The following is a 138,890-nucleotide window of genomic DNA, read 5'->3' as shown; positions in this document are numbered from 1 at the left end:
GATCACAGACCCCAAGAATTCGGATTCAAATTTTAAATTAAAAATCTTTTTTAATAAAACACCAACTCAATGACTATTATTTCATCCATAATTTCAATTTTATATTCTTAAAGCTATGTATAAGTTTTTTGTTAAAAAGAGAAACCAAGGTTGTATATCATATAATACTATCTTCATCCCCCCTCATTTTCTTAACTAACATTAGCTCCTTATGTAAGAGTGCAAGAAAAAAAGAAACAGGTCACTTTTTTCAAATTGCCAGATACTATGAAGATGAGATCCCAGTCCATATTTCGAGTAGACATTACCTGCTGTAGCAACTTTTGTAGTGTTGCAATATTCTCCAAAGATAAACAAAAGGCATCTTCATCCTCACACACCACGTCTCTTTCAAAGCTTGTGTCTGGGGTGTGATCTAATTCTTCCATACACAGTATGATCTGTCTCTTTATGTTGACAAATTCCTCACGCCGAGATGCCTATTAAACAAAATGGTTACAAGATACCTACAGGAAAGTCAAACTGACTTTTCGGAAGTATGGATGCAAGCAGTATACCTTGGTTTCCCTCAGCGTTGCCACGTGTTGCTTAAACTGGTTCAGCTCTTGTAAAGTGGGAACACAGTCACCGTCAATGTCATAGCGTGGCATGCAAAGAATTTCACACAGCTCTTGATCTTGCTCTTGAAGTAGTTTCAGTTCATGTTTTCTCTCTTTTTTCTGTTTTCGCATCAGTTCTACCTGAGTACGCAAATCCTTTTCTAGTTGCAGGATGGTAGGCTCTCCTTCTTCCTGTATAAAATGACGTACCATTGTTACAAGGTTCCAAGTGGACTTCCTCAAAGGAAGACTAGGACAATAAAAGCTAAATTGACAGACTTTCAGGTAAACTTACAAAGAAGTCAATTCATGGACACAGACTATAGTACAAAAAAGGGACCTAAGGAAGGTCTCTAAGATCTCCACTAAGGAAAAGTACCAGGTACCTTGTGCAAGAGGTAAAAATTGGCTGGAGGGTCTGGCCGGTTGGCAGAGTGGTATAGTGTCATCCTGGCATGCCAAGTCCCAGGTTTGATCACAAGCCAAGGCACACAGAAGCACCCATCTGCTTCTCCACCCTTCTGCAGCCAAGGCTCCATTGGAGCAAAGTTGGCCCGGGCGTTGAGGATGGCTCCATGGCCTCTGCCTCAAGCACTAGAATGGCTCTAGTTGAAAAGGAGCAAAGGCCCAGGTGGGCAGAGCACTGCCCCCTAGTGGACTTGCTGGGTGGATCGCAGTCAGGCGCATGCAGGAGTCTGTCTATCTCTCAGCTTCTCACTTAAGAAAAAAATACAAAAAAAAATTGGCTGGAAAGTATGCTTTGAGTTAGGGTAGTATATTTAGCTATAACTAAATGTTCATCCCAATCCTAAATCTATCACCTAAGCAATAAAAGTCAATGTAGTATATCTTACTCTACTCTTAACTGACAAACAAAAAAGGGGGCTATTATATGCCTATAAATTTTACTCAACATTGGTGAACTAAGAATTGTCATTTAATCTAAGAGAGATATATCACTGTATACCTTTCTCACCCAATTTCACACTGAAACTTTTTAAAAAAGACTAAAGAAACTTTCCAAAATCAATGATATTTATACCATTTCTGTTGGTTCCAAGAAACTCCACTGATGTCATGATCTGCCTGATTGCCCTTGGCTCTCAGGTACGAATTACCCTTAACCGTATTGTGTGTGTGTGTGTGACAGAGACAGAGAGATAGGGAGAAGGACAGACAGGGACAGACAGGCAGGAAGGGAGAGATGAGAAGCATCAATTCTTTGTTTCAACTCCTTAGTTGTTCATTGATTGTTTCTCATATGTGCCTTGACTGGGGGGCTACAGAAGAGCAAGTGACCCCTTGCTCAAGTCAGCAATTTGGGTTTCAAGCCAATAACCTTTGGGCTCAATCAGTGACCACGAGGTCATGTCTATGATTCCACACTCAGGCCAGCAACGCTGCGCTCAAGCTGGTGAGCCTGTGCTCAAGCCGAATGAGCCCACACTCTAGCTGGTGACTTTGGGGTTTCAAACCTGGGTTCTCTGCGTCCCAGTCTGATGCCTATCCACTGTGCCACCACCTGGCCAGGCTACCCCTTAACCTTTTAAAGGCAGTTTCCCCCTCACAGGCTGGCTCCATCTAGAACCAACATAGTCAGTTCTTCTTGTCATAGGGAAAGGAACTGGAGAACCTAATGGTACCTAAAGCTATCATGTGTTGTCCCTGCACTCACATCTATTTTAATTACCCTCATAAGCTCCACATTCGTCTTCATTTTTGATTCCAACATTGTTTTTCCTGGTTCTCACCAGGGATGTTCACTGGTTTCAGCCTTGCTGGTTGCCCTCATTCAAGGCCCTGACTTGTGCTGGTCCACAACACAGCAAGCAACCTCTCTGCTAGAAATACACAATCCTGAAATGCTCCAAATTTAACTGTGCTCTCCTGATACCCAAGCTTTAGAGACATTTCTTCTCAAATGACTATTTGGGCTAGCTCAGTGGTGTGTACCTTTCAGTATGAAGGAGCCCACAAAGGCAAGCTTTTGGGTAACTTTCCTTTATATCACTAGTCACTTGTGCTTAAGTAGCTCTTTTCATTTTCTTTCAAAGAAAAGAAATGGAACAGTATCATGTATACCTAACTTTTCCTCCGAGTTTAGAAAATGTTTTATATGCCTCAAAGACTGATACCAAGAGGAAGTGTGTTTTAGATTAAAGCATGTCAACATTCATTAGTGGTTTCATCTCTCAACAGGGCAATTTTTTACACAAGAAAAAATGGCCCTGGACAGTTTGACTCTGTGGATAGATTCGGCATGGTGTTTGGATGTCCCAGGTTCGATTCCCAGTCAGGGCACACAAGAGAAGAGATCATCTGCTTCTCTCCCCTTTCTCTCCTGCAGCCAGTGGACTGATTAGTTTAAGCATCAGCCCTGGGCGCTGAAGATAGCTTGGTTGGTCCAAGCACCAGACTCAGGCATAAAAATACCTCAGGCTAGTTCAAGCTTCAGTCCCAGATAAGGGTTGCCAGGTAGATCCCAGTCAGGGTGCATATGGAAGACTGTCTCTCTATCTCCCCTCCTCTCATTTGGAAAAAGAAAAAAAAAAAAAAAGATGGCTGGAACTAGTTGACTAGGCAGCACGTTTCCCCCACCCCTCATGTCCAGGACCACCCAAACACGGAAACCTTCCACTGCAGCCCCATGACAAAGTTCCTTTCTAAATCTCAGACCCATACAGGAGCCTGAGACCCTGCCGTCTGTGTACCTGGAATGGCTCAACATGTAACTCGCTGCACAGGGTGGCCAGCTCTTTTTGACAGATGGATATGCTTTTGATGAGCCTTTCCTTCAGGCTTTCCTCTTCAGCAATCATCATACCCAGGAGGTCCTACAAGAGAGAAAACAGTCCCACAAGTTAGGGGCTAGGTTCCCAGGCTACAGTCACTTCTCCAGGACCTGCAGTGACAGCGAAAGAATGGGAACTGAAGTCTCAAGTAGCTCTGCAGCCTGCAAGCCTGTTTCTAAGGCAGTTGCTGGGGGGAGGTTGAAGCAACGGCTGAGTCATGGGCCCAGCCTGGTGTTTATCTATAAAGCACTCTCTGATAAGTGTCCTGCCTGCAACTCTCCATTTTGGAGTTTATTTCCCAAAGAACCCAACCTGCAACTGCAACGTGCTTTACTGTGAGTCTTCTCTGCATTTGTCTTGTTGAATAATCAAATCAGCAGGCCCCCAACTATTGCTACAGTTTGCCTCCACTGCAAGTATGGTGGCATTATGCCCATAGATGCACAAACTCACGCTATAGAAACAAAATGACGGCCATGGCTGGTTGGCTCAGTCGTAGAGCATTGGCCCGGCATGTGGAAGTCTCAGGTTCGATTCCCGGCCAGGGCACACAGGAAAAGCACCCATCTGCTTCTCCACCCTTTCCCCTCTCCTTTCCCTTTATCTCTTTCTTCCCTTCCCGCAGCCAAGGCTCCATTGGAGCAAAGTTGGCGTGGGCGCTGAGGATAGTTCCATGGCCTCCTCTTTGGTTGCTAGAATGGCTCTGGTTGCAACAGAGCAACTGCCCAAATGGGCAGAGCATCGATCCCTAGTGGGTATGCGGGTGGATCCCAGTCCAGCACACATGGAGTCTGTCTCTCTGCCTCCTCACTTCTCATTCAGAAAAATAGAAAAATACAAAAAAAAAAAAAAGGAATAAATAAAAATGCCTTGCACAGAAAAGTCAAACAAGTAGTAAATAACTGAAATAAGATTTGAAATCAGGTCTGTCTTAGGGGAAAACCAGTGCAGTGTTCATTTCTGGAGTGGCTGTGGGAGTCTGGGCTACATAAACTGAGTCCCAGGCTTTCTGAAGAAGGAAAGAAGAGTAGACATCAGAGTGAGTAAAAACACAGGAGCCAAGGACACAGCATGAAGTTATTCATATTCTCTCAGTGCAAGCCATTTTGTTCCCGTGGGAGAATACTGACTTTGCCTGCTGCAATGAATGGACAGTGTGCCTTCAGATACCATGGCAGTCACTCAAATGAAAGCTGAATGTTTCTGCATGAGAGGTTCTGATAAATACTGGGACAGTAACAACTGGTAAAAAAAAAAGAGGAAGATAAAGTTGAAAAACAGAGAAAAAACAGTTTGGGGCCAACAGGGAGAAAAAAAACCCAAACTAACAAATAACATCAAAACACTAATAATTTCAAATTTTTAAGGAAGGACTTAGAATCCAGGAAGAGCCTGTGGTACCTCAGTGTCACTTTGACATGCTTTCTCCGATAGACATGAAGGTCCTTACCCATTTCCCAATGCAAAGACACCAGCACTAAACTCACCTTGATATGCTTCTTTACTACTTCAGTTCTTTGTAATCGCTGGTCCTCAGGAATCCCAATTAACTCCCATATTTTTCGAAGGTGACTCAGGGCGTTTTGGAGACATTCCATGGACTCCTCCGCAAGCACCTCACTGAGAAGAGAAGCCAGCTGCATGAGCCACTATTTTATCCAGCATGCTAATTTAACTGTTAGAATAAACTTGGATATTCGCCAGGGGTTGGGAACCTATGGCTCGTGAACCAGATGTGGCTCTTTTGATGGCTACATCTGGCTCGCAGACAAATCTTTAATAATAAAAAATAAAATGTTAAAAATATAAAGCATTCTTGCCTGACCTGTGGTGGCGCAGTGGATAAAGCGTTGACCTGGAAATGCTGAGGTCGCCGGTTTGAAACCCTGGGCTTGCCTGGTCAAGGCACATATGGGAGTTGATGCTTCCAGCTCCTCCCCCCTTCTCTCTCTCTGTCTCTCTCTCCCTCTCTGTCTCTCCTCTCTAGAAATGAATAAATAAAAATTTAAAAAATATATATATATAAAGCATTTTCGCCTGACCAGGCGGTGGCGCAGTGAATAGAGCCTCGGACTGTGATGTGGAGGACCCAGGTTCAAGACCCTGAGGTTCCCAGTTTGACCACAGGCTCATCTGGTTTGAGCAAAAAGCTCACCAGCTTGGACCCAAGGTCGCTGGCTTGAGCAAGGAGTTACTCAGTCTGCTGAAGGCCCGTGGTCAAGGCACATATGAGAAAGCAATCAATGAACAGCTAAGGTGTCGCAATGCGCAACGAAAAACTAATGACTGATGCTTCTCATCTCTCCGTTCCTGTCTGTCTGTCCCTGTCTATCCCTCTCTCTGACTCTCTCTGTGTCTCTGTAAAAAAAAAACAAAACATTCTCATGTATTACAATCCACTCATTTCCTACTGCTCATGTTCATGGTCGCAGGTAGCTGGAGCCAATCACAACTGTCCTATGGAACACCACCATATTTTTATTGGATAATGCATAACGAACATGAATTGTTGTATGGCTCTCACGGAATTACATTTTAAAATATGTGGCGTTCATGGCTCTCTCAGCATAAAAGGTTCCCGACCCCTGTTCTAACCTAATCCAAGGAATATACCTATTGGTTACTGGGAGCAAAGCAAAAAGAATTACTAAATAAGGTTTTATGGGAAAATCCTATAGAAGAATCTCTTTTTACTTTAGAAAGCCAGGTCACCTTAAGAAGGGTCATAGAGCCTGACCAGGTGGTGGCGCAGTGGAGGACCCAGGTTCAAAATCCCGAGGTCACGGGTTTAAAAACAGGCTCACCAGCTTGAACGTGAAGTTGCTGGCTTTAGCACGGGATCATAGACATGACCCATGGTCACTCGCTTGAGCCCAAAGGTTGCTGGCTTGAAGCACTAGGTCGCTGGATTAAGCAAAGGGTCACTCGCTCTGCTGTAGCACCCCTTCCGTATCAAGGCACATATCAGAAAGCAATCAATGAACTAAGGAGAATAAAAAAGGAGCCGCAGCAAAGAATTGATGCTTCTCATCTCTCCTTTCCTGTCTGTCCAGATCTGTTCCTCTTTCTGTCTGTCTCAGAAAAAGGGTCACTACACCGACAAAAAGAAGTCCAGATTTTCTTGAAGCCAAGGACTGCCACATAACTTATTTCCAGAACAGTGAAATGTATTGACCCTGGTGGGTTGGTTCAGTAGATGGAGCATCTGCCACGCATATGAATGTCCTGGGTTCGATTTCCATCAAGGCACACAAGAGAACCAATCACCTGGTTCTCTCCCCCTCCCGCTTCTCTATCTCTTCTTCTCCAGTAGCCAGTGGCTGAATTGGTTCTAGCATGGCACTGGGTGCTCAGGATGGCTGGTTGGTTAACCTCATCAACCTCAGGCACTAAAAATAGCTCCCCAGCATCCTCCACAGGCATCCCTCCCAGAGTCGGGTTGTGTGGGGTGGATCCCAGTGAGGGAGCATGTGGGAGTCTCTCATCTCCTCTCATTTTAAAATAAACATATAAAAAATAAAATGTATTTATAACTAAATGGTTCAGATACTGAACCAACTGGGGAAATTACTTTAACAGAACCTCCAAAAGAGGAAACTAATCTTGAAATTTAATGTTTGTTTTAGAACATTCCAATACAACTTCAGGCCTTTTCCGGTCAGGAATATCCTTTATGCACAAGCTGGAATTTAGCCTTTACACAATATTACTTTAAAAAGGGGGCCTTGTAATGTTAAGTACGAACCCCTGTAATTCTCCTATCCTTTCCATAAAAACCAAAAACAAAACACCCAATGGAAAAGAATGGAGATTTTGTACAGGATCCCTCAGCTCTATAGGGAGGAGCAGGGGTTGGGAGCGGGCAAGACAAGTTCCTTGTTAGCAGTGTCCTGTGGGAGGAAAGGGGAAACTCAAGGCCTAGAGTAGAAGCAGACAGGGTAGGGGGCTGACCAACCTAGTGCAGGAACTAGGCAAGGTGAGGAAGGAAGAAAAGTGGGTGTGAGCCATATTTGGTGAGACACAGGTTGTTTGGGGCATCTTGGGGCCAAGCAGTCCTTTCCATTGGCCACACCTGCTGCTGCTGCTGCTGCTGCAGCCAGTACAGTGGAGTGGGCATGTCAGAGTGAGATGTGGCTCCCGCTCTTACAGCCAGGGGAGTCCTCCCAGGCCCCTTAGTGGGAAGTCAGAGGAAGGAATAGGGAATAAAGGACCCCCCAAACCAGGAGCTCAGTCAGCAATGTCCTTGTTACTGAGATTTGGGGACCCAGCAGGGACAGGGTGCGGCTAGGTGGGAAGTCAGCTTTGTCCAGGAGTGCAAGTGAATGAACGCACGTGGGTGAATGAGGTCTCTGGGAAAGCAGACCAGAGGAAAATTGCTCCCCACTGGGAGCACCGGGGCCCCGCAGAAGCTGCTGTGCTGTAGCGATGTAGTACGGACCGGCTCAGTCCTGTGTGGGCCTGGGGAAGGGGCTGCCGGGCTGCTGGGAGCGACAGAGCTGGGCGCCTAGAACCGACCCAGCTCCGCCGTCGCTGGGGGCAAAGCGGGTGCCTTCTTGGAGCCGCGCCAGCGCAAGGAACACCTGGGCTCGGAGCCCCGCTTAGAGGACTGGATCTCTCTTAACACAAAATTATTTTCTTTAATTTTCATTTTAGAAGTGAGAAAACTCATATTCAACATCTTGCCCAAAGTCACATGGCTAGTAAGTTACAGTATGACGAAATCAAGTCGGACATCGCTTCCCCAGTATTGTCTGATGAGTTAAAAGAATCGGGAAAGGCCTGACCTGTGGTGGCGCAGTGGATAAAGCTTCAACCTGGAAATGCTGAGGTCGCCGGTTCGAAACCCTGCGCTTGCCTGGTCAGGGCACGTGTGGGAGTTGATGCTTCCAGCTCCTCCCCCCTGTCTCTCTCTCTCCTCTCTCTCTGTCTCTCTCTCTGTCTCTCTCTCTCCCTCTCTCTCTCCTCTCTAAAATGAATAAAAAAAAAAAAAAAAAATTAAAAAAAAAAAAAAAAGAATCGGGAAATAATTCCTTAAACGCAGTTCCTTACCTTGCAAGGAAACGAAGCTAACTTTCCAATTCAAGTAAAATGTTAAAACTGCGGCCGAGATACAGGGGAAACAACTATAAATAGCAACTTCACGGCTTCATATGAATACAAACGAGACACGCCGACCCTCAGACTTGGGACTCAATTCGAGCGTTTTAGCCCTGCGGCCAAGCAGCCCCTGTGTTGACACGGAGCCGGCGGGGAGGTGGGGCTCCGGGCGCCGGCGCTGTGGGCCCGACGCGCCTGCTCAGCCCGTCCACCTGTGGCCCCTGCCGGCATTTGCGCTCTACCTCACCCGGGCGGTGGGGATCTGCGAGGGGGTCCGTGGCCGCCGGGAAACTGAGCGTCACGCCCGGCCTCCGCCCCGCTGAGCCCCTCACCGCCGCCAACCCTGCCCGGCCGAGCCCGGCCTCACTCGGACGCGGCCAGGGCTGAAGTGACACTCTAGGCCCTGGCCCGGGTGAGGGTGCTCCTCGAAGCCCGCACCTGCTCAGGGCCTGGGACTTGTGTCGCTCCCTCCCGCGCCCTTCAACTCCCCGGTAGCCTGCACCTTCTCCTCATGGCGGACGCTCGCTGCAACCGGAATTCGAGGTCCACCATCCACTCCACACGGAACTGAGCACTGCAACCAACCGAACAGCACCAGGGTTCGCACAGGATTACCGGTTCACGAGCCGTTAGACACCCGCGGGATTTCAAACCAAGCCAGGAGGCAGTGCAGCCCTCCGATTGGTACCCCGTCCCGTCGCTCCTCGAGAAACTCCGCCCTAGCCCCACCCCCAGCGGCGCACCGCACCGCAAGTGCGCAGTCAGTCTCAGCTGCAAAGGGGCTGGGATCGCCACCCGCACCTGTCTCCAAGAGGATCCAGGCCTTGGTCGGAGCCCCGCTTGCCACGCCCCAGTGCAGTTTTGATTCAAAGTGCGCTTTGCCTCAGGGAGGACGCTAGGAAAGGGCGGATAGTGCGGCTCTTTGGGCCTTTTGGTGTGACGTCTAAAGGGCTTCACTGTCAGCAGCGGCTGGGTGTGGCAAGACCCGGATTAAAAGAAAGGTCTGAGTCTTGTTTCTCAAATAGAGATCCTGGGAATTGATCTTCGGTGGCAATATTCCCCAGATGTAGGAAACCGTGCCCTAAAGGGGGAAAATATTCTGGCATGTGGATATTTAATAATTTAAGTATTTTGCTATTGATGGATACTTGGATTGTAATTTGTACAAATAAATGTACTCAGAAGTCTTTGCCTCATGCATCGTTTTAAGGTTGATTCCTACAAGTGTAACTACTAAATGCTCCCTTTCCAAACAATACTGCAGTCCCCATGGGACAAAGGACTGGAAATTGAAAATAACTGCAAAGGGGGGGAAAAGGAAAGAAAAACACTGCCTTAGGAGACCCTATGAGTGTGGTAAGGTACCAAAGAATTGCAAAAATTAGTATTTGTTGGTCAAATAAGTTTGTAAATATGATGTATATGTTTGCTCGCTTATAGTTTGCATTGGGTGTGGGGGACAGGCTGTAAGCCGGCAGAGTCACTTTAGCCGAAGGCTTAGTTTTTTGTTTGTTTGTTTGTTTTTACAGAGACAGAGAGAGAGAGAGAGAGATAGGGACAGACAGAAACAGAGAGATGAGAAGCATCAGTCATCAGTTTTTCATTGTGACACCTTAGTTGTTCATTGATTGCTTTTTCTCTCATATGTGCCTTGACCTTGGGCCTTCAGCAGACCGAGTAACCCCTTGCTCGAGCCAGCGACCTTGGGCTCAAGTTGGTGAGCCTTGCTCAAACCAGATGAGCCCACGCTCAAGCTGGCGACCTCGGGGTCTCGAACCTAGGTCCTTGGCATCCCAGTCCGACGCTCTATCCACTGCGCGACTGCCTGGTCAGGCCTAAGGCTTAGTTTTAAGACTAAGCCTTCCCACCCTAAGTGACTTTGTATCAGAGATTTCCTTGTTTGTATATTGCATTAAAGGTTTTGATTTCTACACTATAAAAAGGGGCAGAGGAGCCCATGCTAGAGGAGAGCAGAGAAAGGCCACATGGAAGAGAGGAGAAGCAGCCAAGATGGCGGGGTGCTGAAGGAGAAGCCAGTTTGTGCAGAGAGAAGGAGATGGGGAACAGAGGTGAATAAGGCTGGTGAGGTAGAAAACTGATTCTAGGAAAACTTGGATAAGTCAGTGGCTTTGGGAGCCCTGAACGGAAAGGGAAGTGTTTTCCCACTGTGTGTATTTCTTGCCCACCAGGTACAAGCTAGGATTAAAGCTAATGGCCCACCAGTTCCTGGCTCCATTGATTCATTACCGTCTGTCCGAATCAAATGCAAACCTACATGGGCCAGGCGGCTGTGATGGTGGCTGTGGTTACGGGGTTTATAGTATTTTAGGAGAGAAAGTCAGGTTTCTTGTCCTGTCCTTTCCCTTAGAGCAGGGGTCTCAAACTTGTGGCCCATGGGCCGCATGCGGCCCACCGAACAATTTTGTGCGGCCCGCAGACTAATCCACGAAGTTCAAAATATTTTGGATAAAATTAAGTAAGCCTAGAGGCCTACTTGTATTTTTCATTTCTCTAGCATCCTAGCTAGATATTAGCTTAGTTAACAGCAGTTGTGATGCGAACTACAGTTTCTGGTCGTTTTGTGACACTGAGTAAACTGCATGTACGATTGTGCTTGTACTGATTTTTTTTTTTGTTTTCAACTGCAGTGAGAAAAGTGTTGCGTAACAGTTGCCTTTTGTAGACCTAGTGCGGCCCACCAAAGGGCTGTGATCTTGCTCTGCGGCCCACATGCTGAGTTGAGTTTGAGACCCCTGCCTTAGAGAATGGAAGGAAAAGGATATGGGAGTTTTTGTGATTTACAAGGACAACTAGGTCATTTAGTTTAACTATAATTCTCTGAAAAGATTAAGGTTATCTGAAGAACTTCCTTTCCCTTTTTTTTTTAAACATCTTTTTTTTTTTAATTTTTATTTTATTTATTCATTTTAGAGAGGAGGGGGGGTAGAGAGACAGAGAGAGAGAGAGAGACAAGGGGGAGGAGCTGGGAGAATCAACTCCCATATGTGCCTTGACCATGCAAGCCCAGGGTTTTGAACCGGCAACCTCAGCATTTCGAGGTCGACGCTTTATCCACTGCGCCACCACAGGTCAGGCCCTTTCCCTTTCAATAAGAGACAAAATTTATATACTACCCTACACTGATTTTAACTCTCCCTCCCTTCCTGGAATCCTGAGAGTAACATATACCTCTAGGCAAAGGAGGGGAGATAGACACTAAAAGACTTATGAATGTCTTTGATATGTAAAACAACATCACTACCATGTTACCTTGAAAGTTTTAATGTTTTTTATAGATCCCCTAGACCAGGTGTGGCCAACAGTTTTTGCCTCCGGGCCAGATTAGAAAGAAAACTTTTTTCACGGACTGGACGAATTATTAAAATTAAAAAATGTTACCCTAGCTGGTTGGCTCGGTGGTAGAGCGTCGGCCTGGCATGCAGGAGTCCTGGGTTCGATTCCCAGCCAGGGCACACAGGAGAAGCACCCATCTGCTTCTCCACCCCTCCCCCTCTCCTTCCTCTCTGTTTCTCTCTTGCCCTCCCGCAGCCAAGGCTCCATTGGAGCAAAGTTGGCCCGGGGGCGCTGAGGATGGCTCTGTAGCCTCTGCCTCAGTCGCTAGAGTGGCTCTGGTTGTAGCGGAGCGACGCCCCAGATGGGCAGAGCATCGCCCCCTGGTGGGCATGCCGGGTGGATCCTGGTAGGGTGCATGCGGTAGTCTGTCTGACTGCCTCCCCGTTTCCAACTTCGGAAAAATACAAAAAAAAAAATGTTAAATACAAAAATGATTCGTTTAAGTAAGCAAAAATTTATTATGTAATTTGTTTATGAATAAATGTAAGTGAGTGAAAAAAAATTTAATATACAATATAATTTTAATAAAAATATAATTACATACTGTATAAATATCCAAACTGTATCAGAATCAATTGAAACTAATTAATTAATAGAATGAGCTTGAAGGGGTTATATCACAAATAAAACAATTATTTCATTTTACAAACAGCCTGGACATGTTTTCAGTTATCAACTGCAGCTATTGTCTATGCTATAATGCCACTTGATTCAGCACACTTGACCACAAAAATAACAAATTGTTTGACCTTGGGCGCGCACTGGCAAACTCCACCTAAAAGAATGTTGGTTTTGTTGTAAAGTGCCAAAAGCTACAATTAATATTAATATTTTAGTTAATTTAAAGGACATTTTATTAATTTGGGCTAGGCATGCAGAAAGATTTTGTAAGTGTAATTTCTATGCTTGTGTGATTAGCATCAAAACTAAGATGGCCAATAGCATTGTGTTGTAAATGCAGAAGAGGAAGGAGACTTGGATTCCCTGACCTTCCCCCTATGGGAGGAGGGGTGAATAGCTAGCCAGGTGCATGGAGGGAGGATTAAGCAGGCCCTTTCCTCTCCCCTCTTTCTTTCTTTTTAAAATTTTTGTATTTTATTTTTTATTTTTATTCATTTTAGAGAGGAGAGGGAGAGACAGAAAGAATGAGAGAGAGAGAGAGAGAGAGAGAGAGAGAGAGAGAGGAGAGACAGAGAGAGAGAAGGGGGGAAGAGCTGGAAGCATCAACTCCCATATGTGCCTTGACCAGGCAAGCTCAGGGTTTCAAACAAGTGACCTCAGCATTTCGAGGTCGACGCTTTATCCACTGTGCCACCACAGGCCAGGTCCCTCTTTCTTTCTTTAATGGGCCATTCACAAACACTTATCCCCTGACACCATGTAAGCTACCCCTCCCCTCCTGAAAGCATGTGGTTAATATATGTATCTCTAAACAAAAGGTATAAATGTATGACATGATGTCAGGTTTCCTCCCCTCCCATGTATAATTAGGAGAATATAAACAGCCCCTGAACTGTTTTGGTGGTCTGCACAATTTGAGTCTGTTGCCCTGTGTCAGCCATATGCGGCTGGCATATTTAATAAATTTCCTCCTTTAATAAAACTTTTCAAAAACTTTTATGGACTACATGCCTCTATGAACACACGTGGATTTGTGGATTTAGTTACTTTACAACAGTTTCACATCGCCGCTAAACGTCAAACAGTTCATATCAAGTACAGATGAGTACAGAAGTTATAAATCTTTAAAATGGAATTAAAAAAAAAAAAAAGTATCCCTTCAACCAATTCTTGGAAGTTAACCCTAGATTAGTCACAAGCAGAATTCTTTTCCGTGTATCACTATCTTCTTAAATATCCCGATTTCCAATAATCAAAGATGCTTCTGCTACTGAGTACCTAAGATTTTAAAGTAGCGGAGAATATTAAAAATTTAATTCGGTAGAGCGTCGGCCTAGCGTGCGGAGGACCCGGGTTCGATTCCCGGCCAGGGCACACAGGAGAAGCGCCCATTTGCTTCTCCACCCCTCCGCCGCGCTTTCCTCTCTGTCTCTCTCTTCCCCTCCCGCAGCCAAGGCTCCATTGGAGCAAAGATGGCCCGGGCGCTGGGGATGGCTCTGTGGCCTCTGCCTCAGGCGCTAGAGTGGCTCTGGTCGCAAGATGGCGACGCCCAGGATGGGCAGAGCAACGCCCCCCTGGTGGGCAGAGCATCGCCCCTGGTGGGCGTGCCGGGTGGATCCCGGTCGGGCGCATGCGGGAGTCTGTCTGACTGTCCCTGTTTCCAGCTTCAGAAAAATGGAAAAGAAAAAAAAAAAAAATTTAATTGCGGGCCACATAAACTCATTATGTGGGCCAGATCCGGACCGCAGGCCGTATGTTGGCCATGCCTGCCCTAGACAAATGTTATAAGCTTGTTAATGATTGTGTCATGCTGTCGTGCTCCCCCCAACTTGTATGTGGTTGTAAAGCCAGTAGCCACGGCCACCATCACAGCCGCCTGGCCCATGTAGGTTCGCATTTGTTTCGGAGAGACAGCAGTGAAACAAGGGAGCCAAGAACTGGTGGGCCATTAGCTTTCATCCTAGCTTGTACCCGGTGGGCAAGAAATACACACAGGGGAAAACACTTCCCTTTCCGTTCAGGGCTCCCAAAGCCACTGACTTATCCGAGTTCCCTAGAATCTAAGATTTCTACCTCACCAGCCTTATTCACCTCTGTTCCCCATCTCCTTCTCTCTGCACAAACTGGCTTCTCCTTCAGCACCCCGCCATCTTGGCTGCTTCTCCTCTCTTCCATGTGGCCTTTCTCTGCTCTCCTCTTTAATGCTAATTTCAGGAACAGAGAGCAAGTTCCCGGTCTGCCCCGTTTTATACTGTAGAAATCAAAACCTTTAATCCAGTATACAAACAAGGAAGTCTGTGATACAAAGTCACTTATCTGAGGCATAATGGAATTCCTTATAAGAGTGCACCACCCCCTATTATGCAACAGTCAAGAGTGAGGGGAAAAGCTTAGTCTTAAAACTAAGCCTTAGGCTATAAGGACCCTGCCTGCTTACAGCCTGTCCCCCACACCCAATGCAAACTATAAGCGAGCAAACATATATATCATATTTACAAACTTATTTGACCAACAGTGGTCAAGGGTATATAACCAGCCTCAGTTATATTTGACACTGCATGATTTAGGTCAGCTATACCCTGTGTACGTCATATGCAGCCAGCTTTTTTTTTTTTTTTTTTTTTTTTTTTTTACTTTTTTAAATTAATTTTTAGAGAGGAGAGAGAATGAGAGAAAGAGAGAGAGAGAGAAGGGGGAGGGAGGAGCAGGAAGCATCAACTTCCATATGTGCCTTGACCAGGCAAGCCCAGGGTTTTGAACCGGCAACCTCAGCATTCCAGGTTGACGCTTTATCCACTGCACCACCACAGGTCAGGCCCAGCCAGCTTATTAATAAATGTCATGGAAGCAAGTACAAGATTTCCAAGAAGGGTGTTGGGGACTGCAAGCTGACAGGGTCTTTGTGGTTTAGATTTTGGGGGGACAGAGGTGTGGGGAACTGGCAGTAAGCTCACAGTCTGCCCAATCCCCCACTTCACTTGTTTGGTAAAGTTGCTAAAGGCTGTTTTTTTCCACATCTCCATGTGTGGTAAGGTGCCAAAGAACTGTAAAACTTAGTATTGGCAACGCTTTTTTTTTTTTTTTACAGAGATAAAGAGAGAGGGATAGACAGGAACGGAGAGATGAGAAGCATCAATCATTAGTTTTTCGTTGCGCATTGCGACACCTTAGTTGTTCATTGATTGCTTTCTCATAGGTGCCTTGACCGTGGGCTTTCAGCAGACTGAGTAACCCCTTGCTCGAGCCAGCGACCTTGGGTCCAAGCTGGTGAGCTTTTTGCTCAAACCAGATGAGCCCACATTCAAACTGGCGACCTCGGGGTCTCAAACCTGGGTCCTCCGCATCCCAGTCCGAGACTCTATCCACTGCGCCACCACCTGGTCAGGCATCTTGAAAGTTTTAACGTTTTTAAAATCCCCTAGACAAATGTTATAAGCTTGTTAATGATTATGTCATGCTGTCCTGCCCCCTCCCCAGGCTGTATGTGGTCAAAGGGTATATAACCAGCCTCTGAGATATATTTGGGGCTGCATGATTTGGGTCAGATATATCCCATGTTAGTCATATGTGGTTGACATATTAATAAATCTCCTTCTTTTAATAAAACCCTTCAAAATTCATCTGGACTTGGTGTCTCCACGTAAACCCGCGGAAGTGAGGTACGGTACTTTATAACACATTAGCTGTGGTGCTGGATTATTTGTACTGGTCGTATCCCCCATGTCTCGGAAAGACTTGAGGCAATTTCCTTTTTTATCCTTTGTTTTGTGAAGTTAAGATGTTATGGCCCTGGCCGGTTAGCTCAGTGGTAGAGCGTTGGCCTGGTGTGCAGGAGTCCTGGGTTCGATTCCCAGCCAGGGCACACAGGAGAAGTGCCCATTTGCTTCTCCACCCCTCCCCCTCTCCTTCCCCTCTGTCTCTCTCTTCCCCTCCCACAGCCAAGGCTCCATTGGAGCAGAGTTGGCCCGGGCACTGGGGATGGCTCTATGGCCTCTGCCTCAGGCGCTAGAATGGCTCTGGTTGCAACAGAGCAATGCCCCAGATGGGCAGAACATCGCCCCTGGTGGGCATGCCAGGTGGATCCTGGTTAGGCACATGCGCGAGTCTGTCTGACTGCTTCTCTGTTTCCAACTTCAGAAAAATCCAAAAAAAAAAAAAATGTTATGTATGGTGGGGTTTTTCTGCACTTGGCAGAATTCTTGGGATGCTTTGGAAATGTGACTTTGGTTTAATGATTTCTGATTTGCTAGTAACCTCATTTTCCATATAAATAAAGCAGGTAGGGGGGTGGAGGCTTGCTTTTTGCAGGCTATCATCTTGCATTGCTAAGTGTCCTCCCAAACCCATTCTTTTTCTCTTTAGTTCTATTTTCTTAATTCTGTGCCATTCCCACTCAGGACCTGGAATTACTAGCGGAGCTTGTTCACAGCAGGTGGTCATCAGTGAGATCAAGTTAGAAGAGGACTGAGAGATCACTAATAGATGTGATTACAGTTCACAATTCTTGAAAAGCAAAGGGAGAGGAAGCCCACTAGAATCAGCAATTAGGGGCCACTGGTTGACCTGTATAGGAGCATCATTTTCCAATGCTTCAAATTGCTCTAACAGGGGACACAATCTTTCATTCTATAGTAAGAAACAAAAAGCTGAAAATTAAAGTGCTTCCTCAGGGGATAAATGGTGATGGACGGAGACTTGTCTTGGGGAGCGGGGTGTGTGTGTGTGTGTGTGTGTGTGTGTGTGTGAACACATAGTATAGTGTACAGAAGATGTGTTGTAGAATTGTGTACCTTTAACTTGTATAAAGGTTAACCAGTGTAAGGTCGGTGGATAATGGGGAAAGGTCAGACCTGCGACCTTTGGCTAGGACTACCCACAACCAAGCACGCCAAAAGAAACTTCCCAGGAGTCCTTTGGAGAAAAGCAACTGTCTGCCAGCCAGTGAGATTTCACCACGTCATATTAGCTCGACCACCCTAGGAACCCTTTAAATATCTCCCACGTCGGTAACCACTTGTGACTTCCTTGGCCTCCATCTTTCCTCAGGGCCAGGGAACCTCACCGGGCGGGATGCGCGCTGTACTCAATAAAGCCTTTTATTATTCCACACTTTGTGTCTCCAGCCCCTTCCTTCCTTCTTGGTGGGGAAAAATACCTTACAACCAGTGCCACCCCAATAAATTAAATTAAAAATAGAAAAAAAAAAGTGCCTCCTTAAGAAACAATAACAGCCTGACCAGGTGGTGGCGCAGCGGATAGAGCATCAGACTGGGATGTGGAGGACCTAGGTTCGAGACCCCGAGTTTGCCAGCTTGAGTGCGGGCTCATCTGGTTTGAGCAAGGCTCACCAGCTTGAACCCAAGGTTACTGACTCGAACAAGGGGTCACTTGGTCTGCTGTAACCCCCCCCCCCCCCGTCAAGGCACATATGAGAAATCAATCAATGAACAACAAAGGAGCCACAATGAAGAATTGATGTTTCTCATCTCTCTCCCTTCCTGTCTGTCCTTATCTGTCCCTCTATCTGACTCTGTCTCTGCCACAAAAAAAACAAAAACAAAACTATAACAAGTATTTTTTTAAGTGTAACGAGTCACAGAATTTTAGAAATGGAAGGCTGCTTACTGATCACCTGTCTAATCCATTTCCTTGTTTTATAGTTCCGGAAATGCCAGTAAGGGTAAGTTGCAAGGAAGTACCAGAGCAGGCCCAGAGCAACGACAGTCCAGTCCATGGAGCACAAGAAGCCCCACATGAAACCCCTTGTGCTTCACAAATAAAGACGGAAGGGCTGGTCCAGAACTAAATATATTACATTACAAAGTAGAGACTTTATTTACAATAACACTCAAACAGAATTTAGCAAAAGATCCTCCATATTTTATCAGCACGGGTTGTACTGCGTAACATAAAAGAAAATGATCCTGGGGGCAGGAAGTGAACTCTCTCCTCTGATATGTTCTCTGAATCGCAAACAAGCTCCATGTTCCCAGCACAGAGCAGGCGGTCGGTGGGCACTGTGTTAGCGGCCGGGAGCCTACCTCCTGCATCCCTTGGGAAATGCATCCAGGGAAAGCTTCAGGCTTTTACCTCGCTCATGGCCTCCAGTAGACGAGCACTACTGGTGACTGCTGTCGTCAGAAAAATGAACCTGTAGCCTGAGGAGTCAAAAGCCACAGCATACATGAGTACAAGCAGATCAGAGGTCCCCAACACTAGCGGTGCCATACTGAACTCTTCCACTTCCACAGCCCAGGCTGGACTGGGGCACCAGTTTCCAGACACAGTCTGCCAGGCTCAGGGCACAGTGACTGGCCAGGCCTGGTGGGAGTGGGCTCCCTGCTCTTCAGCCCGCAGCAAGTGGTACCCAGAAGGCAGTAGAGAAGACTTCCTGAGAGCTGCCCTTTGTACCCCAGAGCCCATCCACAAAGCCATGTTGTCAACTTCCTGTTCTCTTACCTCTCTCTCTGCCCAGGAACCGCAGTGCTGAGATCTCGGAGAAAGTGCAACCACCCAGGAACACCACCAAGATGAGGCGCAGGGACTCGCTGCAAACCTTGTCTTCCTTAGTCACGCCTGTGGAGAGCAGACCAGACAGCTTTTCGCTGGCATGCTAGCACTAGTGGATACATCCAGTCCTCCTCACCCACCCGGCTCCCGGTGGTTAAGGCCGCACACCTGTGAATGCCAGATCGCTGCAGTTGAGCAGACGCAGCACCTCGTCCAGGCCCTGCCAGCTTCGCCGCTCCAGCACCTGGGAAGGCACGTGTGCTAGTTAAGTCTAAGACGGGGCTGGGTTTAGGAAAGGAAGATGGGAGCAGCCTAACCATCACATGTCCTGCTGGTTTACCAAAGAAGTCAATATTGGTATAGACCAGGGACTAGAAGCAGAGACAGTGAGACATGAATGGGTGTGAGGGTCACTTGTTCTCACCTGCTCAATGACACGGCAGCTGAGGGGCACATAAGCGCCACTGAAGACGTATGCCATGTCACGTGGCACCTTCAGATCGTACTCGCCATCCACACGTGGGATCTAGGGGGCAAAGGGGACTCCATGAGGCAAGTGACAACTCAGCTCTCCGGTCTTTTACAGGGTCACAGACAAGTGGCTGGTCCCTAAGGACGGTTCTTACTTCAACTAAAGGGAGAAATAAAAGAAAAATATCCATAAGACTCCACCTTTGCCTGACCAGGCAGTGGCACAGTGCATAGAGCATCGAACTGGGACACAGACGATCCAGGTTTGAAAGCCCGAGGTCACCAGCTTGAGTGTGGGCTCACCTGGTTTAAGAAAGGGTCACTCGGTCTGCTGTAGCCCCCCACTCAAGGCACATATGAGAAAGCAATCAATGAACAACTAAGGTGCCGCAACAAAGAATTGATGCTTCTCATCTCTCTCCCTTCCTGTCTGTCTGTCCCTACCTGTCCCTCTCTCTGTTTTTGTCATTAAAAAAAAAAAAAAGACTCCACTTCTTTTCAGTACCCACCAATTCTCTTCACTGAGTTCCCATGATCCCTGAGAAGTGCTGGAGGGAAGGGTGCCCCTTTGCCAACCCCTCAGTGACATGGGACATGTCCATCACTGCAGCAGCACTCAGCCTATTCTCTGGCACTGTTAGGCACTTGTCACATGTTTACTAACTGGATGAATCTGAGTGTCCTGTCTCCTTAATAAATGAAGCTCATGCAGTCATGCCACCAAAGATAGGATCTTGATAAAAACAAAATGACAAAAAGGTTTCTGTGAATACAAAGTACTTCATTCACCAAGGACTGAACCCGTGGCCCACCCTGTCCGTCCCTGCTCTGCGTACCAAATTCAGCTTCCTGCTGATGGCCCGAAAATTGCTCCTCTTGGCCAGAGAGCTGAAGGCATCAGTGATCTTTCCTGGGGAAGAAATCCGTACTGGGTTTTATGTCAGGTCTAAGGATTCATAAAACTTCCACAAGCGATGCCATTCAGAAAATGACAGGCCCTTTCCTCTTCTCAAATAGCCGGACCTATCACATCTTTAAGCTATTCATCCACGACTCCCTGGAACTGACCAAGACATTCATCACCCTACTCCCCACCCTTCTTTCTCCTCTTAAAGGGTGCCAGCACTCTACTAAATGCAGTCGATAGGGTGTTAAGTGTGTGGGTTGTGAAGTCAAACTGACCTAGGTTCTTTTTTTTTAAATTTACTATATTGATTTTAGAGAGAAAGGAAGGCTGAAGGGGGAGGTGGTGAGGGAGGGAGGGAGGGAGAGAGAGAGAGAGAGAGGGAAAGAGAGAAAGAAACATTGATTTATTGTTCCCTTTATTTATGCATTCATTGGTTGATTCTTGTATGCGCCCTACCAGGGATCAAACACGTGACCTTGGCATATTAGGACAACAACCAAGGCTGACCTGGGTTCTAATGTGACTAACTAAAAGGGATCTTAGATGAGTCACTTAACCTTTCTAAGCTTCAGTTTCATCTGTAAAATGAAAATAAAACTAATTTTTGTGAGGATTAAATGAGAAACTCTGTCTAAAGAGCTTAGCATGTGATGAGTGTTCATTAAATGGAAACAACTCCTACTAGTGGAAGTAGCAGTAATGACAGTGAATTACAATCTCCTTCTGAGCTCATTTTGTCTCCCTGGGTGCTCTGCCTGAGGACAGACAGGGAGGGGGAAGGGATTTCCTGTGCTCCCTGCTCACCTGCAGCCTTGTCTGTCACCAGCTTGCTTACTTTACTCTCCACAGCTGTGAGAGTGTCCCCAGGTGCCTGCTCTGTTAGAAGCCCTGTTCGCCGCAGATTGGAGAAGGTTAGCAGGTGCTCAGGGCCATAGCTCTGAAAAAAATGTAATTCAGGTTTTACTGAGTGTACAGCAGGGGTCTAGCACTGTTCAGTGATATGGAGGTGAGGGAGGCAAGGATTACCCAGTCTATGCCTTGAGGAGCTCATACTTGTTTGTGTGAAAGGTCTTCTTATCAGAAATAACCAAACACCAAACCGAGAAGGAAAGTAACATGAAATTATTAATGACCAGAAAAAACTACTGATAGAAGGATAGTGGGGAAGGCTTCACAGATGATAAGATCTGAGAGGAAGACTTGGAAGGAAGCTTATCAATGTTTCACAGGTGCTACAGTAAGGGAAAGTGAGGGGGATAGGTCTCAGCACCTGGTCCAATAGCTGAATTCTTTAGTCTTCTTAGCACTGGCCACTCACTGTGAGACTCAGGAGGAGGAGAAAGGGACAATGGGCAGGGTCTGAAAAGTGACTATCCCGACAACCTCTAAGAGGGAGGCCTGATGGAAAAAGGATGGGGGTGGGGGCAGGAAAGGAGCTATATCTTCTTGGACCTCTTTCAAAAATGTCCAATGAACCACCCTTCCCCTCCCCTAAGTTCCCTCAGGAAGATGTTCTCCTGGTCTTACCTGTAGATACTGTGTTTTTAGGGATCGATAATCCTTGGGGTTCAAGCCTGACGTAAGGAAAATAAGGCAGGTTCATATATGAGCTGATATATTCTAAAATGTACAACCAAGCCAAGAAACCAACACTCTTCCCCTCAAAAAAACCTTAACCAGCCCTGGCCGGTTGGCTCAGTGGTAGAGCGTTGGCCTGGCGTGCAGGAGATCCGGGTTCGATTCCCGGCCAGGGCACACAGGAGAAGCGCCCATCTGCTTCTCCACTCCTCCCCCTCTCCTTCCTCTCTGTCTCTCTCTTCTCCTCCCGCAGCCAAGGCTCCACTGGAGCAAAGTTTGCCCGGGCGCTGAGGATGGATGGCTCTGTGGCCTTTGCCTCAGGCGCTAGAATGGCTCTGATTGCGGCAGAGCGACACCCCAAGATGGGCAGAGCATCGCCCCCTGGTGGGCATGCCGGGTGGATCCCGGTCAGGCGCATGCGGGAGTCTGTCTGACTGCCTCCCCGTTTCCAACTTTGGAAAAATACAAAACAACAACAACAACAAAAAAACCTTAACCAGGAAGGATTCAGTAAACCTTGTACCCTACACAGTTGATTCTAAACTGACTCTTTCAGCTTGCTTATTGAACGATAAAGCCTGGACAGCGGAGGCAGGGAAGCACCCTAAACCACAGGGAGCTGAGGACAGGACACTGAAACAGATACTAATTGTTGCAGGGATAGGGTGGGAGGCCTCAGGAGACGGGACTTCTGTGCATCCTATCCTGGGGATGCGCCAGTTCTACTGGGAACCTCCGACAGCTGCTCAGTAATAGGAGAGCTTCACATGGTTTAAAGGCTAGTCTTACATGTGCTCCTCCAATGAGGTAAGAGGAAATAAAGAGGACTCAGAATAAGCAAACCCTTCTCTGAGTGGAGAGAAACATTAAAGAATATTCACCAGCTTGAGGCCTTTAACAGTAAAAGCAAGTTGTCAATAAAGGTGGCAGAATCTGGGCTTTTGGAAATGTTTATAAAATTGGTTGGCTGTCCCTTTTTCCTGGACTGCATTTTTTTTTTAAAGAGAGGAGGGGTGGGTGAGTAGTGGGAAGCACCAACTTTTGTTGTTGCTTCTTGTATGTGCCTTGATTGAACAAGTCAAGTTTCAAACTAGCAACCTCAGCATTGCAGGTTGACGCTTTGTCTGCTGAGCCACCACAGGTCAGGCTAAAGTTTATCTTTATTACGAAACTTTCTTGAAGGTAGAAAGCCAGCCAGAGCAAAGAAATAAGTGTCAGCTCTGGCCAGATAGCTCAGTTGGTTAAGGCATCTTTCTGATGCACAAAGTTGCTGGTTTGATCCCCAGTCAGGGCACAATAAAAACAGATTAGGCCCTGGCTGGTTGGCTCAGTGGTAGAGTGTCGGCCTGGCGTGCAGGAGTCCTGGGTTCAATTCCCGGCCAGGGAACACAGGAGGAGAAGCACCCATCTGCTTCTCCACCCCTCCCCCTCTCCTTCCTCTCTGTCACTCTCTTCCCCTCCCGCAGCCAAGGCTCCATTGGAGAAAAGATGGCTCGGGCGCTGAGAATGGCTCTGGATGCAACAGAACAACACCAGAGGGGCAGAGCATTGCCCTCTGGTGGGCATGCCAGGTGGATCCCGGTTGGGCACATGTGGGAGTCTGTTTGACTGCCTTCCTGTTTCCAGCTTCAGAAAAATGCAAAATAAATAAATAAATAAATAAATAAATAAAACAGATTAGCCTGACCAGGCAGTGGTGCAGTGAATAGAGCGTCAGACTGGGATGCGGAGGACCCAGGTTCGAGACCCCGAGGTCACCAGCTTGAGCGCGGGCTCATCTGGTTTGAGCAAAGCTCACCAGCTTGGACCCAGGGTCGCTGGCTCAAGCAAGGGTTACTTGGTCTGCCGTAACGCAAGGTTCAAGGCACGTATGAGAAAGCAATGAATGAACAACTAAGGTGTCGCAACAAAAAACTGATGATTGATGCTTCTCATCTCTCTCCGTTCCTGTCTGTCCCTTTCTATCCCTCTCTCTGACTCTCTCTCTCTGTCTCAAAAAACAAAACATATTAATGTTTCTCTTTCTCTCCCTTCTTCTCTAAAATCAATTAAAATTTTTAAAAAAGCCTGACCTGTGGGGGTGCAGAGGATAAAGCATCCACCTAGAATGTTGATGTCACTGGTTCAAAACTCTGGGCTTGCCTGGTCCAGGCATTTAAAAAAAGCAACTGAGTTGATGCTTCCTGCTCTTCCCCTCCCCTTTCTCTCTCTCTCTCTCTACCCCACTCTCTAAAATCAATCAACAAATAATAATAAATTTTGAAAAAGGAGAGAAGTGTCACTCTGATCTACGCCTTTGTAGTCCTAAAGTGTGAAAGCTCTTGTGTGGTGGGCCTGAATACTGTCCTGTTTAGGGTGGCAGCACTATTCTATGGCATGGTGATGTTTCACTCAAAACGGAAACTGCTTTCATCTTACAGAGGAAAGAATCCACAAAATTACAGGAAAAAGTCCTGTCTGCTAAGGTATTTACTTCTGTCATTCAACATGATTTCTTCTATTCCTATGATATAGTTTTCAATCTGGCATCTTTGGTCCCTGGGGCTCACCATTCTCAGTGATGGACAAAAGGCACATGAGGCGAAGGCTTTCTATAGGTGACACCTGCACAGGAAGAAAGAGCTAGGAGAGTTCAAGTTTCATAACACACATTCTTCTTCCTTTCCTTTTACCAGAGGCCGACCCCACAGTAAACACCATTCCCTGCGTCCCAGTCCACCTGTTCACCTGCCGGTCGATGTGCTCTTCAATATAGCTGGTGCTGTCCCGGATGTTAAAGCCCTCCAGCAGTGCTGTGAGTAATCAGAGGACAGCCTGTTATGGGGGAGCAGCTCAGCCATCTATGCTAATGGGCGTCTGTCTCCCCATCTTTCTCCATCCTGGGTTAAGGGACCCCCCAGACTTCTAACAGGAACCAGCATTCCACACAGCCAGCATCAGCTGGAAAGAGCCAGAGAGCATCTTTTCAGGGTGGAATGGGGCTGGGAGCCAGGGAGGCAGAAGTAAATGCAGCCAGGCACAGCCAGTAGTCACCATGCTCAGTCTTGATGAGCTCCTGGAAGTCCTGCTTGGTTTTCTTCTTCATGATGGATTCACAGGCCCCAATATCTGCAGAAAGGACGAAAAGTCAGCCAACATATTCCTGGTTCTAGAATGATATCCCTTTATTGTCTGGAAGAAGAAATACCTCAAGGCAAAATGCAAAAGTACTTCTTCTCACTTGAGGCCAAACAAGGGCATGATTTGCCGGCTGAACAGGGACTCCTCTCTGGAGGCAGATGTCCTCTCTCACATTCCCCTCACCACCCCCGCACAGCCCCCAAGCTGAAACCTACGCAGACTCAGTAGGCGGTGCTCCTGTTTCAGTCCCTTCAGCTCCTGGGACACAAAGTTCTTCATCTGCTTGATGTCCATGCTTCTTCGGCGCTGTGGGGAAGTCCCCCTAAGGTCACCTGTCCCTGCCCTCAGATATGAGCAATCACTGCCCTCCCTCAGTTCCCATTGATCCAACAGAAAAGTCAGGGACCCTGTCGTAGTATCAGAGAGGTAGCCAAGGGGCAGCAGCCTTGGCCAGCCCCTGAGGAAACAGAACAGAGGACCCAGGCTTGGAGCCTCACATCATACTGGGCCTGCAAGTTCCGGGCCTTCTGGCTCAGGAAGCCAAAGACATTGGAGAAGTGCTCGTTACGAATCTCATTAAACACCTGTGGGGGAACAGGACAGGAAGGCTTACTGTACAGAACTGTACCTAGTTACTTCCTACCTCATTGTCATGATAGCACAGGAAGAGTGCTCAGCTATTCTAACAAAAGAAAGAAGGAGGTTGAGCTGGCAACAAACAGTCTGTCAAACACCTGCTATGTGCCCTGCAGTATGTTCTTACTGGTGGGGACCCCTTTATCCTGTGGACTCAGCCTCCCCTCCAGGATGGGTGCCCACCACCTCTTGGGAGCAGAGCCCCTGGGGAAATCCACTGCTAGCGCCCACACCCTCACCTTGTCCTCAGCGTTGAGCAGCACCTTCAGGCTCTTGTCACAGGACGTAACTTCTGGGCCAAAGTCAACACTCCCTTTGATAGCAGAAAGGACAGCTATGAGGTTCTCCGATGAGGCTTTCCTTCTGTTACCCTTCCCAGAACTGCCATTAAAGGGCCTCCAAATTATCTGGAAGCCAGTAGTCTGCTCAGAGTCTGGGCCACTCCCACCAGCCCCATCCCATGCAGGAGGCACCACCTCCATCCTGCCAAGATGCCACTTACCACACTTGATGCGGAAAGTGTCATCCACCAGGCCCTCGTAAACCACCTGGGAGCAAAGCGCTGTCACAAAGTCCACGTCTGAAACCAAGATCCCTGACCGTGAGGGCCCCTTGATGCAGCCTGCTACCCAGTTTGCTCAGTATCAGCTGGAATGCCTTCTCCAGCCCTGAGTGTCTAAGCTTGCAATAAAACTGGCATGCAGGCCCTGGCCGGTTGGCTCAGTGGTATAGTGTCAGCCTGGCGTGCAGGAGTCCCAGGTTCGATTTCCAGCCAGGGCGCACAGGAGAAGCGCCCATCTGCTTCTCCACTCTTCCCCCTCTCCTCCCCCCCCCTCTCTCTCCCCCTCCTGCAGCCAAGGCTCCATTGGAGCAAAGTTGGTCCCGGCGCTGAGGATGGCTCTGTGGCCTCTGCCTCAGGCACTAGAATGGCTCTGGTTGCAACAGAAAGACACCCCAGATGGGCAGAGCATCGCCCCTTGGTGGGCATGCCGGGTGGATCCCGGTCGGGCATATGCAGGAGTCTGTCTGACTGCCTCCCTATTTCCAACTTCAGAAAAATACAGAACCCCCCCCCCAAAACTGGCATACACCCCCAATGGGAGAGTCTTATTTGTGCTACCAGGTTTTCTGTCATTTCAGGGTTCCAGAGAGAACTGGAGTACTAAGCATAATTTACCTCTGTCCAGGAGAAAGATATGTCCAATTTCTGGTCTTCGGCCCTTGGTTTCCCCATCCTCCTCCTCTTCCAGTTTCCTCCACAATTCATGGGACATCTGCCAAAGACCAAGACTTTCTTTTGCCTGCTCCCACCAAATTTTTAATTTTGTTTTGTTTCAATTAAACTTTTAAAAAAATTATTGATTTAGAGAGAGAGGGAGAGACAGAAACATCAATCTGTTCCCGTATGTGCTCTAACCAGGAATCAAACCTTTGCATATTGGGAAGATGCTCCAACTGAGTTATCCAAACAGGGCTAATTAAACTTTGTTATTTTGAGATATTTATAGATTCACATGCAGTTGCAAGAAATTTAAGACATTCTTGATCTTGTGTCCAAATCCCTCCTGTAGCCCTGCACCTACAGAAGCCAGCCCCTTTCCATGGCACTCTTCTCCTTGACCCCAAAGAGGAACTAATTATTAACAACATTACCTATTCTGGTCCCACTTGTTCCTATCCCTCCGCCCATCCCCATACCAGACATGAAGAGATTCAAAAATGCTGCCCAGAAAAAAAAAAAAAAAATGCTGCGCAGGAGGCCCTGGCTCTTGCCTTTGTTAGCCTCATAAGTTCCCCTCTCTGAGGAACTATTCTGCAACACTGAAAGCGAGGGAAGGAATATACCTTCTGTGGCAGATGCTCCCGGACAGTCATGGTGGGGAAAGAACAGGCAGAAAGGGGCTCGCCAGCACTCACCTTGGCACATCTGCCAATTCCGTAGCAGTTAGGAAAGGGGCCATAGAGAGTGCTGAGAAGGTGCAAGGCCTGCGCCACAGTGTTGATCCAACGCTGGTCTCCTTCCTGCAGGGACCACAGTGGCCACAGAGACAGGTGTCAACCTAACAGATCCATCTGGAAAGTGGCTAGCCCCAGAGCCCTGGGGCAAGAAGGCAGGGTGTGGGGAGTGTCTGAAAGAATTAATTTTAGCCCCAAAGGAAGTCCCACAAACACTAATCAGTGGAATTCAATCTCCCAGTCACTATCACGCAGTAAAAATTGTGGGAGTTGGATGAAGGAACATTGATATTGCTAGCCCACTAGACCCCATGCTTGTCCCCACCCATCAATGCCAAGACCTAAGGGCCCCAAATGTACCAGGAAGTAGTCCCTGAAAAATTCTGGCAGTTCCATGCTCAGCAGATCCACATCAAGAGGCAGCAAAGAGAAGGCCCATTCGTCACAGCTCACATCTGTGGGTACAAAGAGCGTCAGCCTCCCAGCAGAAGGCACGTGGCTCCACATTAAGAGGGAACGTCTACCAGTCGCGCAAAGACATCTGAGTGCCTCCACACGCCTGTACCACACTATGCATGGATGTTCAGAGATGAGTAAGATACAACCTGTTCCTCAAAGGAGCTCAGAGTCTGGTAACAAAAGGAGGCTGTAATATGATGTGACAATGGGTATGTTTGCATTAGAATCCTGACCAAAAATGCACAGGAAATTTAATTCACAATTAGACAATTACTGACTGAAAAGTGCACACCACAGGCATGAGGCTACGCACTAGGGATACAGTACAGAGAATGAACGTGCCTCAGTCTCCTGGAGAGATTCTTAATCTAGCGGGAGAGACACGCACCAGGTTCAATTACCATTGTGCCCCAAAGAAGCCATATAGCAATCCACGAGTACTAACATTTCAGGGTATAACCTCAAACAGGGGTACAGGAAAGACTTCCCTAAAGAAGTGACATTTGGCCCTGGCCAGTTGGCTCAGTGGACAGAGTGTTGGCCCAGTGTGCAGACGTCCCAGGTTTGACCTCCAGTCAGGGCACACCGGAGAAGTGACCATTTGCTTTTCTTCACCCTCCACCTCCCCCTTCTCTCTCTCTTTTCCTCTCTCACAGACAGTGGCTCAATTGGTTTGAGCTTTGGCTCTGGGTACTGAGGATAGCTCGGTTCGTCTGTGCCTCAGGCCCAGATGGGGGTTGCCGGTTGGAACCTGGTCAGGGAGCATGCAGGAGTCTATCTACCCTCCTCTCACTTAAAAAGAAAAGTGACATTTAGGCTTAGACGCTAAGTAAGATATAGGTAGGTAAAAAGTATAGGGTGGGGAATATTCTCGGCAACAGGAAGAGCAGCGGCCAGATGGTAGAAGGCATAGGTGGCCATGTGAGGGCTCTGGGCTTTCTCCAGAGCCACAGCGGGACATTCTGCAGGGAGCGCAATGATCAGGTCGGGGTTCATGGAGAACGCAGTGAGTAATACACAGGCGGGGAAAGGCACGGTTTTTCCTTGTGGGAATTTTGGAAGGTAAGGACAGAGCAGCTGGTGATTTCCAATGATGAACCCTTGCATCCCCTCCCACTACCCACCTACTTCCCACTCTCATGCACCTTTCTTCTCACTAGGCCCACAGGAATGAGGTAGGAAGAGGAGGGGACGGGGCAGGGGGAATGACACTTATCCCTTCTGCATGTGCTGTCCCCTTTCCACTCACACTCATCTCCTCTCACCTCCATAGATCCCCTCTTCCTCAAGCACCATCTCACAGGCATAAAACTGAAACAGAAAAGGAAGCTGATTAGTTACAGCTCTCCTCTGTGCTTTCCATCCTCTGGAGTCCCTCCATGGTCACTGATGAGGACAACACTTACTGAACCCAGTAAGAGAACCAGAAACTTACATCTAGAAAGGGCACTGGACTCATGCAGCCTCACCCTTTGTTTCCCTGTCACCCAATTCATTTATGTATTAAGTTCATTGCATTTTTCACCCTCTTGGACTGGAAAAGCTTTACAAAGGAGGAGGTATTTCAGCTGTCAAGGAAGGGTGGGTCCTCCTGGCAGAGATGGAGGAGGGCGTTCTGGGTGGGACATGTCCGTGGCCCTCTGGAGACTTTGAGGGATCTGGAGATACAGCCTAGGGGGTTAATGGCACATATGTTGCATTTAAGGGAGATTTTTTTTCCCAGACAGAGACAGAAAAACAGGAATATTAGCCTGTTCCTGTACAAGCCCTGACTGGGGATCGAACCGGCAACCCTTGCTTTGGGACGATGCTCCTACCAATTGAGCTATCCAGCCAGGGCGTATGTTGCATGTAAAATGGGTGGTCTATACAAGAGAAAAGAACACAAAGGGAGAAGAGAGCTCAGGACAGGACTGACGGGAACACCAAAGTCACACGGGTGGACAGTGTGTGAGACCTGGCAGAGGAGACTGAGCAAGCACCTGTAGAGGTGGGAACAGGAGAAAGCAGCTCCTCTGAAGGCGGGGAAGGTGAGTGTCAAGGAAGAACCGGCAACTGTCAAATAGCAGCCATTAGGTAGGATGAGCATAAACCAAGCATTGCCAGATTTGACAACAGGATATTAGAGGACCAGATGTAAACATGGAGATGGAGGTGGAGGAGAAAAAACAGAATTGATGGCAGCAGAGAATTCTTCACAGAAGAAAAGAGAGCCCCTGATGGGGAGAGGAAAGGAAGAGGGGAGAATTGTTTAGAAAGGACAGACACAGAAGAGAAAGGATCTGCCTGATGAAGCGAGAGAGTGGAGGAGAAATGCAAGGATGGGGCCACAAGCATGGTGGACTCACTGAGCTTAGATAGGAAAAGGCCACCAACTCTTCCTCCTATAAATAAGTGGGGGCCCTGGCCGGTTTGCTTAGTGGTAGAGCATCAGCCCGGCGTGTGGAAGTCCCAGGTTCGATCCCCGGTCAGGGCACACAGGAGAAGTACCCATCTGCTTCTCCACCCTTCCCCCTTTCCTTTCTCATTGTCTCTCTCTTCTTCTCCTGAAGCCAAGGCTCCACTGGAGCAAAGTTGGCCCAGGCGCTCAGGACAGCTCCATGGACTCTGCCTCAGGCGCTAGAATGGCTCTGGCTGCAGCAGAGCAACGCCCCAGATGGGCAGAGCATCGCCCCCTGGTGGGCATGTCAGGTAGACCCCTCTCGGACACATGCAGGAGTCTGCCTCCCCACTTCTAACTTTGGAAAAAATACCAAAAAAACAAAACACAAGTGGGGGCCCTGGCCAGTTTGCTCAATGGACAGAGCATCAGCCTGGTGTGCAGAAGTCCTGGGTTCAATCCCCAGTCAGGGCGTACATAAGAAGCGACCATCTGCTTCTCTTCCCCTCATTTCCCCCCTTGTCTCTCTTCCCTTCTCACAGCCACTGGCTCAGTTGGTTTAAGAGTCAGTCCAAGGTACTGATGATGGTTTGGATAATTAGAGTAGCAGCCCCAGACGGGGGTTGCCAGGTGGATCCCAGTCAGGATGCATATGAGAGTCTATTTCCCCTCTCTCACTTGGAAAAAGAAGAAGGAAAGAAAAAAGAAAAGGACAAGTGGGAAAAGGAAGAAATATTTGGATGTAATGAGGAGAAAGATGAGGGCACACCAACTCATAATGATGACAATAACAGTGGATGTATATAAAACATTTTATACATACTAGACACTGTTCTTAGTGTTTCAAAGACTACCTCTTAATCCCCCTAATAGCTAAGGTGTGGAAGATGAATGCTGTGTGCTCCTTATTTCGCTGACACAAAGAAGAGTCCTCTTTATCCCTCACTCATTTTTTCGTCAGTATAACTGAAATCCATAGACTTGCTTTTTTATAATTGACTTTTTTAAGGTTTATCTTATTGACTTTAGAGAGAGAGGAAGGGAGAGACAGAAACATCGATCCATTCCTGTATGTTCCCTGGTGGGGATCAAACCAGCAACCTCTGTGCTTCCAGACGATGCTCTAACCAAGCAAGGGCGATAGGCCTGCTTTTAATGCTAACTGGTGGAATTTCAGAGCCCAGTTTGAAAACTGCCAATCTTCATAATTAACAAAGGGAATCTCTGTAAGAGAGAGACTTCCTCTTCCCTTAAGCTACTCCAAAAACTAGAAATTACAGTGGTACCTTGAGATACGAATTTCATTTGTTTTTTTCTTTCATTTATTTATTTATTTATTTATTTATTTATTCATTCATTCATTCATTCATTTTAGAGAGGAGAGAGAGAGAGGGAGAGAGAGAGACAGAGAGGAGAGAGAGACAGGGGGGAGGAGCTGGAAGCATCAACTCCCATATGTGCCTTGACCAGGCAAGCCCAGGGTTTTGAACCGGCGACCTCAGCATTTCCAGGTTGACACTTTATTCATTTCGCCACCACAGGTCAGGCCTAATTTGTTCTATAACCAAGCTCATAAGTCAGTCAACTCGTATATCAAACTGCCGATACTGGACCTGTGCGCCAATGTGCCAACTAGCGGCAGCTTCCTGAATCAGGACTCATATCTCAGAATTTTGCTTGGATCTCCAACAAAATTATGGACTGAGTCACAGCTCGTATCTTAAAAATTCGTATGTTTGTCTGTTCATATCTCAAGGTACCACTGTATTGCTATAGCTCCTTTATTGACATTTAAAAGTAACCTATAGCCTGACCAGGCAGTGGCACAGTGGATGCAGGGGTCGGGAACCTATGGCTCGTGAGCCAGATGTGGCTCTTTTGATGGCTGCATGTGGCTCGCAGACAAATCTTTAATAAAAAAAATAACATTAAAAATATAAAACATTCTCATGTATTACAATCCATTTATTTCCTACCACTCATGTTCATGGTTGCGGGTGGCTAGAGCCAATCACAGCTGACTTCCGGGACACCAAATTTTTATTGGATAATGCGTAACATACACGGGTCGTTATATGGCTCTCACAGAATTACATTTTAAAATATGTGGCGTTTATGGCTCTCTCAGCCAAAAAGGTTCCCAACCCCTGGATAGAGCATCAGTCTGGGATGCTGAGGACCTAGGTTCGAAACCCTGAGGTCGCCAGCTTGAGTCTGGGCTCATCCAGCTTGAGAATGGAATCATAGAAATGACCCCATGGTTGTTGGCTTGAGCCCAAAGGTCACTGGCTTAAAGCCCAAGGTCGCTGGCTTGAGTAAGGGGTCACGGGCTCAGCTGCACCCCCCCCATCAAGGCACATATGAGAAAGCAATCAATGAACTAAGGTGCTGCAACTATGAGTTGATGCATCTCTCTCCCTTCCTGTCTGTCTACCTTTCTCGCTAAAAAAATAAAAGAAAAAGTAAGCTGTAATTCAGACTGGTTATCTTATTTGGTAATTTCTTGCCCTTGTAACAGTCACACTTGATATATTTGTATTTCTAAACAGAATAAATAGCTGTAAAGTTGTGCTACCAATCTTCAAATGATCTTCAAATCAAGATCATTGACTCCTCTTATTCCTGATGAAAAAACAATATAAGCCTATGATTCCACTTGATTTCTTCACAGAAACTGAGTCATCGCATTTAAATTAAATGAAGTAAGAACCATTATCAACTCCATGTCATAGATGAGAAAAACTAAGACACAGAGCAAACAGTTAAGTTATCCAAGATCATCCAGGTAACAGGTCCTAATGCAAGGATTCACACTTCAGCTTCAGCACCTTTACATTTCTATTAGCTCTATGATTTTCTTGGAAAAGTTGAAAAGGAATAAATCTCTGTTCTTTCAACTTTAATTTCTCCCTGCTCCAGGTTTGGCATGAACTACTTGGTACAGCTTTCCAGGCCTACCACAGGCAGTGTGAAACCTGGCACATCACCTGACCTGTGGTGGCAGAGTGGATAGTGTCAACCTGGAATGCAGAGGTCACAGGTTCAAAGCCCCGGGCTTACCCAGTCAAGGCACATACGAGAAGCAACTACAATGAGCATATGCTTCCCGCTCCTCCTTCCCTTTCTCTCTCTTCTCTCCCTAAAATCAATAAATTAAAAAAGAAATCTAGGTAGAGGCCATTTCTCAGTCACACAATCTCTACTTGGGGCAGTTTGAGACCCTCTGCTACACAATCAGGTCCACATTAATGGGACGGTGACAGGTACCTGTTCAGTCACACATAATTTGCTTTGAGAGAAATGAAGCCATCGGCCCCTTGTCCCTTCCCAGTCCTTAATCCTGTCCTACCTTCTCCCATTCCCTCCAGGACCCAAACTCACCTTCTGAGGGCTGAAGATCACTTTGTATTTTCGAGTTCGGCCAGACAATTTGTCAGCATTGACAAGACCTACAGACAGAAGGAATGCAACTCAGAAAGCCGTGGGCCATGTGTTAGATGAGAAGCAAGGAAGCAGTTATTCTCAGGATGTGGTGTGGCCAACTCCAACAATTCTTTTCTTAGGAAAGGGTCCTTGTGGCTGAGGCCATCAGCTCTCACCCACCCCTTCCCAGGTCTGTGACACGCTGCACCTGGCATACTCACTGGCAATGTAGCGCATGTTCTTGATGCGGGGTCTGACCAAGAAACACAATCTATGGGAGAGAGGAGGGAAACAAGACTAAGTAAAGAAAAGACATGAGGGTGGTTACAGCACCAACTGAAGAAACTGAAACAATGCCAACTCTTTCACATTTACCCCTTCTGACAGGCCTGCTTCTCATCCTCGCCGCAGCGGGGCCAGCTCTAGACCACAGAAGACTCCCCTCACTACAACAGGATTCTGTGCTCAGCTGGGGGCACTCACTGGTCCTATGGTAGACCCAGGAGTTCCTGTTCTCAAATAATTTATAATGTCAGGCAAAATAAGATGCATATATGTATAAAGAAGCAAACAAGTGTTAAAAAAACAGTATAAGGTATATGTTGGGACTGGGGTTTACAGCTGTATTCTCCATGTATCCAGGAGAATTTTTTCTTCTAGGGATGGGTGTACATTATTTATGATTGAGAAATATTAAAAATAAAAACAAAAACCAAACAGTGGGCAGTGTGTGACTGTCAAGGGAATAGAACAAACACCCCGGAAAGCCAGAGGACCTCATGGAGGAGGTGTGACTGGGCTCTGATGGCTGGGTGGTTTTTACAGGAGCAGTGAGGACAGGAGAGAACTTTAGGCAGAACGAAAGAGGTGGCCTAAAGGGCACATGCACATAGTGAGAAGCACATGAAAGCACGTGTCAAGCAGAGGCTTGAGGGGACACATGAGAGAGCTGGCTGCAAAGGCAGTGTGAGGCCTTACTGGAGATACCCTTGGCTTCTATGCTGAGCCTGAGCGATTTGCACTTTACTCAGTAAGGGAAGCCTTGATGGTTATTAAGAAGACCACTGTAAAAATATTTTAGAAAGCGTCATCAATCTGCTTAGAGATGGCAGACTGGACGAGAGAGAGAGAGGAGGACAAGGGAGGGTGATACTCCAGAAAGGGAAACCCATTCAGGGGCTAGAACATAACCTAATGTGCAACTGTCAACGTGCAGGGAGGGGAACCCTACCACAAACATCACAGTGCCCGATCTAAGCTACAGCCCCACCAAGGGCAAATAAATGAACAGGGACATCCTCCAGCACGGAGCCAAGCCTGACTCCCCCAGACACTCACTGTTCACTGGAGCTCAGGGCTGGCTTGTTCTCCACCTTGTACAGCTTGTCTACTTCATGTTGCTGCCAAGAGAATCCAACAAGATAAGGGATATAGGGTGCTTCATACAAAACAGGGGACCTGAGCTCCATTTCATGCTAATTCTGGGAATCAAACTGCTTCCCTGACAACCATTCACTGAACCTTCCTCAGACTATTAAGAAAACCAAGAAAAAAAAAAACCCCAAAACCCCCAAAACAATACAGACAACAGCATTGATCCACCTTTGTGCATCCAATACAGCTACCCGCTATTTACCCTAAAAGGGTAGTTGCTCCTTAGTAATTTATACTGTTCATCAAAAGAAAAACTCCTTAATGGGGACAGAGTGGCCTGAATCCACCTGGAAGAAAGGGCAAGTACCTTTAGGATGGAGACATTGGCAATCCGATCCAAAGGGCTCATGAGATCTGCTTCAATGAACAAGTCCTTTTTTCCTGGAAGCTGACAGAGACACAGTATCCTGGGTCACTGATAGGGCATGGCTGAGAGCTCATGCAACCACATGTTTAACAGAAGCACCGTCTTTGAAAGGGTGCTGGATATCACCCACCCCAGCACCTTATTTGCTATTTATACTATATCCATAGTTGACATTTCTCTATAGTCACCTATTTTGTCTTCTTGTTTTCTGTACCAGCAGAAAAATATTTCACCTTCTTCCTAAGGTTAACTCCTTGTCACCCAGCCCTCTTGCTAGACTGTGACTTTGTTCTGCATCACTGCTCCTCTTCTCCCCTGCCTCCTCCACTCTGCCTCCCAATAATCCCAGTCTTCTGCTAGACAAAGTCAAACAAAACCAAATCCCACCTTATATCCTGCAACCCCTGTAATTGCCAAATCTCTCTCTCTCTCTTTTTAAAAATTTCAGAGAGAGGAGGGAGAGACACACACTTCTGCATGTGCCCTGACTAGGATCCACCCAGCACCCCATCTGGGGCCGGTGCTCTGGCCATCTGGGACCATGCTGGCAACCGAGCTATTTTTAGCACCTGAGGTGGAAGCTTCACAGTGCCATCCACAGCACATGAGGCTGATGTACTTGAACCAATCGAGCCATGGCTGCAGGACAGGAAGAGAGAGAAGGGGGAGGGGGAATAAGCAGATGATCGCTTCTCCTGTGTGCCCTGACTGGGAATCGAACCCAAGACTTCCACATACTGGGCCAATGCTCTACCACTGAGCCAACCAGACAGGGCCCCAAATCTCTTTTTAAGTAGCATTTTTCTCTTAATTACAAAAACAACCAATGTTCAATGTTTAGCCCAGGACAGTCTTCTCTAATTACCTACCCAGTCACCTACCCCAGATCCCTGTTATTTTTTTTTTTTTTACAAAGTCAGAGAAAGAGAGAGATAGGGACTGACAGACAGGAACAGAAAGAGATGAAAAGCATCAATCATCAGTTTTTTGTTGCGACACCTTAGTTGTTCATTGATTGCTTTCTCATATGTGCCTTGACCGTGGAGCTACTGAGCAGACTGAGTAACCCCTTACTCAAACCAGCAACCTTGAGTCCAAGCTGGTGAGCTTTGCTCAAACCAGATGAGCCCGCGCTCAAGCGGCGACCTCAGGGTCTCAAACCTGGATCTCTGCACCCCAGGCCAACGCTCTATCCACTGCACAACCGCCTGGTCAGGCAGATCCCTATTATCTTGATTCCAGCATCATTGCTCCTAACAATGCACTCTCACGTGAGCAAGGGAAAGAGAGGCCACACTGAGTGGCAGGGGGAGGAAGCCATTGCAAGTTTCCTCTCAACTAAGCCTTGACAAGTGGGGAGGGTGCTGGCAGTGATACAGTAAGACGACAATCCAGCAAAGGACAGGGAAAGAGAACAGGATGAATGGTAAGAGCAAAACATGCTACTCAGGCCTGAGCTGTGGTGGCACAGCGGATAAAACTTTGACCTAGAATGCTTGAAGTCATCAGTTCAAAACCCTGGGTTTGCTGGGTCAAGGCATATACAGCAAGTAATCAATGAACAACTAACGTGAAGCAACTATGAGTTAATACTTCTCGCTCCACCCTCCCTTCTGTAAAATCAATAAATAATTTAAAACAAAACAAACAAACAAACAAAAACATACTACTCAGTTTGGCTGATGCGTAAGGTACATGTAGGGTCATGGTTCTCAACCAAGGACGGTTTTGCACCATGGAGAGACATCTGGCAATGACTGGAGACATTTTTGGTTGTCCAACTTGAAGGAGGTGTTACTGGCATCTAATGGGTAGAGGTTAAGGATGCTGCTAAAGATCCTACAGTACAGACTGACCAGGCGGTTGCACAGTGCATAGAGCATCAGACTGGGATGCAGAAGACTCAGGTTCGAAACCCCAAGGTCAATGGCTTGAGCGCGGGCTCATCTGGTTTGAACAAGGCTCACCAGCTTGAGCCTAAGGTTGCTGGCTTGAGCAAGGGGTCACTTGGTCTGTTGTAGCCCCCCGGTCAAAGCACATATGAGAAAGCAATCAATGAACAACTAATGTGCTGCAACAAAGAATTGATGTTTCTCATCTCTCTCCCTTCCTGTCTGTCCCTATCTGTCCCTCTCTGTCTCTGTCACAAAGAAAAAAAAGAAAGAAAAAGAAAAAGATCCTACAGTGCACAGGGGAAGTGGCCACGGCAAAGAACTGGTCAGCCTAAAACACCAATAGTACCGGGTTGAGAATCCTGATGTAGGGGAATGGTGGAAAATAAAACCGAAACTGTTTCCTAGAATTGAAGCATGAAGGGCTGGCCCCAATGCCAGGTTAGAGTTAGGAATTGATACTCTGTCGAACATGGACAAACAGGAAGCTTTTGTTCACTGTAGTATTCTATCAGCTGGAATTTCAGTTAGACAAATCTGGGATCTGTGGGTAAAATGGACTGGAGACAGGAGAAACTGGAGGCAAGGAGTTCACTTAAGGGGTTAATGTGACAGTCCAAGCAGCCCATGCATGTGGCAGTGAATGAGGACCTGATTGAGGCTGGTTGGTGGTATGAACAAAATAGATTAAGAGACTCATGGAATGTGCAACTGAATTTTTTAAATACTTGAAAGAAATGAACAGTGTTAACAGTGCTTGTATTTGATGGCAAGATTATAAGTGATTTTTTTTCTTTATACTTTCCTTTATTGTACCTTTTTTTTTTTTTCTCAAAAATCTTTTATTTATTTATTTATTTTAATTCATTTTAGAGAGGAGAGGGAGAGACAGAGGGAGAGAGAGAGAGAAGGAGGGGAGGAGCTGGAAGCATCAACTCCCATATGTGCCTTGACCAGGCAAGCCCAGGGTTTTGAACCGGCGACCTCAGCATTTCCAGGTCGATGCTTTATCCACTGCGCCACCACAGGTCAGGCAATTGTACCTTTTTTATAATGTGTATTATTTTATAATCACTATCTTAAAAAGTCAGGTGGAAAACAATACAGAAAAATGTCAAGTGGCAGGAAATATCCACAGAACTCAGTAACTGGTTCAGTAAAGTATGAGGGGGTTAGGAGATTCTGAGGTTTCATGCCTGAATCGCAATACCTACAAGAATTAAGAAAGAAGTTAGAGCCCTGGCCAGTTGGCTCAGCGGTAGAGCGTCGGCCTGGCATGCGGGGGACCCGGGTTCGATTTCCGGCCAGGGCACATAGGAGAAGCGCCCATTTGCTTCTCCACCCCCCTCTCCTTCCTCTCTGTCTCTCTCTTCCCCTCCCGCAGCCAAGGTTCCATTGGAGCAGAGATGGCCAGGGCGCCGGGGATGGCTCCTTGGCCTCTGCCCCAGGCGCGCTAGAGTGGCTCTGGTCGCGGCAGAGCAATGCCCCGGAGGGGCAGAGCATCGCCCCCTGGTGGGCAGAGCTTCGCCCCTGGTGGGCGTGCCGGGTGGATCCCGGTCGGGCGCATGCGGGAGTCTGTCTGACTGTCTCTCCCCGTTTCCAGCTTCAGAAAAATACCAAAAAAAAAAAGAGTTAGTTTGAAGAGGATGTTATTGCACTGAAATCCATGTTGGCCATATTAAGTTGCCCTTGTGGCCTCTAATCCCCACCTGCGCTGCATTTATTAAGTTTCTTTCCGCCTGACCGGGCAGTGGCGCAATGGATAGAGCGTCAGACTGGGATGCGTAGGACCCAGGTTCGAGACCCTGAGGTCTCCAGCTTGAGCGCAGGCTCATCTAGTTTGAGCAAAGCTCCCCAGCTTGAACCCAAGGTCGCTGGCTCGAGCAAGGGGTTACTCGGTCTGCTGCAGCCCCACGGTCAAGGCACATATGAGAAAGCAATCAATAAATAACTAAAGTGTCGCAACCAAAAAAACACTAATGATTGATGCTTCTCATCTCTCTCCATTCCTATCTATCCCTCTCTCTGACTCTCTGTCTCTGTAAAAAAATTTTAAAAGAAGTTTCTTTCCTTGGTCTCTTTCCTCTCTTTCATGTGGCTCTCACCAGAGCTACACGCTTTTAAAATATATATATTTTATTTATTCATTTTTAGAGAGAGAGGAGGAGGGAGGAGCAGGCAACTCCCACATGTGCCTGACCAGGCAAGCCCAGAGTTTTGAACTGGTGACCTCAGTGTTCCAGGTCGATGCTTTATCCACTGTGCCACCACAGGCCAGGCAAACCTGAGCTAGAGGCTTTAACTAGCATCTCTTTAATTCCTGACATTAGCTGAGTGTCTTTTATGTGCAAATCAGGGCGTACATTGGTTGGACATAACAAGCAGTACTTCCTACCAGTATCTTAACTTCACCCTATCCAAACCCAAACTAATTAACTTTCCCCACCAAACCGGTTCCTCTTTCTAATTATTTATTTATTTATTTTTTAAATTTTTTTATTTTTCTGAAGTTGGAAACGAGGAGGCAGTCAGACAGACTCCTGCATGTGCCCGACTGGGATCCACCCGGCATGCCCACCAGAGGGTGATGCTCTGCCCATCTGGGGCATTGCTCCGTTGCGGCCTGAGCCATTCTAGTGCCTGAGGCAGAGGCCACAGAGCCATCCTCAGCGCCCGGGCAAACTTTGCTCCAATGGAGCCTCGGCTGCGGGAGGGAAAGAGAGAGACAGAGAGGAAGGAGAGGGGAAGGGTGGAGAAGCAGATGGGTGCTTGTCCTGTGTGCCCTGGCCGGGAATCGAACCCGGGACTCCTGCACACCAGGCCAACGCTCTACCACTGAGCCAACTGGCCAGGGCTCTAATTCTTTTTTTCATTTACATTCAATGTTCATGTAACAAATATTCATTAAGCACATGCTATGTGCCTGATTCTAAGCTAGCTACTCATGAGGTTCCCAGTACTTAAGGACCTGCCACACTAGTGGGAACATAGACATTAAACAAATAACTATGTGTGTAACAATTACAATTATAGTAGCAGTATTATTTTCCCATTAATCCAAGTTCAAAATCTCAAATTCAGCTTTAATTCTACCTCCACCTTCTTTCACCGTGAAAATATTTCATTTCCCTCCATTCTCATTTACCTTCTTCCACACATGGCTCTTAGAATCATCTTCAAGGATTGCTTCATGCCACAAATGAGGGGAAATTCTTCAGTGGCTCCCTATTGTGTAACTTCTGATCGCTCCCCTGTATATTCCTCGCCCTTCCCTGGTTCCTCAACTTTGCTCCTTTAACTCCATCTGCTAGAACCATGGTGTCCCATCTCCAAGAAAAATATGCTCCTTCTTCACATTCCAGATCTTTGACACTCCTAGATCACTCCAACTAGAAATTATTGCTTATTCTGAACGTTTCAGGCACCCTAGCTCTCCTTCATTCACCACATGACACCCTGTGTTTGGTGATGTTTCATACGGCAGCTATTGCAGTGTGAGCTCCCTAATAACAAAAATATCTTAACCACCTTTCCATCCCAGTGATGTCTGGCACTAGCGGTGTTGCCCTTGCCTGTACAAACAAAACTGATTTCCATTAACTCTCTGGCCAGGTCCCAGGCAGCTATTACTGCCTTCTGGTTTTCCTCCTTGTTTCATTTTGGGCCTGCCACAGAAGTTCCAAGGACAATAGCAAAGGCCAAGAACAAGCTAAAGGGGACGCAGCAAGGAAATGCCATGCGTACAGTGAGTGCAGTAAAGAAAGACCCCTGGCGTGGCAGGCACTGACCTGCTCCAGCAGATAGATGAGCTGGTCCCGGGCCAGTCTCTTGAGAATGGAGAAGTCAGGCAGCTCTGGGGCGTCCACCCGATGCGGGAAAGCCATGGCCCCGGTCACCTGTCTCGCGGGTAAGAAGAGGGTCGCCCCCCACCCTCAGGACAACAGCAGCGCAGGGTAAGCGCAGGCTGGCTCTTCTTCAAGACTGGGCACGGGTTTCGAAAGAGCCCCTGAAGGGGCCCTTATTCTTCAACTGCACTCGAGAATGAATGAATGGCCACCTCCCGGCCAGACAGCAGGTACGTTGGGATTCCCTGGTCTCAGGCCTGGGGCCACTGTGTCTGGACCTGGTCCTCACGGTCAACAAGATTCCGGTGTTCGCGGCTGCAGGGAGAACTCCGCCTCCTGACAGACAGAAGTGACTTCCGGAGCCTTCCGGAAGTTCCATCCCCTCGGCCAGCGCTTGGCGTATCGGGAAATGGACGGCGTCTTGGAAGGAACGTTTGAAACCGGGAGTCAACGCGTTAACGTTACTGTCTCATTTCTAGCCAGAGGGGTGTTCCTTTAATAATATTAGTTTTTAATAGCACACCCAATTCTCCTAGCTCGCTCAAGCGAGGGTGGAGCACTTGCTCGATTTTCATAACTTCGTACTCTTGGGTGAAACCAATTCGGAGTATAAAAGCCGCTGATCTTTGGGGATCTGAACTGTCAATCAAACCAGTTTTTAGTGGGCTAGGTAGCAGCTCTTTCTCGCTTTTGAGCTGCAAAAGAGACACGAAATGATGGGGGTAGGTTTGATGAAGGGTAGAGAACACTTTATGATCCAGTGGGAGCTAAGTCCCGCTGGCTGTGACCTTTGGATACCGGAGTTACCGGAGTTTTGACTCATTAATGCCCTTCATGGGAAAATAAACTGTGGCATACAAATAAAAACGGAATGGTATCTGTATGATGCCCTTTACGTAAGGTTCTAAAACAGAACTAATATATATTGAAAAAATTTCAGAAAAGTGATTGACTTTGAGATAACTGACTGGAAAGAGAAACTAGGGAATTTTTATAGGTGATGGTAATTACCTTTACCTGTCTAGAGGAAAAAAAAATGCTTATAAAAGTCAAGCGATAGATCCAGCTGACAATAACCTGAACTCACTAATCAATCGTAATACATCTTCATCTCCTGGTGAGATGCACAGGAATTACAGAATATCACCTATTGCCAAAAATTTGACCTGACCAAGCCTCAACATGAGCTACTAGTTCAGAGGAAACATAGAGGATAGTGAAAACATGTTAGAAGACATCATAAGGATGAAATCAAAATGCAGTAAATTATATGGGATAAATAACTTGTTAAATGGAGGGGAAAATAAAGTGGAAGGGGTAAAACCACTTTAGAGTAAGACTTCTAGAACATATCAATACAATGCAATGTTGCAGTGTGGACCTTGTTTGAATCCAAATTCAAAGAACTAAAACCATAAAAGCCATTTATGAAACAATCAGAGAATAGTACCAGGATATTAACTGAAATGAAAGAATTACTAAAACTAATTATTGTTGCCCTGGCCTCCTGATATACCAAGGTTGCAGGTTCAATCCTTGTTCAGGGCACATACAAGAATTAACCAATGAATGCATAAATAGGTGGAAAAACAAATTGGTGTTTCTCCCTCCCTTTTGCTCTAGAAAAAATTAATTAAAATAAAAAACAAAATACCCCCGCGTGACCTGAGGTGGCACAATGGATAAAGTGTCGACCTGGAATGCTGAGGTCGCTGGTTTGAAACCCTGGACTTGCCTGATCAAGGCACATATGGGAGTTGATGCTTCCTGCCCCCCCCCCCGCCACTTCTCTCTCTCTTCTTCTCTCTAAAATAAATATTTTTAAAAAACACCTAAAGTTATAGTAATGGCTTATATATCTATGTTAAAAGGTGTCCTGCTATGGCCAGACAGTTCAATTGGTTGGTGTGTCATCCCAAAGAACAGAGGTTGTGTTTGGTCCCAGGTTAGAGTTCATGCAAGAACAGATTTATGTTCCTGTCCCTCTCTCCCTTCCTCTCTACATTCAATAAATAAAAAAATTTAAAAATTAGCCTGACCAGGCAGTGGCGCAGTGGATAGAGCGTCAGACTGAGATGTGGAGGACCCAGGTTCGAGACCCTGAGGTCACTGGTTTGAGCACAGGTTCATCTGGTTTGAGCAAAAGCTCACCAGCTTGGACTCAAGGTCGCTGGCTCAAGCAAGGGGTTGCTTGGTCTGCTGAAGGCCCACGGTCAAGGCACATATGAGAAAGCAATCAATGAACAGCTAATGTGTCGCCACGAAAAACTGATGATTGATGCTTCTCATCTCTCTCCTTTCCCGTCTGTCGCTATCTATCCCTCTCTCTATAAATAAAAAAATAAAAATAAAAAATTTAAAAATTAAAAAGAAGTCCTTATCTCTTTTTGAGGTACATACTTAAGTATTTATAGATAAAATATGACTGGAATTTACTTTAAGCCAGGGGAAATGTGGGGCAAGTACGGGATAATGAAAAGATTGGCCATTTATTAAATGTTAAAGCTGAGCGATGGGTACACAGGGGTTTATTGCATTACAATATTCTCCCTACTTTCATTATGTTGGAGATTCTTTGAGATTAAGCAAAAAACAGTCCTGGCTGGATAGCTCAGTTGGTTGGAGCTTCATCCCGAAGCACGGACTTGCCAGTTAGGTCCCCAGTCAGGGTACATTCAGTTGACTGATGTTCCTGTCTCTCTCTCCATCTCTTCTTTCATTTCTCTCTAAAATCCATAGAGTAAACATTTAAAAAGTGAAAATCAACTTTTGTGCTCACACTGGGCTTGAAGAACTTGTATAGCATTTTATACTGAGCTTCCCCCCAATCCCTGAATTTCAGCTGCAGAGGTGGAGGCTGCCCTGAACAGATGACATCTATTCCCTCCAGAGTTCAGGGACTGAAGACCCTTCTGTGGACAGTTTGCCAGCCTCTTGAGCTTGGCTACAATGTTGTTCTGAGATGTCCAATTCACCCACCTTTCTCTCCAGTTGGGGCAGAGCCTTATAACTTGCTGTTTCCTCCACCAGACACTGTACCTGTGTCCCTGTAGGTCAGGATCTGAGATACATTGATAGGATGGAGCAGGAACAAGTCAACCTGGAGAAAGCTGGATTTCCTTTGACTGGCAGGTAATAGGGCCTTGTCATTTACATAGAACAAACACTCTAGTTAATATATTAACTAGATATTTTACAGCTTCATATTCATTTGGAAATATCCCCTAAGCCCTGGCTGGTTGGCTCAGTGGTAGAGCGTCGGCCTGGCGTGCAGGAGTCCCGGGTTCGATTCCCGGCCAGGGCACACAGGAGAAGCGCCCATCTGCTTCTCCACTCCTCCCCCTCTCCTTCCTCTCTGTCTCTCTCTTCCCCTCCTGCAGCCAAGGCTCCATTGGAGCAAGGTTGGCCCGGGCGCTGAGGATGGCTCTATCGCCTCTGCCTCAGGCGCTAGAATGGCTCTGGTTGCAACAGAGCGACACCCCAGATGGGCAGAGCATCGCCCCCTGGTGGGTGTGCTGGGTGGATCCCGGCCGGGCGCATGCGGGAGTCTGTCTGCCTCCCCATTTCCAACTTCAGAAAAATACAAAAAAAAACAAAACTAAACAAACAAAAAATATTAAATGCATTGAAAAAAAAGAAAATTATATTCCTTCTAGCCATGTGAATAAAATGTTTAAAGTACTTGAGTAACAAAAAAAAAATCCCCTAATTTTTGTTATTGGTATAGTAATCAATCATAATTGCTGTTAGTGACGATTGAAACAGCAAGATTTCAGACTATCAAGAACAGCTTTGGGTCTGACCGGGCGGTGGCGCAGTGGATCGAGTGTCGGACTGGGATGCGGAAGACCCAGGTTCGAGACCCCGAGGTCACCAGCTTGAGTGCGGGCTCATCTGGTTTGAGCAAAAAGCTCACCAGCTTGAGCCCAAGGTCGCTGGCTCGAGCAAGGGATTACTCGGTCTGCTGAAGGCCCGCGGTCAAGGCACGTATGAGAAAGCAATCAATGAACAATTAAGGTGTTGCAATGTGCAACAAAAAAACTAATGACTGATGCTTCTCATCTCTCCGTTCCTGTCTGTCTGTCCCTGTCTATCCCTCTCTCTGTCTCTGTAAAAAAAAAAAAAAAAAAAGAACAGCTTTGGAACACCAGTGTTTTCATGAAATATCCTGCATATATTTAAATTCCAAATAACCAATTTTTGCTGTTAAATTGTTAAAATCGGAAATGGTTGAAAAGCATCATTGGACTCTTGCTGCCTGCGTATCTCATTCTATCGTTATTGACAACTTTGTTATGATAAAGTGTTTCCAATTTTAGAAGCCTTGATTTAAGGATCAGGCCTAGGCACCGGCCCCATCTCCCTCCCAATGCTTAAAAGGGACCCTTTGCCTCTTCCCCTCTCTTACTCTCCAGGTTCATACAGAGCACCAATCAACAGACGGCTACATTTCACTTTATTTTGCACATAATGAAAACATCCAATTGATTATTCAGTGCCATAACTGTTACTGTTCATGAATCATGAAGTCAGGAGGAAAACTTTTCAATTCATCCCAAACATATTTCCCAAGTACGACAGAAACTCCTAATACATGTGACACAGGCTGGTTTTGATACATAGCCTAAGCAAGAAGGGTGTATACTGAACAGACACATGGGTCTGACCAGGAGCCACACTTCAGGAAGCAGGACTAGACCCAGCTAGTCATTCACACTGCCCCCACATACATCTGCCCTATGAAGTTCACTGCCCTTTGTCAGACTGAAATCCAAGCAGCTCTTTCATCCACTTGCAGGCTAATCACTTCCTCTTATTTCAAGGTGGCTAATCTGTACACAGAAATCCTGGCAGCTCAAACATGAGGCATCTCCACAAGCCAGGTTCCAGTTCAAATTCTGTACAGGAAGTTCCCATTGTCATCAAAGAATTCTCGCCCCCTCTGCACTACTTTGCTGCTGAAGTTCTGGTCACCCAGTTCTCCCGCCTTCTCCAACTCTTCTAGCTTCTCTGCACCTGCCGATCTACCACCGTCAGTTCCTCTGCTGAGTTCACAATCACTGGAGGAGTGCTTCTGCAGCTCTCTCTGGCCTGCAGCGACAGGCACAAAGCTGTCCTTCTCCAGGTTTTGCTTTCTTTTATTCTTCCCCTTCTGTCTTCTCAGTGTGTCTGTACTGTGAGTGTTTGGTTCCATTACCTTCAAAGCTGTGCTGTGACCCTGGCCTGGGGATGGTGCTTTAACTCCTAACGCAGGGCGGTCTGCAGAAAGCGGCTTCCAGGTATTCCCCGAGCCTGGAAGCTGGCAGAGCGAGTGGGCAAGTCCAGCTTTCTTAAGGACTTTTTGATCCTGCTTCAGTTTCAGCTCCAATGTGGGTACAAACTTGCTTTTCAAAACCCTTCGGATCACATCAGTGCTAACATCAAAGCCTTCAGCCAGTTTGGGAACTGACCAGGACTCTGCAAATTCCTTATGTAAATACCTACAGGAAAACCAAAGTTTTTTCAAGTTGTCAAAGTCTCCTATCAGAAAAGCTAACTGATAATATTAGTGATAAATATGTGAGAAGAGGTGCAAACATAGGCTATGTTCCATTCCTGTGTGCCAAGAGCAACATTCAACCAATCTTGGATCATTTAATTTCACACCAACCAACCTCCTCCCACCAAACACCAACCCCAGTTAGATCTTCAAGAATGCACAAAAACTGTTTGTTTGTTTTTTTTTTTACAGGGACAGAGAGAGAGAGTCAGAGAGAGGGATAGACAGGGACAGACAGACAGGAATGGAGAGAGATGAGAAGCATCAATCATCAGTTTTTCGTTGCGACACCTTAGTTGTTCATTGATTGCTTTCTCATATGTGCCTTGACCGTGGGCCTTCAGCAGACCAAGTAACCCCTTGCTTGAGCCAGCGACCTTGAGTCCAAGCTGGTGAGCTTTGCTCAAACCAATGAGCCCGCGCTCAAGCTGGCGACCTCGGGGTCTCGAACCTGGATCCTCTGCATCCCAGTCCAATGCTCTATCCACTGCGCCACCGCCTGGTCAGGCAAAACTGTCCTTCCTTTTAAAGAACATAAAACCCAGTGGCAGAAACAGGTATATTAATATACAACAACACTGTGATAAGTGTTATAGAAAAGGGACAGACTGAAACAACACTTGCAACTGGCGCAGGAATTGCTTCAGGAAGTCCAGGGTACAGCTGGCTGGAAAGGATGAAAGGGAGTATAAGCTGGCAGAGGGCTGGAGAGGAAGAAGAGGTCAAAAGTGTTGCTAATAGAGTGAACATGTGAAATGCAAAGATTATTGCCTTCATGGGGCTCAACGTGTCTGACAGTAAGGGCAGGGAGCAAAATCATGCCATGATTAGGAGACTGGTTTATGCCAAGGCAACAGCCAGCCAAGGAAGGCTTTTAAGTAGTGGAATGCCATGGACAAATTTTTATTTTGAAGCTCAACCAAGTGATACATTTTCATTGGCAAGACTAGAGGTGGAAAGATCAGGCTGTCAGAATAATCCAGCTAGTATGAACTGAGGTGGTGACAATGAGAGCAGAGGAAGGAAGAGACTTGAGAAATATTTTAGGAAGGCCAAGTGGTAGAACTCAGTAACAGACTACATTTTAAGGGAGGAAGCAGGCTTGAGATTCAGGATTTTAGCACAGAGGACTGGTGGAATCAGTCAGGATTATAGCAAAAATAGGAGAATTAAAATGTCAGGGAACAATAATAATTCTATTTTGGACATATTTGAGTTTAAGGAACCTGTGTGACATCCAGAGATAACTAATGCACAGCTGAATATATATAAAGTTCAGAAAAACATGGACTGAAGATGATGGTTTTAGAAGTCATAAGCCAACAGCAAAGGTGGTTGAAGCCATGTGAGTGGCTGACAATAGGCCCCTGCAATATGCAAGTGAGATAAAGTGACTGAGAACACATCACTAAAACACAGCAATGTTTAAGATACAGGAGGAAGAAGGGGTGTTCAGGAAGAAAACAGAAAAGTAGCCCTTGCCTGACCAGGCGGTGGGGCAGTGAATGGAGGGTTGGACTGGGATGCAAAGGACCCAGGTTCGAAACCCTGAGGTCACCGGCTTGAGCACGGGATCATAGACATGACCCCATGGTCACTGGCTTGAGCAAGGAGTCACTTGCTCTGCAGCAGCCCCTGGGTCAAGGCACAAATGAGAAAGCAATCAATGAACAACTAAGGAGACTAATGAGCTGCAATGAAGAACTGATGCTTCTCATCTCTCTCCTTCCTGTCTTTCTGTCCCTATCTGTCACAAAAGGAAAAAGTAGCCCTTGCCCTGGCTGGATGGCTCGGTTTGTTAGAGCATAGTCTCGAAGAGCAGCGGTTGCCGGTTCAATCCCTGGTCAGGGTACATACAGGAACAACTCGATGTTCCTGTCTCTCTCTCCCTTTCTCTCTCTGAAATCAGTAAGTAAAAAGTAAAAAAAAAAGGAAAAAGAAAAGTAGCTCTTGAAATAGAAGTAATACCTGGGTCAAAGAAGAGAATTTCATGAAAGCATACTACAAAGTCAAATGATGCAGAAATGTTAGGGAAGCTAAAGACTAGAACGTCAGTTATGCCTAGTGCTGAGGAAGTCACTGATAGTTTGTGGAGAATGGTTTCATAGACAAAACAAACTATGGTAAGCAGCTGCTGGGAACAAAATAAACGAAAAACTTAAGTTGACACACATAGGACCCTAAGGCATTAGGTAAGGTTATGACCTAGCAGTGGTCCCCAACCTTTTTTGGGCCACGGATCGGTTTAATGTCAGAAAATATTTTCACAGACCGGCCTTTAGGGTGAGATGGATAAATGTATCACGTGACCGAGACAAGCGTCAAGAGTGAGTCTTAGACGGATGTAACAGAGGGAATCTGGCCATTAAAAAAAAATAAAACATTGCTCAGACTTAAATATAAATAAAATGGAAATAATGTAAGTTATTTACTCTTTCTCTGTGGACCGGTACCAAATGGCCCATGGACCAGTACCGGTCCACGGCCCAGGGGTTGGGGCCCACTGACCTAGAGCACGCACGACTGGTCCTAGACAAGTGAAGGGCTACTATTTCTTCTGAAATTTAAACAGAGTGTAGGACTGAGATGGAAAACAAGAAGACGACCAAGAAGCTTTAAAGGACTACTACCTAGTCACCTGTTTTTTTTCTTTGAAGTAAAAGGACATTTACTGACCACAAAAGGAGATATGATAGGGATGAAGATTTGAAAAAGCTGTTGTTCAAGATAGAAAAGGAAGCCAACATGAGAGGTGCTACAGCCTCACAAAGCCTTCTTGATCAGCTCTTCAGAATCTTTAAGTCTCAATTTCTGAGTCATTCTGATGAAAGTTGAAAATGGCATATAACCCATGGAGGGCTCTTTAACAGTTTTTTGTTTTGTTTTTTTTTGTATTTTTCTGAAGCTGGAAACGGGGAGAGACAGTCAGACAGACTCCTGCATGCGCCCGACCGGGATCCACCCAACACGCCCACCAGGGGCGACGCTCTGCCCACCAGGGGGCGATACTCTGCCCCTCCGGGGCGTCGCTCTGTTGCGACCAGAGCCACTCTAGCGCCTGCGCCTGGGGCAGAGGCCGAGGAGCCATCCCCAGCGCCTGGGCCATCTTTGCTCCAATGGAGCCTTGGCTGCGGGAGGGAAAGAGAGAGACAGAGAGGAAGGGGGGGGTAGAGAAGCAAATGGGTGCTTCTCCTATGTGCTCTGGCCGGGAATTGAACCCGGGACTTCTGCACGCCAGGCCGACGCTCTACCGCTGAGCCAACCGGCCAGGGCCTCTTTAACAGTATTTATCAAAATGTAAATAAGGCTTGATCAGATGGTGGCATGGTCGACAGAGCATTGACCTGGGACACTGGGGACCCAGGTTTGAAACCCCGATGTTGTTCCTTGGCTTGAGCATGGGATCACAGACATTACCCCATGGTCACCGGCTCTGCTGGAGCTCCTTGGCCAAGGCACATATGAGAAAGCAATCAATGAAAAACTAAAGTAGTGCAACTACAAGTTGATGCTTCTCATCTTTCTCCCTTCTTATCTGCCTGTTCCTGTCTGTCCCTCTCTCTTCATCATATACAAAAAAAGAAAAAGAACGTCTTAATTTACTATTTAAATGTTGTGAGATCTGCAACTATTTTCAAATTTGAACAAAATGAACTGTGTCACAATGTTAAAAACTATTTAAATCAAGTCTACGGACTTACAGCTCTGGCTGGGTAGCCCTGTTGTTTACAGCATCCGCCCCTATGCCAAGGCTGCATGTTCCATCCCAGGTCAGAGCATATATGAGAGTCAACCAATGAACACACAGATAAGTGAAACAACAAAATGGATGTTTCTCTCTCTCTCTCTCTCTAAAATCAATCAATAAATTTTAAAATTTCAAAAAAAGATGACAGGTTAATTTAAGTTCATTACATTACTTTTCTTTAAGGAACCTTAGTCTGGCCTATGGTGGCCCAGTGGATAGAGCGTGTACCTGGAATGCTGAGGTCGCTAGTTCAAAACCTGGGTTTGCCTGATCATGGCATAGGACAAGCAATCAGTGAACAACTAAACTGAAGCAATTATGAGTTGATGCGTCTCTCTCCACCCCTCCTCCTCTCTGTAAAATCAATCAATAAAATCTTTTTTAAAAAACCTTAAATGATAAAAAACAAAATTAAAACAATATCGTAGGTCCCAATATCCTTCACTCCCCATCGCAGCAGATCCAAACACCAGGAGTCTCACCGGATCTGCTCCATGGCTTCCCTCGTCAGAGTCCTTGGCGGGGCGCCTGACGCCTCCATTTGCCTCCGAATTTTCTGGAATCGGATGGCTTGTTTCTGTCGTTTCAGGGCGCTGGAGGGAGAGAACCAATGGCAGAAGCCATGCAGGGAAGCAACATGGGTGGTTTAAGAGTTTCGGGCTAAACCACGGAGCGCCCTGCCCTCTTCTTTGTTCACCGCCCCAGAAATCTTAACACCTAGAACAGCCCCAAAGTAAGCCGAACTCTCTAAACGGGTGATGAAATACGTCACTGGTAAGGGGACCTGCGGTCTCAAAGGAGCTGCACACCTGCCCCAGCGCCTCGGAAAAGGTTAAGAAACAAGAACCGCTGCTGCGAATGCGGCGGCAGGACGCCCGGCGCCGGGGCGCGAGGCCCTGCTTCAGGCTGAAGGCCTGGGAAGGAGCTGGTACCTCTCCACCTCCTGCAGCTCCCGCTCCTCCGGTTCCCAGTCAGAATCGGGGTCCGGTTCGCGGCCGGTAGAGCCCAGGCCTGCCACCCCTCGGGTCGCAAGCCCACAGCGAGTGACCGCAGCACGGACACGCCCGCCCAGCAAGACACTCAGAGCACCCGACATGTTGACAGCTCTCAGCCCAAACTCGGCAACACCTGAGGCCCGGAGGGCGGGGCCGGAAATGGGCGAGTGGGAAGAAAGTGATGGTTGTTCCACTTCCCTTCCGCTTCCGGCGGAAAAGGGCTCTCTGGGTTTAAAGAGCAGTGCGGGCCACCTTTCCCTGCTGTAACCATGAGGAGTTTCCCTGATACGCGAGAGTTCGAATGAGGTAGAGGACGCTCCTACAAAACGGCAAAAACTTTAATGAAAAGGGTTCACTTGCCAAGAGCCAACCCTTCGCCCCGACAGCCCTGGCCGGCTGTTTCCGCCACGAGGGCGGGAAGGACATCCCCTCTTCTATCCTCTGACAGCGATAGCCCTCGTGTCTTGGGTACGCGGCTTCTCTGGGAAAGACCCCTTGCCGCTGGGATGAGCCGTGGGGCTGCACCTAGGGCTCCAACCCATCACCGAACGATAAATTCAGGCCGAGATTTGAAGGGCGGAGATGAGTGCATCGCCGGCCTTGGCCCCTCTTCCTTCATTTTTTAGTCTTTTCTGATCCGGAAATAATCTTGGGGTATTGAGGAATTCTTAGTGTCTTTGTATTTGTGGCTTTTGCAAACCGAATTCTTGGCCAGAACCTTTCAAACTCAAGTTTAGTGGCAGACTTTTATTGAGCGGTGGTTGATGGCCCTTAGCCCCTTAAGAAACCTGAAGGGGTTCTCAAGCAGAGGTTAAGCGCTGGGATTCCTTCCTGCGTTTACCTGTGGTGGCTGATGTCCAGGAGTGTCCTGGTACTCTGCACCAGGAGTGTAGAGGAAGGGCAGAGGGGTAGGTCCTGGGCCTTGGCTGCTCTGTGTTCAGAGTATACCATACAGAGCAAGATTCATTTGATCCGTGGGCTACTTACCATTTTTTTCTGTTGCAGAAAATAGCCCTGCTTTGAGGTTAAAGAGGATGGCACTGATCCTGCCATGGCTCTGTTTATGGCATCTAGCCTTCTGCTGGCTTGGCCTTCTGCAGTGGAAACATGGGTCCCCTGAGTTGCTACTCAAAACTCTTTCCAACTGTTGCCCAATTACCAACACAGAAGAATGGCATCCTATGTCTCCCTCCAGCATCTTTACCACATTACATTGGAATTAGTGTGTTTACTTGTCCATTTCCCTGTTATGTTTGTTAAGTGCTGGGACTGTATTTCTGCTCTAGTATATAGGAGGAGGTAAATAAATAGGTCCACTGCCTCCCCCATTCCCACACTGCTGGTAATGCCATATTATATTTTGGGAACATCCCAGCTGCAATATTTGTTAGTAGGAATTTACACAAGTCAGAGTGACCAAAGCTAGTTTTGCATACTTACGGCTATTGGACCTGGCTCTGGGAATGGGGGAAAAGCGCCTTCCAGATTTCTTCATTGCCAATGAGTAAGGGCCAGAAGCAGTGGGACCTCTTATCCAGTTGAAGTGCCTGGGCTGTACGTAGCACCGGGAATGATGCAGAAGTGCAGTAGTCATGTTTTGCTGTGGCCCTAAGATCCTGGGGATCAAGTTGGATCCAACTGGATGCAGAAAATGAGGAGGACCCTGCTTTTGGGCGGTCCCTCTCAGGAGGATCAATGGGAAAAGACTCACAGATAGCTCGTCCTGGTGAGATCTAGCCTAGAGGAGAAAAGCAGCCTCTTACCTCATTTCTTGTAAAGCTAGATGGAGTAGTGGAAAAAAGTGAAAAATCTTTTCTAGGCCATAGTCACTAGTTAACCCGTTACTCCTTTGGGGCTCAACAAAAACAAGACCCAATGGCCCTGGCCGATTGGCTCAGTGGTAGAGCGTCGGCCTGGCGCGCAGAAGTCTCTGGTTCGATTCCCTGCCACGGCACACAGGAGAAGCGCCCATCTGCTTCTCCACCCCTCCCCCTCTCCTTCTTCCCGGAGCGGCAGAGCATCGCCCCCTGGTGAGCAGAGCGTCCCCTCCTGGTGGGCGAGCTGGGTGGATCCCGGTCGGGCGCATGCAGGAGTCTGTCTGACTGTCTCTCCCCATTTCTAGCTTCAGAAAAAATACAAAAAAAAAAACAAGACCCAACAGGTTTTGCTACTAGCCCAGGGAATAGTGAATGCAGCAGCTGTTTTGTTGGCCTGACTTTACTCATCTCTCTTTAGAGCCACAGTACTGGCAGTGCTAGGTATAGATTACACAGAAACCACTGAGGGGAATGAGTCAGTCAAAGGTTTGGGATTATTGCCAGACAGGAATATAGAGAACAAGTCTCTGATAAGAAGTTTGGGAGTAGCACTTGGCTGGATGTCATTACTAAAACAAGGGGCTTGGGCACAGATGTAAAATGAACCAACAGACCCTTTCCTGAGGCCCAGCATACACTGCTTTCCCAAGCTCAAGGCCAGATATCATCACATTAGCCTCTTGGGCTGTAGCCACCACCATGTGCCGGTACAGCCCTTAGTCCCTGTTCTTTAGATGCTCTGAAGGGACCCTCACCCCATACTCATGAAGTGTTCTCTTTTCCCTGTGGTTGGACTGCACGATGCTGGTAATCTGTTCTACAATACCCAGGCTTCGGATGAGATTCTCCCTTCGTATCAGGGCCCTTAACCGCTCCAGCTCCTCCTCTTCCACAATTTCTTGAGGTTGCATGGTGTCCAGGTATCCTGTTAGTAGCTACAAGATACATGAGAGGTGCATGCAGAATCTCCAATGATGAGTCCCAAACCATCCACGACGAGGACTGCAGGACTCTTGCCCACTCTACTGCCATCCCTTCCCCGACCGTAGTGCCAGGTTCCCTTTGCTCTCCATTCTCTCTCCGCCTGATCCAAAAGGTCAGATTCAGTGTGTTCATTAAGAACTTATCTCTTCCTAAAACAAGAGGAGGAAAGGACAGCAGAGATTCCTTTCTCTAAGAGGTTCCAACCCATTTTCCTGCAAAAAAACAAGAGCCACAAAGCCCCTGACACCTCTTTCTCCCGGTTCTGGTTCCAGTTCCTGTTCTTGTATGCCAAGCTGGTGGAGAAGCCTGGGAGTCTGGGCCTGCATCGGCTCTTCTCGCCTGCTGATTCTCCCTGGTTCTGCTTGTTTTCCTTTCGCCTTTTAATGTCTAAGATCTGCTGCTCCTGCTTAAGGCAGAGCTCTTGCAGTTGCTGCCTGACAAAATACAGAAGCTTCAGACACTGGAAAACTTGTATTGGGAAGAGGGGGAAGGGAAAATGGGAGTAGGAAGAATAGCAAATTTTGATCTCTTTGGGATAGTGATGGAAGAGGAATATGGGGGAAGATGGGAAACCTACTAAACAATAAGACTGAAGCTCTGGCCAGTTGGCTCAGTGGTAGAGCATTGGTCTGGCGTGTGGATGTCTCGGGTTTGATTCCTGGTCAGGGCACCCAGCGACCATCTGCTCCACCCCTCCCCCTCTCCCTACTCTCTCTCTAGCTCTCTCTTCCTCTCCTACAGTCAAGGCTCCATTGGAGCAAGTTGGCCACGGGCACTGAGGATGGGTCCATGCCCTCGCCTAAGGTGCTAAAATAGCTCAGTTGCTGAGCAATGGTGCAACAGCCCCAAATGGGCAGAGCATCGTCCCATAGGGGGCTTGCTGGGTGAATCCTGGTCAGGGTGCATGTGGGAGTCTGTCTCTCTGCCTCCCCACTTTTCACTTAAGGAAAATTTAAAAACAAAAAACATTAAGACTGATAGAATTTGTAACACCATCCCTCCTTCAAGTGTCTGGAATCCTCTCCACCCTGAAGAGGAGCAATTTACCTTCAGGATTTGCCCCCACCTCAGTGGAGAGAGGAGCATGCAGAGCAAAGTACCTAGCGCATTCCTCTCTGGCCTTGGAAGCCACAGTATCCTGGAAGAGGGAGCCACTGTGCTCGAAGAAGGGGGCATACTTCTGTGTGTCAGGCCCAGGGTAGATCCTCCGGTAGCCCCCAAGGTGGGAATCTTCATAACATTCCTGGTCCAGTAGTGCTGCCTGGGACATCTCAGTTTGTTCTCGCCTATGAAAACCAAGCTCTGGGTGAGTCAGGGGAGGACTCAGAGAATGCTGAGTCAGGAAAGAAAAGCTGGCTCAGGCTCAGAACCTCCTGCTAGCTTCCTGGCCTTTCAGGTCCCTGCCCATGTGGTGAAAGCTGCCAAGCCCATCGTGGTCAGTCTCACCTGTGTGTAGTAATGAAAATAAGTTTGAGCCTGACCAGGTGGTGGCGCAGTGGATAGAGCATCTGACTGGGATGCAGAGGACCCAGGTTCAAGACCCCGAGGTCGCCAGCTTCAGCATGGACTCATCTGGTTTGAGCAAAGCTCACCAGCTTGGACCCAGGGTTGCTGGCTCGAGCAAGGGGTTACTCGGTCTGCTGTAGCCCCACGGTCAAGGCACATGTGAGAAAGCAATCAATGAACAACTAACGATTGATGCTTCTCATCTCTCTCTCCGTTCCTGTCTGTCTGTCCCTATCTAGCCCTCTCTCTGACTCTGTCTCTGTAAAAAAAAAAAAGAAAAGAAAATAGGTTTGACTTCCACATATCTGGACTTCATCTTAAGCGCAACAGGTCCACTCATAAGCTAGCATTCCAAGTTGTCACAATCTTATAGGTTTCTGATTATAGAAAGTTGGGTTTTGGCCCTGGCCGGTTGGCTCAGCGGTAGAGCGTCGGCCTGGCGTGCAGGGGACCCGGGTTCAATTCCCGGCCAGGGCACATAGGAGAAGCGCCCATTTGCTTCTCCACCCTCCCCTCCTTCCTCTCTGTCTCTCTCTTCCCCTCCCGCAGCCGAGGCTCCATTGGAGCAAAAGATGGCCTGGGCGCTGGGGATGGCTCCTTGGCCTCTGCCCCAGGCGCTAGAATGGTTCTGGTCGTGGCAGAGCGATGCCCCGGAGGGGCAGAGTGTCGCCCCCTGGTGGGCAGAGCGCAGCCCCTGGTGGATCCCGGTCGGGCGCATGCGGGAGTCTGTCTGTCTCTTCCCGTTTCCAGCTTCAGAAAAATACAAAAAAAAAAAAAATCGAAAGTTGGGTTTCTAATTACAGAAAATCTATAAGAGCAAAAAAAAGATAAAAACCACCCACTGTCTTATGATGCAGTTAGCATATTGGTTATGAGCATAGACTCTGAGGCAGGACCTCCTGGGTCTGAATCCTGGCTTTGCTACTTACCACCATGCTTCTTAATGTCTTCCTTCCTTCCTTTCTTAAGATGAAAATAGGATCATAAAACAACATTTTTATTGTATTTTTGTTTTGTTTTGTTTTTCCGAAGTTGGAAATGGGGAGGCAGTCAGACAGACTCCCGCATGCGCCCAACCGGGATCCACCTGGCATGCCCACCAGGGGCGGCGCTCTGCCCACCAGGGGGCGATGCTCTACCCCTCCGGGGCGTTGCTCTGCCGCAATCAGAGCCATTCTAGCGCCTGAGGCAGAGGCCACAGAGCCATTATCAGTGTCTGGGCAAACTTGCTCCAATGGAGCCTTGGCTGCGGGAGGGGAGGGAGGGGAAGAGAGAGACAGAGAGGTAAGAGAGGGGGAGGGGTGGAGAAGCAGATGGGTGCTTCTGTGTGCCCTGGCCGGGAATCGAACCCAGGACTCCTGCACGCCAGGCCGACGCTCTACCACTGAGCCAACCGGCCAGAGTCAACAACATTTTTAAATGGTTGCCTAGTATCTAGTGTATGGTTGTACTTTTGTTTATTAAGTCCAGTAGTTGTCAATCTTTTATCTTCATTGAAAGACAATTCATAAAGTCACGTGCACAGTCCAATCTCATGCAAACATACAGGGTATGTACAGTTATACTTCACCTCCATTCACACAAACATTTGAGCACCTACTGTGTGCCAGACCCTCAGGACATCATGGCAAATCAAATACACACTGGCCCTGCATCTTGCAATGCAAGTAGGAAAGAGCAATATTATTGTTAAGAATAACCCTAAATCTACTCCAATTCATTTTTTTTAAGGTTTTTTATTTTTATTTATTTATTTTATTTATTTATTTATTTATTTATTTTTTAAATAAAGAACAAGTAAATTTATTTATTTTACAGAGAGAGAGTGAGTCAGAGAGAGGGATAGACAGGAACAGACAGACAGGAACGGAGAGAGATGAGAAGCATCAATCATCAGTTTTCCATTGCGCGTTGCAACACCTTAGTTGTTCATTGATTGCTTTCTCACATGCGCCCTGACCACGGGCCTTCAGCAGACTGAGTAACCCCTTGTTGGACCCAGTGACCTTTGGTTCAAGCTGGTAGGCTTTTGCTCAAACCAGATGAGCTCGCGCTGAAGCTGGCGACCTTGGGGTCTCGAACCTGGGTCCTCTGCATCCCAGTCCGACGCTCCATCCACTGCGCCACCGCCTGGTCAGGCTTTATTTTTTATTTATTCAATTTTTTACAGAGGAGAGGGAGAGAGAGAGAGAGGAGAGAGAGAGAGGACAGACAGAGAGAGAGAAGGGGGAGGAGCTGGAAGAATCAACTCCCATATGTGCCTTGACCAGGCAAGCCCAGGGTTTCAAACCGGCGACCTCAGCATTTCCAGGTTGACGCTTTATCCACTGGGCCACCACAGGTCAGGCATCCAATTCATTTTTATGTGTCATTAACAAATTGTAATTTACTATCAGCAACGAATTATACCATATTCATCACCCATCTTACAATTAAAACAACAGGGGGTGAACAATACTGATTTAAACTGTCCCCTACTATTGAAGAAAAATATTAGAGTCCATTATCTCATGAGTGCTTCTGCACTCCAACCTCCTTTGTTACTGCTGATCTTTATCCTCTCCCCTTTTGTGTTATACCCTACTATTGAATGACTATAAACAGTTTATGTTTCATGACTATAAACTTTCTCAGGAAGTGGTTTCTACAGGAACTTTGTCAAAACAAAACAAAACAAAACAAAACAGCAACCCAGCTATGCCTGACCAGGTGGTTGCACAGTGGAGAGAGTATTGACCTGGGACGCTGAGGACCCAGGTTTGGAACCCTGAGGTCACCGGCTTGAGCACAGGCTCATCCAGCCGGAGTACAGGGCTCACTAGCTTGAGTGTGGGGTCACAGACTTGAGCGTGGGATCAAAGACATGACTCCATGATTGCTGGTTTGAGTGCAAAGGTCGCTGGCTTGAGCAAGGGGTCACTGGCTCCGGTGGAGCCCTCCCACCCCCGTCAAGGCACATATGAGAAAGCAATCAATGAACAACTAAAGTGCTGCAATGACAAGTTGATGCTTCTTGTGTCTCTCCTTTCCTGTCTATCTGTCCCTGTCTCTCTCTCTTTCTCTAGCTAAAAAAAAAAAAAAAAAAAAGCTAAAAACAAAGTTCCTTACGTGCTAATATGAAATAGCTCAAAAATACATTGCTAAGCAGGGTACAGAAAGTGGGAAAGTTATCTACTATCTGGGTAGTGAAGGGAGAAAGACAATTTGCATAAATGCATGTATGTATGTGCATTAATGTTTGTGAAATAGTATATATGACCCAAGGAACACTGATTGGCTCTAGGGAGGAAAATTATGAATAGCTGGAGGAGAAGTGTAGGAGATTGTAGCTTTTGTACTTTGAACATAACTATCTATGATATGTTATGTATTATCAATGCTAAAAATTGTTTTTTTCTGTTGCCTTTTTTTTGTCTTTATTTTTTTTCTATTTTTTTAATCTTTCATTTTTATTGAATCCAGAGAGAGGGAGGGGGGTAAGGGGGAGAGAGAAGCATCAATCTGTTTCTGTATGTGCCCCAGCCAAGGACCGAACCAGCCACCTCTGCATTGCAGGACAATGCTCCAGCCAAGCGAGCCATCCAGCCAGGGCGCAAAAAATTGTTTTTAATAGCTAATGAGCCCCAGGCTGCCTTCTCCATCTAGAGAAAGACTTATTCTCAGAAAAGGGATAACAAAGAAGAAAACACACAAGTAAACATCGGACGCCTGGAGTACCTGGCTTCTCGTTGCTCTTGGTGGCACTGGAAAAGCCGCTCTTTGACTCGCCGCTTCTCTTCTTCCATCACCTTCCTTTTGTCACAGCCCCGGAGGTTGACAAGGATCAAGGCATCACAGAGGAGTGCATCTTTCACTTCCTGGTCCAGGCGTGAGTCAGTGGTGAAGCTTGGAGAGTGATTTACCTGCCAGGAGGAGTCACTGTCCACCCCTTCCTAGACCAGCTGTGCAGGGGGCGGTCTCCTGCAGGCCCAACAGGAGGGCCTGGGAGAGACATCCCCCTCCAGTGGCCTCAGCCAAGGAGGCTAGATGTTCTGACTTCCAAGGCCACAGGACTATGCCACAGAGATCCCTCTAATACACAGGCTAGTGAGAGCCAACCAGGCAGCCTAACTGTATAGATATGTCCTTAGAGGCAAGGGTTCCTATGGTGAAAGCCAGAGACCACCAAGATTTGACTCAGCAGGTCCAAAGTATAGATATCTTATGCCTTCTGCAGTTCCTACATATCCCAGTGCTGCTGCATCCCCCATTCTCTGCTCTACCACCTGACTGTACACCAATCCTAGGTGTCCTGTTCAAGGAGGCCTTTGGACCTTGGTTTTGCAAAGCCTAGGAGATAATCCTCACCTCCAGCAGCCAGGGCTTCAGCTTGTGGTCCAGTAAGATGTCAAAACCAAGGATCTCAAAACAGGCACAAGTACCTCCATTCAGATACTGGGGAAAACAGCTTCGGTAGTTGTGGCGAAGAACAGAATGGGCTGAGATGATGGTTTTGATGATGATGTCCTCAATGTCCCCCCACATCTTTCCCAGGTCGTAGCTGTGTTCTCGCAGCCAGGCATTGAGCGTCGACAGCTTCCTGTGAGACCCAGTGCTCAGAGGAAGACCAGTTTCTCTGCCAGTAGGGCTGGACTGCAGGCAGGAGGCTCCCCAACACTAACCTAACTCCATGCCTGGGTTCCTTGTGCTTTAAAGGACCGCTAACAGCTTGGAGCAGGGTTTAGTTATCTTGGGGGGGTTGGGGCTGCACTAGGTCAAAGGTCTGTAAAGATTGGGTTTTCCTGAGCAGTCAGCCTACCAAGAGCCAGTGTCAGTTTCAAGGGCTGCTGAGACCAGGGATGTGGGGCAGGGGAGGAAAACAGGGTGAGAAGTACCTCTTACTGCCCACAGCATCGTCCCGGACAAAGTTCTCACTGTGCTTGTTGATAGCATAGTTGGTCAGGTGCATGCAGACTTCATCCTGGGAAGAGAGTGGCCCTGTGGTCTCGGGGCCAGGCAGCTCTCCTCACCAGCCCTCCACTGCTTTTTGAGTACCCACCCCTTTCCAGTCCTGCTCATCTCTTGTCTCTCTTCACCCAAGAACTGTCCTGGCAGCTCCTGGGGGGGAACGTGCGCTGTTCCTCCCTTCCAGCCGGGTACTGAAGCGCTCACCAGCTTCATTCCTTGTTATGGGAGACAAGCTAGCTGCACAACAAACCTCTCTACCTGCTTTTTCAAAAAAAACCCAGGACTTAGCAGTGGAAAGAGAAACAGTGCAGCTCTGCTCCCAGGGCTGCCGCTGGGCCCTTACCAGGTTGCTCTGGCTGGGCTCCACATAGGGCATGGTGGCAAAGCGGGCCAGGCCCTCCTCATACATGAAGATCCGAAGAGGGTCACAGGACGTGAGCAGGACATAGATTCGCATGTCAAACTTGAAGCCATCAATGAGGAAGGGCTGAGAGTGCACAGACCCACCAGGGAAAAATAAATGCTTTGAAGTGCTTACTCTGTATCACACAGGATGAGACATGCTTTAATTTTCAGGATAACCTTATAACATAGTTACTGTTGTTAATACCATTAACAAAGGAGGAAACGAGGAAACGGAGGCACAGAAGGGGTAAGAATGTTGCCAGTGTATAAAGATGAGGAAAAACTCAGATTCAAACCCAGGCACTGAAGCAGGGCTCTAGACGGCATCCATGTTAACAGGGACAGCAGAAAGGGTAGGAGCCTGAAACCGGCCTCCTCCCTGGCTTTGGGAGGGACAGGGTACCCCTGTGCTGGCAGAGGGACCTGCTGGTCCTGAGGCTCCCTTCACCTTGGAGATGTACTGCTGGCAGATCATATGCTCTCCCGGCTTGATATCCCGGGGGTTTCGGGTGACGAAGATGCCGCGGCCCTGACAGCCACTGTCTGGCTTGCAGATAAACGTTCGGTTTTTCCGCTGACGACCACATGCTTGGAAGTCCCCATAGCTGTGTATAGAGAGGGGCTGGTCAGAAGGTTCCTGTGCATCCTAGTTGTCCCAGGGCCCCATGGCGTCCTTCCTGCCCTCCAGTTCTTCCTGGAGCACTCAGTCTCAGAACCCACTTTTCTTTGACCAGCGGGAACTCTCATTCTACTTCCATCCTGAGATAGTCGAGGTCACGAGGCCAGAGTATGGAGGGAGCTGAGATGGCGAGCCCTTTCCTCCCGTGTGTCTCACTCACTCTGCAGGGAGGCACCAGGTCCGCGGGAAGATGTTGTACTCCCAGGGATAGAGTTTCTGCATGCGCTTCAGGTTCCGAGCCAGCAGGTCTTTACGGCAGATTTCTGTCATGCCAGGGAAGTGGTTGATTTTCTGAAATGGAGCCAGTTGGTTATACTACCCACCCCCCAGAGTCAGCGGCTGTTCCTGGGGCCTCGGCATCTCATAAAGTTGTGGACCTCTCCACTGGCAAGGCCAAGGTAGAAGTCAATGGAGGTAAACACTACCTTGTCCTCCAAGGGGAAAACAGAAAGATTCCCTAAGACAGGTGAGAAATCTCTCCTTGGCCTCTCCCCCAAATACACAGAACACCAGGGTTAGGAAATAAGGGTTAGTGAGAAGGGCAAGGCAGGACTTTGGGCCTCCTAGTCACCTTAAAACATCCCTCAGACCACTAAGGACTAGTCTTATAAGAAGAATTGGTGTGTGACGGCACAAAGCAAATGAGAAAAGGAAACCAGGGACCAACCCATGGAATGCATTGTCACAGACCCCTAGAGGGCATGGCATTGCATGGCGGCTGGCTGGAACTCCGCTTCTCTGCCCCGCAGTGTGGGAGGTGGCATCCCACCATGGCTCAATGCTCCCTCACTGGCTTTCCCACTCGCCAGCTGTATGAATCTGAGTCTCTGTGCTCCCTTCCTAACAAAAAGTATCTGCCGCTCAGGTTGTTTTGGAGGGTTTACTGAGGTAAGAATGTGAAGGCACTGTCTGACTCTAGGTCTTTTCCTTGTGGGACAGGTTACAGTCTTTTAACCTGGAGATCCTTTTAAATTATTTTATTGCTAATCACCATTAAGATCCAATTAGAGAATAAGAAAAATACCATGAAGTTATATTCTTCTCATGGACCCTGGTTCCACTTTCTTGACTTTCTTGCAGCCATGAATGGCTCCACACTCACCCTTAGTAGATGTGGGTGCTAGGCTAAGCTGCTTAGAAGGCTGGATCATTCAGTTGGCTCTAAATCTGAATGTCTTCCCTGCTCTGAAAGGCTCACCTGCCCTGGAGGGAGCCCGCTGGGCACACAAGACTCCATGCAAACAGCAGATATTAAGGTAGGATGTGCCCAGCAGACATCTCCTCAGATAAAAGAAATTCCAGAGACTCAAGAGGAGAGCAGAATTCCCTGGCCCTGGTCTTTCCTACTTTGCACAGGGCTCCAGCCGTGGAGCAACAGCCTCGGGTGCCTGGACAGAAGGGTGGAAGTAGTCATTCTGGGACCACAGCCCCTTTAGGATCTTGGGTCAGGAGGTTGTACCTGAAACCTCTTCATGTCCATGACTCGTTCCAGTGAGACAGAGTAGTCTGTCCAGTACACATTCCACTCTTCGTCTTCCCCCACCTCCTTTAGGCCACACATTTGGGCTGCCCGACGCACTGAGGAGAGAGGGAGGTCAGTGGTGCCAACCTGGGCACTGACAACAGCCTTAGAACTGTATGTAGGTTGGATAAGGAACAGCCCTGACTGTAGAGCAGGTTCTTACCTCTACTCTGCACTTCAGCTGCCATGTGACAACTTCAAGTTTATGAAGCTGTAAGGGCCCTTCCAAAATCTGTGACAGAAAAAACTAGAGCCTGGCTCTCTACTCCTGTTATTCTCTCTCTCAATTAGGATAGTTTCTGGCCTGCAGAGCTGACCTTTGGCAGGGGTCACACAGGCACCTCACATCTAGGTGACCCCTTGCACAGATAACAGTAAGGAAAAGAGAAGAGGAAGAGATGGCCAACCTTGTTGGTGTCTTTCTTCTCTTTTTTTTAATAAAGATTTTATTTATTCATTATAGAGAGGGGAGAGAAAGAGAGAAGGGGGGAGGAGCACGAAGCATCAACTCCCATATGTGCCTTGACCAGGCAAGCCAGGGTTTTGAACCGGCAACCTTAGCGTTTCCAGGTTGACGCTTTATCCACTGCGCTGCCACAGGTCAGTCGTTGGTGTCTTTCTTTCTTTTCCTCCCCCTGCTCCCATTCTCTTGTCTCTTCTCACTCTAGCCTCTGCCTGTTTCTCTTTTTTATTTTTTAAAATAATTCTTTTACTTTTTATTTATTTATTTTTTGTATTTTTCCGAAGCTGGAAACGGGGAGACAGTCAGACAGACTCCCGCATGCACCCGACCGGGATCCACCCGGCACGCCCACCAGGGGCAACGCTCTGCCCACCAGGGGGCGATGCTCTGCCCCTCCGGGGCGTTGCTCCGTTGCGACCAAAGCCACTCTAGCACCTGGGGCAGAGGCCAAGGAGCCATCCCCAGCGCCCGGGCTATCTTTGCTCCAATGGAGCCTCAGCTGCGGGAGGGGAAGAGAGAGACAGAGAGGAAGGAGAGGGGGAGGGGTGGAGAAGCAGATGGGCGCCTCTCCTGTGTGCCCTGGCCGGGAGTCGAACCCGGGACTTCTGCACGCCAGGCCGATGCTCTACCACTGAGCCAACTGGCCAGGGCCTTATTTTTTACCTTTTATTTATTCAGTTTTTTAGAGAGAGGAGACACAGAGAGAGAAAGAGACAGAGAGAGGAAAGAGATAGAAAGAACAGAGGGAGGAGCAGGAAGCATCAACTCCCATATGTGCCTTGACCAGGCAAGCCTGGGGTTTCGAACCGGCAACCTCAGTGTTCCAGGTCGACACTTTTACCCACTGCTCCACCACAGGTCAGGCTGTTTCTCTTTTTTAAATTGAATTTTATTGGGATAACACTGGTTAACATAATTATATAGGTTTCAGGTGCCCAATTCTATAACACATCTCTGTACACTATATGGTATTGTATGTTCACCCCCCCATTAAAAATATTATATATATTTTCATTAGTTTCCAGAATTGTCCACAACAATCATATTTCACAATCTTATTTTGGGTTGGATATTATGTATCTACCTACTGTATTAAATTATACTCATTGTATACCTTTGGATTGTTTCATAACAATCTCTCTGTTCCTTTTTAAAATTATTATTATTTTTAAATTTTCTTAGTGAGAGAGACAGACAGACAGGAAGCCAACGAAACCTGAGTCCACAGCATCCCAGGTCAACACTCTATCCACTCTATTCATCAGACATCTTTTTTTTTTTTTAATTAAATGTATTGGGTAGTGATTTTCTTTAAAAATTGCTGCAGCCACCTCAAGAGCTTTCTTGAAAAAATGTTTTTAACCTGGTCTCATCTCATCTCTGATAAAAACCAAAAAGGGTGGAGTAGCCTGACCAGGCAGTGGCACAGTGGACAGAGAGTAGACCTGGGACATTGAGGACCTAAGTAAAAAATCCCAAGGTAGCTGGCTTGAACATGAGCTCATCTGGCTTGAGAGCAGGTTCACCAGCTTAAGCGCAGGGCCACTGGCTTGAGCATGGGATCATAGACATGATTCCATGGTCGCCAGCTTGAGCCCAAAGGTCACTGGCTTGAGCAAGGGGTCACTGGCTGAGCAGGAGCCCCTGGTCAAGGCACATATGAAAAAGCAATCAATGAACAACTAAAGTGCCACAACAAGTTGATGCTTCTCGTCTCTCTCCCCTCCTGTTTGTCCCTGTCTGTCCCTCTCTTAGCTCACTAAAATCTAAAAAAAAAAAAAAAAAAAAAAAAAGTGGGGAAATGATGACCTTCAGTCATTTTTCTTTCTTGTTAGCTGAGAAGATTCCCACCCTACCACTGAGACTAACTGAAACAGTGATGTCTCTGCTGCCAGTGGCTGAGCCAGGGGGACTCAGTACAGGCTGGGAGCCTGACTGGGGAACCCCCAGAGTACACATGAGAGCAGATGCTGCCCTCTTATGTGCAGTGGTGTGAGTGACGAGCCGGTGCTTACCACTTTCATATCTGCAATTGGTCAGGTTGATGGCCAGGACTCTGAAATGGAGGAATAGAAGAAATCAGGCACCAAAAAAAAAAAAATCAGGCACAATGGGAGAGAAGGGCAGACCTTGGGCGGCCAGGCGCCCCAGTGAGGAGACACCCAACAAATTCACAATGCAATTCATTTTCCCCAGAAGCCACTTCAGGACCAGGATGATATAATCATGCTGGAATTCTACACTAGGTCAGTTCAAATGGTTCTTTATTTTTGTTGTACCAAAAGGTTAATGATACTCCAGGACTCCTGTCATGCTTCCCAGGCTACAGGGAAGAGCTTGGATCCCAGCCTAACTGCAAAAAGAGGCTAGGTGGTGACTCTGGAGCTGGGCAGGTGAGGGGGTACAGTTACCTGCATTTCCTCTTCGTTTTTCTTCTCCCAACCTTTAAGTCACCTAAGTCAGCTGGGGCTGTGACCTTTTCCGGAATTTTTGTGGCTACAATGGATAAGGCAACTCCATTCCCAAATGCCTTACAGTCATGCTTTGAGCGTGTCTGCAGAGAAGGGTTAGGTGGGATGGTAACTTTTCCCATATCACACTCCTCCTCGGATTCCTCTTCTTCAACACAGTCATCCTCTGATTCACTGGTCTTACAGGTACTTGGATCCATCCTTTAGATTCTGGGGGCAGGAATAGGAATGAAAGATAATCAGGCTTCCCTCCAGGCCTGGAAGGCCGGCAGGAATCCACCCTAATGACCTTCCTGGTGTTATAGGGAATGAATGTCACTGCTCCTCCAGAACAATTCCACCGCAAAACAGCCTGTTTCCAAGTAGGATGCCAGTCTTGGGATGCCCATGATATGTAAGTCATTCAAGATCACACCTGACACAACACATTGGGATGCAACAGGAGCTGGACAGAGCTGGCAAGGACCATGATCATAGCTTTTTTGTTTCTGAATGGGAAGGGGAATGGCTGAAGAATGGGGGCTTCGTTTTTAAAATGGCACAAAATCAAAAGGCCCCTAGGCCAGCCTTTTGCTCGTCCCATGAGTGTTTTTCCACGTGTACACACTGGGGCCAGGTGCCCACTAGCTAAGACCCGTTAGGCTCTGACCACAGAGAAGGAGCCCTCTCTGAACTCTGTCCATCCGAAGTTCCGAGGAGAGTGGAGGGACTGCTGTGGAGGTACTGCAGGGTCCGCCCCTAGAGGCCTGGTACTGGATTCAGCTCACGTCCTCCCTTTCTGGGCGTTGCTGGGCCTCCGGGACCGCCTCCTTGTTCCTTCTACAAGACTTGCTGTGCCCCCTGATCGCAAGGGGGAGCCCGCTACCCACGGGATTCACTCTTCGCAGTGAAATCCGGTGGCGGCGGCAGCGGCTGCGGCACACTTCTTTCCGCCAGCCGGCTGCCACCGCCCACCGTCGCCATGAACACGAAGGCGACGCCCTTCGGAGAAGAGTTCTGGGGCGTGGCCTCCTGGGAACCACACCCACTCAGTCTTTTCCTGGAGCAGCGGACAAGCATTATGGGACTTGTAGTCCTTCTGCTTCCACGATATTTCGCTCAACCCCACTCCCACTCTTTCTTTCTTTTTTTTTTTTTTTTTTTTAATTTTTCTGAAGCTGGAAACAGGGAGAGACAGTCAGACAGACTCCCGCATGCGCCCGACCGGGATCCACCCGGCACGCCCACCAGGGGCCACGCTCTGTCCACCAGGGGGCGATGCTCTGCCCATCCTGGGTGTCGCCATGTTGCGACCAGAGCCACTCTAGCGCCTGGGGCAGAGGCCACAGAGCCATCCCCAGCGCCCGGGCCATCTTTGCTCCAATGGAGCCTTGGCTGCGGGAGGGGAAGAGAGAGACAGAGAGGAAGGCGCGGCGGAGGGGTGGAGAAGCAAATGGGCGCTTCTCCTGTGTGCCCTGGCCGGGAATCGAACCCGGGTCCTCCGCACGCTAGGCCGACGCTCTACCGCTGAGCCAACCGGCCAGGGCTCCCACTCTTTCTTGAACCTGCAAGCAAAGTCCGGAATTTGGCCAACTCTGTTCGGGAGACGCATCTTCAAGTCTTTCTTTCTTTCTTTTTTTTAAAGGGAGGCAGATAGGGACAGACAAGAAGGGAGAGAGATGAGAAGCATCAACTTGTGGCACTTTAGTGTTGTTTATTGATTGCTTTCTCTCATGTGCCTTGATCCAAGGGCTCCAGACGAGCCAGTGGCCCTTTGTTCAAGCCAGCGACTTTGGGCTTCAAGCCAGCAACCATGGGGTCATGTCTATGATCCTATGCTCAAGCCAACGACTCCATGCTCAAGCTAGTGAGGCCGTGCTCAAGCCAGTGATCTCAGGGTTTCAAACCTGGGTCCTCAAGTGTCCCTCAGTGTCCCAGGCTGTTGCTCTATATACTGCACAGGCTAGTCTTTCTTACATTTTTTTTTAACAGGGACAGAGAGAGAGAGTGATAGACAGGGACAGACAGAACGAGAGAGATGAGAAGCATCAATCATCAGTTTTTCGTTGCGAGACCTTAGTTGTTGATTGCTTTCTCATATGTGCCTTGACTGTGGGCCTTCAGCACCGAGTAACCCCTTGTTCGAGCCGGTGACCTTTGGTCCCAGCTGGTGAGCTTTGCTCAATACAGATGAGCCTGCGCTCAAGCTGGCGACCTCGAGGTCTCGAACCTGGGTCCTCTGCATTCCAGTCCGACGCTCTATCACTGCGCCACTGCCTGGTCAGGCTTTCTTACATTTTTTAAATAGCCAAGCGTGAACAGTTTCTCCATTTGGGAGGGACACCTGTGACTAGGACATGTGCCCTCAAGGTGCTCAGCCTGATGGCCTGAGCCTGTTCCACTAAGGTATAACTCAGTGGTGGGATTCAGCTAGTTTCCACTGGTTCAGAAAAACTGATACCTAATTTTTTTGTTGGGTTCAACAAACCAGTTGTTAAAATGGCACTTGTAATCTGGGTTCTGAGGTGGACGCCTGGGCAGCTGCACAATGTGGAAATCACAAATTTACACTCTTTTTATTATTATTATTTTTTACAGGGACACTGATGCTTCCCACTCCTCCCCCATCCCTCACCTTTCTCCTCTCTAAAATCAATTTTTATTTTATTTTATTTTTTTTACAGAGACAGAGTCAGAGAGAGGGATAGATAGGGACAGACAGGAACAGAGAGAGATGAGAAGCATTAATCAGTTTTTCATTGCAACATCTTAGTTGTTCATTGATTGCTTTCTCATATGTGCCTAGACCGCGGGCCTTCAGCAGACCAAGTAACCCCATTGCTCGAGCCAGCGACCTTGGGTCCAAGCTGGTGAGCTTTTTGCTCAAGCCAGATGAGCCCACACTCAAGCTGGCGACCTCGGGGTCTCGAACCTGGTTCCTTCCGCATCCCAGTCCAACGCTCTATCCACTGTGCCACCGCCTGGTTAGGCTACACTCCTCTTTTTTAATGTTCATCTGCGCAATGGCGTATTCTTTTTTTTTTTTCTTTCTTTCCATTTTCCTGAAGCTGGAAACAGGGAGAGACAGTCAGACAGACTCCCGCATGCGCCCGACCGGGATCCACCCGGCACGCCCACCAGGGGCCACGCTCTGCCCACCAGGGGGCGATGCTCTGCCCATCCTGGGCGTCGCCATATTGCGACCAGAGCCACTCTAGCGCCTGAGGCAGAGGCCACAGAGCCATCCCCAGCGCCCGGGCCATCTTTGCTCCAATGGAGCCTTGGCTGCGGGAGGGGAAGAGAAAGAGAGGAAAGCGCGGCGGAGGGGTGGAGAAGCAAATGGGCGCTTCTCCTGTGTGCCCTGGCCGGGAATCAAACCCGGGTCCTCCGCACGCTAGGCTGACGCTCTACCGCTGAGCCAACCGGCCAGGGCCCGCAATGGCGTATTCTAAGCATCCATATTAATGTTCACTTCATCCACAGGTGAAAAAAATTGCAAGTGAGGATGCCAAACAAGAAACAATATGGAAATATCTTAAATAATAGTTTTGTTTTTTGCCAGGTATTCCTTTTTTTTGTTTTGTTTTTTTTAAGATTTTTATTTATTCATTATAGAGAGGAGAGAGAGAGAGAAGGGGGGAGGAGCAGGAAGCATCAACTCCCATATGTGCCTTGACCAGGCAAGCCCAGGGTTTTGAACCGGCAACCTCAGCGTTTCCAGGTTGACGCTTTACCCACTGCACCAGCTTGAGCATGGGCTCACCTGCTTTGAGCAAGGCTCACCAACTTAAGCCCAAGGCCGCTGGCTTGAGCAAAGGGTCACTTGCTCTGCTGTAGCCCCCTGGTCAAGGCACATATAAGAAAGCAAACAATGAACAACTAAGGTGCCGCAACTGCACCACCACAGGTCAGGCTATTCCTTATTTTTTCATTAATATTTTAAAACTCTTTCTTATAACATAATCCAGTTTTGTATACCTCATTTATTGTTCTTATTTAAGTACTAAATGCATGAAATAATAAACTACCTTTCAGTATATTGTCTTTTTATACTTAAAACCATCATTAGGGTAGAGAACCGGTTGTTAAATTATTTGAATCCCACCACTGGAATAACTGCCTTATCAGACTGCTCCTTCACTGTCTTCCTGATGTCCATCTACTTTATCTGAATTCTGATGGCCACTTCCACAAAACTCAGCTCACCTTATTACTTTAAGATTATCCCATGTGGTTCAATCCAGGGGACACTAAACATATCCTTCAAAAGACATGGACAGCCTGACCAGGTGGTGGCGCAGTGGATAGTGTCGGACTGGGATGCAGAGGACCCAGGTTCGAGACCCCGAGGTCGCCAGCCTGAGCATAGGTTCATCTAGTTTGAGCAAAGCTCACCAGCTTGGACCCAAGGTTGCTGGCTTAAACAAGGGGTTACTCGGGCTGCTGTAGCCCCACGGTCAAGGCACATATGAGAAAGCAATCAATGAACAACTAAAGTGCCACAGCAAAGAACTGATGCTTCTCATCTCTCTCCCTTCCTGTTCGTCTATCCCTCTCTCTGATTCTCTCTCTGTCAAAAAAAAGAGTAAAAAAACAAAAACAATAAAGACATAGACATTTTCTGATTCACAGACTTCTCCATTTTTCTTGAGTATATGATACTTTCAATTACTCCTTTAAATGCTTTGGAGTTTTTTGGCTTCCAGGACACTCATTTTTCTCACTCTTTTGACAAACATTTAGTGTTCTAGGCACTGTTCTGGGACCTGAACCATCATCGTTTCTTGCCTGAATCACCAACATTCAGCAACTTCTTAATTGGACTCTCTGATTCTATTCATCCATCCATCCATCTATCCAATACAGGTAAAGTATTCTTCTAAAAATGCAAATTTTACTCCCCCATTGAAAACTCTTCAAGGCTTCCCATTAGATCAAATCCAAAACCTCTTAGTATAGAAGACCCTTCATCAAAAAGCAATCAAATAGGCCCAGGTCAGGTAGCTCAGTTGGTTAGAGCGTCATCCTGATACACCAAGGTTGTGGGTTCAATCCCCGTCAGGGAATATACAAGAATCAACAAATAAATGCAATCAATATTTCTCTCTCTCCCTAAATAAAAAACTTTAAAAAGCAACAAAGAGGTGGAAAGGCCTGAGCCCTTCCTACCACTCTCAAAACCCAAGCTCTGAAAACAAAGGGTCCCCTAGGTGTTCCATCCTCAAGCTTAGAAAACGTCCTTCTAAATCCCATTCTTGAGAACTCACAAAGTATATAAATAGCTGAAAAGTATCACCATAAAGAAAACCTACTGCCTGACCAGGCAGTGGCAGAGTGGATAGAGCGTCGGACTGGGACACGGAGGACCCAGGTTTTAAGCTCCGAGGTCAACAGCTTGAGCACGGGCTCATCTGCTTTGAGCAAGGCTCACCAACTTAAGCCCAAGGCCGCTGGCTTGAGCAAAGGGTCACTCGCTCTGCTGTAGCCCCCTGGTCAAGGCACATATAAGAAAGCAAACAGTGAACAACTAAGGTGCTGCAACAAAGAATTGATGCTTCTCATCTCTCTCCCTTTTGTCTGTCTCTATCTGTCCCTCTCTCTGTCTCTGTCACAGAAAAAAAAAAAATCTTTTTTTAATTTAAAAAAACAAAACAAAAATCCCACAAGAAAACCTACTGACTTTTCCCTCTTTTTTTTTGAAAAACTTATTTGGGCCAGAGAAGGCTTTGCTCTGAACATCAGTCCTAGGGAATAAGTGAGAAAATCCTGGTATTTGGGCTCATCACCTTGGACACAAAATCTACTTTGTTATAATGGTAAACTGCATACCCTTCAGAAAGTGAAAAGCAAAACAAAGTGGAGCTTGTGCAGAGGGCTGCAGAAAGAGGCATTAAGCTGAAATAACTGAGATGTGTCAAAAACATTAGGGTGACTAAAAATTTTTGGAAGAAATTTAAGTGTTCAATGTATGATATAAACATAAACATTATATGTAAGTTACCATGTTTTTCTGACATGGGTTCTAGTACATATTCTGCCTTATCCCAATGAGACTATATCTTTTGAGATGAAAACCTCTAAAATTCTATATAAAAGCTTCATAGAGACCTGGGCATACAGAGCCAACCACCTTGGGGTCTGAGCTGCAGCTCAGGGCTAGTGAACTATTAAGTGGAGCACCACCGCCTGACCAGGCGGTGGCGCAGTGGATAGAGCGTGGGACTGGGATGCGGAAGGACCCAGGTTCAAGACCCTGAGGTTGCCAGCTTGAGTGCAGGTTCATCTGGCTTAAGCAAAGCTCATCAGCTTAGACCCAAGGTTGCTGGCTCAAACAAGGGGTTACTCGGTCTGCTGAAGGCCCGCGGTCAAGGCACATATGAGAAAGCAATCAATAAACAACTAAGGTGTTGCAATGAAAAACTGATGATTGATGCTTCTCATCTCTCTCTGTTCCTGTCTATCTGTCCCCACCTATCCCTCTCTCTTTAAAAAAAAAAGAAAAGAAAAGAGTACCACTGTGACAGGTGCCAGTACCTGGAGAGGCAGTCACAAGTGCTGTGTCCCAGTTCAGCTTCTGGCTCTGACCACATGTGCTGCAGTCCCAACTCCACTACTGATGAGCTGTGTAACCTTGGACAAATCACTAAACCTCTGTCCACCTCCATCTCTTTGTCTGTTAAATGGGGGAATTAAGAGAACCTGTACCTTTAAAGTGGTGAGGACCACTTGCTTTCGCACCATATGGAGTATGTGAAGAACACTTGGCTCAGTGTTGGGCTGGAGGAAAGTTCAAGGTGGCCAGGCAGATGAAGAATGTGCTATAAAGCGGGCATATGGATGGAGTAGGGCCCAATGCAGAGAAGAGATGAAGACATAAAACTCAATGGTAGGCAAAGGGGGATCAAGCAGAGGGATAAGACTGGAGGAAGTGGGGCACCATGCCAGAGGCACATAAACTATCACTTTTCTAAGACTTGATATGAAAGGAAGCAAAAAGTCCATAAATGAAGCCAGGAGTATATAGCTCTTGTGCATGCCCACTTCTCAACAACAGGTTTAACATTCCTGGGGCTTGTCCAAGAAGGAAGGTGAGAAGCAGCAGCTACAACTATGAGGGCTCATTCCTTCAATTTATTCCAAGGTTTCTCATCTTTACAAAGACCATTATTATCAGTTCTTAGTCCTTCATCTTGGGCTGAAACAGGTGAGAAGGCAGTCATGAAAATGCCCAAGTGACCGTTATGAGCAGCTCTCTCAAAGGGGACATAATATCAGTCAGAAAAATAAATACTTCCAGAAGGATCACTGTTCCTCCCGAGCTGTCAAAGCCACCAGTGCTGCCTGCACCTCTGCTGCCTGGGCTGGGGGTAGCAGAGAGTCTTGAATGAGGGCCAGAGCTGCTGCCTCCGTCAGATTGCCGAAGTCCTGGGACGTTTTGACAGGGAAGTGTCCGGCCAGCTCACAGAGGGCAACATTGAACGCTTCTTGTTCCTTTATCCCAAAGCTGGACTTCCGGGCCCAGAGAATCACCCGGACCCCCATAAGGGCTGAGGTAGGTGAAGTCTTTCCAGGTGGGGCTCCCCGGGTCACAAACAAATTATGCGCAATCTCATGGTCAGTCAGGTAATCAGTGGCTCGACATACCCTGTTTATCAAGGCTTCCAGGTCAGGTCCTGGTCTGCTGCTGTAAAAGAGGAAGCCAGGAGCTGGGCCAGCCTGGAGCAGGTGCAAACGGCCTGCAGCATCGAGGGGCTCACTTGGTGCCCCTTCCACAGGCAGTCTGTGGGCCAGGTAATAGCCGTGCAGATGGAGGTGGTTCACTGAGGCCAAGCCACCGAGGCTGTTGAAGCCAACGCGAAAGCCTGGGTGTGCGCTCAGCAGCACAGCCTCCAGTCCGGCCCGCAGTGCACCTGGCAGCAGGCGCTGGGGGAGGCCCCGGGCAGGCTCAGGCACCAGCAGCACATGGCCCCACTCCAGGGGGCTGACGTTGATCATCACGAGGATATCCTCTTGCTGGACAACACCTGGGAGATCGGGCTCCTGGCGCAAATGGAAGAGGACTTCTCCTGGCCGGATTTTGTTGAAGTTAAACTGTTCAGGGTCAAATGCCTGCCTCACACTCCTGATGTTCTGGGGGCGCCGCCTCTGTACCCCTCGCTCCACATTCAGCTGAGCCACAAAACCCACAGCCCCAGGGAGGGTTTGGGTCTGCAGCTCCCCCAGACAGTAGCGGAACAGCCCCAGCTCCATCCGTTGCCTCCAGGCAGAGCAGAGTGCGGAGTCAAAACGAGACAGAGGCAGCATGTCTGGGAGGCTGGGTGCATTCTTGGGCCACTGAACCCCTTCCCACTTGAGTTCCTTCTGTCCATAGACAAAGTCAGGAATGCTGTGCTCTTCCCAGTCATCCTTGTTTGAAGGTAGCAAATAGGAAGTTTCATTTAAATCATGTGAAACAGCCATGGGGTCCACCTGAAACAATCAGAAGAGTAGAAAAACCACATGATGCTACCCCATTTCCAGAGCTTTTATTTATTTTTATTTTCAAGTAACTTTTACTTGCTCTTTTTTTTTTTTTCATTTTTCTGAAGCTGGAAACAGGGAGAGACAGACAGACTCCCGCATGCGCCCGACCGGGATCCACCCGGCACGCCCACCAGGGGGCGACGCTCTGCCCACCAGGGGGCGATGCTCTGCCCATCCTGGGCATCGCCATGTTGCGACCCTCCTGGGTGTCGCCATATTGCGACCAGAGCCACTCTAGCGCCTGGGGCAGAGGCAAAGGAGCCATCCCCAGCGCCCGGGCCATCTTTTGCTCCAATGGAGCCTTGGCTGCGGGAGGGGAAGAGAGAGACAGAGAGGAAGGTGCGGCGGAGGGGTGGAGAAGCAAATGGGCGCTTCTCCTATGTGCCCTGGCCGGGAATCGAACCCGGGTCCTCCGCACGCTAGGCCGATTACTTGCTCTTTTGATTAAAAAATAATATATACCTTTGGTAAAATATTTTGAGAACACTGATATCACTCATAATCCTATCACCTGTAGATCAGCATACATTTTTGTTGAATTATAAACATATACTAAATTTTTTTCTTTGTAAAAATTATTTACATTAGGTAAACTTTTTAAAAAATTTTTATTTGTTGATTTCAGTGAGAGAGGAAGGGAGGGAGAGAGGGAGAGATGGAGGGAGGGAGGGAGAGAGGGAGAGAGGGAGGGAGGGAGAGACAGAGAGAGGAACATTGATCTGTTCCTGTGTGTGCCCTGATCAGGGATTGAATTGGCAACCTCTGCACTTTTGGATCATGCTGCAAACAACCTGAGCTATCCAGCGAGGGCTAGGTAAACTTTCTTAATGAAGAAAAAGTAGGCCCTGCCGGTTGGCTCAGTGGTAGAGCGTTGGCCTGGCGTGCAGGAGTCCCAGGTTCGATTCCCGGCCAGGGCACACAGGAGAAGCGCCCATCTGCTTCTCCACCCCTCCCCCTCTCCTTCCTCTCTGTCTCTCTCTTCTCCTCCTGCAGCCAAGGCTCCATTGGAGCAAAGTTGGCCTGGGCGCTGAGGATGTCTCCATGGCCTCTGCCTCAGGTACTAGAATGGCTCTGGTCACAACAGATCAACGCCCCAGATGGGCAGAGCATCGGCCCCTGGTGGGCATGCCGGGTGGATCCCAGTCGGGCGCATGCGGGAGTCTGTCTGACTGCCTCCCCGTTTCCAAATTCAGAAAAAAAAAGTAAAAACAAAATACAACCCTTATTCTAATGTCCAGGGGAAAAAAAAATTACAATTTACATTTGGCATCTTCCTTTTTTTCTTCTTTAAATATTTTTTTGGAGGGGAATGGACGCCATACTTCTCAATTAAGAGAAACATTTTTATCATTACAGATTAGAGATTTTTTTTACACTTATCATTACATTAATTCATAGGGTATGGGTTCTAGCAGCTCAGTGTCCTTTCCATAGGTTCTCATAGTGTGCTTCTCTGGGTGGAGCAGGCTGCTGCTTCCATTGGACCCAAGTACCTTTCTCTTTGGCTTCATTCTTTTTCTGATCATTTTCCTTCACACATTTCAGAAAGCTATTTCGGCCCTTAAGAGTATTTAGTATGCTCAATACATATATTAATTCTCATGACAAAAATCTTGCCCTTGCCTGGCCTGTGCTGGCGCAGTGGATAGAGCGTCCATCTGGAATGCTAAGGTTGCCAGTTCAAAGCCCTGGGTTTGCCTGGTCAAGGCAGTACGACAAGCAAACAATGGACAACTAAAGTGAAGCAACTAAGAATTGGTACTTCTCCCTCCCCCCTCCTCTCTGTAAAATTAAAGTCTTAAAAAAAAAAAAAAAAAAAGGCCTGACCTGCGGTGGCGCAGTGAATAAAGCATCAACCTTGAAGGCTGAGGTCACCAGTTTGAAACCCTGGGCTTGCCTGGTCCAGGAACATTTGGGAAGCAACTACTATGAGTTGATGCTTCATGCTCCCCCACCTCTAAAATCAATAATCAAAAAACACAAACTGACCCTGACCAGGTAGTGGCACAGTAGATAGAGCATCAGACTGGGATGCGGAGGACCCAGGTTTGAGACCCCGAGGTCGCCAGCTTGAGCTCAGGCTCATCTGGTTTGAGCAAAAGCTCACCAGCTTGGACCCAAGGTCACTGGCTTGAGCAAGGGGTTACTCGGTCTGCTGAAGGCCCATGCTCAAGGTACATATGAGAAAGCAATCAATGAACAACTAAGGTGTCGCAACGAAAAAATGATGATTGATGCTTCCTATCTCTCTCCATTCCTGTCTGTCTGTCCCTCTCTATGACTTTTGCTCTGTCTCTGTAAAACAAAACAAAAAACAAAAACACAAACTGAAAAAAGAAAAAAGTAATCTTGCCCTTGTTGTTTGCAGCAATGCACACTACATGCTGGGTGACACTGCAGACTCTTCCAGTTTTCTCATCCTAACAATTGTGGGGCATTCCTTTTGACCAGTGCCCATTCCCTTGATGTCTACACTATCACCTTTCTTGTACAGTCACATGTATATGGCCAAAGGAATAGCTCTGTGTCTTCTAAAAGGCCTTGAGAACATATAGCAGGTGCCTTTCCTTTTTCCCTGTCAGTCATTTTGGCAAATTAATGGAAGATGGTGGTTCTGGCCGAAGAGATGGTATCGTTTTCATATACAGTTGGATCTTGATTTTTAAAAACAAATCTTTAATTGTAAATACAGGCTGTTGCCAATTTCATAATATTATACACAATGTTGTAATGAACATCTTGTATAAACATGCAGACATGTTTTTATTTTACTTTAAAATAATAAAATAATATCCTGCTACCCTGGCTGGACAGCTTGGTTGGTTAGAGTGTTGTCCTGATACGCAAAGATTATGGGTTTGATCCCTGGTCAGGGCACATACAGGAACAGATCGATGTGTCTGTCTCAGATGTCAGGCAGAGGAGCCTGCTAATGACCCAGAGACAACTTGAAAAGGAGGTTTTTACCTCAGTAATATCACTTCAACCCAAGCATCGGTTCCCTCAAGTCCACTGGTCCAGAAGCTTCATACTAAAATGACAACGTAAAAAAAACATACAAAATGACATATCAAAATTTAAGTTTGTTTGTTTTTAAAAATTTTCCAGTGACTAGGAGACAAGATGGCGATGGAGTAGGCGGATGTACCAACTTCCACCTCCCAGAACCAAAGTGGATTACAAACTAATTTTAAGAACCATCATCTGGGCCTGACCTGCGGTGGTGCAGTGGGATAAAGCGTCAACCTGGAACACTGAGGTTGCCGGTTCGAAACCTTGGGCTTGCCTGGTCAAGGCACATATGAGAGTTGATGCTTCCTGCTCCTCCCCCTTCTCTCTCTCTCTCTCTCTCTCTCTCCCCTCTCTCTCTCTAAAAATCAATAAATAAAATATTTAAAAAAAAACAAAAAGAAAAACAATACAATAAACTTAAAAAAAAAAAAGAACCATCATCTGGAAAAACCAACTTTGGACTAAACTAAGAGGACTCTTCAACCAAGAAACACTTAAGAAGCCACAAAGAGACTGGTAGGAAAAGCGGAAATGCGGAGAGGGCTGCCCAGCTCCCCGGAGCGAACGGCAACCGGGAGAGACTCGCGCGGCGGGAAGTGAGTTTAGCAGAGAGGGGAGGGTCCTGAGTCCCAGGAACAAAGCCCCAGCCTGCAGTCCCAGAGCCTAGAAGAGGCGTATTGACAATATTTGGCTGGAAACAAGACAGGATACTGCTTGTGAGAAAGAGACTGATTTCTCAGACCCAGGATTCTTCTTAAGGGGACCATGCAGAAAACCTCTCTCACAACCAGGGTGCTCCAGGGAACAGGGAGAGAGGAGAGGACCGGAGTAGCAGGAAGAGAGTGTAATCTAGGAGGCACAGGGAGAAGCATTTTGAGAGACGGCCACCCTAACCCCTGGGACGAGTCCCTCCCCAAATCTGAAGTGAATATTTCCCCTGGAAACAGCAATACCAGCAAAGGGAAGCAGGACACCAGCCAAACAAGCTCTCACGTGGCACTCAGAGCAGAGTCTCTTAGAAGGAGGGAGTTTTCTGGACTATAGTAGTGAGAGTCTTACGGTCTGAGCTGCAGTGCCCACACCCACACGGCTGAGGGCTCGCTGGAGGGCGGGCGGCTGCAGGACGCGGAAGCGCCAGTTCTGTCGGCAAGGGCGGAAGCTGGGTGGCCACCACTGGGCCCAGGTGTGAGCTCAGTCTTGCCCGGCTGGGGAGGAAGAGGCATGCAAAAGCGGTCAAGCCCAGCTGCGAACAGCCTGCAATCCAGCCTGCAGGGGAAGGGCAGGAGCCCTAGAAGGGGTGGAGACCCGCCCTTGAGCAAGGGCGCAGGAGCACAGCCTTGCCCCGCCTGCAGAACCGAGGCTTGTGGCCTGACTTGGGAGCCGGCTCCTCCTGCAGGGGTGGAGCCAAAAGCCCAGAACAGGTGGAGTTCCACTACTGAGCTTGGGCACGCAGTCCCACTGGGCCTGTGGCGCCAAGGATTGCAGCCGTCCCACAAGCAGGCTCCTCCTGCAAGGGTGGGGCGAAAGCCCAGAATCAGGCGAAGACCTGCAGCTGAGCAAAAGTGCTCACCACTGCCCTAAGGGCCAAGCATAATGCCACCCACGGGGGCGGGGCGAAGGCCAAGGCCACCAAGGCTTGTACACCCGAACACGTGATCACAGCCACTCCCGTGAAGGACAGGTGGAAACCACAGCAACAGTAGCCCCAGTGGGCAGGCACCAGCAACGCCCATACTTGAACAAACTAGGCAGCAACAGCAGAGGGGGTGGTGGGCCTGCAGACAGACTGCACCTAGGGAACACAGAGGCTACACCCAGTGGACTCCAGTGGCCAAAACTTTCTTTTACACAGACAAAATGAGAAGGCAGAGAAATGTAACACAAATGAATCAAGAGAAATCCCCAGAAAAGGACCTGAATGAGTCAAATATAATCAAATTACCAGATGCAGAGTTTAAAATAACGACTGTTAGGATGTTCAAAGATATTAGAACAATAGATGGTCATTACAAACACCTAAATAAAGAGATAGCAAATATAAAAAAGGACATTGAAATAATAAAAAAGAATCAGTCAGAAATGACAAATACAATATCAGAAATAAAGAACACAAAGGAAGGAATTAAAAGCAGGATGGATGAAGCTGAGAATCAAATCAGCAAGTTAGAGGACAAGATAAATAAAGGCACGGAAGCAGAGCAGAAAAAAGAAAAGAAACTCAAAAAGTCTGAGGAAACTCTAAGAGAGCTCTGTGGCAACATGAAGAGAAATAACATCCCTACCATAGGGGATCCTGAAGAAGAAAAGAAAGAACAAGGGATAGAGACTTTGTTCAAACATATCATAGCTGAAAACTTCCTTCAATTAAGGCAGGAAAATATCTCACAAGTTCAAGAAGCACAGAGAACTCCATTAAAGAGAAACCCAAAGAAATCTACACCAAGACACATCATAATTAAAATACCAAAGCTAAGTGATAAAGAGAAAATATTAAAAGCTGCTAGAGGAAAAAAGGCTATCACCTACAAAGGAGCCCCCATAAGGATGACTTCCGACTTCTCAACAGAAACACTTGAGGCCAGAAGGGAATGACAAGAAATATTCAAAGTAATATAGAACAAGAGCCTACAACCAAGACTACTTTATTCAGCAAGGCTATCGTTTAAAATTGAAGGAGAAATAAAAAGCTTTCCAGACAAAAAAAAATCGAACTGCCTTTTTGACCCAGCTATACCACTTTTAGGAATATACCCCAAGAACACCATAGCACTGTTTGAAAAGAAGAAATGCACCCCCATGTTTATGGCAGCATTGTTCACAATAGTGAAGATCTGAGAACAGCCCAAGTGTCCATCAGTGGACGAGTGGATTAAAAAGCTTTGGTACATATATACTATGGAATACTACTCAGCCATAAGAAATGATGACATCGAATCATTTACAACAGTGGTCCTCAACCCCCGGGCCACGGACCGGTACTGGTCCGTGGGCCATTTGGTACCGGTCCACAGAGAAAGAGTAAATAACTTACATTATTTCTGTTTTATTTATATTTAAGTCTGAACGATGTTTTATTTTTTAAAAATGACCAGATTCCCTCTGTTATATCCGTCTAAGACTCACTCTTGATGCTTGTCTCGGTCACGTGATACATTTATCCATCCCACCCTAAAGGCCAGTCCGTAAAAATATTTTCTGATATTAAACCAGTCTGTGGCCCAAAAAAGGTTGGGGACCACTGATTTACAACAACATGGATGGACCTTGATAACATTATACTGAGAGAAATAAGTAAATAAAAAAAAACTAAGAACTATATGATTCCATACATAGGTGGGACATAAAAATGAGACTCAGAGACATGGACAAGAATGTGGGGGTTACAGGGTGGGGGGGAGGACTTTGGGTGATGGGAATGCAGCATAATCAAATGTCAAAATAACCTAGACATGTTTTCTCTGAACATATGTACCCTGAATTATCAATGTCACCCCATTAAAATTAATAAAAAAAAATGTCAAAAAAGAAAAAAAATTTTTTTCCACTGACTTGGCAAAGAGGAAAGGGGAAAGTGTGTGTGTGGGAGGGATAGAGAGAGAAGCATCAACTTGTTGCTTCACTTACTTGTTCCATTTAGTTGTGCACTCACTGATTGCTTCTCTTACATGCCCTGACCAGGGGTCAAACCATGACCTCTGGTGTCTCTGGCTGAAGCTTCATCCAGTCTTGTAAGACAAAAAAATTCTAGAGATTGGTTGCCCAACAATATGATATGCTAAGCATAATTTTGACAATAAAATGTAAAGTCCTCAATTATTCTATTAAAAAGAACCTCACACATTTCTCCAAAGACACAAAAGACCAACAAGCACATGAAACATCAGTATCTTCAACATCAGTATCATTAAGGAAATGCAAATAAAAATCACAAGGAGATATCACCTCACACTCATTAGGATAGCTACTATCAAAAAACAAAATAGGCCCTGGCCGGTTGGCTCAGCGGTAGAGCGTTGGCCTGGCGTGCGGGGGACCCGGGTTCGATTCCCAGCCAGGGCACATAGGAGAAGCGCCCATTTGCTTCTCCACCCCACCCTCCTTCCTCTCTGTCTCTCTCTTCCCCTCCCGCAGCCAAGGCTCCATTGGAGCAAAGATGGCCCGGGCGCTGGGGATGGCTCCTTGGCCTCTGCCCCAGGCGCTAGAGTGGCTCTGGTGGCAATGGAGCGACGCCCCGGAGGGGCAGAGCATCACCCCCTGGTGGGCAGAGCGTCGTCCCTGGTGGGCGAGCCAGGTGGATCCCGGTCGGGAGCATGCGGGAGTCTGTCTGACTATCTCTCCCCATTTCCAGCTTCAGAAAAATACAAAAAAAAAAAAAGTGTGTTGGTGAATATGTTGAGAAATTAGAACTTTTATGCACTGGCGGTAGTAACATAAAATGATGCCACAATGGAATACAGAACAACAGTCCCCCCCCAAAAATACAAACAGAATTACTATATGATCCAGCAATTTCAACTTCTGGATACATATATACAGAAGAGTCAAAAGCAGGGCTTTAAGGCCTTGGCCGGTTGGCTCAGTGGTAAAGTGTTGGCCTAGTGCAGGGGTCGGGAACCTATGGCTCGCGAGCCGGATGTGGCTCTTTTGATGGCTGCATCTGGCTTGCAGACAAATCTTTAATAAAAAAAAATAATGTTAAAAATATAAAACATAAAACATTCTCATGTATTACAATCCATTCATTTCCTACTGCTCATGTTCATGGTTGTGGGTGGCTATAGCCAATCATATCTGTCCTCCATGACAACACTAAATTTTTATTAGATATTGCATAAGGTACACGGGTCACTGTATGGCTCTCATGGAATTACATTTTAAAATATGTGGCGTTCATGGCTCTCTCAGCCAAAAAAGGTTTCTGACCCCTGGCCTAGTGTATGGATGTCCCAGGTTTGATTACCAGCCAAGGCACACAGGTTTGATTCTCCTTTTTCTCTATCTCTCTCTTCCCCTCCTGCAGCCAAGGCTCCACTGGAGCAAAGTTGGCCCAGGCGCTGAGGATGGCTCCATGGCCTCCATCTCAGGCGCTAGAATGGCTCCAGTTGCAGCAGAGCAACGCCCCAGATGGGCAGATCATCACCCCCTAGTGGGCATGCCAGATGTATCCCAGTCAGGCTCATGCAGGAGTCTGTCTCTCTGCCTCCCCGTTTCTCACTTCAAAAAAATACAAAAATAAATAAATAAAAATAATAAAACTGGACTTGAAAAAGATTTGTACACCCATGTTCACAGCAGTATTATTCACGATAACCAGGTAAAAGCAACTCAAGTGTCCATTGACAGACAAATGGATAAACAAAATAAGATTTATACATAAAGGAGTATGATTCAGCTGTAAAAAGGAAATTGTAACACATGCAACAACATGTTGAACCTCAAGGAGATTATGCCAAGTGAAATAAGTCCGTTACAAAAGGACAAATGCTGTATGATTCCATGCATAGAAGGTATCTAAAGTGGTCAAATTCATAGAGACCAAAAGCACAATAGTGGTTTCCAAGGCCTATGTGGAGGGTAGAATGAGAATTTATTTGTTGTTTAATCGGTGTAGAGTTAATTTTGCAAGATGAAAAGTTCTGATGATTGGCTGTACACAATGTAAATATATTTAACAATATTAAACTGCATACTTAAGACGGTTAATTTTGTTATGCATTTTTTTGTTTTAGTGAGAGAGGCAGACAGTCCAGAAGGAAGAGAGTTAAGAAGCATCAACTCGTAGTTATATCACTTTAGTTGTTCAAGCTAGTGACCCCTTGCCCAAGCCAGTGACCTTTGGGCTTAAGCCAGCAACCATGGGGTCATGATTATGATCTCATGCTCAAGCTGGCCAGCCCACACTCAAGCTGGTGACCCCACACTTAAACCGGTAACTTTGGGGTTTAGAACTGGGTCCTTAGCATTCCAGGTGGACATTCTAGCCACTGTGCCACCATTGGTCAGGCATGTTATATTTTTAACCACAATAAAAAAAGGTCAAGATGGTGAATTTTATGTTTATATATTCTACAATTTTAAAAGTATTTTTTGGCCCTGGCTGGTTGGCTCAGTGGTAGAGTGTCGGCCTGGCGTGCAGAAGTCCCGGGTTCGATTCCCGGCCAGGGCACACAGGAGAAGCGCCCATCTGCTTCTCCACCCCTCCCCCTCTCCTTCCTCTCTGTCTCTCTCTTCCCTTCCCGCAGCCGAGGCTCCACTGGAGCAAAGATGGCCCGGGCGCTGGGGCTAGAGTGGCTCTGGTCGCAACAGAGCGACACCCTGGAGGGGCAGAGTATCACCCCCTGGTGGGCAGAGTGTCGCCCCCTGGTGGGCGTGCCGGGTGGATCCCGGTCGGGCGCATGCGGGAGTCTGTCTGACTGTCTCTCCCCGTTTCCGGCTTCAGAAAAATACAGAGAAAAAAAAAAGTATTTTTCAGATGAGTTTCAAAATAGATTTAAGAAATCCAAAAATTTGCTATTTATCTGAGCTGTACTTAAGTCAGTATTCACTCACTCTCATTCATTCATTCATGTATTCACAGTCAACGTCCACCTCATGACCACTCCTGATGTTCTGGGGACATCCTTTCTTTGCACCCTGCTCCATATTCAGCTGAGCCACAAAACCCATGTATTTATGAAGTAACTAAGTGCTGTGTATGAGATAAGAAGACAATTTGCTATAGTAGTGGCAAATAAGGCGAACAAGGTCCCTATCATTACGGAACATATATCCTGTGGTGAAGTAAAATGAACCATGGTATTTACATTTTGTGGGAAATAAACAAGTGGTAAAATAGAGGGTAACTAAGAAGTGGGATCAGAGCAGGGCTCTAAGATGACAGTTGAACCAAGACAGGAAGGATGTGGGCCGGACCTGTGGTGGTGCAGTGGATAAAGTGTCGACCTGGAATGCTAAGGTCGCCGGTTCAAAACCCTGGGCTTGCCTGGTCAAGGCACATATGGGAGTTGATGCTTCCTGCTCCTCCCCTCTTCTCTCTCTCTCTCCTCTCTCTCTCTCTCTTTCTCCAGTAAAAATGAATAAATAAAATCTAAAAAAAAATTAAAAAAAAAAAAAAAAGACAGGAAGGATGTGAAGCCTGCAAAAGAGCTAGGGGAAGTATGCTGTAAGCCAGGGGTCCCCAAACTTTTTACACAGGGCGCCAGTTCACTGTCCCTCAGACCGTTGGAGGGCCGGACTATAAAAAAACTATGAACAAATCCCTATGCACACTGCACATATCTTATTTTAAAGTAAAAAAACAAAACGGGAACAAATACAATATTTAAAATAAAGAACAAGTAAATTTAAATCAACAAACTGACCAGTATTTCAATGGGAACTATGCTCCTCTCACTGACCACCAATGAAAGAGGTGCCTCTTCTGGAAGTGCGGTGGGGGCCGGATAAATGGCCTCAGGGGGCCGCATGCGTAGTTTGGGGACCCCTGCTGTAGGGAAAGGAAACCACAAGTCCAAGGTGCTTGAGTTAAAAAAAGAAGTGGAAATGCCTGACCTGTGGTGACGCAATGGATGTGTGGACCTGGAACGCTGAGATCGCTGGTTTAAAACCCTGGGCTTGTCCGGTCAAGGCACATACGAGAAGCAACTACTATGAGTTGATACCTCGTGCTCTTCCCTTCCCTCTCTTCTCTCTCTCCTATCTAAAAATAACAGTAAATAAAAACTGTTAAAAAAAAAAAAAGGTTTGTCAATCTTATTTACCTTTTTTTTAAAAGTGGAATTCAGAAATCCAAAAGCTGGTACCTTAACAAAAATATGATCAACGAACAAATCTTTGAAAAATCTAACTATGACACAAAACTAATTTTACAATACTAGCACTAGAAGCTATTTTTAAAATGTCAGCAACTCAGTTTTACCACTGTCTTAAGAGTTTATCAAGTACAGGAAGAACCATATGTTAACCAGAGTCACCAGGGACTGCTGGATGACTCAGAATGCCCATTTAGCCCAACCAGGCAGTGGTGCAGTGGATAGAGCGTCAGACTGGGATGCAAAGGACCCAGGTTTGAAACCCTGAGGTTGCCAGCTTGAGCACAGGCTCATCTGATTTGAGCAAGGATCACTAGCTTGAGCCCAAGGTTGCTGGCTTGTGCAAGGGGTCACTCAGGCTGCTGTAGTTCTCCGGTCAAGGCACATATGAGAAAGCAATCAATGAAAACTAAGGTGCCGCAACAAAGAATTGATGCTTTTCATTTCTCTCCCTTCCTATCTGTCCCTCTCTCTGTCTCTGTCACACATTAAAAAAAGAATACCCATTCAATAATTTATAATGAGAAACATGCAAGTTGCACAAAATGTTTTACTGGCTGGTCAGTCTAGTCCCTTCTCTGTACAAAAATCTACCAGGAAGCAAAATTATAATCAGGTTATTGAATACACCCTTGGATTCACAGGAAAGTGAGTTAGCTGGGGAGATCTAGATTACAGCTAGTCACTATGGCTCAAGGACAATTCCCACATCCTCACTGTGAAGAGATAGTCTCACCAAAAAGTCCATGGATTTGTTCTGGCTAGTCAGTGCTCCCACTCCTCAGTTAAGTACAGGAAATGCAGCGACAGCTTCATGTTCTTTGCCTAACCTTTTACTACGTAAAGATCAGTACCTTCTTCAACAGAAAAAAAAAACCCTCTGCTATCAAAATGGCCAGGGTGGGATAGGTTTATACTCTGGTCGTTTTGACAATTTCGTTGTTCCAAAAATGGAGGTTACTCTGCAGCCGCCATTTCTTGAAATGGAGTATTTCCACAATGGGGGCTCACATGTTGATATAATGAGTCACCAGAGTCAGTCTAAGATGATTTATTGAGTGCCGGGAAAACGACAGTCACTCAGCAAACATTTTACTCAGCCAATGCCACATATCAGGTCCTGGAGTTCATGATTCTCATGGGGCTTACACTCTAGTGGGAGAAACAGACATTCACCTAATCATCACCCGAGTGAATATAAATTGCAAACAAGATACATGCTATAAATCAGAAGCACTGAGTACTCTGTGAATGTAAGACAGACTCCTAAAGAAAGGCTTTGGTGAAGATGTAAGAGCTCTGGCTAAAACACAAACCCTGAGGAGACGGCAGAGAGAAGCTGAAGTCAGATTACAGAGGGCGAGAGTCTGCGTTTTTAACCAGTTAATGGTTTTAAACTGACATGTTCAGATTTAGACTTTACAAAAATCAGCAAGCAGAATAAACTGGAAGAATCTAGAATTAATCCCTACAACTTTATCTATTTTAGCTCAGCTTTATGCTCTTTGCCTAACCTTTTACTACGTAAACCTTTTACTACCCAAAACAAAAGAATTAACCTCACCTCCACCTCCTCTGCAGCTTGGAATCCTCACCTTTTGGAATAGCGTAGGTTCGTTCATTCGTAAATGGGAACCTACCTAACAGGGCTGTTGCAAAAGTCTAAGTAACTATGCCCAGCGTTTGGCATTCAATGGGTCTTCAGTAAACGGCCTCAGTAGGCAGCAAATTTATGTTTATTTCTGGAGAGGCGACAATCGGGCTGCAATATGTGCGGCGGGGGCCCAGTGGAAACGTCGGTATGGAAAATCCGTTCTCGGGCACAGAGGCAGTCAACGGCCTCTGGCCACTCAGCGAGTTCCCTAATTAACTTGGCTCCAGAAACTTCTCTGCTGCCCCTTACTGGACCTCGCTCAAATTCGCCGCCACCACCTACCGCAGGTGAGGAGGACGCACCTCACGACCTACCCCTAGATCTAGCGCAGCCATACCGGGGTCGTGGTGTCTCAACGCATGCGCAATGTGCACGCACGCACGCACGCACGCACGCACGCGGCGTGGCTCGTCCCGCCCCCCCCCCCCCGGAGGTGGGGCCTGCGGCCTGGGCTCCGTCCCGGAGCGTCCGGCCCCGCCCCGGGCTCCGCCTCCAGTTCACCAGGAACCGCCCAGAGCCCGGAGCTGGCGACGGAACGGGCTAGGACCTCCAGGGCACTTTAAGGAGGGGGCGGGCCCGGGGGCGGTGGCCCCGGGAGCGGTTGCCGCGGGGACTGGGTGGGGACGCAGCCCGAGGGCGGAAGTGAGAAAGTTGCCGGAGTCCGGAGACGAGTTGGCGGAACTGTGCGCGCGGCGCGGCAATGGGGGGCTCGGGCAGCCGCCTTTCCAAGGAGCTGCTGGCCGAGTACCAGGTGCGCGGGACGCTGGGCCTCGGGAAGCTTGCGCGCGGGCCTGCGCTCAGGAGCGGGCGGCAGGGCGGGCGCGACCTCTGGGCGGCCCGCTGATCCCCAGTCCTGTTCTGCCTTCCAGGACTTGACGTTCCTGACCAAGCAGGAGATCCTCCTGTGAGTGCTGTCTCGAACTTCCCCTCCGGGATCCTTTAGCGACGGCTTCGGGGGGCGGGAGGTCGCTGTGTCTCACCGACGGGGAAACTGAGGCCTTCCGGAGGAAGCTGCAGGAGCCCGGCTGAGGTCGGCGGCTGAGCTGGAACTGGAGCCCAGCGCGCCGAGCCCTCGGCTGAGCCCAGCTGCCGGCACGCCTTCCCCGCCTGCGCCGGGGGCCCAGCTGTGCAGCCTCCAGCCCAAAGCCAGACGCTCTTTGACCTTAAGTTCCACTGGCTCTTGCATAACCGAAGCTGCATTACCAGTCCGGCGGAGGCTGCTATGGCCCTCGGCTGGATGCTGAGGGGTAGAGCCAGAAAAGTTTTAGGGAGCGTGGCTCCTTCTCTCAACTTTACCTAAATTAATACAGTAACCGTTAACGCTTATTGAGAACTTACCTTTTCAACACGAATGGTGCTAAATTACCCTGTTATCTCATTTAAACCTCCCGAGGGAGGTACGTGGACAATGAACTAGATCCAGAGAAGTCTGGTACTTGCCTAAAACTACACTTTCCAAGAAGGTATTTGAACTGAGGCTGGAATCCCCTTCCTAGACGTTTGCTGATTTTATGTGTCTAGGAATCTTGGCCAAATTAATCCTAGTGGGGAAGAGGTGGTGCTGTGGACAAGATAGTTCAGGGTAGCTGCTAAAAAGAGGGAGGCCTCGAGGAGCAGGAGATCCCTGCAGTTTTGCTTATTTCTCCCTGTTCTTCTGAGCCAACTTCTGGCTCCTTCTCCAACCCCACCATTCTTCAGGGAGTTCTGGGATCCATGCCCAGCACAGTGCCTGGCACACAGTAGGCCCTCAGTGCATAATACCCCTTGCCAGAACGGACTCTCAGCCTGTACTATCGTGGACATATCTCCCTTTGGCTTATCAAGCCTGACGAATCAGAAATTCTCTGTACATGGTTATCTACTTACCTGGTGTGTAATGGGCAGCAAGGCAGGGAGTGGGAATGTGATATACACAGGAAGATGGGCCAACGGGTTCCCTTCCTTCTGCCAGAGCCCACAGGCGGTTCTGTGAACTGCTTCCCCAAGAGCACCGGAGTGTGGAGGAGTCACTGCGGGCTCGGGTGCCCTTGGAGCAGATCTTCAGCCTTCCAGAGCTCAAGGTGCCAGCCCCCCATCCCCCTTTGCTGTTCCTTTTGAGATCATGCAGTCACTGCTCCTATTCTGGTCTTTTCTTTATTTAGCCCTAATTTCCCAGGGGCAAGGGTTTTGTCTAAATCACCCAGTGGAATTATCTAGAAATGTGTTGTTTTTTTAGCCAGAGACAGGGACAGAGACAGGAAGGGAGAGAGATGAGAAGCATCAATTCTTTGTTGTGGCACCTTAGTTCATTGATTGCTTTCTCATACATGCTTTGATGGGGGGGCCTCCAGAAGAGCAAGTGACCCCTTGCTCAAGCTGGAGACCTCACGTTTTGAACCTGGGTCCTCAGCATCCTAGGCCCACTGACTATGCACTGCACCACCACCTGTTCAGGCTAGAAATGTGTTTTTCAAATTGGGATCCTAGACACACATTCCTGGAGCTTTAGAAGAAGTTTCATCAGCTGACCTGTGGTGGCATGTGGATGAAGCCTTGACCTGAAATACTGAGGTAGCCAGTTGAAATTCCTGGGCTTGCCTGGTCAAGGCATATATGAGAAGCAACTATGCACTGATGCTTCCCACTCCTCCCCCATCCCTCACCTTTCTCTCTCCTCTCTAAAATCAATTTTTATTTTATTTTATTTTTTTTTACAGAGTCAGAGAGAGGGATAGATAGGGACAGACAGGAACAGAGAGAGATGAGAACCATTAATCAGTTTTTCATTGCAACACCTTAGTTGTTCATTGATTGCTTTCTCTATGTGCCTTGACCGTGGGCCTTCAGCAGACCGAGTAACCCCTTGCTCGAGCCAGCGACCTTGAGTCCAAGCTGGTGAGCTTTTGCTCAAACCAGATGAGTCTGTGCTCAAGCTGGCGACCTCGGGGTCTCGAACCTGGGTCCTCAGCATCCCAGTCCAACGCTCTATCCACTGTGCCACCACCTGGTCAGGCTAAAGTCATTTAAAAAAAAAAAAAAAAATAGTTAGTTTTATCTTTTAAGGGGAGTTGTGTTACTTTGAAGTTTGAAATTTTCTATGCTAACAGTCTGGCCTAATGCCTATAACACAAGAAGTATTTAATTAAATGTTCTCTTTGCTTAGGATGTCTTCCTCCTCCTTCTCTGCCCCCAGGCCTACCTGTGGGTTTATCTCTGACCCCCTACCCCCTCCCTCTCCAGCTGGGTCACTGGTCCTCCTGCCTTCTGAAAAGCACTGGTTATTCTCCCCTGCAAGCTTGCGCTCATGATGCAGGTTCTATAAACTGTTCCTTCCAGTTCTCTGTAGAATTTGAGTGTGACCTGGGCTGCGTCTTGTGGCATTCATAGAGGCTCTCTTCCCAGGCCAACCCCTTCAAGGAGCGAATCTGCAGGGTCTTTTCAACCTCCCCAACCAGAGATAGCTTGAGCTTTGAGGACTTCCTGGACCTCCTCAGTGTGTTTAGTGACACAGCAACGCCAGACCTCAAATCCCACTATGCCTTCCGCATCTTCGGTAAGGACTGGGAGGAGCATGCTGGAATATGTGGTCTTGACTGATGGCCACCTGGGTCGTGCTAGTTGGGAGCGGGGGTCATTCCTGGAGCCTTGGAGCTCCTCCTGACCACATCCTTTTGGGCTTCGTCTGCTCTCTAGATTTTGATGATGATGGAACCTTGAACAGAGAAGACCTAAGCCAGCTTGTGAACTGCCTCACAGGAGAGGGTGAGGACACCCGGCTCAGTGCCTCCGAGATGAAGCAGCTCATCGACAATGTGAGCAGCTGGGCCCAGCAGGGCAGGCAGGGGAGCCAAGGGAGGGCCTTAGCCTAACATTCTCCCTTTCCCAGATCCTGGAAGAGTCCGACATTGATAGAGATGGGACTATCAACCTCTCCGAGTTCCAGCACGTCATTTCCCGTTCACCGGACTTTGCCAGGTATGACAGTGCTCCCATCTGTGGCATCTGGATCTGGGATGTTATTATGCGGGTATGCCTGGTAAAAGCCCCGTGCCCCTTCTGAATATCTCAGGGGAGTTCTTCTCCCAAAGGGGACTCACAGACATGAGACACAACCCATTCCAAAGGTCCTTAGGGGAGAAGTGGGTTAGTTTGGGTTTAGTCCTCACCGTCCTCTTCCAGCAGAAATTCCAACCCACTCTTCTCTTGTTCAGCTCCTTCAAGATTATCCTGTGACAGGAGCCTCAGCGTTTCCCAGCACCCTGTAGAAGAACCTTTTCACTGCTGAGCCGTGGCCAAGGTTACACTTGTGTTGCCAGGGCTGGCCAAGCTAGCCCCGTCGAGCTGGCACTGTCAAGGTTTGTCCAGGCAGGCAAGGGCCCTCTGTGTCAGGGCCTCACCCTTTCTCACTGCCATGGTCATCACTCTGTTTGTTTCTACTAATCAATAATAAAGGTTTAGAAGTTTTGACTCTGTGTAATACTAGAACTGCTGGTATGAGGAAGGACTGGACTTCTAGGAGCTTCGGTCGTGCTGGGGCAGACCTCTAAAGAAGGGACTGGCAGGAAATAGAGTGTGCTTCCCCACCCTCATGGGGCAGTGAATACGAAGAGGTCGCATGGGGGGTGGAACTGTGCTATATCCTGACGGATGGTGGTTACATGAATTTCTACATGTGTTATCATTTATGGAACTGTTTCTCAAAATAAAAAATTTACTATATGAGCATTTAAAAAATAAAATTTAGTGTTAAAACACAAAACCCCGTCCCCTGAACAGAGTAAGGCGTTGAGATGTAGTCAGCCAGGCTAGGCTTAGTCTGGACCAGCAGACCCTGGAAATAGGAGGTTCAGCAGACCCCAGAACTCAGAAAACTAAATCAACCTCAAAAACCAACAGTCTTGCCTGGCTGCTGGTGGCACAGTGGATAAAGCATTGACCCAGAATGCTGGGGTCACTGGTTCAAAGCCCTGAGGTTGCTGGCTCCGAGTATGGGCTTGTCAGTGAAGGGTCACTGGCTTGAGTGGGGGAATCATCCACACAATCCCAAAGTTTGCCAACTTGAGCCCAAAGGCCACTGACTTGAACAAGGGGACACTGGCTCAGCCCTGGTCAAGGCATGTACACAAAAAGCAATGCACAACTAAAGTGAAAGCAACTATAAGTTGATGCTTCTCACTCTCTTCCTCCCTTCTTGTCTCTCTCTCAAAAAAAAAGCAACAGTTCTTTTAAGAGCAAGGGCCATGATTCAATTTCAGTTCTTTAGATTTTATTTAAAAAACAACAGAACAAACGTAAAGTGCATCTTACTTAAAAAAATATAAAACCCACAGAAAGTCAGGGCCCTTGTGCTGGGCAGTGTCAATATCCCTTAGAGTGGAGGCAAGTAAAGTGTGGGGGCGAGGGGGAACTGGGCTCCAAGACGAGACGGGTGGGTAATAGGACAGGGACACACAAGTTTTTATGCTGGACGGAGAAACGCAGGCTACAGTCTCTTCCTAGAATTCTGAGGGAAGATGAGCATCGTCATACCTCTCCTGAGCTCACACTGCCTGCTGCCGTGGCCACAGCCTGATACAGGCTGGAAAGGTCCAGAGGTGGCTCGAGCCCAGGGCCTTGTGAGGGCTGCGGTGCCAGCATAGCTCTTCAGTCCCTGAGGTGGTGGGATGATGGCCAGGCAGGAGCCGCAGAGCCCAAGCTGGCCCCTGGCTCTGTGTGACGGGCTGCCTGGGGTGGCAGAATAAGGCTGAGGTTGGAATGGGCTAGCTGGTGAGGGATTCCCAACTGTGTCTCAAGCCGCCACACTGGATGAGTTGCCAAAGCTCTCGTGAAGCCAAGAGGCTGGGGGCTGGGGGCTGGGAACTGGAGTGGCCATGTGCATGGCGTTCTGTGTTGTCTTTCATTCTCACTTCACATTTTCAATGGTTTTTTTAAAAAAACAAAAGGCTCAGTTTACACAAGGAGCACTGTTCCTGTGTAGGCAGGCGCCCATCTTCAGCCAAAACCTCTGGGACCACAGCTGTCTGGGCTGGAGGGGCCTCAGTGCTTGATCAACTGCTGGCCAGCTGGCCCCAGCGCTCCCGAGGGCTGGGCACCAGGGCTATGCGCCACGAGGAGCAGAATCCAGCCGACCCCCTCTGAGCATTCACGACCCCTGAAGCCAGGGTGGCCTCATCTAGAAATCAGCTGTCACACTACTGAGTCCCGGATCTCAGAGCCCAGGCGGACCCGGGGCCGGGGGCACACCGGGGACACCTCTACGAAGCTGTCATGGATGCTCAGGGGCCTCTTCTCTGACTCAGTGAAGACCCGGGGCCCTGGAGAGTTATCCGACAGGGCCTGGTAGCCCCGGTGGTCAAGTGGGGTGCTCGGGGGACCCATGCCATTGAGCGGCCGGGTCTCAGGTGGCAGCGCCACAGGGCGGGTCTTGGGATGCACGCTGGCACACTCCCCCTGCTTCAGGAAGACTTTCATGCCGTCCCGGTGCCGGTAGAGGAAGAATAAAATCATGAGCACTATGGCGAACACGAACAGTACGCTCATCACCAGGAACTCCGTCCAGTAGGACTTGTCTGCGCCCCAGCTGGCCTTGCCGTGCGCTGGCGCGCTCACCCGCGACGTGTTGATAATGAGAGGCACTTTTCCCCTCTTGTCTGCCATTGTCTCCTCTACCTTCGGACAGTAGCTGGCCACCAGCTGCTGGAAGTCCTCCTCTAGTGACCAGCACTGGAACACCCCCAGTTCCTGGCTGCCCACCAGCAGCAGGTCCCCAGTGGGCAACACCCGGCACGAGGCCGAGCCATTGACAGGGACCCCGTTGTGCAGCCAGAGCCGGGTCGCCAGGTTGGAGAGCAGAGGACAGGCCAAGGTGTTCACTGTATTGGGCTGAAACTGGACTTGCTCACATGGCTTCTCACCTGCAGGCAGGAGAGGCAAGACACAGGGTAAAGGGGGCCTGGCAGCCACAGGAGCCCCAGCCCACCTACTCCCTCTGGGCTGTGCTCATCACGCTACGATGGCAACTCTACGGACTTCAGGGATCGTGACTCTCACTTCCCAGGATCTTGCTTGCAGGCTAAAAGGATGAGGGTGGAGGAAAGGCACTGACATCTACCAGTACCTAAATTTAGGAGTCTTCTAAGCAACTTGGCCCCTGCCCCTCCCTCCAACCTTCAAAAGGCACCTTACCTCCTGGTGCCGAAACCCGGAGTTTGGCCAAGGAAGAGTTGCAGAGGTCCCTGGCGTTAGTCCCCTCAATGTCCTGGATCCACGGCCTGAGGACCAAAGAGTCAAAGATAGATAGTTCAGGACCACCACCACCCTAGGTGCAGTCCTACAGGCAAAGGCCTGGGCAAGGGTCCCAGGGATCCGGCACTGCTAGGCCCAGAGCAGGGGAAAAGGCAGGCCAGCATATCTGCTGTTTACACAGTATATATTTCAAATAAAAATTACTATAATATTCCCCTGAATTACACAAGCAGTATGAGCCTAGAAAGAGTCTGGAAGGGACACCTGGCTCTGTATGTATACAATAGTCTTTCTTCAGTGCACACGCACTGACTTAATCAAATATAATAAAGAAGGAAAAGAATTCTTGATGCATGTAGAAAACCTCAGAAACACTCAACCAACCACAAAGGCTAAATACTGTAAAAATCACCCACAATCCAGCATCCAGCAATCACAACAGAGCATTTTTGGTGTGTCCCTCCCAGTGCACCTAATGTGTATTCATATGTGCTTTTGTGAAATACAAAACTGGCACCAGGTATCCCCATGTGAAGCAAGGACACAAGTGGGGCAGGTCCTGTCTACTCAAAACACACGCTTTTATTTACACATATGTAGAAAAATCTGGGATGATATATATAAATTCTCACTGTGATTCTCTCTAGGTGGTGGGATTATAGATAGTTATATTTTGACTGGGCTTTTTTCTATTTCCTAAGATTTCTTTTCTTTTCTTTTTAACTTTTTTTTTTCCAATTTTTATTTATTCATTTTAGAGGAGAGAGACAGAGAGAGAGAAGGGAGGAGGAGCTGGAAGCATCAACTCCCATATGTGCCTTGACCAGGCAAGCCCAGGGTTTCAAACCAGCGACTTCAGCATTTCCAGGTCGACGCTTTATCCACTGCGCCACCACAGGTCAGGTTATTTCCTAAGATTTCTATATGAACATTTTATAACCCAAACAGGTTATCTTGAAAGCATCTTTTAATGGGTTTGTTAGTGGACTATTTCAGAGTCCTTATTTTCTGTTATTTTAAATATGCTCATAGGCCAATCCATACTGCCCGCAAGTCTTTACTGATTTCAGTGAGAGAGGAAGGGGGGGGGGGGGAGAGAGAGAGAGGAACATCAAGCTGTTCCTGTATGTGTCCTGACCAGGGATTGAACCAGCAACCTCTGAGCTTCAGGATGATGTTTTTTTTTTGCATTTTTTCTGAAGCTGGAAATGGGGAGAGACAGACAGACTCCCGCATGCGCCCAACCGGGATCCACCCGGCATGCCCACCAGGGGGCGACGCTCTGCCCACCAGGGGGCGATGCTCTGCCCATCCTGGGCGTCGCCATGTTGCGACCCTCCTGGGTGTCGCCATGTTGCGACCAGAGCCACTCTAGCGCCTGGGGCAGAGGCCACAGAGCCATCCCCAGCACCCGGGCCATCTTTGCTCCAATGGAGCCTTGGCTGCGGGAGGGGAAGAGAGAGACAGAGAGGAAGGCGCGGCGGAGGGGTGGAGAAGCAAATGGGCGCTTCTCCTATGTGCCCTGGCCGGGAATCGAACCCGGGTCCTCCGCACACTAGGCCGACGCTCTACCGCTGAGCCAACTGGCCAGGGCCCAGGATGATGTTCTTATGGCCAAGCTATATGGCCAGGGCAGTGCCGCAAGTCTTTCCATATCTGTGACACTTCATAATTTTCCATATCATGCCCTGCCTTATAGGTGGGTAAGGCAAACAATTTATTGTCTGAAATATAGCACTTTTTTGAGTGTCAAAAAGGAAGCTAATTAATGCTAAGCCAAACAATGGATGCAAATGAAGCTGTGCAGTTGATTGTACAGTGGGCCGGGAAGGTGCTCTGAGACAAGTGCACAGGACGGACGAGTGGGACGGGAGGCTCACCTGGAGGCTGCCTCAGGGTGGTAGAGGCTGACCTGACAGCAGCTGGAGCCACTCCAAGCGCAGTAGGGGTCACGGGCCAGGAGGCAGTCCCCGCAGCTCCGGTACAGGCTGCAGTTGGCCACAGGCACCTGGACTACCCCCGAGTGCGAGGCAGCATACAGCAGCCCCTGCACAGACACAGGGATGAGAGGCAGGCATGGGCTGCCAGGGCCACCACCCTCAGCCACACCTGGCTCGAGTGCCCAATCAGAGCCACTCCCCAAGAGGCTCCTTCGTGCTCCCGGGAACCCCACTTTCTGACAGTTTGTCTATAACTGGGGCATGCCAAGTACACTGGCCTCTTCTACCTGCTTACCCTGTCAGGATCCAGGAGCAGGTTCTGCACAGGCTGTCCTGGTGCGAAGATCTGTAGTTCCTCAATGATGTGTACCCTGGGGCCCACACCCACTGCTTTGTGCAGCCGGCCATCACCTGCAGCAAGGACAGTCCTCAGGCCCTGGGTGAAGCCTGCTGCCCACGCCCCACAGCCACGCCCCCTGGCCTCCGAGCCTGCCCTGCCGCAGGCACTCACCGGTGCCCAGGAAGAGGATGTCATAAGTGCGATGCAGGCCAGGGACGCGGTGGACAGCCACGCGCTGGTAGCGGGCTTGTGGCTGCAGCAGCAGCAGGTGGCTGCGGATCTGCCCGTCCATGAGGAAGTGGTCCTTGAGGAAGTTCAGCACACGGTCGGGGAGCTGCAGGGATGAGTGGATGTTTCTCTCCCGGGTGCTATTGGTGATGCACTGAAGGAAAAGAAAGTGGCAGTGTGAGGCCAGCCACACACAGGGAACAATGGGGTCCCATGGATCCTGCCAAGACTGCCTCTCTAGAGGATGGCAGAGACATCTGCCCCACCCTCGAAAGCCATGGAACATTGCAGGTCTACAAAGCCATGGTGCTGATCCAGAGGCCGCAGGGCAAAGCCCAGGGTGTGGGCACCTAAGGAGCCCCACTGGCTTTCCTGCTGTGCTGCTCCCCGCCCCACCCCCAGGACTGAACAGCAGGACCACACTTCCTGTTCCATTAGCATCCTTTTGCTGACCAAGTGTCCTGGGGGGTGAGGGGTGACGGTGCCTACAGTTCGCTCCCACACTGCCTGTAAGAGCCCTGAGACTTAATGCCCAGGACTGACCCTTGACCAATCAGTCACAGGGCTTGGTGATAAACACCCCGCAGAGCAACGCTGTGATGTGCTCCACACATCCCTGTCCTGTCTCAGGTCTGCTCTGGGAGGAGCCCATCAGGCTGGAAGGAAAGAAGAAAGAACTACCTCTCCACAGTCTGGCCCTTCATCACTCAATAGTTAAATAAGGAGCTCAGAGCCAAGGGGGAGGCAAGCATGAACAGACAACTCCAGAGGTGTGCCCGGAGCACCCTGATGGGGACACAGCTGCCCACCCCGAGACAGGTCTGAAAGCATTCCAATAGTCACGGTCACATCTAACCCACTGGGACAAGCAGGCCTGGGCTTCTGTCGCCACTTTCAAGATGAGAAACCAGATTTAGAGAAGCCATGTGAGCCCAGCCTGGGGAGAGGCCCCATCTTCCCGGCACCCCGCCCCAGAGCAGGGAGCAGTCCTCACCATACCAGGCCGGGGCATTGGCACTGGGTAGGTCACGGTGTACCACTGCTGTGTCTCACGGTTAACTTCCTTGTAAAGGCCATTAAAGGCCCTCTGCACGTCCTTCATGGTGAACACACAGATGGCAGAGCCCTCTGTGGTCCCTCCGTGCCTACAAAAGAAATGGCCGATTAACCCAAGAGCCCTGGGGCTCAGGATGAGACTAGCTCCTGGGCCCCAGTCCCAGCCATCCCTCACCCTCCCATCCCCAGCTAACTCTGGGGGCACCTACCACTGGGACGTGAAGACCCCGTAGAAGAGGGTGTCACGCCAGTCCTGGGGGCTGGGGCTCAGCGTGAAGACATCCTGCAGCACGTTGAATGGGAAGCCGTCATCAGGCCGCGAGCACAGCAGCTGGGCCTTCAGGAAGGACGTCCAGCGCTGCTGCAGGATCCGGCCGCCACCCTCGTCGCCCTGGGGGAGAGAGAGAAGCCGGGCTCAGGCATTCAGGTGCGGGGCTGGGTGCTCCTCATGGTCCCCTCCTCAGCAGTAGCTGAGACACCAGGGAGGGCAGGCAAGCCAGAGCAAGACCTGAGTTCCATTAAAGAGCAAGAAGACTTGGAGACAATGCAGAGGTACCATCACCAGGCTAGGTAAACGGCAGTGCTTTCCTCACTGTGGAGTCCCACAGGGAAGGACAAAGGGAGTCTGTGTACAAATATGGAAAGAGCTCAGGGCTGCCTGCTGAAGAACTGCAGAACTCTGTTTGTAAGTAGTTTTTTTTATAACATAAATATATGTATTTAGGTCCTGGCTAGGTGCCTAGATGGATGAAGCGCGGCCCTGTGCGCTGAGGTTGTAGGTTCAATCCTCAGTTGGGGCACGTAGGAGAAGCAATCAATGAGTACACAACTAAATGGAGCAACAAGGTGGAATGAAGAGTTGATGCTTCTCTTTCTTTCTCTCTCCTGTCCTCTCTCCCTCCCGCTTTCTCAAATCAATGGAAAAACTTAAAAAATGTATGCAAACATGCAAAAAAAAAAAAAAAGATTAACAAGGAACTTTCTAAAATGTTAACAGTGGTGGCCCTGACCTGAGAGTTTGGTTGGCTAGAGTGTTGTCCCTATACACAAAGGTTACGGGTTCAATCCCTGGTCGGGGCACATACAGAAACAAATCTGTTTCTGTCTCTCTCTCCTTTCCACTCTCCCTAAAATCAATAAACAAAAATTTTAAAGAAAATACAATAAATAAAATATAAAATGTTAACAGCAGTCCCTTCCTATGGTGAACGGTAGGAATGTAACCTAATACAATAGTGAACATTTCATTTGTTGCCCACCACATGCCTAAAAGCTGTACATGGGTTAATTTAATCCACACGACAATTCTGAGGCCGGGATGGTTATTATTCTCACTGAACAGATCAGGGAGCTATAATTGAGCAAGTCAGGGACTCGCCCAAGTTCACACAACCAGCAAGGGTTGAGCGTGGGCAGACTGGGTCAAGTCTGGACTCATTTTTTTTTTAATGTTTTTTTTTTTGGTTTGTTTGTTTTTTGTTTTTTACACAGAGAGTGAGTCAGAGAGAGGGATAGACAGGGACAGAGACAGGAACAGAGAGAGATGAGAAGCATCAATCATTAGTTTTTCATTGCGCATTGCAACACCTTAGTTGTTCATTGATTGCTTTCTCATATGTGCCTTGACCGCGGGCCTTCAGCAGACCGAGTAACCCCTTGCTGGAGCCAGCGACCTTGGGTTCAAGCTGGTGGGCTTTTCGCTCAAACCAGATGAGCCCGTGCCGCTCAAGCTGGCGACCTCGGGGTCTCGAACCTGGGTCCTCTGCATCCCAGTCCGACGCTCCATCCACTGCGCCACTGCCTGGTCAGGCCAAGTCTGGACTCTTAATCACAATGCGACACTGCCCCTTTATCTATTGGTATCTGTGTACTTTTCTGTTTTGTATTTCACATTTTTCACATGAGAGGAAACAATAAGAGGTTTGACTTAAGAAGAGAGAAAAGCCGTTAGCTAAGCTGTTCCTCCTGGAGGACAAGAGAAGGTCACTGAAGCAGGACCTCCGGGCATTTGCTGACCCTGGGCCCGGAGAGCCTTCGGGGGCTCTAGGTGGCCCACCTCTCTCACCTTGCAGATGCGAGCAATGCGGGACACGATGGTGTTCTCAAAGAACTCAAATTCCTGGCCGGTCTCGCTGAAGAAGAAGTAGATCTTGTCATCGTCCCCTTGTAAGCTGCCCAGGCTCTCAGGGATGTAGGCCGAGGCCACAAACGCTGGGTCTGTGGGGCCGGCAGGGAGAGCAGAGTCAGCCCAGAAATCCCGAACAGGCGAGGCTCTGTTCTCAGGCCCCGCTGGGGGGCAGTGCCCCTTTTATCAGGGCTCCTGGGCCTGTCCACGTGTGGGCAGTGGGAGGACTTCACCTTGCAGCCAGTTGAGGGAGCTCTCGGTCTTGGTAGGGCGGCGGCTTTGGCTCCGGGAGATGGCCGGGTCATTCCCCTGGAAGTTGCTGACTGTTCCAGTGTACAGCTCGCCATCTGCCAAGAAAACATTCCCATGGGAACGGCCCCTCGGCAGGCCCCTCTCCCCGCTCAGGGCCTGCAGTGACCTCGGGCCTGCTCTCCTTGCTTGGGGTGCACAGAGGAGGGAGCGGGAACTAGAAGCAGCCCAAGGTAGCCCAAACCCAAAGGCAGCCCAAGGTCACACCGGCACATCACCACCATGGAGCCTCAACAAGCCCATCTGGCCCCCAACACTCACCAACCATTAGGGCTGTGGACTTGAAATTGGGGTCAAAGGGACAACGGCCTTTGCCATCTTCCAGGACGATGTTCCCTGCCTCATCCCGTGCCAGCGTGAAGTTCTCCACATTCTGCAGGAGCAGACAGATGGGCTCAGAGGCACACCAGGGAGGGAGTGGGTTCAGCAGGAAAGGAGGGGGGTGCTGGGAAAGGCAACTCTGAGGGGGTGGGGGAGGGGTCAGATGGACTGTCCTCCCCATCCCGGGGCACAATGCTGGCACTAACAGTGACCTCTGCAGTGGGCCTAATAGTCCCGCCTGGCAGAGGGGAGATGAGGCTTAGAAAACTGTGAGCCAGGAAGGGGCAGCAACATGATTCAAACTTGTGTATGTCTGGCTCCAGGCTGGTGCTCCACCCCACAGCCTCTGCTAAGCTGTTCGTAAGGCAAAAACACACGAATGTGAGGGCATTTAGGAGGAATATACAAGGTGGACTATAAAGAATCCACAGGGAGTGAATTGTGGGTCAGCCAGTCACACAGCACTCCACCTGGAGCTGGGCCACTATCAAGAAGCCTCACTGGGCCCAGCAGCAAGGGCCGGTACTGGAGAAGAGATCCCGGGGGCAGAAAGCGGGGACATTCCTAGGCTAGCTGAGCCGAGGAGGGGCACTCACGATGTAGGTGCACAGAGGGCTGAAGGCTCCAGTGCCGCAGGTGAACAGGTGGCTGCTGTTGAGTGGCAGGAGGATCTTGATGTAGTTCTGACAGTCACGCTGAGGAAAGAAGGGGAGAATGTTAGGCCCAAGCCAGCCACTAGGGGGCACAACCGAGATCTAAGGTTAGTGCTGGGGGTCAGGCTTAAAGTCAGAACACGGGAGAATTCAGGAGCAGAGCATCCTGGACTATACAGAACAAGGACCACAAACATGTACTGTACATAACTTTGGGGCTCAGCTAGTTCTGTAGTTGCCAACCTTTTCTTCAGTTTGGGGTGAGGCAGAGAGTGCCTCCTTCGGGGTTGTCTTGGCCCCTGCAGGTTCTCCTCAGAGCCTCAGTGGAAACTGACAGTACCTCTCACTCACCTGGGGAGGAAGCCACAGCCCAGAGCAGGAGACACTCAGCCTGAACCTTAGCCCCTGACTCACAGACAGCCTTTGTGAGTATGTCTAATAGCGTCTCCAATTGAGTTTCTAATAGCTCCCCAAAGCCTTTCTCCTCTGCTCCTTCCCTTTACATAAAGGCAACTCCACCCTCTGAGCTGCTGAGGCCCCAAACCTCCCAACCAGCCTCAAATTCCCATTTCTCACACCCGGTATTTTTTCCATCAGGAAATTCCGGTGACCCCATGTTCAAAATACAACGAGAATCTGACGATGTCTCACTGCCTGGACTGGACCACCATCACTGGTCTCCCTCCCTCTGTCCTCGCCGCATGGAAGCCACTGTCGACCACTCCTGACACACACCAGGCCGTGTCACTCCTCTGCTCAGCGCTCCAGCGGTTCCCCAAACACCCGACTCAAGACTAAAATCCAGAGGCCTGCTCCTCTTCCAGGTACCTCCCAATCAAGTCCCCCACCTCCTTCTCATTGGGACTCAGAAGTCAATGTTTTCAATGAAGAGTAACCTGACTACCTTGTAAACAGATTGATTTTAGTCCGTTCTTTCTTCTTTTTCACAACTATACCTCCAGTGTCTAAAAGCACCTGGGCACAAAGCAGCTGCTTAATAAAGACTATGTGCTGCATAAAAGAAGTCGGGGGCGGTCAGGACTTGAACCTGCCTTGATCCCAAGTCTGGTGCTCTTTAGCTTTAACCTTAGCTGTCCCTGCTGCACTCAGGACCAAGAGGCCTCTGGGAATGGCGGGGGTCCTCAAGGAGAACCCCAGGCTGGATCAGACCTAAGCCCAGTGGTCCAACCAAAAACAAACCAGGATCTGTCAGACCTGTCACATCAGACATCATCGGCAGAGTAACATGACTCCTGTCCCCATCCAGTCACTGACCCTGCTGGAAGCTCACATTTATTTAGCTGGCCAATTGGTGGTAGAGTACTGACCAGGCATGTAGATGTCCTGGGTTCGATTCCTGGTCAGGGCACACAGGAGAAGTGCCCATCTGCTTCTTTACGCCTCCCCTTTACTTCTCTCTCTCCCTCTCTTCCCCTCCTGCAGCCATGGCTCAATTGGAACGAGTTGGCCCCGGGCACTAAGGATGGCTCCATGGCCTCCATCTCAGGCACTAAGAAGAGTTTGGTTGCTGAACAACGGAGCAATACACAGATGGGCAGAGCATCGCCCCCTAGAGGGCTTGCTGGTGGATCACAGTTGAGGCACATTGAGAGTCTGTCTCTGCCTCCCCCACTCTCACTGAATACACACACACACACACACACACATTAGGCACTTTGTGCCAGGTGCCTTATACCTATTACCTCATTGAATCCTCACTCAGTAGGTCCAGTGAGACAGGCATCACTATTCCCACTTCATGTGTCAGAACACCAAGGCTCAGACAGACAAATCTACTTGTCCAAGAGTTACAGCCAGGTCTGGCCATCTCAGAAGCCTATGCCTTGCCTAGCACAGGTGGCTGCATCTGCTCCTATTCCTGCTTCTGCCTTGGGTCCAGGTCCACCACCCTCTTTCCCACCTGTAGCCAGGTCACTTTCAGGTGCTGGCTCACCTGTGGGTCCTTGCCCTTGAAGCTGCACTGGTGTTTCCTCTCGGCGTCTGCGCTCCACAGCAGCTGGGGAGTGAGAGGGGGCAGGTAAGTGTGCACAAGGGAATGGAGGGTCCACCTCCTACTCCTTTCCCCTCTCCATTTGCATCATCCCTGGACCCAAGAGGTCAGTCATCCTGTTCTCCTTACCCACTGCCATCCTCTGCCCAGCTTACCCAGCCCCGGGCATCGCCTCTCACCTCTTGGTACCCCCCGCCTAGCAGGAAGCTGGCGCTGCTGTTGAGCGCGAAGAGGGCCTCTCGGGCACCAACATACAGGGTCTTCCCGTCCCTGCTCAGCAGGAGGGCCGTGTAGTTGGAGATGTCTTCAGCTTGGAATCTGAGAAGCTGCCGCTCTTCAGAGCCTGGGAAGAGGAGACTGGTCATCACCTGGGGACCACCTTCTCCCAAAAACCCAACCTCTAGAATAGACCAATCGGAGTGAAAATAGATCAGCAAGGCAGTGGGAGGCTACGGGCTGGGAACAAGGGGATCGGGCTCACAGGGGAGCAGCATTCCGGCCTCGCAATTATGATGCAAGAAACAAAGGCACAAAGATAAATGGAAAAGAACATTAATCACAGCACCCTTCACATTAATGAAAAATCGAGCCTGACCAGGCGGTGGCTCAGTGGATAAAGCGTCGAACTGGGATGCCAAGGACCCAGGTTCGAGACCCCGAGGTTGCCAGCTTGAGTGCGGGCACATCTAGTTTGAGCAAAAGCTCACTAGCTTGGACCCAAGGTCACTGGCTCGAGCAAGGGGTTACTCGGTCTGCTGAAGGCCCGCAGTCAAGGCACATATGAGAAAGCAATCAATGAACAACTAAGGTGTCGCAATGCACAACGAAAAACTAATGATTGATGCTTCTCATCTCTCTCCGTTCCTGTCTGTCTGTCCCTGTCTATCCCTCTCTCTGACTCTCTCTCTGTAAAAAATAAAATAAAAATTGAAACAGCCTATATATCCAACCACAGGGGACTGGGTGAAAATAAACCTTAACACTTCACTGGCTAGGATACTAGCAGCTGGTAAAAGTAATGTTTTCTCAGAAGCCCCAGAAAACAAGCAAAATTATATAAAGAAAGGCATGGTCAAAATATGAAGCAAACTAAAATACAAACAGGCGGTTTTTGAGCCCATATAGGAATATAAGAAAGGAGAGGAATCCCACTCTCCTTTGAGTGGCATCAGACCTAAAGAGAAGGCCTTGTAAGCACAGCCCACCCCTTGGCTCTGCAATGACCACGTTTACGCCGGCACAGGAATGCCAGTGCTGGTCTTCAACTATCAGTGACTGTGGAAGACTTATGGTTATTAAACAGAATGTTCATGTTATCATCCCTGACTTCAGGGAGCTGAATGTACAACAGATGGACACTGTGACACTGGAGACAAGGGCAGTTAGGAGAGTGGAGTCTCTTTACTGTCCTCTCAGAGCAAAGGGCCACAAGATACTGCCCACGGTCAAGGAGACAAGAAAACTGAGATCTATGCAATTAATTTAAATTGCAAAGGTAACCAAATAAGAGTGGCAAAAAATGTTGGGAGGAGGCAAAAAATATTGGGAGGAGGAGGGAAAGGGTGTAAGTGCAAGAGAGCCTCACTTTCCTCAGCAGCAAATCCGTGTATCAGATAAGGTAAGAAATCCGGGGATATAAGCATTTTACTTAAATATATAGAACAGGGGTCCCTAAACTACGGCCCACGGGCCACATGCGGCCCCCTGAAGCCATTTATCCAGCCCCTGTCACACTTCTGGAAGGGGCACCTCTTTCATTGGTGGTCAGTGAGAGGAGCATAGTTCCCATTGAAATACTGGTCAGTTTGTTGATTTAAATTTACTTGTTCTTTATTTTAAATATTGTATTTGTTTCCGTTTTGTTTTTTTTACTTTAAAATAAGATATGCGCAGTGTGCATAGGGATTTGTTCATAGTTTTTTTTATAGTCCAGCCCTCCAATGGTCTGAGGGACAGTGAACTGACCCCCTGTGTAAAAAGTTTGGGGACCCCTGATATAGAAGAAACCACTGTATAACAAATCTAGGCCCTGGCCAGTTGGCTCGGTGGATAGATCATCGGCCTGGCCTATAGATGTCCCAGGTTTGATTCCCAGTCAGGGCACACAAGAGAAGCAACCATCTGCTTCTCTCCCCTCCCCCTCCCCCCTTCTCTCCCTCTCTTTCCCTTCTGCAGCCAGCAGCTCTCCGGTTTGAGCGTTAGCCCCAGGCACTGAGGATAGCTTAGTGGATTGGTCCTAGCGTGTCAGCCTAAATAAATAGTTCGGTTGATTAGAGCTAGGGCCCAGGATGGAGGTTGCCAGGTGGATCCTGGTCAGGGCGCATGTGGGAGTCTGTCTCTCTATCTCTCCTCCTCTCACTTAAAAAAAAAAAAAAAAGTCTAACTGATTATAAGTTGCTTGGGGTGAGGCACACTGAGGCAACTGTTGCTTTGCACAGTAAGTCCTATACTTAAAAAAACAAAAAGAATTATATGCACATCTTGATATCAATTTTAAATACCTTTCATTGTTACAGAATATGCAATAACAAGGACAGATACTATTTACACACCACTGAGTGAAGCTGGAGGTTATGAAATAGCAAGTCTAGTTAGAGTATATTTGTGTGTGTGTGAAAAATATAAATATAGAAAAAAATCCCAGAACGATGAATCACAAAATGGCGAGACTTGGTAGCCCCGGTGGGATCACAGGGGATTTTTTTTCTTTTCCCTTGTTATCATTTTTGAACGCTACACGTTATAATCGTGTGACGCACAAGAAATAAATTAGAGAGGAGAGGAAGGAGAAAACGGAAGTAAACACCCTAGGTCCTATCCACCTGAGTACCATTTATGCTCTGAGTAACTAGTGGATTTGGAGAGAAATTATTTTAAAAATTCTAAACAGTTGATACGGAAAGAAAAACAAGCACCAAGCAGCCACCCTGCCCCACCTCAGGCCTCTCCTAACCAACCAGTGGATTGCAGCCGCTCAAGCAAATACAGCCTCACGAAGCAGCGGAAGCAAGAGGACCACATGCCAACAAAGCAGCTGTGAAGACGGCTTTACATGTCTTTACACGGTGAGTGATTCTACATACCCCCAGCCTGGTTCCACAAGAGTGAAGGAACACAAAGGAAAGACGGTCATGAAATATAAACACTAAAATCGGGAGCAGAGAAAATAACAAATCTGAAGAAAACATCGAAACCAGAAAGAAAGGCCAGATTCCCATAAGCAGGTCCTGGGTCCTCACACAGCTACTTGAGATGGGCTGCACGTTTAGTGCTGAGCCTCCCAGTGGCCGAAGAGAAAAGGAAAATCAAGTTACCTTATCCCCACTGTCCAAGAGGAGGAACACATACCAGTGACAAGCCTCTCTCCTAGACTCAGAGTCGGAACTGGGTTGCATCAGGAATTCTCAGGGGAAAGTTCTGCCTCACGTCCAGAGCCTGAACTCTGTGGCTAAAACCATATAGGGCAGCTGTGGTCGGAGAAATTAAGGCCTCTCTTTGAACCAGTCAGTCCAGAATCACACCAGACTCGAGGTCCCTTTGCCTCAAATTCAAGACCCCTTCCCCTTCCTATGGGCACCTTACACACTGGGAGGCCCCAGGAAAGTTTCCTGCACAAACCTCCCACTTCTTCCAACCAAAAACTTCCCAGCACACTGGGGTCCTGATTATGCTGCTTGTGCTTTGTGCCAATGAGCTATTAAGCTTCTAAAACCAGCAGCCAGACCTTTCTGTGCTCCGCTCCCAGGAAGGACCACCAAGAGCCATCCCATTAGCCACCAGGGGTCCACTTGGGAAGGTGCTGTGCTAAATGGGTTGTAGGTACTAACTCCTCTGTGCCCACAAGAACCCCAGGAGGTAGGGACTGCTCTTCTCCCTATTTTACAATGGAAAAAAATCAAAGCTCAGAGAGATTTAACAACTTACACAAAGCCACACAGCAAAAAGGAGGCTGCTCAGAGGTGGGAGGCTGGCTCTGGAGGCCTCCTTCCTGAACCCACTATCTTGCAGATGGCAGGGTATGGCAAAATCACCCGAAGATCTAAGCTCCAGCTCCAGGACCTGCCTGGCTCTGATGCTGCTGACCTGGAATGGGGCCTAAAAACGTGCAGTTTTACAAGCTCCCGGGTGATTCCGGAGTAGCAGGTCCAAGGCCCACCCCTGGAGAAGCACCGTGTGGGTCCTCTGCAGGGCAGTGTACGCATCACCTATCTCGCTCGCTTTGGTTGTCTCATCTGTATCATGGAACTAATGCAAAAAGACCTCACAGCAGCCTCACGAGGAGTCAGTGAGATGAGGGCAAGCAGCTACTGCGGTCCCTCCCTCCTCCTTTCTTTCGTGTCCCTCCAGTTTCCCGAAACAAGGGCTGGCCCAATTCTGCCCGTGCTTTGCCTGCAGAGGGGGACTTAAGTCTGGACAGGAGGCTGCTCTTGGAATCTGTCCAGATAACACAGAAATGCCAAAGGTCAGAGATAAAAGCTGAAGTCCAGGTGGCAGCTCAGCCTGGAAGGGAGTGGAAACCAAACCTGCCCCGGGTCACGCAGCCCGAGCACGGCCTGGCTGGAGGGGCAGCCAGGGTGCCAGCTGCCAGGCCCCCCCCCAGCCCTGCACACAGACAGCTGGTCAAGGGCCCCTGCACCTCCTCCAGTCATCTTGGGAGTACAGGGACATGTCCTAAGGACAGTGTGCCTTGGAGAACTGGGCAAAGGGCCCCTCACACCACACTGTCCCATTCTGGCAACACTCCTCCTGCAGCCCCCTGCCCTGGCTCTCAGACTCAAAAGCCCCGGTGCCCTGAAGGCTCTGATGCTGAAGGCCTTGTCCCTCACAAGCACCACAGCCCTGTAGACTTCACCAGTGCTGGTTTCCCAACTAAGAATCTCAACGAGACAGATTAGGAGTACAGACTCTACAGCAGGGGTCGGGAATCTTTTTGGCTGAGAGCCATGAACGCCACATATTTTAAAACGTAATTCCGCGAGAGCCATACAACGACCCGTGTACATTACGCATTATCCAATAAAAATTTGGTGTTGTCCCGGAGGACAGCTGTGATTGGCTCCAGCCACCCGCAACCATGAACATGAGCAGTAGGAAATGAATGAATTGTAATACATGAGAATGCTTTATATTTTTAACATTTTTTTTAATTAAAGATTTGTCTGTGAGCCAGATGCAGCCATCCAAAGAGCCACATCTGGCTCTCGAGCCCTAGGTTCCTGACCCCTGCTCTACAGGCAGTAGCTTGGGTTCAAATCCTGCTTCTGTCACTTAGAAGCCCTCTGCCACCAGGCCAAGCCACCTAACATCTGCAGAGCCTCACTTTCCTTATCTGTAAATTAAGGATAATAGCACCTCGCCTCATGGGGTTGTTATGAGAAGAAACAAGATTATATGTATGTAAATAACAACACACATAATAAGCCACGTTAGCCGAGTGCTTACTCAAAACAACTGTGCACACGTCACCCAGTGCTGGCATGGCGTTTGGCACACAGTCAGCAATCGAGTGGATCAAAAACAAAACCCCGAAGCCCTGCAGGAAAATCCAGCCCAGTGAGCACAGCCGAGCGGCAGGCCAGGTGGCCAGGCGGAGAGGCGGAGCCGCGCCTCCCTTGCTCTCCCGGTTCATTAAAATGCCTGTGCCTGGTCACACGAGGGTCTCAAGGCCAGTCACAGAGCATCAGCTCAGAAACAGGAAAGTGTCAGTCATGTGCTGTGTGTGTGACTGGTCCCTGCTCTGTGGTACGCTGAGTGGTCCTCTCGCCTGAGCGGCCAGTACCTGGGGTCACCTCCAGAGTCACAGCACAGACGTGCGGGCCCTGTCTGAGCTTGCCCGTGTCTGTGTGTGTGTGTGTCTGTCTGCACGCTCCACCGCAGGGCTTGTCCTTGCTTGTGTGTTTGCTCCGGGGTGCTGTTTGTGTCGAGGGGACAGGGAGGGGTGTTTGTGTGCTTGGCTCCCTGAGCGTGCTGGCAAGCCTTGGCGTTGGTCTTCAGCCTCTACCACTGAGCTGTGTGGTGGAGGGTGCCTCGTTCAGCCACACTCATCCTCCACCAGCGGGTTAGTCCACTCCAGAGAAAGCCAAACTGCCTGAGGCTGTGGCCATATTTCCCAGGTGGGATAAACCTTTGCAACCACCCTGGCAGGCCTGAGCCCGGAGCTTGTCCAGGGCTCCAAGGAGGCCAGATGGAGGCCAGTTGGGGCTCCTCTAGCAGGTCGTGTGAAGTTGGGGTATGGGAGACACCTGCAGGGCCCCACTCCCCTATGGCAGGGCCTGGGGTCTGAGCAGGAAGTGAGGCAGGAACAGCTCAGCCCCCAGCCTCACCTGGAGGTACTCACTTTACTTGTGACTCAGCCGGAAGCTTGCAGCTCCCTGGAGTGAGACGGGAATAGGACTCAGCTCGGTTCCCACCCCCCAGCCTACAGGGCCATGACTCAGAGCCTCACCCTACCTCTCTCCTCAGGGGCTCCCAGAACCACAGCTGACCTGGCCCTACCATCCCACCCTCCACAGGCTCTGGGAAGATGACGGAAAACACCAGCTTCCTGTGGAGTCAGAGCCAGGAAGGTGTACCCAGCAGGGGAGACAGTCCACTACTCCTCAGATGAAAACCACAAAGTCCCAGAGAGGTTCCGGGCTCAGGACAATTCCTGAGAGCCTCCCAGAGGCTCAGCAGTAGCACCTGTTCGCTGCAAGCCACACCAGACCCTTGGACCTACTTGTGCCAGCAGGAGCAGCACCTCCAGGGCAAGGGTGCTGACTCAGTGAGTCACTAGGGCAATCAGCGACCCAGACACGTCTTCGCTCCACACTGCTCAAGTGCTGGGCAGGGCAGCCTGATGGGCCAGAAGCAGTGGGTATACTCTGCTGTCACCAAACCAGTGCCAGGGTAGAGTCCCTAACAGGGAAGTGGGGTCGCATGCCAAAAGTCCTCCCCATCGACCCAAGAAAGAGGCAGGAAGGCAAAGGAGCCCAGCCTCGTACCATCCAGTACTCCTGGGCAGGTACACGAATTCCCTGCTACGGCCTGCTGGCCCCATTGAGCAGGCTGAGAGCTCCTGCCAGCACCCCCCGGTGGGGTCTGCCCCTCATAGAGCTCCCTGTGCCCATCTGGCCAGCAGAGCCCTAACTTAGGACCTCTCATGAGCCGCCATCACCTTGGAGCCCAATCTCTAACCACCCCGCCCAGGACCAAAGTCAGCTCTTCCAGACTCCGCTGGGTAGGGACGGGCTGCTCCCTAGTAACCCCTCTCTCCCGAGGCCCTGGTCCTCCAGTCTACTCGTCTCCTCTCACGGATGTCTCCCCTTTTCCTAAGGAAGCTGGGGCCGTAACCACCCTTAACTTCCCACTGCTCCCTCATCTCTGCGAATTTGAGTTCTGTGTTCTTAACCTCAGAGAAAGCAATTTTTTTTCCCTTGAATATTTATCCTAGAAATATGTGAGCCTCCCTTCTCCCTTTTCTCAGCCAAAAATCCTTTAGAGAAGAGCCGCCCAGTGCCATCTCTATCTCTGACCTCCCCCTCACTGGGAGTCAGGCTCCAACCAGTCCCATGCTCGCTTACCAGGGCCCGGGCATCGACTCACGGCCAGAGCCCAGACACCAAGAGGCACGGCCTCCATGGCACGTGGCCTCATGGAGGTACCCTGTCCTCCAGGTGTCTGCCACTCCAGCCTCGAGGGTCACTTCATGTCTCCCTCACACTCCTTCTGAGCCTCCATCCCTCCAAGAGCTAAGGTCGCACTGTAGCATGTACGGAGCACTTTAAGTGATTAACGCCTGTAATCCTGGCAAGGCTGTTGTGACATAAGCATCACCTTCTGCATTTCTCAGCTCAGTTACCCTGCGGGACGCGTGGGGAGGTGGGTTCTGAACCTGGGCTGCTGGCTCCAGGGTCTGTGTTACAACCACCCTGCAGCCTCTCCAGGGTCCGCTCTTGAATGTTCTTGCTCCCTGGGGCCTGCTCCTGGCCCCTGGGTCACACGACCATACTCAGCACTTCAATGATCTGGACACTGGTGACCCCCAAAGCTGTTCATCCAGTGTAGATCTTCCTCTGACACACCAGACCCCGCTATGTGGGCCCCTCCCAGACCCCCTGTTCAGCTTGGGATCTCCTCTCTCTGGCACCATTCACCCAGCTGTGAACCTGTCATCGTGCTTCCTTCCTCCCCTCCTGACCCCAAGGACATCTGATCATTAAGGAAATCCTGCCAGTTTTTCCTCCTCAGTATTTTCTGAATGTTTTTCCATTATGATGCCCACTGTCCACATCCGGGACGAGGCCACCACCCTTCCACCTGGGCAGCTTCAGCAGTCTCTGTCCCAGCTGGCTCTGCCCCCAGCCCTGCTGCTGTGCTGAGGCCAGACACCTCTGTAAGAACTGTCACTGTCCTGTGTAAAACCCTCAGTTATGCCCCACTGGCCAAGCCCCTCATTCACCAGCCCTTGCTACACCTCCCTCCCATTTCAACTGAGTGACATCAAGGTCCTGTTTCTTCTCTTGGTCTCTGCTCAGGCAATTCACCCACCTGGAAGGCCCTTCCTTTTGACTAATTCCGACTCATCCTTGAGACTCAGCTCAGTTTCACCTCTGCGAGGAGGCCTTCCTGAGTCTCCATCCAGGCAAGGGCCCCTTCTCTATGTGCCCACCATCTCCTGTATACACCTCCCTGATGCACTGGCCACATGGTTTGATGAAGATGCGTTTTCTGTCTCTTTCACTAAGCTTGAGGACCAACTGTCTTAGTCATCGAACTGTCTTATATGTACCCTGATTCTGTATTACTTAGCCAGGTGAGTTCTGAGGAGACAGGTGTTCAATAGACATTCGTTGATTGAATGAATGACTGATGGAGTCCCTGTGGTCCAGGGAGGGACAGCAGATTCAAAGGGAGCAATCTGGAGGCCCTGAAGCCTCACGCTCGCACTGCCCCCTCCCCAAAGCACTGAATACGCTGTCCTGGAGACCCAGGGTGCAGACAGGAGAGGCCACAGGGACCAGGAGACCTGTGTGTGTGAGTCCTGACTTTTATCACCAACCAGCTGTGCAACCCTGGACAAGGCACTTGCCCTCTCTGAGAGAGAGCTGGGAAGACCAACCAAATGCATGTGGCAGTGCCAAGCCCTGCTCCCAGGTTATGGAGTCACCGACAAGCAGAATGGGCCCTCTCCATGCCCCCCACTCCTCGACTGCCTTCCTTTCTCCCAGTCTTTGCTCTGAGTAAACACCCGGCACCCGAGCGGCTGCTGCTTAGCCCCAGACGCCTGCTGCTAAATGAAATGGGGGCCCAGCCTCACCACATCTTCAGAGGAGCCAAAAACCTGGATTTTTATCTAAAATATCCTGAGTGTTAAATATAGGTGACTGATTAAAAATTTTCTAAAATACTTGGAGGCCAAATAAAATATATTGGTAGCCGGCTCTGGCCCGCTGCCCCCAGTACGAAATGCCCGTTGGAGACACTTGCCCCATCCCCCCATGCACCGTGCTCCTGGCCAAGGCTGCTGGGTTAGCCCTATTTCCAACTGTGGCTGTACCGGCAGGGGCCTCAGCTGGATCCTTGTCCCATGCAGGGAGTGACCTCAACAGATTTCTTTACTAGATGGGAATACATAACCTTTCAATTATTCAAGGCTGGGCTGGATCATTTTGCTGCTTTTTTGTACATTTCACAGGTGACGAAGGATGCAGCTGTTCTGGTGGAAAGACTGTGGCTCTTGTGGCAGACAGCTGTGGCTTAAGGCTTGACCCCAATCTTTCTAGCTGTGTGACCCCAGCAGTGTGAATTGGATTCTCTGAGCCTCGGTTCCCTCACCTGTTCGAGACGGAACAATGCCACCATCTCCAAACCCAAGAGCAGCGCCTGGCACATAGTGTGCCACCCTGGGAGTTTTCTGTCCCTCCTGTGGTTATAGCACCTGTCTCAGAGGACCGGCAAGGGGAAGCCAAAATAGAGGCAGCGAGTCATTTTGCCCCCCTTTAGGAATTCTGATAAAATGAGAGGTTTTTGTCTGCCATCCCCACTGAAATGCCCTCACCACAGGATCCCCACCTCTCCAAACCCCACTATGCTGTCAGAGTGGGCTTCTCAGAGGACCCACAAACGCAGAGATCCCATGGAGAACAAGTTAGGCCACAGGCGTGGGAGGCTGAGCTATTTGACTTGGAAAAAATACTTCCCCTCTCTGAACCTCAGCTCTCTGATCTATAAAACAGGGATAATTCCACCTTCCATGCAGGTGGAAACAAGCCCACTAAAGCCTGGTGCCCCCAGCTGCTCTATACCTGCCACCCAGCTTTTACGTTCTCCTAGGCACTCGACACTGACCACGATCATGAGGACTGTGACACCTAAGGGCTGGAGGGCTGGCTCCTGCCTTGTAGTGGAGATGGTCACATATAGGAATGGTGGCTAAAGAGTGACGAAAGAGACAGCACAAGGTTAGGAACAGAGGAAAGGCTCGTGTCGTGGCCTTGGAAATGGCAGGAGGTGCTATTATGGGACCTTAGGTATATGTCCCAAGACAGCTACCTCTGTGTATGCCACTCTCCACACTGGACACAGGGAGCACTGCCAGGATGGGGCAGGCAGAATGCAAGGTGGAAGGGGCAGAAAGGGCTCATTGGGGGAGCAGGCGTTGCTTAGGGCAGGCCGACCTGGACCACAGGAGTCTTATGTTCCATTTGCTCTTCTCTTCCCTCATCCCCCAGGGAGGGATGCATCAGAGCCCTCTCCACTGATCCTGAGCACCCACAGGGTGGTAGGGGGGCCACAGGCCCTAAGAAGGTGACATAGGAAGGAGTGATTGACAACATGACCCAAGTCCAGCCTTTTCCGCAGGCCCCCACCACCCTCTGTCTCTCTAGTCTGAGGATGAACAATCAGGTACATCCAGATGTGCCCCAAAAGTTGTGAAAGCTCAGAGCTTTGCTGGGCTGGCACACAGGCATTTCAACACCCAGCTGAATGTGGGTTATGCAGAGGGCAGAGTGGAGCCAGCAAGGGGCAGGGAGGAAGCAGTGCAGTCCAGCCCCAGGCAGAGAAGTACTGTGGGCAAAGAAGGACTTTAAAAGGCCTGAACTAAGAGCACTTGGAAAGTGGGCTCAATGAGGCAGGACCTCTGGGGGTGAACTCCAACCATCTCTGTATCTCCCTCAGGGTGGTGGTGGGTCTGCACCACCTCCTTCCCTGGCCTGGCGGTCTTGGCAACTAGCAGAGGGCCTGCATACAGCCAGCGCTAAGAGTGTCTACCAAACAAATACAAATAACCTCACCAGGCTAGGCGGGTGGGAAACTTCCACCAAGAAGAACAGGAGCCGCTATCTTTTACTGGGGATGCCGCACATGCCAGGCGGCATGCCAGACCTGACATCCATAATTTCACGTCCTCCTCTCGGAACTCCGTGAGATGGTTCCTGCTACTATTCCCATCTTGCCGATGTGAAAACAGGCTGGGAGGAGGCAGGAGCTTGCCCAGGCTGTGCAGTAAGTAAGAAGGGCAAGCTAGTCTGCGGCGCTGGGCCATCCACACACAGAAGTGCAGCTCCATCCACGCAGATGCCAGCCCGCTGGACAGAGCGAAAGACAAACGCTCATGTTGCACTCAGGACACACCATGGAGGGAGACCAGTAACCAGTCAGGAAAAGACTTGGAAAGCAGCCTGTACTGGGGGTACTCAGAGTAGCCATGACCCTGGGTGCCCACTCTAGGGTCAGAGAACAAGCAGCTGATTCGTGCCTGGGCCCCACTCTCTTGGCTCAATGGGGTTTTGTTGACTGCACGGTGCAGGCCTGTCGATTTATTTCGTCTGGTTTGGAGACACTGTGTCCAGAACTTCCCAGGCAGGCAATTCAGGGCAAGGGAAAATTAATAATTCTTCCTTTTAATCGCCCAAATAAGGGGACCCAATAAGACTTTTAGAGGCCACAGAAGCAGGTTTTTGTTTCTTCCCACATGGCTAGGCCAAGAGGCACCAGGCCGTCATCTCCACTCAGCAGCTCTCCTGCTCCGGACACAGCAGAGCCTCCGGCCTTGCGACTCCAGACCACCCAGCTCCCAGTGCAACAGAACCCAGATCCCACACACTTCTTTGAAGCGTCTCTTTCACAGGCAAGTCACTCCATCTTAAGGCCTCAGCTTGCTCTGCTGACCCTGGAGTCCCCCGGAATCTGATAAGGGTTCCATGGGAAGGACGCTCCCCTCTCAGAGGTTTGTTTCAAAACCACAGACACAGCCCACTGTCTCCAGTCATCCAGGCCCTTGGGGGACTTGGGTGGGAATTCAGTAGGGGAGGGAGAGGGGTATGAGCTCTACTTCCATGTCTCTGTTCCTGTTATGTGAGGGAGAGGCCGTGGAGGCCTCTGCCCAGTGTCCCATGGTCACCAGGGGCCTGCCCAGGACGGGCAGGCTGCCAGGAACATCTGACGAGCCCCCAGGGATGGGGCAGGAAGCGCCTCCGGCCACAATGGGAAGGTGAGCCTGCTCAGTCACCTGGGCATTCCCCCTCTGGGGCACCCAGCTGCCAGGAGAACCTGCACGTAGATGGGAGGGGGGTGGGGATCCCCAGGGCCAGGAGGAAGCCCAGTGAGGCAGGCACTCCAGGCTGGGTGCAGCTCAGTCAAGTGTGCGTATGTGCTCAGCTCACCAGTTCAAGTGCCAGGGTGCTGCCAAACCTTGCCAAGGTTTTGATGGGACTAGAAAGAGAAGTTCCTCTGGGCAGACCCAGCCTCAAGAACACAGAGGAGGGGCTTTTTTCCTCCAGGGTCCATAGCTGGGGGAGCAGAGCGTGGACTGCATTTCAACTCCTCAGCAGTGCACAAAACGTGGGTCATCTCAAGCAGGTCCTCACAGGTGAACCCATGTGTCTCAGTTCTCTGGGGGTTAGGATTTTAACATATGAATTTTGGAATGACACAGACATCCAGACCACAGCACCAAGTGACCTGTGTGTGTGTGGGGGGTGCTGGTATGTGAGAGAACCATACTACAGCCTGGCAACGGTCATCAATTTGTGGAAGTGGGCCAGGTCTTGACGCTGTGTGGGTAATAACCACAAACTATGCTAGCTGTTCTCAGAAAGTAGGTCTTCTTGGTTCTTCCTCATGGTTCCCCAGTTTAGTCTTCCCATGAGTGGTCCCCATCTGGTTCTAGAGCCAGACATCTGCCATGCCCTTCAGCTAGCCTAGTTTTCCCAGAGCCATAAGTGGAGTCCCTCGAGCATTTGTCCCCAACTCATCTCACCTGCGCCCAAAACTGAGAGGGTCTGAAGGCAAAAGAGAGCTGTGGCCACAACAGAAAAATCGCAAAGGCAGCAGGCCTGGGTCTAGATACACCTCATGTAACAAGCTCGAGCAACCAAGCAACTGAGTCAAACGAACACACCAGAGCCGCCCCGCTCCAAGGAGAATCTGTGCGGGACATGCCAGAATGGAACCTGTGCTTAATGTGTAACAATAATGACAACTAATACTTACTAAGAGCTTTCTCTGTACCAAGCCCTGTCTTAAAGAACTTTTCAAACCTAAACTGGATTTACTCCTCACAACCTTCAGGCCGGTTCTAGTATTACCCCTATTTTAGAGATGAGGAAATCAAGTCCCAGAGAGGTTAGGCAGCTCACTCAAAGTCACATGGTTACTAAATTGGCTGAGACAGTATTTGAGCCAGGTCACCTTCTCAGCACTACTAGCCATGTTTCAGATAGGGTTATTCAGGGCCACTAGGTTAATTTCAGCGTTGATTCTACTGCTCTTTCCCTTCGAAAATAGAGTACTTTTAGGGGCGGGGATGCTGCTGGAGAAGGAAGTCTGGTACAGTTTCAGTCTGTAACCTCTAATTTATAGGTCCTTTATTCTAAGTCATACAGTGTGACAACAAGCAAGTTAAAGGTCTTGAAGAAACAACATTCACTGGGCACCTATAGACAGTATGCCCACGTAATACACCTCGTTTCATGAAATCTCCAACATAAACTTGCAAGCTACTGGTAACTGTGCCCATTTTGCAGACGTTTAAATTGGGGTCCAGGGAGAAGGCACTTACTTGCCCGGTAGTAGAAGGAGGCTTAGAATCCAGGTCCCTTTGATTTCAAAGAGGAATTGGATGAGCAACCAGATGAAAGGGGTGGAAGGACAGGGGAAGCAAAGGCTGAAAAAGGAGGGGCCGCAGAAGCAGATGTGAGCCTGAAGAGAGGGATCTGGCCCATGAGCATGGTCCTCCTGGGTCACTCCGAGGACCCTCCTGCTTAGGGCCTGGGAGTCTCCGTGCCCAGACTGGCCCCATCCCTGGTATGGTAACTCCCAGGTCCTGGGGGGAATCCCGCTGTATCCAACACGGTGAAGGATGGGGCACCGGCTCACTACAGCTCCCGAGTCCTTCTATGGCTTGCTGGAAGACCAAACCCCAGTGTTTATGAGCGGCAAGTAAGACCCCTGCCACACTGAGGTGCTTCTCAGGGGCGGCATCGTGGCTGGCTCGGGTCAGTATCAAAGACAAGCAGATGGGCAGGAGGACAGGCGGGTAGCCAGCACTGGGGGGGGTGAAATGGAGGGCACCAACGCAGAAAGGGCGCCCTACAAAAGGTGAGCAGAGGCGACAGAGCGGGCAAGGACCCCCCTCCCTGAGTATTAAAAATATAGAAGAAAGGGGCCCACGGCCCCACAGCTCCCCTGTCCCTCCCTCCCTCCGTGCGGCACTTTGAGAGGAGGAGGGGTCCCAGTGAACTCCACGCCTCCGATAGGCCCCCGGCCTCCTTTGTCACAGCTACCTCCGCACGAGGCACTTCAGCCCGCCTCCCCTCCCCGGCCCCACGCAGGGTCGCCCCTTACTCACCCAGCGGCAGGCTGATCCGCGGGACAAGCGCTCGAGTCACAGGCGGCGGCGGCAGCAGTAGCAGCAGCAGCAGCAACAGCAGTGGCGGCGGCGGCAGCAGCCAGGTCCCCGGGGCCATCGCGGCGCGCGGAGCTCGGACAGCTACGACGTCCCCCAGGCTCTTGCTCAGGTGGCTCAACTGGACTTGCAGCGCCGCGGCCCCGCCCCCGGACCTGGGTGGGTGGGAGATGGGTCACGTGGCCGCAACGAACGCCCCCCTCAGCCCCCCGCAGCGCGGTCCCGCTGGCCCAACTCCGTGGAGGCTCGCCGGGAGCGCGGGACGTAGGGCGGCGCCGGAGGAGGAAGTGGGCGAGCGTCCTGCCTCTCCCCGCCCTGCCCGCCCCTTCCCCCTTCCTGGGCGCTGCGGGCTCGAGGAGCGCCAGATGGGTGCGTGCCTGGAGAGGCCAAATCCAGGGGCCGTGGGCGCCGAGGCGGCCAGAGAGCGCCGGGGAAAAACCGAGCCCTCGGTCCCCGCCCCCACTTTCAGACCCTCCCACCGCCTCCGTGGCCCCCTTCCGGCTGCTCTGCGACCCTCAGCGACCCAAGGATTGGGAAAACATGTAGGTCTCTACCCTGTGTGCCTCGTGAAGGTCTGGCGTAGGTTTCTTCCTTTTACCTACGCCTCCCCCGCTATTGCTCCTGGGACCCTCTTGTCGGTGACCAAATGGACTGGGCTGAGCTCAGCTCGTGCTGATGCTCGGGCTAGTTGCTTCTGAGTCTAATTTCTTCATGGTCAGTCCACCTTAGATCCTGGCTGCGTTCCAGCAGGCCCACCACTTAGTCCACTACTCTGCAGGTCGTCCATGCTTAGAACTCTATCCACAGGAAGCCAGACCTCAGGTGGGGGAGGGAGGCAAGATTACTTACGAGAGGAGTAATAGGATTTAGTATACAGCCACGGAGGTGAAACCTCCACAGCCAGCACGCGGCCAGGCAGGGGACAATAGCCATAAGGCTGGAGGGATCCCAGAGGCACCACCTGGAAGAGGCACAATCCACCTTGCCTCCCCACTTCTTGGCTTCTAACATCCCCGAGGGTGAAGCTCAATGCTGCTGAGAAGCAGTTTCAAACTGCACCCTGCACCCCTTAATAGGTCCTGAAATCAATTTAGTGTCTCCCCATCAGCATTAAAAATAAAACAAACAAGCCCTGGCCAGGTAGCTCAGTTGGTTAGTTCCATTCCCTGTCAGGGCACATACAAGAATCAACCAATGAATGCATAAATAAGTGGAACAACAAATCAGTGTTTCTCAAATCAATAAACAAACATTTAAAAGAAAACATTTTTGAAGAAAGAAAACAAAAGAAAGCACCAAAGTGCAGTGATCATAAAAAGGTAAGAAACTTGTTTTAACTTTTCCTAAGATTGCACAAGACCAAGGTAAAATGTAATTCTTCCTGTAGCTGGAATCAGAAGAAAACCTCTGTAGTCATTTCCATGGCAGTGGGAACAGCTGCTCCAGGAATGAGCTGTAATCCTGGGAAAGTTCCTCTTTACCCCCAGCCAAAATTAGCTTCCTCAGAGCCAACACCTTTTGCTCTCACCCTACCCCCAACCCTGGGGCCAGCTCCATCCTCTCCTGTAGGGTGGCTGTCTGGGTGGGCACAGCACTCACATGGTCCCACCTCTCCTCGCTTGCAGCCAAGTTTCCCTGTGTTCCTCCACCATCCCAACACCCATCTGTGGGCAAGGGACAGGCTAGCAGCACGCATTATAAAGGAACTCCCAAGGAAAAGCAAAAAAAAATAATAAGAACAAATACAAAACAAATAAGTAAATTAAAGGGGCTCCCAGCACTGGACGCAGAATCACACATGGGATGTGGGCAGCACCCAGCACCCCAGTACCAGCGTCACCCAGGCCTTGGACACCACCTTCATCAGTGCTGTCAATCCATCTTTAGCCAATGATGCCCAAGCTTCTAACTGCAAGCCAGGACCTCCACCCTGAACTCCAAATGGCCTCAACATTTCCACCAGCTGTCTTGTCTGATAGGAATCTCAAACCCAGCATGTCGCAAACAGAGTTCCTGAGCTCTCCCTCTCCCTCCCAAAAACGTGCTGTGTGAACCTTCCCCATCTCATCTAAGTGGCTCAGGTTAAAAACCTAACTCTTTTTTTTCTTACTCTCCACGCCCAACCCAGTAGCCAATCCATAAGGTGAGTACTCACCACCACCCTTTCTCCTGGTTACTGCAAGGGTTCCCTGCTTTCACCTTTGCTGCCCTGAAACTTGTTCTCTGCTCAGCAGTCAGAGTGACTCTTTCTTGTGTTTGTTTGTTTTTTGGTAGAGTGACTGTTTCAAAACCAGTCAGGTCATGGTACTCCTCTAGTCAGGAGCCTCCAAAGGTTCCCCATCTCACTCAATGGAAAAGGAAAGACCTTACAGTGGACTGCAAGGCCCATGTTCTCCTCACCCCACAGCCAGCTCACTCTACCCAGGGTTACTCACAAGCACTCTGTGCGGGGACCTTTGCCCTGGCTATTCCCTCTGCTGGAGCGCACTTCCTAGATAGCCACAAGATTGAGTCCTTTGCTTCCTCTAAATCTTTGCTCAAAGATCACCTTCTTGAAGAATCCAAACTTCCCCCAATATTCCCCTTACCCTGAGATTTTTGTCAAAGCACTCATCACTTTCTAACATACTATATGATTTGCTTATTTGTTGTGGGTTTACTTTATTGTCTGAACTCCCCACCTGTCCTTCCATACCCAAAATGTTGACTGAGGAGGGCAGGGATTTTTGTTTATCTGCTTGTTAGTTATCCCAGTGCCTGGCATGTGGTAGGTCTTCAAGATGCATTGGCTGGCTGGATGCATGGATGCAAGGAATGCTGCTAAGGATCATGGAATGCTGCTGGCTCATGTCAACCGACAACCAGAGCTACTTTTTGATATCATCTTTGGTCCAATAAACAGGTCCCCCAGCCTTACAGGTGGTAGCACAGTGGATAGAGTGTTGACCTGGAATGCTGAGGGCACCAGTTGGAAACCCCAAGGTTGCTGGCTTGAGCACAGGATCATTGACAGATCCCAAGGTCACTGGCTTGAAGCCCAAGGTTGCTGGCTTAAGCAAGGGGTCACTGGCTCGGTCAAGGCATGTATGAGAAGCAATCAATGCACAATTAAAGTGAAACAATTACGAGTTGATGCTTCTCACCCTCTCTCCTCCTTCCCTCTCTTCTTTCTTGTCTCTCTCTCTCTTTCCCCCTTCTACTATCTCTCTCCCTTCCTTTCTCTCTAAAAAAAAAAAATCAATAAAAAAAAGAGGAGTTCCCACAAACCTGAAATTACACAATTATCTTTTTCAACTTAAGCCGCCACTTTCTATTGACCTTTTAAATCTACTGGTTCTGGTCCAGATTTCATCCTATTGAGGTCATTCTGATTATTGATTCTATTACCATATATTAAAAAAGTATTGTATCTATTGATTTTAGTGAGAGAGGGAGGGGGGAGGGGGAGAGAAAGAGAGAGAGAGAGAGAGAGGAAAGAACATCAAGCTGTTCCTGTATGGGCCCTGATTGGGGATCAAAACAGCAACCTCTGTGCTTCAGGACGATGCTCCAACCAACTGAGCTATCTGGCCAGGGCATATTATCATACATTTTGCTTCCCCTCTCAGTTCTGAGTCACCTGTAAATTTGATAAGCATTCCTATGCCCTTATTCAAGTCATTGATAAAAATATTGGGTGAGCACGCCTAGCTTGTTTTCTAAATACCACTCTTCAATAAAAAGTGTACCAGAATTCTGGGGAAATGAAAGGGAAAATGAAAGGTGAGCCTGGGACATTTTTGGTGGACCAGAAAGCAAGGAAGTGGTTAAAGATTAATGGGGTCACCTGACCTCTGGTGGCAAGGTGGATAAAGCATCAACCTGGAACAGAGGTTGCAGGTTAGAAGCCCCAAAGTCGCTGACCTGAGTTGGGGAATCATCCACACGAACTCAAAAACTCACCAGCTTGAGCCCCAAGGTCACCAGCATGAAAAGCTCAAGGTCACTGGCTTGAGCAAGGGCACACTGGCTTGCCCTTGTCAAGGCACATACAAGAAACAATCAATGTACAACGAAAGTGAAAGCAACTATGAGTTGATGCTTCTCACCCTCTCTCTCCTTTCCTGTCTCTCTCACATACAAAAAATGCTTTAAAAAAGATTAATGGGGTCATGTCAAAAGGACACAGGGCCAGCCTGACCAGTGGTGGTGAAGTGGACAGAGCGTAGACTGTGACGCTGAGGTCCCATGTTCAAAACCCCACTTGAGCATGGGATCGACATGACCCCATGGTTGCTGGCTTGAGCACAAAGGTCACTGGCTTGAAGCCCAAGGTTGCTAGCTTGAGCAAGGGGTCACTGGCTCAACTGAAGACCCTGGTCAAGGCACATATGAGAAAGCAATCAATGAACAACTAAAGTGAAACAAACAACTATGAGTTGATGTTTCTCATCTCCCTCTCCCTCTCAAAAAAAAAGACATAGGGCCAGCTTGATGACCAAACTTGGGACAAGTTGCTCATCAAAAGGCATAATGAATAAAATAATGAATTCTAATGCATGAATTAAAAACAATCCATTAGTCCACAGTGACATTCAGAGAAACACAGAGGAAGACAAGGGATAGAAAGGAAGCTTTCTTGTACAGAAAAATGCTGGCTGATAAATGTAGGAAGAACTGAAAGAATTGTAAAATCTAAATTCAGGCAAGGATCATCATTGGATGCTAAACCACTGGGTGGAAGACTGTTAGAAAACTATGTATTAGCCCCAGATGGGCAAAGCATCGCCCCATGGGGGGGGCTTGCCAGGTGTATCCTGGTTGGGGTGCATGTGGGAGTCTGTCTCTCTGCCTCCCCATCTCTCACTTAAGAAGAAGAAGAAGAAGAAAAAGAAAAAAAAAGGAAACTATGTATTAACAAGGTCTCAAGGTCTTTCCCATAGATGATTTAGTCATTACCAAAGAGAAAATGTATATGGGAGAGTTCTGGCTGACACCATCTTAATTTGAGTGGTTGAAAGTAGCAATATCAGTAATGGGACTTCCTGACATCATTTATGTCCTGATGTGATGCAATAAGTAATACACAATAGGCCCTGGCCAGGTGGCTCAGTGGATAAGGAGTCATTCCAGTGCACGAGGTTGCAGGTTCGATCCCCAGTCAGAGCATGTATGAGAAGCAGTAAGTACACAACTAAAGGCAACAACCAGTGAAGCAAAGAGTCGATGCTTCTCTCTCTCTCTTTCTCTCTCTCTTGCCCTTCCTCTACCAATGGAAAAAAAAACTTTTAATTCAAAAACAAAAGAAATATACAACATAGTCAATCCTTATAGTGTTCTTGTGAAAAGTAGCCCAGATTTAATAAAAAGGACAAAGTCAGATGCAGCCAGCATTCTATAGACAATTGGCCTGCACTCTTCAAAAAGGTTCATCTGAAAAAAAAAAAGGTTCATCTGATCAAAGGCAAAAAAGACAGGGGGACTATTTTAGGTTAAGAAACTAAAAAAAGTTGATCATCAAATGCAACATATGAACCTTGATTGACTCCCAGGGGAAAAAGGCTATGATGCAATTTGGGAAATTTTCACATTATGCATATTTTCAGTATGATAATGGTGTAGTGTTTGCAGGGAGGATGTCCCTGTTCTTCCAGGATATCTGCTTAGGTTTTTTGGGGGTTTTTTAAACCTTCTTCCCATGGAATATTTTAATGTTTAATCACTTTATTTATTTTTTTTATTTATTCATTTTAGAGAGGAGAGGGAGAGACAGAGAGAGAGAGACAGACAGAGAGACAAGAGAGAGACAGAGAGAGAGAAGGGGGGAGGAGCTGGAAGCATCAACTCCCATATGTGCCTTGACCAGGCAAGCCCAGGGTTTCGAACCGGCAACCTCAGCATTTCCAGGTCAACGCTTTATCCACTGCGCCACCACAGGTCAGGCATCTGCTCAGGTTTTTAGTGGTGAATTGTCATGATGTCTGCAGCTTACTTGCAAATAATTCAGCATAAATGACAGAGAGAGAAAAAAAGTATATTAGAGTGTGAGTGCACCTTTGGTAAAGTTTTAACAATTGGTGCCTTGACCGAATAGTTCAGTTGGTTGGAGCATTGTCCAGAAGTGCAGAGGTTGCTGATTCAATCCCCGGTCAGGGCACATACAGGAACAGATTGATGTTCCTGTCTCTGTCTCTGTCTCTGTCTCTCTCTCTCCCTTCCTCTCTCTCTAAATCAATCAATAAGATTTTTCTTTACGTTTTCACAACTGGTGGTTAATATAGAAAAGCTGTGAGGCCTGACCAGGTGGTGGCTCGATGGATAAAGCGTCAACCTGGGACACTGAGGACCAAGGTTCAAAACCCTGAAGTCACCTGTGTAAGTGCGGGTAGTCGGCTTGAATGCGGGGTCACCGGCTTGAATGCGGGGTCACCGGCTTGAGCGTGGGATCACAGACATGACCTCAAGGTCGCTGGCTTGAGCAAGGAGTCACTGGCTCAGCTGGAGCCCTCCCAGTCAAGGCACTTATGAGAAGCAATCAATGAACAACGAAAGTGATGGAGCTAAGAGTTGATTCTTCTCATCTCCTTTCCTGTCTCTCTCTCACAAAAAAAAAAAAAAAGGAAATAAAACTATGGGTATTTTGTAAATTAGGGGGGAAGGGAATTGAGTGATACAGGGCCAAAACAGAGCTGAAAAGCACGAGAATCTTCCATCAGGCTTAAAACCAATCAATACCCTTTGTAGGTGGAGCAGCTAGCTGGGTGGCCTCCTCACTGCACTATTCGGCTCCTGTTTCTCCATATTATCCATTGAATCTTATGAAAAAAATTGCAGGAGATCTTGTTGAAATCAGAGAACTGGCTGCAGCATTTCCTTCTTATATATTCTGTTGCAGGCTCTCACCTAGAACAGGCCCAGATGAGGGGCCCCAGCTCGTGCCTGAAACTCTGCAAGGAACTCCTAAAAGGGCAGCAGGGCTGGTCTGCCCTAGTGTCTTGGCAACACCTGGGCTGTGTGACTGCTGTGCTGTCCCCGAGGAGAAGAGGCAGGGGCTGATGCAGCCTCGCTGCTGGTTAATTATATCCTGCTCATGGCTGCTCAAATGCTCTAAGTATGTCTATAGCAAAGCCCTTGAGGACAGTGACAGGTCTTCTGTCTTCAGAAGCCCCACCGCCAAGCACAACAGTTGAGTGGGACCTCCACAGAGCGGACAGTATGAGGGACCCAGCTGTTGGCCTAGAGAAGAGCCCTTCACAGCAGGCCCCCAGCATGGTGGCTGTGAGTGGCCCCTGTGGGCTCCACTGTCCTCCCTTACTGTGCCAATTTGTTCTCCCCGGGCTGGAGAAAACCAGAGGATGGCAGACAGAGAAAACAAACCAACCTCCTTTGCGTTCATTTCCTGTGGGCTAAAGAGAGGTTCCCAAGCCAACGCTTTGTCTCCTGCTCTCCTTTGATGCTCTTGGATGTGGACAAGTCTTTCTCCGCCAGAACGTCCGCGTTTATAAAGAGCTGGGGGGGGGGGGCTTGGAACGAGAGGATGAAAAGAGATGAAGAGAAAAGCAATGTTTTCTGTGCCCCTGACAGTAAGATGAAGTCATCATCGGGCCTGGCCCTTTCTCCATCCACGCTCACACAGCCTCGCTCGCCTCCCCCCCCCCATCTCTCTCAGGCCCACAGACTCACACACAAGGACAAAAATGCAAGAATGAGAGGTCAAAGGTGCACAGGACTACACAAAAAGAGGCCAAACAAAAAGTGTCTATGTCAGCCCCCAGACGAGGGGGCTGCTGCCTCGTTGGCAGACAGCAGACTTTAGGGATGATGAGAATATTCTATACCTTGATCTGGGTATTGGTTTCCCAACTATGTACAAATATTAACATGTTTCAAGTTATACACTTCAAATGTGTGCATTTTCCTGTATGTAAATTTATATCTTATACCTGTTATCACGGGCGGCAGGAAGGAGAAAGCAAAGAAGCCAAAAGGTAAAAAAAAAAAATCTCACCTGTAGGATCAGGTGGAGGAAAGGAAAAAACGAGAAGAGCCATAGAAGGAGAGAAGGAAAAGACATGAGAAAGGCTAAAATGAGATAATAAAAGGGAAGCATGGTTAAAAATATAAGGCAAATGAACACATGTGTCCGGTGCCTCTCTAACCTGCTCAGCACAAAGGAAAAGCCAGCAAACACAGGCACAGGCTGTCAGTGGAATGGCCAGTCCAGGCCATAGTCAGCCTCGCCTGCAATCAATACTACTAATCATCAATAGGGACAGCCCCTGCCCAGATGCAGGCCGGCCACGTGCTTGGGCACAGATGGCCCCTGCCAGGCGGCCCCCAGCCAGGCTTGCCTGCTCTCATTCCCACCCCGGGGGAACCTGGCTCTGTAATACCCACAATTCTACTCTGGGAGTCACTGCTTTGTTTGCTGGCCATGGGGGAGGGGCATCTTGCCAAGCCCAGTGGAGCTTGAACCCAAAGGTCCCACCCACCCCTTTCCGAAGTAGCACTCCTTCCCTCCCCATTCCTGTTCCTGTTCCTGGGTTCTGGCTGGCAGGCTCCCAGCAAGCAGTACAGACACTCACTGGCCTCAACCCAGCTCCCCTGCTGCAGTCCCCTCTAGCCCTGAGCCCTCTACTTATGTCAACCTGCAGCTGCAGCTCCCCCTCTGCCAGGTTGGGCACACCGCTGCTGGCCCTCCCCAGGGGCTGGGCGGCAGCTCAGCTGAAGCATCAGTACATGTCAATGAGGAAGCGACACCAGCTGGCACGCCCTGTGTGTGCTTTTAAATCAGCCAATGACTTCTAGATCCTGGTGGCTGGGAGCCTCACTGGGGCAGTGCCCTCTGTAGCCGAGGGCATCCCCAGGCCAGCACGAAGACGGCCTCACAGCTCACAGGCAGCTGTTCACCAGGTCTAGTAATAAGTGCACATTGCCTCATCTCTTCCCCAAACCGTATGACACCCCTCCACTGGTCCCTGTGTGTCCTGCTCTGGGAAGTGGTAGAGCGCTCTGGTTCTTCTGTCAGAAGGAGTCTCAGCACCACTCGTTACTTTGTGGACTGGAGCAAGCCACACAATGTCTGCACCGCAGCTTCCTCATATGTGAGATGGACTGACAGACCCCAAAGGCTGTCAGGAGAGCGGATGTGAGTGCACAGGAAGGGACTGGCACACAGCAGATGCTCCGTGGACAAAGCCATGCCTATGCCTTCTACGTTACCAGTTCCCCTCGCCTACCGGGGTTGCCTCCGCCTCAATAACTTAGATGCTCAAACCTGAGGACCCTGCCAGACTCTCCCTCGGGTTCAGCGGCCTCCCTCTAACCTAGTGCTGAGGTTGCAACTCTTGCTGAAGAAGGAACCAGCCCTCCCAGCCCAAGCCAGGGGTGCGTCTGTCGTGGGCCTGTTGAGGCCTGAGCTGGCCACTCCCTGGGAGGGGATCACCTGCCCATTGGGCTGTGGTGCAACCAGCAGGGCTCAACCCGTCCTTGCCCTGACAGGGTAGAACATGAAGTTGCCACTGTCATTCCCCTGCCCCCAACACAAGTTCAGGAGAGACGGTCTGCCTGTGCCCTCAAGCCTGCTCACCTGCGGGCCTCCAGAGCCCGGGCAGTTGGCCTGGCTGATGTTTGTCACCCGCCACTCTGAAGGGGCACAGTGACTGCTTAGTGACTCTCCCCTGAAACCATTATAGCCCTCACAGGTGGGAGATAGATGTTCTGGGCCAGGTGAGGGTGAGGAGCAAAAAGCATAAGGATCTAGGGGCCAGTTTTGGTTTCCAGTTTGGCTTATCAGACCTGAGGCCCCTAAGATAAAAAAAAAAATCAGGCATCTATGTCTGCATTTCCCCACCAAGTAATTATTCCTTAAATTCCCCTCTGAGCCCCAGGCCCCTAGCCATTGCCCCATAAAGGAAAAGAAGGCCAGGGCCCTTCCTCTACTCCAGGGACTAACCTCCTTCCCAGAATCCCAAGGTTCTCCCCTCAGCTCCTCACCCCCAAGGGGAAGTGATTCTCTGAGCCCTGCAGCTTCCCAGGCACCTCAGGTCACCTGGCGGCTGCCACTCTCTCAGACAGAGAGCTCTGCTCTTGGTTCTAATGTTGCCTGCAGAGCGTGCACTGCGACAGGTGAGTCAGGGTGGTGGGGGATGGACAGGTGGGTTTCATTAATTGCCTGTGGTTCCAAAGACTGCACTATGACCCTGTTTTGCCACTCTGTGTGGTAGTGTGCCCACCTGCCACCCCCCTCACAGAAAGCTGGAATGAGGGTAGTCCCGATGATCCAGGCTTAGACAGGGATCTTGCACACCAGCCACCAGAGGCCAGGACTCCTATGACTCTTGGAGGCACCATTTCTGCACTGTGAGTAAGCATGGGGCTGGAGGCCCCCATGAGGCGCTAAGCAGGCCCAGGTTGGCCCTAGGGGAGGAGGAGGCTCTAAGGGGCCTAAACTTGCACCCTGACCCACCCAGCCACATAGGCTTGTCTCCAGCTTCTCCACTAAGTGGTTTCCACAAGCTCCCCAAAAGGGAACCTACCCACCTCACACCCCCAGGCCCTTCTTCCGTGACTGCTGGCCCAGTTCCTTCATCACAGCCTCTGAGCAGTCCAGCAGAGCAGGGAGCTGTGAACTGAACCTCAAGAATCATATGCTGTTCGGTGAGAGGGATCAGAGCTCTCATCTGATTTCAAAATGATCATTGTCCCCCACCCGCAGAAAAAGGTGAAAACACATTACTTTCAGATGTGCTAATCGGCAGACACAGGGTGCTTTCAAAATCAGCCTTCATCATGTAAAACAATATTATTCCTCCTTTTGAAGTAATTATACAACCTTGACATGATTTATTTGGCCAACTACCCCACCTAAAGCAAAGTTGACACTCTAAATCAGCGGTTCTCAACCTGTGGGTTGCGACCCCGATGGGGGTCGAACGACCAAAACACAGGGGTCGCCTAAAGCCATTGGAAAGGCAACCCCTGTGTTTTGGTCGTTCGACCCCCGCCGGGGTCGCGACTCACAGGTTGAGAACCGCTGCTCTAAGTGAAGGACTGTGCTGAGCTTTTCACAGTCAATCAAATCAATAATTCTCACAACAGCGGGATGGGAATTATCAGATTCCCACTTCATGGATGAGAAACTGGGGCACAGAGAGGTACAGGGGCTTGCTAAGTTTACACAAGTGACAAGTCAGGGCTGGAACCAGAACCCACAGAGATATTCTACTTTGGGTTGGAATTTCAACATGGGGGTTTTGTCTTAAATTATAGCCATCCTCCTCTTGGTGATGTAAGCTGCTGTGCCTTTCCCCCCTCCCTTCTTCCCTTCCTTCCTGCTTTCATTCACTCAGCAAGTATTTCTTGCGCACCTGCTGCCTTCTAAGCATTGCTGAAATCGAAGGGGACGGACTGGGCTGCTGCCTTCACAGAGCTTACACTTCATCAGGATCCCTTAGACACCTTTTTCCAGAGAATACCCATTCTTGCCATATTTCTTTGGACACACTCACTCATTCCTGTCTCCAACAGAGGTAGGGGCCTGGGCCAAGTGGCAGAGCTCCAGCCATGCTCCTGGCTTCGCAGGCTAGAACCATGCTGTTTTCAACTGATTTCTGGAGTTGCTCCGCCAACGCCCTCTGCACTTTGCTCAAACTCCACCAGGGCACTCATTATGCTGTAGTGAAATACCCATTTACACATCCCATCCGTCTCTTCCTATCTTCTCTCCAAGCTCCCTTAGTGCAGGAACCTGGCCAGCCTAATTCAGGTTTTTAATCTCTAGTTCCTTTCACAGAGCTTGCAAATAGCAGGCATCCAGTAAATATTTACTAATAGAGTCCACAAGTTTTCTGCTCTAGGGGACCGTCCCAAATCATTGCCAAATGGTGTCATTCAAGTGTTCCTTCTCGGGATCTCTTTACTCACCCTCCTCTTATCCTTTTCAAAGGAAAAGGCACCTCACTGATGTGGAAAGTCCCACTTCCCTGCTTGAGGGCAGCCAAAAGGTTTCTTGTTTATTCAGTCTCAACAGATTTTTTGGCTCCAGAAGAGAAGATATTTTGGAGAGCTAGGGAATGCCTAGCTTCTAGGGATTTATTTAGGACAATCCTCTAGATGCTACATGAAAGCAAAGCCCAAAGGCACAAGATCTACAGAGTGGGGAGAGGGCCTTTTTCTGAGCTTCTCCCCCAGGCTCCAGCCTCCTTCTCTCAACTTTATTTCACCTGCTGCCAATGTCCCCGTCTTTAGATTGCCTGTCACTCACACCTTGAGCCCCAGGTTACAGGGAGACATAACCGATTTCCCCGAGTTTCAGTAAGATTTCTCACCAGAGGAAACGGCGAGGCCTGGAAGTCAGGAGAGACCAGGTTGAAATCCTGACCTTTCCAATTTACTGTGTCATCTGGGGAAATCGTTTAACCTCTGGGTTGGGTTTCTCCTATAAAAATGAGGGGTGGGACCAGATGGATTTTTAAAGCTCTTCCAGTTCTAAAGCATCGATGGGGAAAACAATTTTTTTTAATTGTGTACTTCCCTGTCCTTAAGGCATTCGACCCTTACAAGAATCTTGTGATCTGTAAGTCAAGGTACATACTCACATTACAGGTGAGGAAATGTGAGTAGAGGCTGATGACCTTCCCCAGCTGACCAGTGTTCCTGACTCCTTCGGGCAGAACACAAAGGGAGGCCACCAGAGCCCCTCATTTCTAGGATCCTAACCTCCTCTCCCTCCTAATCCCTAAATCCACCTGTCACTCAAAGAAAAGCTGTCATAACAAAAAGTCTAACTGGAAGGTCACACCCACAATTCCGAGGAGGAGTCCAGGACTTTCCAAATTCCAAATCATTTCCCTCCAAAGACAGGAACAGGATCCCTGCCTCTCAGTTTCAGGTGTGTGAGTAGCGGTGGTTTAGGACATGCTAAAGGGACTGCGCGCAGAGGCCCCGGTGGCAGTGGAACGTGGGCCCAGGCTCCTGCGCTGCCATAGCAACAGGCTCCCCCAGCGGAGGGGGCCAGTGCCCGAGCGTGCAGGTTGCACCCTCTCGGAGACTGCCGCCCCGGCAGGGAGTGGGGGCGGTGGCAGTCCCGACAGTCTTGCCCTGATATGCCTCTTCCCAGAGCTGGGGCTTCCGCCCACCCGGTCCCCTGCGCCTACCTGAGAGTGCCCCTGCACACGCGCGCGCGCGACCACCGCCCACGGCAGGGCCACTTCTGCAGCGCATCCCCTCTTTCCGCGGTACCCCCAGGCTCCTCCCAGCTGCCTGGCCAGCCCGAGGCCCTCCCTGGGGACCTGGAGTTTCCCCGCAAACACGCAGGGTCTGGCGCAGCGTCCCCGGAAGCTCCGCCCCGCCTCACCCCTGTTTACGGGAATTGCCGGCAGCTCCCCCCCCCCCCAACTACCACCCGCCCCCGGGCGTTGATGGCTACTCTTGACTTGCTCCTATCTATCTGCCCATCCCCCAGTCGGGAACCGCTCCCATGACAGCGCTGCCAGCCCAGTAGGCCGCAGGGTTTGTGGGGCAGCACCTTCTCCCACGCAGTGGACTGTCATTCACTAGCTGGAATCCAATGGGCCCGGGTTGGAATCCTAGAATTACTACCACTTGATTGGCTATGTTACCTAGAACCAGTTTCTTAACCTCTCTGGGCTTGCAGCTCTTTATCTACCAAGTGGGCATCAGGACAGCCAGGACCTCACAGGGTGAGCAGTGCAATCATGTAGGCACCAGCTGGCACGCGGTCAGCCCTCCACACGGTAGAACCACTTGCGGGGGAGGCAAGTGAGAGCAGCGCAGAGCCGCCCTGCACGAAACCACCCACATCTCCGCCCGCCGTCCACACAGCTGGCTGAGTCCCTCAACCTGCGCTAGGCCCCTCGTGACAGTGAAACAAAACGAGGAGTCAGCGGGAGGGGTGAGACGGTTATAAACACGAGCATTTTATCTAGTGACCTTGGCTCCTCCCTCCCCAGCCCTGGCCCTGCTATCTCCAGGAAAGCCTCGGCTGGCCGCTCTCAGGGCGGCTCCTGAAACAACCAGTTCTGGGCGTACTTGGCTGAGCTGTCCCAAGCTGGCTGGTCAAGGCGCTGGAGAAACCCCAGGCCACAGGCCAGCCATGTCCCAGAGCCAGGCTAGGCTCAGTGCCCACTGCTCCTCTGTGCCTCCTGCACAGAGGTGGGTGAGGGGCTGCCAGACTCCCCAAACAGTGCTCCTCCATAAAAAGAAAGAAGCCTGAGTTTGTTGTCTGTCTACCAAAATAAGCACATATTTACTACAGAAAGGTTGGAAAACAGAAAACCAACAACCAAAAAAATAGCACCCTACCTGGAGACCACCAGTGTTAATATTTTCTAGAATTTATTTTTTTTTATAGAAAATTTACACTTAAAGTGCCCAAGTTTTAAGTTTACTGGTGTTCATGATTTAGTGCAGGGGTCGGGAACCTATGGCCCGCGAGCCAGATGCGGCTCTTTTGATGGCTGCATCTGACTCACAAACAAATCTTTAATAATAATAATAAAAAAACATTAAAAAATATAAAACATTCTCATGTATTACAATCCATTCATTTCCTATCGCTCATGTTCAGGGTTGCGGGTGGCTGGAGCCAATCACAGCTGTCCTCCGGGACAACACCAAATTTTTATGGATAATGCGTAAGGTACATGGGTTGTTGTATGGCTCTCACAGAATTACATTTTAAAATATGTGGCGCCTGACCTGTGGTGGCGCAGTGGATAAAGAGTCGACCTGGAAATGCTGAGGTCGCCGGTTCAAAACCCTGGGCTTGCCTGGTCAAGGCACATATGGGAATTGATGCTTCCAGCTCCTCCCCCCCTTCTCTCTCTCTGTCTCTCCCTCTCCTCTCTAAAATGAATAAATAACTAAATAAATAATTTTAAAAAATAAATAAATAAAAATAAAATATGTGGCGTTCATGGCTCTCTCAGCCAAAAAGGTTCCCGACCCCTGATTTAGTGACTATTTTCCTGTCTCTTCTACTCAGTTATACATTTGTATCTTTTAGAAAAAGAATTATTTTGTACGTAATTATAACCTTTCCTTAGGATAGCAATGTATTAGATATTTTTCCATAACATTAAAGATTCTCGCATACTTTCATTTTCTAGCATACATATCATTAAAAAAATTTTTTTTTTAATGTTTTTCCGTTCATTTGAGAGGAAGTGAAACATCAAACCGGTTGCTTCCCTTATGTGCCCTGACCGAAGATCAAACCCTGGGCCCACAGGACGATGCTCTATCCATTGAACAACCCAGCCAGGGTGGTATCATACATTTTTAACCAAGTCTCTGCTATTAGACCTTTAACTTGTTTCTAATTGTTTATTATGGTAAGTAATGTCCAGATGGGCATCCTTATCAACAAGCCTTTAAGCACTTCCTCAATTATTTCCTTTTGTTCCCAGTACAGTATTCTTCCTTCCTCTTCATAGTCATCGGCTCAGCAACACAGCTACTACCTTTCATAGTTGAAGTAGTACACGTCACTTGTGCAAATAACTTTAACAATTATGCAATCATTTTATTGGCTTTGCCTTCCAAACAATGCTGGGGGGTGAGGGCAGGAGAATATGCAAAAATTCAGCACTTCCAAGTTCCCACCCAGAGCACATCCTGTCCTGCTGAGCCAGGCTGCTCAGGGAAGCTCCTGGAATCTAGGTCCTCCGAGGCTTCAGAGCTCCAGGGCCTTAGGCAATCAAGACCCATTCTTCCGTCCCTAAACCGGTCCCAAGGTTGCTGTCCACAATCTCCCTTCCCCTCATTTCTCCTTACCGTACTTTCTTCCTTATTCTCTGCCCGTTTTCATCCCTTCTCCCTGCCCCCTTCTACTTCTCCTGCTCCAACCTTCTCCCAGCCTACTACTGAATAAAGGGAAAACCTTTAATGCATAGAAAAAAGGCCTTATCTTTAATGTTATTGATCCCCTGTCTCCCCACCCCCACCTCCTTTACTGGCTGTGGACCTCAGGTGCAGAGATGCTAGAGTTAATCACACTCTCCGTCACAGCACTGACACCATGTTCTGCACGGGTCCCTTGATGAATGTAGCTGTTTATTCCCTTTTATCCTTTCCAATTCTCCTCCTACACCCTCTCCCATAGGCGGCCATGCCAGGGTGTTTGATATACATGCTTTTGTTCCTCTGCATTCTTGCAAAAGGTGTATTGTCTACATGTACTTTTTTTTTTTTTTTTACAGAGACAGAGAGAGGGAGTTAGAGACAGGGATAGATAGGGACAGACAGGAACGGAGAGAGATGAGAAGCATCAATTATCAGTTTTTTGTTGCGACACCTTAGTTGTTCATTGATTGCTTTCTCATATGTGCCTTGACCATGGGGCTATAGCAGACCGAGTAACCCCTTGCTCAAGCCAACGACCTTGGGCCCAAGCTGGTGAGCTTTGCTCAAACCAGATGATCCTGCGCTCAAGCTGGCGACCTTGGGGTCTGGAACCTGGGTCGTCCGCATCCCAGCCTGAAGCTCTATTCACTGCGCCACCGCCTGGTCAGTCTGTACTTTTCTTTTGAAACAACTATAGATCCACAGTTAAAGTTAGAAAATAGTACATATCCCACCAACACTCCATCCAGCTTCTCTCAATGGTGACATTATAAAACTATCGTACAATGGCAAGACCAAGTAATTGACAGTGGTATGATAATACTGTCAAGTAGACTACAGACCTTGTCATTTGGTTCCACCAGTGTTTACATGCCCTTGTGTATGTTTGTGTTGTGTAGGTCTATACTGTTCAATCACATGAATAGATTTCTGTAGTCATCACCATAATCAAGATGCAGAACTAGTGCCCTATTGTAGTCATACTCTCCCCACTCAGGTTTTCTCCATTTCTGTAGTTCTGTCATTTTGATAATATTACACAAGTAGGACCTTTTGAGGTTGGCTTTTCTCACTAACCACTGTGCTCTTGAGATACATCCAGGTTATTGTGTATATCCTTGATTCTTTCCCTTTTTTGCTAACTAGTATTCCATGGCATGAGTATATCAGAATTTAACTATTCACTCATTGAAGGATACTTGGGTTGTTTCCAGTTTGGGTTTATTACAAATAAAGCTGATAATATTCATGTACATGTTTTTGTATAAATGTGCCAAGGATGCTACTGCTAGGTCTTAAGGTAATTACATGTTTAGTTTTATTAGAAATTGCCACACCATTTTCCAAAGTAGCTGTACCATTTTACATTCCCATCAAGAATGAATAAAAGATCCAGTTTCTCTACATACTTGCCAGCATCTGGTGTTATCACGGTTTTAAATTTTAGCTGTTCTAATGGGGTAGAATACTATCTCATTGTGGTTTCAATTTGTATCACTCTCATGGCTAATGATGTTGAACATCTTTTTTTATATATAATTTTAAGATTTCTTTTTTTTAATGTTTATTTATTTTGAGAAAGGGAAAAGGACCGGCTGACAGACAGACAGGCAGGCTGACAGGTAGGAAGGGAAAGAAATGAGAAGCATCAACTTGTGTTTGCGGAAATTTAGTTGTTCATTGATTGCTTTCTCATACATGCCTTGACTGGGGAGCTCCAGCTGAGCCAGTGACCCCTTGCTCAAGCCAGAAAGCTTGGGCTTCAAGCCAGCAACCTTTGAGCTCAAGCCAGTGACCATGGGGTCATGTCCATGATCCCAGCAAGCCCACTCTCAAACTGGTGAGCCCACGCTCAAACCAGCAACCTTAGGGTTTTGAACCTGGGTCCTCAGCATCTCAGGCTGTATTAGTACAGCCACTGTGGAAAACAGTATGTACTGACTGGATTTCTCAGCTGATGAGAGCATTGTCCTGATACACAAAGGTTGCAGGTTCGATCCACAGTCAGGGCCCATAAAGGAATAGACTGATGTTTCTGTCTCTCTCTCACTCTCCTTTCCTCTCTCTCTAAAATCAATAAAAAATTTTAAAGAAAATACTGGTTGAAAGAAAACAGTATGGATGTTCCTCAAAAACAAAAATAGAACTACCTTATGACCAAGCAATTCCACTGCTAGGTATTTATCTGTAGAAATACAAGACTAATGAAAAAAAAGATAAATGCACCCCTTTGTTCATTGCAGTGTTATTTATAACAGTCAAGATATGTAAGCAACCAAGTGTCTATCGATGGAGAAATGGAAAAGAAGATGTGGTACTGCCTGACCAGGCGGTGGCACAGTGAATAGAGCATCGGACTGGGATGCGGAAGACCCAGGTTCGAGACCTCGAGCTCGCCAGCTTGAGCACGGGCTCATCTGGTTTGAGCAAAAGCCCACCAGCTTGGACCAAAGGTTGCTGTCTCGAACAAGGGGTTACTCGGTCTGCTGAAGGCCCACGGTCAAGGCACATATGAGAAAGCAATCAATGAACTAAGGTGTTGCAACACACAATGAAAAACTAATGATTGATGCTCCTCATCTCTCTCCGTCCCTGTCTATCCCTCTCTCTGACTCACTCTCTGTCTCTGTAATAAATAAAAAAAAAAGAAGAAGAAGATGTGGTACATACACACACACACACACACACACACACACACACACACACACACACAATGGAGTATTAGCCATAAAAAGAATGAAATCCTGCCATTTATGATAGCATGGATGAACTAGAGGGTATTAGGCTAAGTGAAATAAGTCAGAGGAAGACAAATATGACGTGATTTCACTTATATGTAGAATTAAACAAAATTAAAACAAATAAACAAACAGAACAAAACAAAAATAGTCATAGAAACAGAGAAGAAACTGATGATTACCAGAAGGGAGGAAGTGGAGGGTGGGGTGAAAAAGACAAATGGCAATAAAAGGTACTAATTTCCAGTTATAAACTAAATAAGCCAGGGAGGTCTGGCCGGATAGCTTGCTTGGTCAGAGCATTATCCCAATGCACAGAGGTTGCCAGTTCAATCCCCAGTCAGGGCACATAAAGGAACAGATCAATTTTTCTGTTTCTCTCTCTCTCTCCATTCCTCTCTCTCTTTTTTTTTTTTTTTTTGTATTTTTCTGAAGCTGGAAACGGGGAGAGACAGTCAGACAGATTCCCGCATGTGCCCGACCAGGATCCACCCGGCACGCCCACCAGGGGCGATGCTCTGCCCCTCCGGGGCGTCGCTCTGCCGCGACCAGAGCCACTCTAGCGCCTGGGGCAGAGGCCAAGGAGCCATCTCCAGCGCCCGGGCCATCCTTTCTCCAATGGAGCCTTGGCTGCAGGAGGGGAAGAGAGAGACAGAGAGGAAGGAGGAGGGGGGGGGTGGAAAAGCAAATGGGCGCCTCTCCTATGTGCCCTGGCCGGGAATTGAACCCGGGTCCCCCGCACGCTAGGCCGACGCTCTACCACTGAGCCAACCGGCCAGGGCCTCCATTCCTCTCTCTTAAAAAAAAAACAAAAACAGAAACATGGGCTGACCTGTGGTGGCACAGTGGATAAAGTGTTGACCTGGAACACTGAGGTCGCCGGTTCAAAACTCCGGGCTTGCCTGGTCAAGGCACATATGGGAGTTAATGCTTCCTGCTCCTTCCCCCTTTCTGTCTCTCTCTCTCTCTCTCTCTAAAAATGAATAAAAAATAAAAATAAACAGAAACAGAAACAAAAAAGGAAAAAAGAAAGAGAAAGAAAGAAAGAGAGAGAGAAAGAAACCAGGGAGAGGTAGTATAAAGCCAGGGAATATACTCAACAGTATTGTAATAATGTGGCATAGGCCCTGGCCGGTTGGATCAGCGGTGGAGCGTCGGCCTGGCGGGAGGGGGACCCGGGTTCAATTCCCGGCCAGGGCACATGGGGGAGGCGCCCATTTGCTTCTCCACCCCCCCCTTCCTCTCTGTCTCTCTCTTTCCCTCCCGCAGCAAATGCTCCATTGGAGCAAGGATGGTCCGGGCGCTGGGGATGGCTCCTTGGCCTCTGCCCCAGGCGCTAGAGTGGCTCTGGTCGTGGCAGAGTGACGCCCCGGAGGGGCAGAGCATCGCCCCCTGGTGGGCAGAGCGTCGCCCCTGGTGGGCGTGCTGGGTGGATCCTGGTTGGGCGCATGCGGGAGTCTGTCTGACTGTCTCTCCCCGTTTCCAGCTTCAGAAAAATACAAAAAAAAAAAAAAAAAAAGAATTGATGCTTCTCATTTCTCTCCTTTCCTGTCTTTCTGTCCCTATCTGTCCCCTTTTCTGAATCTCTCTCTCTGTCACCAAAAAAAAAAAAAAAAAAAAGTTTATTTCTGCCCCAAGACAACAGACATATTATTCAACATTTTATGTTGTGAACTTCATAGTTTTCTGGATACATTTAGGGTTTTTTTGTTT

General features: G+C 48.8%; 7 protein-coding genes and 1 pseudogene across 22 annotated transcripts in view; 1 reads left to right on the top strand and 7 right to left on the bottom strand.

The window, feature by feature from the left end:
• The window catches only part of PRC1 (protein regulator of cytokinesis 1), a 28,408-nt gene extending 19,284 nt beyond the window's left edge, over positions 1-9,124 (bottom strand). For 4 of the 6 annotated variants that reach the window (XM_066239839.1, XM_066239840.1, XM_066239844.1 and 1 more), the window contains exons 1-5: positions 8,991-9,124; positions 4,879-5,011; positions 3,311-3,433; positions 558-791; positions 309-479 (exon numbers count right to left, since the gene is read on the bottom strand). In XM_066239839.1, the coding sequence (XP_066095936.1) occupies positions 309-479; positions 558-791; positions 3,311-3,433; positions 4,879-5,011; positions 8,991-9,040 (711 nt within the window). In that variant the 5' untranslated portion in view covers positions 9,041-9,124. Of the gene's footprint in view, positions 1-308; positions 480-557; positions 792-3,310; positions 3,434-4,878; positions 5,012-8,440; positions 8,543-8,926 lie in introns of those variants that run through there. The other 2 variants (XM_066239841.1, XM_066239842.1) reach the window with 2 other exon arrangements.
• A 9,150-nt stretch (positions 9,125-18,274) lies between these two features.
• On the bottom strand, positions 18,275-41,774 carry VPS33B (VPS33B late endosome and lysosome associated). Its single transcript, XM_066239738.1, has 23 exons — positions 41,385-41,774; positions 35,645-35,725; positions 35,242-35,303; positions 34,125-34,174; positions 33,862-33,929; positions 29,366-29,411; positions 28,002-28,096; positions 27,603-27,707; positions 26,863-26,959; positions 26,188-26,265; positions 25,925-25,998; positions 25,547-25,633; positions 25,265-25,355; positions 24,963-25,037; positions 24,657-24,721; positions 24,479-24,533; positions 21,879-21,925; positions 21,156-21,288; positions 20,281-20,354; positions 19,398-19,499; positions 19,142-19,217; positions 18,923-19,039; positions 18,275-18,621 (listed from the first exon to the last, which is right to left on the bottom strand). The coding sequence occupies exons 1-23, from the start codon at positions 41,478-41,480 to the stop codon at positions 18,542-18,544; spliced, it is 1,854 nt and encodes a 617-aa protein (XP_066095835.1). The 5' UTR covers positions 41,481-41,774; the 3' UTR covers positions 18,275-18,541.
• Positions 41,775-45,880: 4,106 nt separating this feature from the next.
• On the bottom strand, positions 45,881-51,883 carry NGRN (neugrin, neurite outgrowth associated). The gene is made up of 3 exons (XM_066240122.1): positions 51,661-51,883; positions 51,211-51,321; positions 45,881-46,921 (listed from the first exon to the last, which is right to left on the bottom strand). The coding sequence occupies exons 1-3, from the start codon at positions 51,822-51,824 to the stop codon at positions 46,333-46,335; spliced, it is 864 nt and encodes a 287-aa protein (XP_066096219.1). The 5' UTR covers positions 51,825-51,883; the 3' UTR covers positions 45,881-46,332.
• Positions 51,884-51,901: 18 nt separating this feature from the next.
• TTLL13 (tubulin tyrosine ligase like 13) lies at positions 51,902-73,290 on the bottom strand. Of its 3 annotated transcripts, XM_066240114.1 has the most exons (16): positions 73,202-73,290; positions 66,458-66,727; positions 66,062-66,102; positions 63,521-63,639; positions 62,222-62,352; positions 61,831-61,987; positions 61,321-61,464; positions 60,905-60,990; positions 60,378-60,609; positions 59,748-59,932; positions 55,625-55,810; positions 54,772-54,958; positions 54,296-54,475; positions 53,435-53,461; positions 53,164-53,339; positions 52,740-52,817 (listed from the first exon to the last, which is right to left on the bottom strand). In XM_066240114.1, exons 2-15 carry the CDS (start codon positions 66,715-66,717, stop codon positions 53,166-53,168), a joined length of 2,109 nt encoding a protein of 702 aa, XP_066096211.1. In that variant the 5' UTR covers positions 66,718-66,727; positions 73,202-73,290; the 3' UTR covers positions 52,740-52,817; positions 53,164-53,165. The 3 variants fall into 3 exon arrangements, with proteins under 3 accessions (XP_066096210.1, XP_066096211.1, XP_066096212.1); XM_066240113.1 differs by having other exon boundaries at positions 51,902-52,817; positions 53,164-53,461; XM_066240115.1 differs by lacking the exons at positions 52,740-52,817; positions 53,164-53,339 and having other exon boundaries at positions 53,347-53,461; positions 54,367-54,475.
• On the bottom strand, positions 73,212-89,409 carry GDPGP1 (GDP-D-glucose phosphorylase 1). 5 transcript variants are annotated; one of them, XM_066240121.1, is made up of 3 exons: positions 89,363-89,409; positions 77,987-78,050; positions 73,212-74,965 (listed from the first exon to the last, which is right to left on the bottom strand). In XM_066240121.1, exon 3 carries the CDS (start codon positions 74,954-74,956, stop codon positions 73,799-73,801), a length of 1,158 nt encoding a protein of 385 aa, XP_066096218.1. In that variant the 5' UTR covers positions 74,957-74,965; positions 77,987-78,050; positions 89,363-89,409; the 3' UTR covers positions 73,212-73,798. The 5 variants fall into 5 exon arrangements, with proteins under 5 accessions (XP_066096218.1, XP_066096215.1, XP_066096214.1 ...); XM_066240118.1 differs by lacking the exon at positions 89,363-89,409 and adding an exon at positions 87,811-87,853; XM_066240117.1 differs by lacking the exon at positions 89,363-89,409 and adding an exon at positions 87,483-87,615.
• LOC136311157 (large ribosomal subunit protein eL21-like) lies at positions 76,402-87,831 on the bottom strand (annotated as a pseudogene).
• Positions 87,842-91,942, top strand: CIB1 (calcium and integrin binding 1). Of its 2 annotated transcripts, XM_066240124.1 has the most exons (7): positions 88,075-88,247; positions 88,366-88,400; positions 89,448-89,556; positions 90,878-91,028; positions 91,169-91,287; positions 91,362-91,450; positions 91,687-91,942. In XM_066240124.1, exons 1-7 carry the CDS (start codon positions 88,197-88,199, stop codon positions 91,706-91,708), a joined length of 576 nt encoding a protein of 191 aa, XP_066096221.1. In that variant the 5' UTR covers positions 88,075-88,196; the 3' UTR covers positions 91,709-91,942. The 2 variants fall into 2 exon arrangements, with proteins under 2 accessions (XP_066096220.1, XP_066096221.1); XM_066240123.1 differs by lacking the exon at positions 89,448-89,556 and having other exon boundaries at positions 87,842-88,247.
• Positions 91,943-92,719: 777 nt separating this feature from the next.
• Positions 92,720-131,862, bottom strand: SEMA4B (semaphorin 4B). 4 transcript variants are annotated; one of them, XM_066238554.1, is made up of 16 exons: positions 131,730-131,829; positions 124,944-125,161; positions 118,537-118,748; positions 103,883-104,046; positions 103,647-103,709; positions 101,636-101,734; positions 100,980-101,091; positions 100,643-100,756; positions 100,350-100,501; positions 98,494-98,675; positions 98,223-98,373; positions 97,172-97,382; positions 96,956-97,071; positions 96,601-96,767; positions 94,661-94,746; positions 92,720-94,389 (listed from the first exon to the last, which is right to left on the bottom strand). In XM_066238554.1, exons 3-16 carry the CDS (start codon positions 118,652-118,654, stop codon positions 93,662-93,664), a joined length of 2,463 nt encoding a protein of 820 aa, XP_066094651.1. In that variant the 5' UTR covers positions 118,655-118,748; positions 124,944-125,161; positions 131,730-131,829; the 3' UTR covers positions 92,720-93,661. The 4 variants fall into 4 exon arrangements, with proteins under 4 accessions (XP_066094651.1, XP_066094650.1, XP_066094653.1 ...); XM_066238553.1 differs by lacking the exon at positions 124,944-125,161 and having other exon boundaries at positions 131,730-131,862; XM_066238556.1 differs by lacking the exons at positions 124,944-125,161; positions 131,730-131,829 and adding an exon at positions 125,954-126,234.
• Positions 131,863-138,890: the final 7,028 nt, after the last annotated feature.

This window comes from Saccopteryx bilineata, chromosome 7 (genome assembly GCF_036850765.1).
Source record: "Saccopteryx bilineata isolate mSacBil1 chromosome 7, mSacBil1_pri_phased_curated, whole genome shotgun sequence".
Taxonomy (NCBI): Eukaryota; Metazoa; Chordata; class Mammalia; order Chiroptera; family Emballonuridae; genus Saccopteryx; species Saccopteryx bilineata.
The sequence above is the reverse complement of the archived record's forward strand: the minus strand, read 5'-3'. Positions and strand labels throughout refer to the sequence as shown.

Excerpts from the sequence above, each read along its gene's own strand:
- VPS33B (XM_066239738.1), bottom strand. The coding sequence starts at position 41,480 with ATGGCTTTCCCGCATCGGGTGGACGCCCCAGAGCTGCCTGACTTCTCC. Across the intron at positions 35,304-35,644 it reads CCAATGTCTCCATCCTAAAG|CAACATGAAGTAGACAAGCT; the intron begins GTACTTGCCCTT and ends TTCTCTTGGCAG. Across the intron at positions 25,038-25,264 it reads GCACCGCCTACTGAGTCTGC|ATATTGGGGCCTGTGAATCC; the intron begins GTAGGTTTCAGC and ends TCCTTTCTGCAG.
- NGRN (XM_066240122.1), bottom strand. The coding sequence starts at position 51,824 with ATGTCGGGTGCTCTGAGTGTCTTGCTGGGCGGGCGTGTCCGTGCTGCG. Across the intron at positions 51,322-51,660 it reads GAGCTGCAGGAGGTGGAGAG|CGCCCTGAAACGACAGAAAC; the intron begins GTACCAGCTCCT and ends CTCTCCCTCCAG. Across the intron at positions 46,922-51,210 it reads GAAGCCATGGAGCAGATCCG|GTATTTACATAAGGAATTTG; the intron begins GTGAGACTCCTG and ends GTTTTCCTGTAG.
- TTLL13 (XM_066240113.1), bottom strand. The coding sequence starts at position 66,717 with ATGGATCCAAGTACCTGTAAGACCAGTGAATCAGAGGATGACTGTGTT. Across the intron at positions 54,959-55,624 it reads GCCAGAGAGGAATGCGCTAG|GCAGCAACTGCAAGAGCTCT; the intron begins GTACTTTGCTCT and ends GTATTTTGTCAG. Across the intron at positions 52,818-53,163 it reads CAGAGCCAGGTCCAATAGCC|AAGGCCAAGCCAGCAGAAGG; the intron begins GTAAGTATGCAA and ends TTTCCACTGCAG.
- GDPGP1 (XM_066240121.1), bottom strand. The coding sequence starts at position 74,956 with ATGGCTGTTTCACATGATTTAAATGAAACTTCCTATTTGCTACCTTCA.
- CIB1 (XM_066240123.1), top strand. The coding sequence starts at position 87,863 with ATGTGCACGCACGCACGCACGCACGCACGCACGCGGCGTGGCTCGTCC. Across the intron at positions 88,248-88,365 it reads AGCTGCTGGCCGAGTACCAG|GACTTGACGTTCCTGACCAA; the intron begins GTGCGCGGGACG and ends TCTGCCTTCCAG. Across the intron at positions 91,029-91,168 it reads CTATGCCTTCCGCATCTTCG|ATTTTGATGATGATGGAACC; the intron begins GTAAGGACTGGG and ends TCTGCTCTCTAG.
- SEMA4B (XM_066238553.1), bottom strand. The coding sequence starts at position 118,654 with ATGGCCCCGGGGACCTGGCTGCTGCCGCCGCCGCCACTGCTGTTGCTG. Across the intron at positions 97,072-97,171 it reads CATCCTCTTCCTGGGCACCG|GTGATGGCCGGCTGCACAAA; the intron begins GTGAGTGCCTGC and ends TCCTTGCTGCAG. Across the intron at positions 96,768-96,955 it reads TGCTCCTGGATCCTGACAGG|GGGCTGCTGTATGCTGCCTC; the intron begins GTAAGCAGGTAG and ends GTGTCTGTGCAG.